Here is a 143,756-nt window from a genome sequence, read left to right as displayed (position 1 = left end):
TTCTCAAGGTGGTGGGGCGGAGGCCAGTTGGTGCCTTCTTGCCAAAGGTGTTAATAATGTTTCTACAGTGTATTGTATTGGAAAAAAGCAAACTCTTTCTTGAATCAACTTGGAGACTCCCATGTCTGACACAGTATTTGTTCAAGTGAACTTGAGTTCACAAAAGCTTGTGTTTTCTATATATCTTATTTAGTTGGTCTGTAAGGTGCATATCTACCCTGCCTTCTGGATGAGGCAGGTTTGAACCGCTCAGCCAGGAGATACAGGCCCTTTCTGAAAAGGAGAACCCCAGCTCACAGGTTTTTCTCTCCCCTGTTGGTTTTACACCATAACTCATTCATTTCCAGTAGCTACTCCTGATCTACTGTAATGGAATCTGTCTCATGGATTTTTTCCCCCTCCAACCTGATGCCCACCTCTTACCATCAACAATTTTTACACACTGTCCATTCAGAGACAGGGGACTCTGCAGCCTAGCCTTTTTGACTGACATCTGCACTTAACCCACTTTGCACCTGTATAAATTCATAGATTGTTAGGGGCCTCACAAGATCATCAGGTGCAGCCCCCTGCACTAGGCATGAAGGACAACTGGTGTCAGGTGACCCAGCAAGGTGACCATCCAGTCTCCTCTTGAGGTTTTCAAGGGTAGGTGATTGCACCACCTCTGGAGGAAGCTTATTCCACAGTCTGGACACCCTAGCTGTGAAGAAGTTTTTCCTAGTGTTAAGGCTGAAATGTTCTTCCAGGGGTTTGTGGCCATTACTCCTGGTTTTCCCCAGAGGTGCCCTGGTGATCAGTTGTTTGCTGAGCCGTGGATGTATTCCCCTGATACAGTGGTAAGCTGCTACCAAGTCCCCTGTCAGCCTTCTCTTTTTTTAGGCTGAAGAGACCCAAGTCCCTCAGCCTTTCCTCGTATGGCTTGCCTTGCGAGTCTCTGATCATATGGGTTCCTCTGGACTCTCTCAAGCTTTACCACGTCCTTGTTAAAGTTCAGTGCCCAGAACTAGACACAGTACTCCATCTGCAGTCTCACCAATGCTGAGTAAAATGGAAGAATCACTTCCTTGGTTTTGCTTGAGATGCATTGGTTGATGCATGACAGAGTATTGTTTGCCCTGCTGGCTACAGCATCATACTGCTGGCTCGTGTTCATACTATGGTCTGTTATTACTCCTAGGTCCCTTTCAGTTGTGGTGCTGGTCAGTTTGGCGCCACCCAGCCTGTAAATATGTAGGGGATAATTCATCCTCGGATGAAGCACTTTACACTCTTCAGTGTTGACTTTCATCTGGTTCCAATCCACCCAACTTGCCAGCCTCTCTAGGTCCACCTGCATCTGCAGCCTATCTTCAAGCATGACCAAGCTCCCCCATAACTTGGTCCATGAACTTGGCCAGTGAGCTCTTTGCCTCTACATCCAAATCACTGATAAAGATGTTGAAAAGCACCGACCCCTGAGGCATACCACTGGCCGCTTCTTGCCAAGATGACACGGATCTGTTCATTAGAGCTGTCTGGGTCCGACCCCTAGCTCTTATATGTGGAAGCATTCTTCTGGTTTCAGGCACAGCGTGCAAAGACCTCTGGAGGAAGGCTTCCTGGTTAAATCCAGTACGGCTGGGGAACTGGGACCACTGTGGAGGGAGGGAGGAAATTGGTTTGCCTTGTTGAGGCTCATATGTCTGGCCTAAGCTGCTGCAAATTATTTGAATATTTAAGCCTATCTTTTAAATGTTATAAGATCTTACATAACTGCCTTTGGCTCAGCTGGCATTCGGGGTTTCTAAACAGCCCCAGATTTGTCTCCTTAATTCTCGCAATTCATTGCATTTGGGAGGCATGAAGCTCTGCACGTCCTATAGAGCATACTACTTCCTTCTCAGTAGCAGGGGTGTTGCATTGCTGAGGAATTTCTCTTCTGCTTCCCATAAGCTTTTCTTATGGTGAATGAGCTTCCCCTATGTTTCCCTCTTACTTGCAGTGCATGGCCTTTTTGGGGAAACAGACCGCCTGGTACATGACAGTGGCTTGGACAAGTTTGCTGTCCAGACCCCACCTTGCCAGGTAGGTTGGCTCTCTCTGAGCTCAGTGAAACATTCAAGTTGAACGTGATGAAACTGTTCAACCACTAGAGGCAAAACTGAGCCTTCTTGACTCTGACCTAAAATTTAAACTGGTCTGTGTAACTTGAGCGGCACTGAGAACTTAGCACAGGTGCTAAACTCCTCAGTTCTTGGTTGCACTCACTAAAAAACATTTATTACTAGGTACAGCCTTTCTCTGCCTCCACTCTAAATTTGTTCTGGCTTTGAATATCACAAATGTGTATGTATTTATCTGCCTCAGTAATTTTCCCTTCCTCCCTCTGTGTTGCTTGCAATACAAATGAATGCCTGATTTTCTTCTTGCACCTTCCCAGAACCATTTTTGTCAGGTAAGATGAGGCACTGAAACAGTGCAGAGGTGGCCTCATGGTTACAGGAAGAGCAGAGTCTTGATGCTGTATTTAAGTCTGTTCCTGTGGACAAGTCTCTTGATCTCTGTGCCTCAGTTTCCTCTGCCCCCTGCTTGCACTTAAGGATAATGCCACTTAGGTCTCTTCACAAAGTGATTCAGGAAACTGAAATTAAAAGTGTTAATGTTAACTCTGTTTTCATCCCTAATGAAAACATGAAGTGACTGCAGAGCCACTCAGATACCTCAGGGATGGGGGAGTGGAACACCGTTTTTTCCTGGCCACAAAGCTGACGCTGTCCAAGATACTCACAAGAAGTGTCCATTCAGATTCTGCTTCACATCACAGGAAGGTCTCCTGGTCTAGAAAAATGGTACTCTGCTAGAAAAAGGTTATAGGGCTGCGCAAAACAGCATTGTTCTGCTTTGACACCCATTTCAGCATTTCAACGGAACTGTTTCGTTTTAAGTTTTGTTTAATTTCAAAAGCACCGTTCTGTTTCATTTAATCTAAACTGTTTTGCTGTTTTGATGATGTTTCAATGTTTCGCCCACCCAGCTCTGGGAAGGTTGGTGCTGCTGCTGGCCCCAGGCGGCAGCACCAGCCTCCTGTCGTCTGGCAGGTAGATCGGGGGCCCACCCGCACCCCTGGGAGGAGTCTGACACAATCCCCACAGCCCTCCCAGCAGTGCAGGGGGCCCCGATTAGCCTGCTGGATTACAGGAGGCTGCTTCTGCTGCCTGGGGTGGCGCTGGGCACAGCCTGCACCCAGTGCTGGGAAGAGGGGTGCTGCTGCTGGACCCAGCCGGCAGCACCAGCCTCCTGTCATCCGGCAGGCAGATTGGGGCCCACCCACACCCCCGGGAAGGCTACGGGGGCTGTGCCAGACTGCTCCCAGGGGTGCAGGCCCCAGATCTGCCTCCTGGGTCACAGGAGGCTGGTGCTGCTGCCTGGGGCCAGTGGCAAGCAGGCCCAAGGCAAATCTGCTTGTGTGGGGACTTGCCTCTGCCCCTGCCCCGGGATCAAGGCAGGGGCAGGTGCCCACATGAGCTGATTTGCCCCAAGTTCCACGCCCTCCTCGGGCTGGCTTCAATACCAGGGCAGCAATAGGTCCCTGCATAAGCTGATATGCCCTGGACTCTGTACTGAAGGAGGGTGCGGGGCCCGGGGCAAATCAGCTTCTGCAGGGACCCTCCTCTGGCCTGGGATCAGGGTGGTGGCAGGTCCCCGCATGAGGTGATATGCTCCAGGCCCCGTACCAGAGCTGGCCCAGGGCGGCAGCACCAGCCTCTTGTGATCTGGAAGGCAGATCAGGGGCCCACACCCCTGGGAGCAGTCCAGCACAGCCCCTGCAACCCTCCTGGGGGCGTGGGTGGGCCTGATCTGCCTGCCAAATGACAGGAGGATGGTGCTGCTGCCTGGCACCAGCGGCACCACCGGTTTTCCCAGCGCTGGGTGCGGGCTGCACCCAGCACTGTCCCAGGCAGCAGGAACAGACATCTGTGATCCAGCAGGCCGATCAGTGCCCCTACACTCCTGAGAGAGCTGCAGGGCCTTGCCGACTTCTCTTAGGGGCATGGGGTCCCCAAACTGTCTGCTGGATGACAGGAGGCTGGTGTTGCTGGCTGAGCACAGCCCATGCTGGGAAGTTCAGTGCTTCTGCTGGCCCCAGCCGGCAGCACCAGCCTCCTGTCATCTGGCTGGCAGATCGGGGGCTTGCCCGCACCCCTAGGAGGGCTGTGAGGGCTGTGCTGGACTCCTCCTGGGGGTGCGGGCGAGCCCTCAATCAGCCTGTCAGAGTCCAATTGTCTCCTGTGACATGAGACTCCTGTGACATGAGACTCAACATTGTGTTTGCAGTACAAGGGGGTATCAGGGCACAGTGATCACATTAAAGGAAACTGGAACCAGTCTGGGTCAAGAAGTGGGATCAGTGGAGGGGAGGGACCAGTATGGCTGGGGTGGGGAACTGGGACCAGTATGTGCCAGGGGACTGGAACCCATCTGGGTGCAGAACCTGGACCAGTATGTAGGAGGGACTGGGACCAGTCTGGGTGATGATCAAGGCCCAGTATAGGAAATTGACTTGGACTTGGGTGGGAAAGTGGGACCAGTATGAAGGAGTGACTGGGACAGTGTCTGGGGGGGGGAACTAGAACCAGTTGCTGGTGGAGGGGGTAGAGGGTAGTGGGGAGCTGTAAAGCATAAATAACTCAACTTTTAGATTTTTCTCTGGATTTAGTTCACGGGGTCTCCTACTTCACCAAGCCTTCCCTTCCAAAGGGTCTGCCAATTGCAACTTCATGTGAAATCCCCTGGAAGGCAGATGCCCAGAAGCTCAGATGGTAAGTGCAGTCCCTTCTTCTAAGCTCTGTTCATCCTTTTCTTTGTGGGAGAAGCTCCCAATGGTAGTGTTTCCCTTATGGGTAAGTCATTTCACATATTTGAAGGGCTTTTGCAAGGCTCTAGCAGTCTAGCTCCAGCCCCAGCACCAGAACAGAGCGTATCCTGTAGGCAAAGCCCAGTTGTGTGATGGTACCAGCTATGGAGGTGGCAGTGAGCGGGTGATTGCAAAATAGGGATAAAGGGATCAGCGTAGAAGATGAACAGCCAAGAGACCATCTGAGGGGAAATGCTGTGTCAAGGCTTTTATTACCTCTTGTCCACAAGACCCTGAATACCTCCATTTCCTTTTTTAATTAATCCGCTGTAAATGACCTCCTGTATCCAGCAGGCAGATCTGTGTAATCTCATAAGGGCTAACCTCATCGGGGTGGCACTTTGCAGAATTGATCTCACAAATTAGTGGCTTTAATGCAATCACTGAAAGGTCTGCAGTCAGGGGGTGACATTTTTATTCCTAAAGTCTTGGAGATGGAGTATTCCTCAGGGGATTCATGTCAGATAAACTACCCTTTTCCTTGGCTGGCTTGAATAGAGTCATGGTCAGCAGTAACTCCTTTATGTTTCAGTGACAAATTGACAATTTTTTTGCAGAAACCCACTCAAAATGTTCAACTTAAAGTTTTTGTCAATCAGCAAAATGACCATTTTTGTCAGAGTCTTGTCAGCTCTTTAGCTGCCTTTAGTCAGTGACCAAAAGGTGCTGGAGCCTGAGGGCTTGATCCTGCTCTGTGCAGAAAGGGGAGGAAGGCCTGTCCAGTCTTTTCATTTTTTTTTTTTTTAAAGTGAATAGGCCCGTGCAAAAGTTAGAGGGGGTGCTGCTGATTAGCACCATGTGCATTTCTTTTTCCCAGGTATAGGAGTGAAACATAAGGTGAGTGCACAGCCAAGATATCCTCTGCATATGGAGATGTTCTTATTAGAGCAAGGTGAATATATTTAGTTATTGGTTAGGCAAATAATAATTTTGCTGTTCTGAGTAGGGGCAGAATTTCAGAGAAGCCAGAAGTAGCTTTTTTGGCACTTCGGGGTGGGAGAAAAGACTGACCTGTTTGGCAAGTGTTATCTTGTCAAAGTCAAAATCCAAATCAGTTTTTAAAAGGGTTATTTAACCTGAAAATGAAAGAGCGTATTCCTAGGACCAAGCACATTGTTCTGGATCAACCTGAAATAAAATCTGATGGATTCTGGCATGCAAAAAAACCCAAACAAACAAACAAAACCCAGACTTTTCAGGGCTGAGTCTAACCAAAATTTTTTTTCTTCCAATTTTTTTTGCCCAGTTGCTTAACTCCATGTCTTTTCAAACACTGCTTTTTATTTACATCAGTATAATGGTTAGGTATTGGGACCCTGTTGTACTGTATGCTGTATAGACAGAACTGTAAGGCAGCCAGCCCCTGAACCAAAGAGTTTACAATCCAGCTGTAGGAGCCAACAGACGGATATTGGTAGAGAACAAAGAAACCATGAGGCAGCATGGTCAGCACCAGCCCTTGTTGGAAATACATTAATCTATTGTCCTGGACCAGAGGCAGTATCAAGTATGCCCCACTTGGCACAGGCCCTCTTCCTGAACTTGTCATTGCTGCTTGCTTCCTTTTTGAGTTTTGTATCTTTGTGCCTCTGTCCTCTGTAGACTCACCAGAGCACTGCATTCAGGCTGGAACTCAGAACGGAGGTGCAAATGTAGTATGGACCAAAACCCCCTAAAGTATGTTGTTAATGGGAAAGTGATGGTAATGAAAGTTGTTGTCGTGTAACAGGGGATGAACAGATCTGCAAGGTGTCATTTATCAGGGCTGTTTCTCATTTGGCAGATGTAATTAGCTTGGCAGCTTTCTTCTCCACCTGAGGGCCTGGCTTGTTGCAAACAGTTGCTCATTTTTTACTTGTAATAAAGGACAGACCAACCACATGCATTTCCTCTCACTTTATAGGCATAACTTCTTGTTCCTCCAAGCTGGAAAATTCTTGTACCAGGCGTAGAGTCCCTCCATCTTTCTCAGGTCTTACAGAGCAGATGTGCTAGCAGATGTATGAGACAAGTCAGAAGTAACTGGGGAGTGAAATCATAGAACAGGAAAACCATGGATAGCAGAGCTGCAAACTTCCTAACACAGGGTGGTAACAGGGAGCTGTCCCTGGGGATGGAGGATGCAGACAGCATTTTTCCTTATGGCTTTAGACAGGAGAGAGGTTCTTGCATCCATTGCCTACATGCTTTCTTTTCAGATTCCTGTACCACAAGATGACTGGAACTCATTGCCTGGGATGCCCTCACCCTCAACCTCCTCCAAAAGCTTCATGAGTGAAGTTTCTTTGGGTTGTGTTTTTACATCTGTGTGTTAGCAAAAGCAAAATGGACTTTGCTCCTGGAAAAGACAGTGGTGAGGTTGGAGGTGCTTTTTCAGATCCCTGTGTAGTACGTCTGCCACTCTGGGTCCCTGGGGACTCATCCTGAACTGTAGAGCAAGCCAGAAGCAAAGCCAAGAGCCCTGCCTCCATGTTGAGTAACTAGGTCATGCACGTTCCCTCATGGCTTTGATCTAAGACGATATCGCTGTGCTGGCAGTGACAGGTGAACAAAGTGGGCTAACAGCTCAAAAGGATACATGCATGAACCCTTCGGTCATCAGCACTTAGACAGCTATTTAAGGAAAATGCCTTGTGAGTCCCTATAAAACCCCTAGTGCCTGTCTAAGCTGCCTATGCTGAGTTGTCTTTGGGTACTAGACTGTGATAACACCTTTGGTCCAAACTGTCTGTACTCGATGTGCTCTTTGTCACATTCTGTGCAGGATGATATTTCCTGCCCATAACTTTTGTAATGATTTCTCCTCTCCTGTGTAGCAAGAAGGCTCAGATTAGAGGTGCCAATGTCTATTGCAATCTACAGAAGAGAGTGGCATGGGAGTGATCTAAAAGCTAACCAGTACGAAGCCAGGCAAAGGTTTTTTTTTGCTTATAACAGCCTTATACCAAATGCACTCATCTTTGGTTTTCAGCAAAATATAGCCCTAAAAATAGGTGTTGTGTGCTACAGCCCAAGGGGAAAGTGACAAGATGGAAAGTGAAAGGCAGTGAAAGATGCAGAATTCCTGCCTAACAGAGAAGCAGTGATGTGCTCCATTTAGCACAGTTAGTTTGAAGTTCTGTGCTTCTTCTGAATGTTACAGCACTGCCTTGGTTTTAGGGCTGGCAATGATGGGAGATGCAATATAGCAGAGGCAACAAGGGGTAGATGGTGGCTGAAATGCTTGCAATAAGGACAATGAGACAAAAGGTTGTTGTTGGTGAAGGAGCACCTGGAGGTATTATGCTTGCAGTGGCTAAGGAGTAAACATCCCCCTTCCAAGGGCCTCAGCACAACAGCATCCTAATGCTGCATGGGCCGTATTTTGTAGCTCCTCAGCCTGCTGTCCATTTCCAGGTACAGAGCTGCCAGTCTACGCCCCAGTTTTCCACACCCGTCCAGATCCTAGTTGCCTGCTTCAGAGATGTGAAGCATGGGTGGGCAAGGGAGCTTATGCCATCCTCTGCTCACTCCAGCCTCTTACAGGGCAGCATGTAATTTGGATGACTCCTCACTGCAGCCCCCAACCTGGGTTGGGCAGGCACTGTGCAGGTGTGGTACTGAGTGGAAGCTTTTCTTGGCACTTGTGCTTCTCTCTTGGTCTATCCCATCCCACCCATAGCCCTCCCCTACCACCAGGCTTGAACTTGAACTCCTGGAGAATAGAGTAGCAAAATCTCACTAGTTTCTCTTCCAAAGGGTTGGGCACATCCCTATGGGTAAATACAGCACCCTGCTTGCTACCCTGACTCCTGTCTAAATGCAGTGGGCTTTTGACTAGCTTCAATGAAATTGGTGCAGCTCCATTAGTGGAGACATCTTTCACTTTACACGCTTGCTAAATAGCTACACTAGTTGAACTAAATGAGGTTTTAACCACCCAGGGGAGTTTTGGTAAACCCATTGCCCCTCAGTGGGTTAATTGTTTGTTTATCCCTTTTGGTCTCTTCAACCTGCCTTCCCTTCTCTCAGCAGTGCCCCTTCCTTTTCCCCCCTTGCCCTGTCCTTTGTATTTAAATGACTATTGTTTTCTATTTAGTACCTCTGCTCTCTGCATGACCATTCATCATAGCATCTAACAGAGGTATGACAAAAGCTTATATCTCTCTGAATGAATCAGTCTATAAAGTGTCACCTTGCCCTGCCCTTTGCCTGATTTCAGTTTAACATGGCTAACCACCTCTCTATGTATTAGGTTTTAAATAGGTTTTCTTAAAGCAGAGCAAACAAGCTACTTAAGAGCAGCCCTAAGAATAAAAGGAACATTGATGCTTCTGCATATTGTAGTTCATCCTTTTAGCAGGCAGTCAGCTCTGCATCTGCCTTGTACATACACTTGGTATTTTGCTTTATGAACTTCTATGACCTGATAGTTACTGAAACATGGGAATACCAGGAGCCAGTTTAAGGCCTGACTGTCTACAGTACTATGCCTCCTGTAGAAGGGTCTGCCATTTTTTTGACAAGCACCTTGCAAAGAGCATCTAAAGCCCTTCCTTGCCCCATCTCATTCAATCAAATTTTATATTGCTCTTGCAGAGGGGTCAGTGATGATGCCAGGTGGTTTTAGAAATGCACATAGGCCAGGAGTGTGAAAGTTTCCTTGCAAAAGAGCAAGAGTTTAGGCTTTCATTGAAGCCACTACAGCTGACATCACTGACCTATAGGGCTAACTTATCTTAATGTAGCTTCATGAATTAGACCAGACATGAGTGTGGCCCTTAGTGCCCAAGACAGATTCTCTTGAAGAAAGGTGTTTAGGAGGCATCTGAAACAGCATGAATGATGGATGGTATCGTGGAAAGTGACCTGTTGAAGTTCCTGTTCTCTCTGGAGATGGATCTGCCTTCATCTGTCTCCTGACACCTGTGGGGCTCATTTACTTTCAGAGTTTGACCTGCCAGGTATTCAAGGTGGCAAAGCGGGGGAAAATGCCACATTCAGTACTGAAGAGTAGGAAACAGCATCTCAATATTTTCTGTAGCTGTTCATGCCAACCCAAAGCTTCTCCAAGGTCATCTGCCAAAGTAGATGTGACTGGGATCTTGCTTAGCCTGTGAGACAGACAGCTGATGTGCACAGCTCTGCATGGAACAAGCTTGCCCAGTAGATGACTCATCACTCTCAATGGGAGGGTCTGTGTTTCATGTGCCCAGAGCAGCACTGAGTGTATGTGCGCTTGAGGAGAGCCCTTGTTAAGGCAGAGTTTGATCTACTGAGCTGCTTGCAGCAGGTGAAGGTGATGCTGTTTGGCACTCTTCATTCACAGGATCCAAGTAGTTTGCCCAGGTGGGTCAATCTCATTCTTCCCACTTGGTGAACTGGGGAAACTGAGTCACAGAAGTAAAGCCACAGTGAGTTCTCCCAAGGGCGGTGTCCTAAGTGATACCTCCTTCTGGCCAAGGAGGCTGCTGGCTTATGGGAAAGCATGTATCAAAAGACTTCAAGTTCAAGCACTCCATGCACTATTATAGCAATGTTTGCATTTCTCAAGTACCTTTGAGCCAAGCCTTGCAGTGAGACATAAAAACAAATGAATGAAGCATTCCTGTAGTGTGGGATGAACTGGAATTTGACTGGTGGATTAGATCTGTTTAGTCGCACAGTAAAAGGATGAGTTTCACCCAGTAGGCCGACATTACCTTCTTGTTCGGAGTGATTAGCCAAGCTGGGGATATCACAGGCTGTGTCCACGAGGAGAAGAAATTGATGTTGCAGTTGGATGTTTCTGGGATGTGGTTCTCTTTGTTCCCAGAGATGTCCTGTCCTGTTCCCTTGGATACATACAAACCAAAGAATGAAAGAGGATGTCTTTTCTCCCATTTCTATGCCACTTTCTAGTCGCCTCCAAAGATGGCTCTTCTAGCTTTTCTCAAGGCCTCAGTGCTGTTCTAATTGTAAAGGAAGCTCTTGGCTTTTCTTTCTCTGCTTCTCTGATTTGTTTTCCTCAATCTGTCGAACACAAGGACATGCACAGCTGTAAATATCTGAGCCCCTGGGTTTGCTTAATCAGTCCCTCAAAAACCCCTTGGCTGTGCCAAGTCTCTGTTGGGCAGTGGCCTCTGGAAAAAGATATTTAAATGCTTGAATGGCTGCTCTGGCCACCAGTTTCAGTAAAGCTTAATTTTATGTGTAACACTCACTTAAATGAATAAGTTTATATGAGCAAGACCCCCACCAGGGTATAAGATGAACAGTAACCAAGTGCAGCTGCATTTCAGACAGGAAGTGTGTTGTCCATTGTATACAAGTGACCAAAACCCATGTTGGGACTCTCATTGTCTTCAGTAGGATTTTGCTCCATGCCCGTATGCAACACTGCATGGTCAGACATTTGTTCAGTGAGAGATCTTGGACGTCTTGGAACGTGCCCTGCTGAATTTGCATCTGACTTTTCCTGTAGAAAGAATTCCTGCTGACTTGCAAAACAGGAAGAGAGTTAACTGGAGCAGTCCTTGTGGAAGTGCTGGTTCATAACAAGATGAGGTTAGTCATGTTTCCAGGGCTGCACATAAGCAGATTGACTCTCAGTATTGCCTTTATGTAAGAGAGCGCTGAGTGCTGCATTATATATGGGTCATTTGCTTGATGATTGGATTCCTCTTTATCCTGCTTAGCCATCATGCTGTTGCAATATAAATGTTCATAATCAAATTCCCTGCCGACCAGTTAAAGCACAAGGTCCCTGGGCTGAGGCTGTCACATTGCATCATCACAGTTTACTTTAAAAAAAAAACTTTTAGGGGGCCAATGGGGTGATGGGTGGAATGACAAGGGAGGCAGGCCCTGAACAGTGAGGCAGATCTTGGCCCCAGTTCTGGTCTTTGCTTTTGCAGCCTACAGCAGGAGTCTCGCCTAAAGCCATGGGAATCACAAGAATAGCATGGGAAGGATCAATGTGTCTAGAGAAACCTAAGCACATGAGACTGCTGGATGGTATTGGGTATGATAATGGTGTCAGCGTGGTGTTATTCAGGACTACCTCCACTGAGGTTCATGGACTTACCCTGGAGTAAGTAAAATCAAGCCCAGTGCCACCTCCTCAGCTGGTGCAAATCAGTACTGTTCAGTAGATTTTATTGAAGCTACTGCATTTACCCCGACTAAAGACCTGGCCACCGCTGTCCAGGAACTGTAGACTGAGGCCACAATCTTGGCTTAAAAGCCCACCTCCTCCTTAATGCTAGTTAGGTAGGTCCAGGCAGGTAATAAACTATGTAAGGCTTGCTGACATCCAGTCCTATTATCTATCTGATGTCCCCTCACCTGGGTCTTCTGGTTTATCTGATCCACGTGCTTCTTGATTACCTCAAGGGAAATGATTCTTCTGCTCTATTTAGCACTGGTGAGGCTTCACCTGGAGTACTGTATCCATTTTTGGGCCCCACTCTTCAGTAAAGGTGTAGGCAGTTTGGAAAGAGGAAACAGGGAAACAAAAATGATTAGAGACCTGGGAAGCAAAACTGAATGAGGAAAAGGTCCACTAGGATGACTTTGTCGGGACTGAGTGGGGATTTGATAATGCTCTTCAAATACCTGAAGGGTGGTTATAGAGAAGATGGAGATGGGCTTTTCTCTGTGGCTGCAGGGGACAGGCCTAGGAGTAATGGCCTCAAACTGCAGCTGGGGAAATTTAGCCTGGAGATCAAGAGGAACTTTCTGATTATGAGAGTGGTCAGGCATTTGCCTAGAAAAGCTGTGGATTCTCCATGCTTGGGCACTTTCAAAAGTGGGTTAGACAGAGCCTTGGCTGGGATGGGTTAGTCAGGGATGATCCTGCCTTGAGCAAGGGACTGGAGCAGATGCTCTTGTGAGGTCCCTTCCAGCCCTACTTTCCTATGATCCTTACTGTATGACCACTGGTATACTGATTGCACTAGTAGCTACAGAACTGGTCTGGGATGTAGGAGGCCTAAATTATGTTCCTGGTTAAGACACTGACCTCCTTGGAAATCTTTGCAATTGTTGTCTCTCTCTCTATCCCCACCACTGTTTGCAAAATGGGGATAACAATACCGCTTTTGCAATGTGCTTTGAGATCTCCTATTGCAAAGCCTTGCATAAAAGCCAGGTATATCGATGTAGCAAGTGTCTGTACAATGTCAGGCACAACCAACCTGACTATGGCCTTAAGATGCTGTTGCAACATAAATGTTCATAATCAAATTCCCTGCCTGACCAGTTAAAGCATAAGGTCCCTGAGCTGAGGCTGTCACATTGCATCATCACAGTTTACTTTAAAAAAGGCTTCATCGTAAACCCAGAGGAAAGGTCATCAGACAAGGTCGGCTCCTCTATGGGGCTTGCAGGGAGGGTGGTGGTTTATTTTCATGCCTTGGATCCTTAGCTAGGGTGAATAAGCTACAAAGCTAGGTTAGCATGTTTGGAGAACAAAGCTAAATGCTCTTTAATGGACAGCTTCTTGTAGCCTGGATTATCATGGTAGCAAAACTCCTGTAGGTGCTGGTCAGTCTTCCTCTAAAGGGCAAATCCTGCCCCTAGCTCCACAGCGTGCTCTTTTGCTCCCTGTGGCCTATCTAAAGGCCACATTCTGTTGCTGCTTTTTTTTTTTGGCTGCTGTCACCTGGGCACAGCTCCATCCAGATAAGTGGAGTTTTATCAGTGCCTGTCTAGACCAGAGTCACCCCAGATGGTGCCATGTATATTGCACTGAATTTACCCAAGGCCAAGGGTTGTTGAGGGTAGCCCTGCATGTAGCAACAGTTATTATACTACAGTCTGCTAAAGGACAACCAGCATCTCCATCTTGGGATGAACTTCAGGTGATGCAGCCTTTCCAGGCAGGGAAGTGTAAAGAGCTTATCCCAGGAAAAAGGAGAGCTCGCTCAGGAGGAAACTAGAGTGTTCTAGTGAGGGATATGGGACCCATTTTTCCCTTGCCCTGTGTAAATCTGGAACATGCCAGGGGATTCATGCCAGTGAAAGGACCAAATCTGGCCCATAAATCTGTTTACACCAGCTTTAGACCCAGCAATGCATGCCTTAGTCCCTGCAGGAGAAAGTAGAAGCCATCTCTGAAGGGAAAAACATCTCCCTCGTTAGAGCAGTGAGACAGTTGAATAGACGCCATGGGAAGCTGTGGACTGGAAGTGTTCAAGATGAGGTTGGACAGTCAGGGATAATGTAGGTGTAGCTACGCTTGTGCTTTACTGTGAGTATTTCTGTGAATGCCTCGTTCCCCCCAAGGCTGGGGGGCATGGTGACTGCCTGCAGGTGGCGGTGGCGAATGAGGACTGCCTGCAGATGGCTGCAGCAGTACTGGGGGGGGGGGGGAGGGTGGTATCAGCAAGTGGCGACTGGCAGCATCAGCAGCGGCTAATCTTGGGGCATGCACGTGCACCCACATGCACCCTCTATGTGTCGCCAGTGGGTATTTCCCAGGCTTCTAGTCTTTGTTGGTTGCCACCCTACATTCTGCTACCCATTCCAGGGTGTTTTAAGCCTTCCTCAGAGGCATTGAGTGTTGGCTGCAGCCCAGGATAGGGATGGCAACCGGGGAGTCCCAATGCTCCTGCTGGGACTTAAAACCAGAGGTTCCTGACTTGACCCTCCATTCAGGGTCAGATTGATCACAATATTTTGGGTCAGGAAGGAATTTTACCCCATGGCCAGATTGGTATGGACTCTGTGTGTGTGTGGGGGGGGGGGGGTTGCCTTTCTCTGTAGTGGGGGCATGGTCCTATACCTGTGATTTCTTGAGCATATATTAACAACCTTTTATAGAAGCAAGATGTTGGCTGCCACGGTTCTCCTGCTTTCCCTGTGGCAGGTTCAGGTGTTATGTCTTATTGTGTCAGAGTTGACAGTAGTTTCAGTAAGAGGTTAGATTATGGATTTGTATGGGATGGTTTGGACAAGGCTGATCCTGCCTCAAGCAGGGGGTTGGACTAGATGACCTCTGGAGGTCCCTTCCAGCCCCATTTCTCCATGATTGTATGAATCTAAAAGCATAGCTAAAAGCTATGGCCTGCGGAAGTGGAGGTCTGCTTCCTGACCTCAGTGAGGCCCAGCTTTTGCTTTGGATCCTGAAATCCCCCCCCGACCCTCTGCCCTCATTAGATGGCATTTTCGCTTGTAGGGCCTAATTCTTTTTTAATTCTGAAGCACCTGGAGCTATATGCTGATGGCTGGGATCCAAGACTGGGATTTGTCACGGGCAACTCAAACCCAGTGTTATCTTAGTTTTGCACTGGGGTGCAGACTATGTCAGCCCTCCATCCTGAGTGCGCTACCCTTTTGTGACTTTGTGATGGCAGCACCTGGTGGCTTGATTGACACACTTGGCATGTGACTGGAAAATAATATAATGGTTCAAAATTCTGCTGACCCAACCTGTCTTGGGAAAGTCCAGGGTTGTAAGATGGCTAATACCCTGAATGACTCCTGATATAGCCTTATCACTGGCTGTTTTTTGGATTGATGCCCAAGGCAACATAAATGCAAATAGGAGTGGCTTGGTCACGGTGCTTGATTACTGTATATGTGCATTTAGGGCCTGGTTCTGCAAGGGGGTGAATGCTGTAGTCTCCTGGTGATTGCAGGGGTGTTAGGGCACTCACCAACACCTACAAAGAGCTTTGCATCTTCACTGCCTGCCTGTACAAGCATATGCAGGCATAAACCTGATGTTGGAGGTATTACCAGGCTTGGCATTTCTATCTCAGCCTGATGGGTTGCTGTAGTTTTCCCATGTTACAGCCTTTTACTCAGGGGGATGCATCATTGCTACATGCCTCCCTACTTTGGACTTGCCTTTCTCTGTCCCAGGGCACCCAATGCTCTGCTCTTTGGTGGAGCTCTGCTTTTTGCAGCACTTGGAAAGGTGAGAGAGTTAGAAATGTGGCCAGTCCTCTGTGGCAGCCTATAGTTATGAATTCCTGTTAAGTCTTTTCCCAGGTTGGGTGGGAAAAGAGGTGCTGTGTAATCAGGATATAGTCACTCCCTGTTGAGGGTTAAGTGCATCTGAGATTGTCTTGACCTGGATGTGCAGATACCTTGCAAACCTTGGGCAGGGCTCAGGTACTGAGCAGCTGGGTTTTGCTCTCTCTTGTACCTCTCCAGCAGCATAAAGGTTTTAACCTGCCCTGAAAAGCAGAGGAGAATTTTGTCTGTAGGCATATATCTGTCTGCAGATAACCACTGCACTGGTGACATTTTTAGTGTGTATGTTTCTTTTCCTGTACTGAAAACTGGTATCTCTCGTGTGTGTGTCCCAAAAACATATTGGAGTGAGAGAAAACCAAAAATCCCCTATTCTCCAAAGAGGGAAACTTAGATGCAGAGTAAGAGGGATTTTAAGAGTTCTGAGTTCTAGAAAGAGAAACCACAAATGACTTGCCTAAGGTCCCGCAGGGTGTCAGTGGCAGAGCTGAGAATTGAGTCCAGAGCTCCTGTATCCCAGGACACTTTCCATGGCAAACAGGCTTTCCCTCAAGAGTATCTTCCCTCTTGGGGTCTTCCAGGAGTCTGTTCTTCACTGTCACTGACTGAGACTGGTGTAGCTGAGATCAGAGTCTGCCAGGTTGGATGATGGCAAGGAGGATAGGACTGTTTGGTTTGCATGCTGCTTTTCACTATGGGTGAAGGAAGATTATTCAGAAATACATTATAGAAGGCTCTCCTGGGGAATCCATCTACTGAAGCTGGAGCAGCATGGATGTGAAGATGCCCTTTTTTTAGAGCAGCTGTTGTGCAAACATTGCCCTGACGCACGTTCCTGACTTCTACCTGCTTTTTTCAAGCCAGAGCTATGAACGTTTCCCTCTTTCAGTATGCCTGTGCTGTTGAAGCTGTCTTTCAAGTCCAGCCAATTACAAATTACCTGCACAATAATAACATAAAAATTTACAGCCAAATATTCTGGCCTATGCCTGTGCATGCACCTATGAAGTATTGCATGTCAGGCCTTGTGAGCTACCAGTAGCCTGATTTTAATTCCTGTTGCTACTTTCAAGAAAGTGTGAGTAGGCAGAGAAGACTCACACTTTATAGACTAACTATATATATGGGGTTCATTTAATCAACGAAGTTTATCGTGAAAGCTTGTGCTCTATAAATATGTCTTATTATGTTCATCTATACAGGTGCCTTTTGACTGGCTTCAGTCTAATGTGGCTAACTACCTCTCTCTATTTCACTGTGATCAGACCTGTATTATAAAAGAGCAGCGGGCTTATAAGAGGAGGAAGTAAGCTTTTGCTGTAGCGGAAGTTGAGGCTTAACTATATTGGTAAAGCAGCCTGGATGAGAGGGACTTGTTCAGGAAAGCATGGGATTTAAATGCTGATGAGCTGCAAATTAAAATTGCAGTGATGCTGTTCTCTGCATTTAGCATTAGACCAGGCTTCCACTCAGGTTGGTGGTTCCCCAGATTTACTTTCCCATTTGACCTCCAGATTGATCCTTAAAATCAGCATTCTGCTTATTGTCCATAATCCCTGTATAATGGTATGCTTTTTTTTTTTTGATTAACTGTCCCTTATTAAAGTACTTTGGGTGTCTTATTGACTAGCTTAGCCTTGTTATCTGAATAAAGAAAGTAAAAATCCTCTTGTAATTAACAGTTTAGTAGGATAAGCCTGATTTCATGTAGCCAGGAAAGTTTCCCTTAGATTACACCCAAATAATCAGGGCTATGTTCCATACTCAGTTACACTGTGCAGGTTAGACAAAGTCCAATGGGGTTACCTCATTGTAACGGAGGACAAAACCTCTATCCCAAGTTAAGTAACTAAATTGAACATATCCTACCCAGGCCAAAATGGCAAGTAAAAGTAATAAGAGTACTACTCCAGTAAGTAATAAGAGTACTACTCCAAGAGGAGTAGTAATAAGCAAATAAAAGTAATAAGAGGCACCAAGAATGAGAATTCAATTTGAAAGCAAGGACCAGAGAACATAAATAAAAATAAATCTCAAGGCATTTCATTGAACTCTAGCAAACATCCAGCAACCTGGAAATAATCCATAGCTTCAGTTGCTCATAAACGTAAGGAAGGAGCCCCTGGGGTGAATGAAGGAAACCAGGCAGCTGGCTCCTGAGACAGGCACCGTGGAGCCTTGTTCTGCCATTTAAACTGGTGTAAAGACAGGACAACTCCAAAGCAGCTGCTGCTATGGTTAGAGAGGATACTTGAGCCTACATATAGGCTAAGCAGACATGGCTTTGTCTCACAGGCTCTGCATTCATATGCAAATGTTCAAGCCACTTGCTCACTACAGAGGTTTAACCCCTTGGTGTGCTTTCAAAAACACCTCCTGTGCTGACCTACAAACTGCATCCCTGTTGGAGAGGCCATGTGACAGTAGCTGTGGCTGTAAGTGGGTTCTTATGGCATTCCTTATTTATGTGCTGTTGGGATTGCACAGCCTAGGAGGCCATGCATCTGCCACTGAGGCTCAGTTGCTGCTCTAGATGCATTGAGAGCATTTTCTGACAGCTGCCCAGTGGCTTCCTTGAAATACGTAATGAGTCATGTGCAAATGGCACACAGTGACCTTGGGCAAGTCATTTAATCTCAGTGCTTCACTTTGTCCTTCTATAAAATGAGGGTGATATTTTCCCCAGGAAGTAGTTAAAGTGGGGCTTAGTTCTGACAAAGTGCTGGCAGTGACAGGGATTGTAGGAGTCATGTGCAGTATCTTTTATACACAGTCTCAGGAGAAACTTGGCATCTTCAGAATACCAGCCACCTTAATGTAAAGCCCGCTAGTCTACATCTTGGTCTGAGACTCACTTCCTGCAGTTCCCCTACTGTCCCTCAGGTTACTGGGGCCATAGGCAGAGTTCACCCAAAGAGCTTTTAACCAACTCTTTACCTTTGAGAAAAGGTTTAATTTCAACAAATTTTCCCATTGCTTAAAAGCCTCACCCTGCTTAGGCTGGTGGTTGAAACCCCACCCTGGCCACTGTAAAGCAAACATCTCAGTTGGAGTAGTTTTCATGGGGTCTTTTTGCAACTTGTACCATAACTCGTTTTAAAAGACATGAGAAGATGATTTGCTTTGCAGATCTTTATGGGCTCAACAGCTTCAGTCTCCTTTCTTGATTACAGGACTGGGAACTTCAGCTGTGTTCCCACCTCTATCACTGTCGCTTGGCCCAGGGTGTTCCACAAGTAGGGAAAACGAGGCAATGTGTAATGTCCCACTTGTGCAAGATGACCAGTCACTGAGAGGCTGAATTCAGGCAGTGCACTATTTCCTTGTGTGCTGCCTGTGTCTGTTGTCTCTGTTGGTTTTGTACAGTACCTAGAACGAGGGCTCCCAGTTGCTTTCACAATACCAGTTATAACAATAGATCACTTTGTAGAAATCTGATTGGCTCACACAAGCCACAATTAACATAAAATTGCTGTATTGATTGCAGGAAATGGGGAGATATTTGCATCATACCAGGATTTGCAGATCTTCTAGTGGGATCTCAAATCACATGCTAACACTGGCATAACCAAGGCTAACATGATGCAATGCAACAGATCAGACTCAGCAGCAATGATTCTGGCAGGAAACTTCTTGCTTACATGACCACTGCCACCCAAAGGTTTCCATGTAACCAGGAGGTTGAGACAGGAAGCCAAGAGCAGGTGTGTCACCTGGCAGTAAGTATGGGTGAGGGCAGGTTGCTACTTGAAGCATTGTGTCAGTGGCATACTTCATGAGTTAGGGAGCTATGTGGACAGTGAGCATGCATCAGTGTTTGCAAGGTTTGTTTTAAAACCACGGAGCCCTCATATTTCCAGAGGATGCTCCTCTGCCTGTAGCCCTAGCACTTCGAGTATGTGGTGTCCCCAAGCTCTAGCAACTGCTGCACTAGGTAGGTAGGTGGTTGTATTACAGAAATCCTCTGCAAACTGCATTTCAGGGTGGCAGTGTTGAGGGATCATCTCTGCCCAGGTCTTCTGCGGATTCGGAATCGAACGCCTCTTTATTTGGAAGAGTTGGGAGTTTGCCCTATGTCTGTCTCTCTGTATTGCATTGATGTTCTGGTTTCACCCCATCCAGAAGTGGTTTCCTGTGAAAGAGACCTTTTTACATGAAAGCCATGATGGGGGCTAGCTCTGCAAGGAAGAGCCTAGTGCTGTAACAGTGCTGGAAAGGGTTACTGTTGCAGAAGCTCAGCTCTGTGGCTTAGTGCTGCTCCAATGCTCAAGCTTCCTCCCCTTGGTGTCAAATGTGTCCCGAAATGACCATTCTCATCTAGCATCTGCCTCCAGGAATTTGCTGCCTGGTTTTAGAGCTGGGATTCCTGAACGGGCTGTGGTCAAATTTCTGTTAGCAGCCACCCTTCAATCACTGCACAGATTTCAGGCCTGACACTGATGTTAATAATAGAAAGAGGATACCGGTAATAAGCTGCAGCAGTTGAGGGCTGGAGTCACTCACTGTGGACTCACGATGCCCCTGTATTCTGGGGTCATTCAGACCCAGACATTCCCCCACCCTGGGTCAGAGCCAGACAGGAAAGTAATCTCTTCTGGGGTTAGCCAGGGCTTAAAGACAGAGAGATAAAATTAAGTAGTGCTAGCTAGTAATGAGGCATTATTTACACTGGGAGAGATTTGCCAGGAGACAGAATAGTGATACCACCAAGCCTTCTAGTTTGGATGCAGTTATAGTGGTATAACTGTACTTATATTGTTGAAGCTTATACTGGTCAAGAAACCCAGTATCAGGTATATTCATGTAAATGGAGTTATACTGACCAGACTACGTCTACATTCAAACTTTGACTAGCTTAGGTATACTGATGAAATATCATACTCTGAATTGTTGACTGGCCCCCTCCCAAGCTTCTCTGTGTCCAGCAGCCTCTGAGAATCTCCTGTCATTTAGAGTTCAGTGCCTTGCCTAACACTGGAGATGTTACAGACCTGAAATCTGAAGGCCCACATATAAGGGGAAGTCCAGAGAGGGTGGTTATGCTGATGCCACTCTAACTTTACCTGGGTTTCACCCAACTTCAGCCACTGTGAAAAGAGCAGTGGGCTTGTAGTGTTGAGTAATTCAGGATAGGTAAGCATAAGCAGAGCAAATGTCTTGTCTCCCATGCTTTGACTTCAGCTTCTCTGTCAAGTCATCCTTCAGATTATACCACACATGGTGGTTCATTAGCCTTTGAGGACAGACATGTTAGCCAGTCATTAGAGTATTTTGACAGCTGAGATCTATTCCTGGCTTTGCTGGCCACCCACTATGAGTTGGGATGTTTCTCACACACTGTACAGACTCTATCCTTCAAGCACTATTAAAAGGTAGAGAAACTGAGACCAAAACTACTATCATTTTTGAGTCAAGTAGCATGTAGGAATACCCAGGAACTCAAACACATCACGGCAGTTCACAAAATCCTGGCTATCCTTTGTTGCCTATGGGAGGAAAATACTGAACAATCAGGTATAATATTGGCTTACATTGCTTAATGTTTCACTGACAACTGCCACATAGGGTCAAAGTGTTGCTCTAGCCATGGGGGTCCAGGAAATAAGTGAGAATCTAGGGGTTTTGTCATTTCTTTGACTGGACCAACTGTACAGTTGGGAGGGATGTTAGAAAAATGTTCAGACACAAATGCCCTTCTTCAGGTCTAGGGAAGAAGCAAGTGCAGCCTATGCTAAACCAATTTAGCTTAAACTGAGTATTGCTCCACACTCAGTTCCCTGAAGAACCAGGGCTTGGCTTGACTTGGCTTGGCTACTTGCATTTAGTCTATAAAGAGTGTAAATCAGCAGGCTTGGCTACTTGCAGCACACATTAATCCTGTGAATTATATGTGACTCAAGAAACATGATGGGATCTGTTAACAAGTGTAGATTGCAGCCCTATGCAAAATGAAGTTCTGAAGCTGATGTTCCAGTACTTTATAACAAGGAGGACCTGCCAACCACAATCTTTGGAGATTGCTTTCTTGTTTGGGTGGAGATGGCCTAGTGGCTTTAGTGACAGACTATACCTTGGCTTTGTTGGAAACAGATTTAAAAAACAACAGTTTTGACCTAGCCTTTTCCTGTCCCAAGGATGGAAAGACTCCATTCCTCCAAGACAGTCTTTTGGTTAAAAACCAAGATCCCATCCGAACTGTGTGAATGCCAAAGGTCTCTTTGGATTCCTTTTCTTTCTTTTTTTGGCGCTAAGCCATACATCAATCCCCACATGTGCATCTCACCGATGGGGCTAATAAGACCAAGATGTTCAGTGACATGCCTACAGTCACATAATGGGCCTCTAGCAGAGCTGAAAATAGCTTAAAGGAGCTTGACTTTTCAGACATAAAGACTGCTGATGAAAATCAGGAGGGTCTCAGTGAAAGCAATGGACTGATGCTGGTACAAGCAAGGAAGAGATCACGTTCAGCGTTTCTTGGTTTCTTTTCTTTAGGTTCTAAGTACTTTGTCCGTTCCTAGATGTCTATCTTTTGCCTCCCAATACTTTTGCTTCATAGTTGATCTGAGGACTTGGATTCCTATTTTATGGCAGCTTGCAGGGTTAAAATTAGGTTCTGTAGCTGAGTCATGCTTGACTTGGAGAGGAAGAAAATGCAAGCTTGAAACTTTGTCAGTGTTCACAGTTAAAGCCCAGAAATAGCAGTGGCCTGGGTTAAACACTGCTGCATTAAAAAAGCCTGGTAAAAAAGCGTTCAGCTACAACACAATCCCAGTACGTGACTTATCACTTCTACCCAGATCTTGTAGTCTTATAGTGGTAATCCAAACGGGTGTTTCACAAGGATGCACCTTCCCTGTGCTGACTAATTCAGCCTAGGCTTGAATCCTCTCTCTGAACAGCACAGATTATATAACTATCATGTTTTTTCCCTAGCAGGATCTACCAGGAAGTGTATTGTAAAGCCTCCAGGGTTGAGGACTTGGTCACTTTTTTCTCTCCTGTTGAAGCCACAGCACAGAGAAGTAAAAGCCCAGTTTGTTCCCCTGTGCTTGAAGATTCCCTTTCTGGAGTTAAAAACTAGCTCTCCACCAAACATTCAGGTTGCAGAAAATTGTGGCAGGAGGAAGGCAGTGAGGCTGCCTAAGGCAGCACTACATTTTCTTCTAAAGCCACAAACAGACATGGTGTTTGTTGTGGGATAGACCATTTTACCCCAGGACAAAATTCAACCATTGAGCCATGCATGTCTGTTGTGCTGGAATGAATCATAAAAAGGTTCATGAGATAAGAAGTAGTAACAGTTTATTGTATGTGAACAGTTATCCTGGAATTGCATCATTGAATCAATAGCAGGGAAGTGCAGGGCATCCAGCTGCTGGGTAAACCCTGATTAGAAGGCTGATGTGTGTACACATCCTGGGATATTTCTGTTCCGGGTCAGGTCAGGTCATGATTGAAAACCTGCTACTTCTATGACCATAAGTGGTACAACCTGTACGGGTCAACACCAAGTGCTGGGCAATGATTAATTAACTTGGCAACTTCAGGAAGTGCCAATGACTAACGTTGGACGACTGTCTGTGGAGGGTCAGTAGAATCCTTGGTTGCAGAAATGCTATCAAAACGCGGATGAGTGAGGCCATTTGTACATGTCACAAAACTGTCCTTTAAAGTGGATTAATGCCCTTTTGCACTGCTTTAGTGGTTCAGCTGTTTGCATGTGTCCGTGGCGTAATGCGCATTAAATGACTTTGGGATGCAGTAAAATAAAACATCTCCAAGATGGTTTAGTTTACCATGAAGGGAAGCACCAGGACCCATGCATCTCAGGTGCTGTGCAGGCAGCCTGTGCAAGCAGGCTCCACTGAAGGAAAAAAAGAAAGAGTGGCAAGCTTGACCTTTATTTTTTTCTCCCCGGAGCTTGCCTGCCTAGCTGAGCTATGCTGGGGCCCAGTGCTTTCCTCTGCAGTTGCGGTGCCTTCTGGGATGCTTGGCCTAGGTGCTTGTGGGATGTGCTTCCTGGGGGGCACTGCTGCTGCCACGGAGGGAAGCACCAGCCCCCACCCCTGCAGCTCAGGGGCTGCTCAGCCCACCAGAAGCTCTCCTTCCTCTCTCTGTCCCCAGAGAGGCAAGTAAGAGTCGGACCCAACCTTCATGTACACGCCACAGGGGTTTACTTCACCTTAAATTGAACCAGTGTTTTTAAAGACCCACCACTTTAATTTAGGGAGAATTAAACCAAAGTAAACCCCCGTGGTGTGTACAAATGCCCCTAATCACTGAGTGATTTTGCCAATGGCATCCACACAGGGCAGATTAGGCTCTTCAGCCATAGCTGGCAACCAGTCTAGGAGTGGAGCCCTGAAAGACGGCAGATGGGAGACCTCCTCTGCACTGGCAACTCCTGCACTGTAGCTGGTTCGAAACGTATCACCTTCTGCCCTTCCTTTGGACCAAACCAGTGTAACCAAGAGTGGGATGCTGGTACATGGGCAAAGCAGCATCTCCATATCAACTGCCCAGGCTATTGCAGCCACACCATATCGTGAGGGCACTCCATCCTTGCTAGCAGCATGGACACAACATGGAAGGTGACAGTCACAGGTCATAAACCATCACTTGATTGGCATAGAGGAGGGTACCATAGGTCACCTCTGAAGGTGGGAAGAATCATCGCGTTCCACTTGTCAGCTACCACCTGCCATAATGCCAGGTAGCCTCCAGACAGATGCTGCCCTCCCAGTCTTTCTGCCTCATTGGGTGCATGAGGCTAGGCCCAAAGCTGAAAAGCAAATGAAAACCTTACACCTGGCCAAAACAGGAAACCAAGAACTTTCTAGCTTGGAAGCTGGAATGTCCGGACCATGTCCTAGCCTGACAAATGATGATGACCTACAGTACATGAGCCAGCATAAAGAAGACAGTCTTGATTGACCGTGAACTGCACAAACTCACTGTTGACATTGCAGCACTCCAGGAAATGAGACTTACAGATGCTTGTTCTGTTCAAGTGGCCAATTGTACCTTCTTTTGGCAAAGCAAAAATGCTGAAAAGAATCATTTGTGCAGCATTGGTTTCACTGTGAGCAGCAAGGTGGGAAAGTGTATAGAAATACCATTGGGAAGTCAGAGTGCATAATTTCACTTAGACTTGAGACAACTGTCAGCTTTGTGAATATCATCAGCGCTTATGCACCAACACTGGACTCCAGCCTTGGGGAACAGGATAAATTTTACAACACTCTGCACCAAGTTGTCAAAGGAATACCATCAACTGAATGACTTTTCCTCCTCGGAGACTCCAATGAAAGAGTTGGCACAGACAACAAGTCATAGCCAGATTGCTTAGAACATTTTGGCATTGGCAAGGTGAATGAAAATGGCCACCGATTTCTTGAATTCTGTGCTGAAACCAACTGTGCATTACCAATTCATATTTTGCTGGAAAAAGTCACCACAAAGTGTTATGGTGACTGTGACCCTCCTGGGGTCTTACCAAAAGAGAGGAAACAAAGTCCCTCTCTGTTCACCTGCCATGACTTGATGATGCATACAAATAAATTGTAAACAAAGGGAGGCTCCAATAATGGCTAATTTCAGGCCCTTTAAAGATGGGGTTCTACTTTTTGTCATATTTTCCTGAGACTGTACCTCCCTTGCACCTCTTCCACGTGCTAACTGTGATGTAAACCAAATGGCATTCACCCGTCCAGTATTTAGCAGTATGACCTGCCACCCTCTATATTAGGGGAAAGGCAGGCGTGTCTGTCCGGATAATTTAATAATAAATGCTAGGTGTTTGCCGCCTTAGTCCAGGGTTAGTATTGATTCAAATAATTGAAACCAAAATTATTGGCATATATCCACACCTTGCCCCAGTGTCAGGCTTTTTAGCACACTCAAGAAAGAAAAAGAAAATTACACTAAGGCAGTTGGACTCATTGTCTCACTTCACCCAGTATTTGGCATTTTGTGAGATTCCAGCTCACATGCCCTGTCTTTGCTGGTCTTCCACCCATCTGTGAATCTCCAGATGTTTGGACTCCTTCCACTGGAAGCCTGCTGTGAAATTGAGGACTCCTCCGAGCCCTCCTCTGACAAGCCCCTCTTGGCTGATGTTCTGGAGTCTATTTTTTGGCTCCATGGCACTCAGGATCTTTCCTACAGCCACTGTCCAGCCCCCCAGCCCGGGCTTGGTCAGATCCAGTGTGCAGGGGCTTTTGTAGCAGCCTCCACACTGCTCCAGCAGTCTTCTGCCACCTCAAATGCCCAGGATCACTCATCTCCAGGAGTGTCTTTATACGTTACTCCCTGCACTCCTTCCAACATGCAGGGAGCATGTGCTCTTAAACAGTCACACCGGCAGTGTGCACCATTCTTCCCTCTCCGCTTCTGGACCTGCAGGTAAGTCCTCTCTTCCTGGGCTATTTTGCCCCACAGCAGGGGTTGGGTTTGGGTACACACTGCCGTATAACTTTGGGGATCTGTGTGTGAGTCACCCCAGCCAGCGACAGCGACATCCATGGTCAGGTTACTGGCACCAACTAGATCAGTAAGGAAAGATTTATTGTTAAGAAGAAAGATCTACCTTCAGTCAGAATACCTGCACATGCACAGTGCCAGTTGTGACACTGACCACTCCCTGATCATTAGCAAGTTGAAGATTACAGCCAAGAAACTACGTAGAGCAAAACCTAGGAACAAGCCTAAAATCAATACCACTAACACCAAGAACCAGAGGAAGTGCCAAGAGTTTGTGAAGGCTTTCAAACAACAGGACTTCCCAAGCTTTGCTACAAAGACGCATGCAAGTAAGATATGAAGGCGTTTGGAATTGATCCTGACCAATGGGAATCCTTGGCAAGTGATTGGAACAAGTGGAGTCATCATCTCCACCAGGACATCAAAGTCCACAGCAGGAATTGGGTCCAACAGCTTGAAGAGAAAAGAGTCTGGTAACTCCTAAACCACCCAACCATGATGCATACACTTGCAACCACTGCCACAGATCATGCAACTTTTGGATTGGACTATTCAATCACATGAGGCACTGCAAACCATCTACGTCAGGGGTCAGCAACATTTTTGGACAGCGTGCCAAAACACCTGCAAGCTGGACTTGTAAGATATTCCGATGTCAGGGGCAGACAGAGGAGGAGCTGCAAAGGATCCTTGTGGCAGCACAGCCCCAACCCCTTACCTGCCATCTGTCTCAAGGCGTGCGTGCCAAGCAAAATGCCTTCACTTGTCGCACTCTGGCACCCATGCCAAGAGTTGCCTACCCCGATCTACATCATGGGCAACAAATTCACTGTCTCTTGCAAATGAAAGGATGTCAACCTCAACCTCTGTTCTGGAACGGATACAAGCACAGCTTGTCCGGGTACAAATGCAACATCTCTGTGTCTAACCTTCCCTAGCTGTGTAGTTGCTTAGGAAGATAAATGCTTCCGTATCTCAGAACAATGTCTCCAAAAATAGCAGGAGCCAAATTCCTGCCTGGCAATCGCAGTCTGAGTCTGATCTAAAGACATTCTGTTTTTGGCCTCAGCCTGCTCTTAGTTTGGTTTTATTCCTACTTTGTGGCTGCCACTCCTAGACCCAGGTTCCCCAGCACAGCAGCTTGGAACACACCATCCCCATGCCTATAAATGAGGATAATGGTGCAGTGTCTGAAAGAGGGGATGGTCTGATGCTTAATGTACTGAATTGCAACCTGGGATGTGGTGTATGTTCAATATTTGCTGGACCTGAGGCAAGTGGCTGCAACTCTGGGCCTCAGTTTCCCAGAGAATCATAGGTCAAAAGGGACCTTGTAGATCTTCAAGTCCGACCCCCTGCCTGGGCAGGAGAAAAACTGGGCTCAAATGACTCCAGCCAGGTCATCATCAAGCCTCCTCTTAAAGACCCCCAGGGTAGGAACCAGCACCACTTCCCTTGGAAGTTGGTTCCAGATCCTAGCCGCCCTGACAGTGAAATAGTTCTTACAGGTGTCTAATCTAAACCTACTCTCCAACAACTTGTGGCCATTATTCCTTGTTATACCAGGGGGCACTAGGGGAAACAAGATCTCTCCCAAACCCTTCTCATCCCCCCTAGTGAATTTATAGATGGTCACCAGGTCCCCCCTCAGCCTTCTCTTGTGAAGGCTAAACAGGTTCAGGTCCCACAGTCTCGCATTGTAGGGTCTACCCTGTTGTCCCCTGATCAAGCAGGTGGCCCTCCTCTGGACCCTCTCAGTGTTGTCCACATCCCTCCTGAAGTGGGGCGCACAGAACTGGACACAGTACTCCAGCTGCGGCCTGACCAGTGTCGCGTAGAGGGGTAGGATCACCTCCTTGGCCCTGCTTGAGATGCACCTGTGGATGCACTACAAGGTCCGCCTGCCAACCGTGACCTCTCATTGTCAGCCCATGTTCATCTTGGAGTCAGTAATGACTCCAAGACCCCTTTCTGACTCCGTGCTCTCAAGAAGGGAGTTCCCCATCTTATAAGTGTGCTGCTTGTTACTACTGCCCAAGTGCAGCGTGCATGTGTATATGTGTAGTTAAAAGCTTAATGTAAAACGCTTTATATAAAAAGAAAAATACCAAAAACATCCAGATGTATTTGCCTTCTAAGCTTTCAGCATCACACTTTCTAACTCTCTCCTGCCTTGCTGAGGGCTAGAAACTTTCCTGTAACTGAAAGCTGGGCTTCTCACAACTGCATGGAGCTGGGAGCCAGATAAGGCAAACATCAGATACTGCAGAGCTTGTGATACGTTGCATGAGTCTGGAAACAGGAACATGGTGACTAACTGCAATAGGGCACATGAGACAGGGACCATCTTTGTGTTCTGTGTTGGTACCTGCTAATTGCAGCCAGGTCCATGGCTCAAAGGGATTAGGCATAGCTATAATGCAAATAACATACACTTTCCACAGAGCTGCGTGTATGTGTGTGTGGCTTCATGTAAACCAGAGGAGTTGTGCTGATGATGCCATCTCTGAGTGTGAAGTGTTTAAGGACCCCTATCTGAACTAGGACTTGCCTGAGAATGCAGCCTCCCAAATCCTGAAAATTGCCCTCTGTCTCCTTTAGGGGAATGCCACTGAATTAGGCTAGGTTCCTGTGAAAGCAACCTCCTTTTCTTGTGGGAAGCTGGACCCTTGCAGGCTCCAGAAGATTAGAAAGACCTTTTGATAAACCATTGGGGGGGGGTTTCCAGACAAGGTTATTTGGGTAAATGTAATATCTTTTATTAAACCAACTGGGAAAAAGTTCTTTGCAAACTTCAAGCACAGGCACCCTTCCTGTTTGTTTTTTTTGTACAACATTTGAGACTGTAGCAAGGCAGAACTTGGTAAAACGTAGAGAGCGATTCATTTTTCCATTTTTGCTGTGACAACTAGAATCCTTTTCTTCAGCACAACCAATGAAGAAATCCCCTTTGCCCTGCTTTTCATGGCTTTTTTGTCTCATACTTTTTGAATGTGAACTAAAACAAACTTTTCAGATTGGAATAATTACTGGTGGCAGATTAGATTAGAGTCTCATGCCTTGAGTAATCATGACTGTAATTGCAATAACAGCATGGCCATTATGAGAACCACACGCTGATTAAATTGTCATAAAAGGCTTAGTTAAAAGGTTCCGAGCAGAGGTGTAGTTCATAACGTTTGAAATAGAGTTGAGCTGCTTGAGTTTCTAAAGAGTTTATCTAAACTGCAGCACTAAAATCCATTTGCTGCATTTTCCAACCTTTGAGTATGCATGTGTTTATTCTTTTAAGAAGAGGGCTGCATTTCTGAGAGTTCTAGTGGGTAACCTGAAATCAGTGATGCAACTACGTTGCTGTGAGGTGCCACACAATATTACCATTGTTAGTTGTGCAAACACCTACACATGAGTCACAAAATAAGCTCAGAGATTATGAATTGGAACCCATAGGGTCAAAAACGTTCTCAACTGCTGTGGGCCTGCTGAGTTCTTTGCACCAGAAGAATTGTCCTAGTGTTTCTCTGTAGTCAAAAAATTAGTGAAAGCTAAGAGCTGGCATTTTCCTTTGGGGCCTGGAGTCTAATGAGGTTAAGAACCGGATACACTGGGGCTGGGGGGAGGCAAAATGAAAATGCTGGCTCTGTACAGTGCTCAGATCACTTGGCTATGGCCAGGTGACCTGGCCCTAAGCCCCAGATCTGAGACTTGCTGTGTGTCTGGCTATCAGTGAAATGGGGAGGATACTAAGCTGCTTTGAGGGACTGTGAGCACTAATCACTTGGGCCTGGTCTCCCTGTGCAAATCACGCTAAACGCTCTAACCAGCACTAAAACCGGACAGTCGGATGCTCCTCCTGCTACCACTTGGATTGCCTGGAGCAATCACGTCTGCTGTTGCTGCTTTGGGGATGGAGCACTGGCCAATCCTTTGCAGCCAGAGAAGGGAGTTCAGAGAATGGAGGGTCTCCTTGCTGTAGTCAGGTCGTCTTGTGTGGGTAGTATAAGCAAGGCCTCTCTATCCTTGAAGGTTTCCCAAGTATTTTGAGATCTCTCTGTGCCCTATTATATCACTCATAGATTCCTTGGTAGCACATATCACAGAACACATGTGCTCCTGTGCACCACCACTCTAACTGCACTCTGGGACTCTTTTCTTTGGTTGCAGTGATTGTAGGTGTCAGGTAGGCAAGCCGTAGCAGATGTAGTGTGACCACAGGATCCTGTGCGCAATTGCATTGTTTATAGTGTCTTTGCCTTGCCTGCAGAATGGCACAGGTGGTCTTTGAGAAACCCAGAGAGGGAATTACGTGGGGTGGCTATTAATTAACCCAATGCCATTCCTGAGAGGGGCATTGGGCAAAGATATTTGCATCAGGATCTGGATAGTGTTGTATTGGGAAGGTTCAGATGTGAGTAAACCCACTTCCAGTTTCCTCCCTCCCTTCTACCCACTGTCCCTCTTTGCAATTGCAGCTGGAGAAACTGTTTTTCATTTCCAGTCTTAACAAGGGCTGTACATAGGAAATGAGGGTGGCAGTTTGCTTAAAGGGAATGTTCAACCATTAATAAGCTTCCTCTGTTTATACAAGGAGCTTCATAAACTTCTACTTTTTAGCTTCTCATCAACCCTTGAAGCTGGGATGATTTTGTTGACAGCCTGGTGGGAGAATATAGCCCCCGCTTTCCAATCCCAGTCCGCCAAGGAAGGAAGGAAGGGGCACTGCTTGGTAACTGTGCATTAAGTTTGCTGGAAAAAATTACAGCTCCCAGCCCTCAAACACACACAGGGCACTGATAATATTCTGTTTGTGTGAGAGGTTGAGAGGCAGGAGAGGAAGACATGCAAGGCATCTCTGGACATTTTCTCTTTAGGGATGGTTTAAAAGCTACATACGGTTCAAAAAAAAAAGAGAAAAGAAATAAAATAGCTTTTTGAAAGTCCCAAGAATTGGGCAGGGGAGTGGGTGCAGGGAAGATGCTCAGGGGGCCAGAAGAAATGCATCGCAGACTTCTCTGTCTGACGGTACCTTCCCCGATGTCTTGTGATGCAGGGGTCAAGCAAGGCAGTAACAGATCAGATAATTGGGTTGCATTTGGTGGCCATGAAGCTGGGTCATTCCAGGGGAACGATTTTTTTATTTTCCGCACTGCTGTCGCAGCTGCTCCGGCGGTCTCCCAAATCTGTATAATCTCCGCTGGAGGGGAATTAATAGTGCGTCGGCTTAAACCTCTTTAACTCGCGCACACTCGTCCCATTCCAGCGAGGAGGGAGGGCCACCCGGGCCTGCGTGCTGGAGATCACGTACTTACAGGAGGGTTCAGACGTGGAGATGGGCTCTCATGGAAGGTTGCCATGGAGCTAAGCAGAGGCAGGCAGCTCCCCCATGCCCTAGCCGCTGGATCTCTGCCTCCTTGCTTTGTGTGCGTATGTGTGTGTGCATCTTTGTGATATTCAGGCATCTCTCCCCCACCCCCACCACTCCCTCCCTACACACTTCTCTTTTGGCTTCCACTTCTTTAGGCAGCAAGCAGAGGCCTCCAGAAAGCTCTGAACCGGCACGGGAGCCCTGGTCACATGAGGCAGCCACAGATGCTGAGCTGATGAAGCACTTTAGGATGCATCCATGGGAGAGCACGTGCATGAGCACATGCTGCACACACCCCCTCCACTCCCCTCACTGCACATCCAGTCGGAGAGAGGGCCAGGCAGATCCAGGCCTCCTCCTGCAGTGAAGGGGTATGGAGCTGTGGGCAGAAACAGAGGTCTCTTGGATGAAAGAAGTGGTTACTCTGTCCTCGTGTAGAGTTTTCCTTGAGCATTGCCAACACAGCCAAATTAAGCTTCGCAGCACAATGGGCAGGGAAAAGTGTCCTAGCTCCCAGAGGGGAAACTGAGGCACAGAGGGATCAAGACCCGTGTTCTATCTTTAGCTCTGGCTAGGCTGATTTTTGATCTCCTTTATGCTGATGTAAATCAGGATTAGCTCTCTGGGAACCAATGGGATTACAGCTGTGGGCTAGTTTGGAGTCCAGCCCATTTCCTTTAATCCTGATTTAGAGTCTTTGACTAACCCTCCTTGCCCTCTGGCAGTACTTGGCTCTAAGGCTGATTTGCCCAGTGCCATTGAGGGAGTCCCTGGGCCTGATTCTGTTCTGACTGCAACTGCTGTAACTCTTCTGACTTCAGTGGAGACGCTTTGAACTGACCCTGGTGTAAACGCTATCAGGAGGAGGCCAGGAGCAAGAACTTCCAGCTCCTGCTTCAACCTTTCTGCAGCCATTGGAGTGATGCAGCAAGAAGGGCCTGGCAGGGAGACAGGTAGGGTTAAATGTGGTACAGGCAAGATGGTGTGGGAAAGGCAGGCAGGAGAGCCAGTGTCCAAGGAGGCAATTCCCAGGAATACAGGACTGGCATAAGGTCTCCCCTTTGATATTCCTCTAGATTCAGCCTCAAGTGCTGGCACCTGCCCCACCCTATGGGAAGAGAAAGCTGAAGGCAGCTTCCCTTGATACACATGATCCACTTATGTGATCATAAATGTCCTCCAGCAGTCTGGGAGGCTGTGCTGAGATGCACGTACATAGTTGTGCTTGATCTAAAAGCAGGCTGACATGGACTCACACAAAGTCTGGGGCTTGAACAGAGAAGCATAATATAATAGGAGCTGGGAAGACACAAGAGGTCCAAAGCAGAAGCACTCCTTTTCCCCTTCCTAGGCAAACCTTATTGCCAACAAACCAGGTCTTTAAAAGCCTCCCTCCTCTAGGCCTCTCCTGTAGGCAGAAATTCCTCCTTCGGTAGTTTTGTCTCCATTGGATTCTGGATCTTGCCTTGAGCAGGGGCTTGGACTTGATGACCTCTTGAGGTCCCATCTAGTTCTACATTTCAGTTTTGGGCCCCCCACTGCAGAAAGAAAGTGGACAAGTTGGAGAGTCCAGTGGAGGGCAACAAAAATGGTTTGGAGGCTGAGGGATATGATTTATGAGGAGAGGCAGAGGGAACTGGGCTTATTTTAGTCTGGAGAAGAAAAGACTGAGAGGGGATTTAATACCTGCCTTCGACTCCCTATAGGGTGGGTCCAAAGAGGATAGAGCTGGACTGTTCTCAGTGATGACAGAACAAGGAGAAATGGTCTCAAGTTGTAGCAAGGGAAATTTAGGTTGGATAGGAGGAAAAACTTTTCCACTAGGAGGGTGCTGAAGAACTGGAGTGGGTTACCCAGAGAGGTGGTGTAATCTCCATCCTTGGAGGCTTTTAAAGCCCTGCTTGTCAAAGCCATGGCTGGAATGATCTAGTCCTGCTTTGAGCAGGGGTTGGACTAGATGACTTCCTGAGGTCCCTTCCAACCCTAATTTTCTATGATTCAAAGTCCAGTGCTCACTTCACCCTGCCACTCCACAAGGCAACACTATCTGCTATGTAATGGTTATGATCTTTCATTCATGGACCAGACCTCCAGTTTCTTTGTCTTTAGGGACAGTTGGAGGATTACAGTCAGGATAGAAATGCCATGGGAATAGAGGACACTGTATCTTTCAGGCACTGATCACTCTTAATAGAACTGGGCCCATTTTCTGTAACAAGAGGATTGGGATCTTAAGGGCAACATATTAGATGGAGCAGAGCCCATATCTGTGGTCAAGTGCCTCACGGTAGAAAAGAAAAACCAGTTGGCTGGTGAATAATACTTTTATTCCATCTTTTTAATGTCTACTCGTTCATTTCCTCTCTGCACATTGTGTATGGGCAGGTGGAAAAATTCAAAGGTATTCAGATTCTTTCTGGCTTTATTACAAGGGTACTTCTTGTGCTGCAGATACTCTCCCAGTGATTCATGATCAGCCCTCCCCATTTAGTGCATGTGGGTCGGTAATGCAAATTGCATAGTGTCCTATCTTTCTCCTTTAATTGGATGATTAATATAACCAACACAGTGCAGGTTTCAAAATGATTCTTTCAAGTGAAACAGATGATTCATATTGCATTGGTTGCGCAATTCCATTTTTTTTTTTCTGAATAGCATTTGGAACTTCACATTTATTCCTCCCAAGTAAAGCTGGATGGCTAGTCTTGAAGAGTAGGAGAAGACATTTTGCACCTTGCAAACTTGGGCCTGTGATAGAGAAAGAAAATTGTTTTAAAAGCAAATTTCCCTGCTAATCTTGGCAGCCTCCAGCTCCTAATATCATTAGAAGCAGTTCTGTCAGCTCCTATTGACAAGTTTTACAACTTTTAAAAGAGATTAAACTGAATAGGAATCTGTCCAAATTACCTTTATTTTGCAGGTGTTTAGAATTAAGGGAGGAATTAGATCCTATTTGTAGGATAGTTTAAGTATTGTGTAGAATTCTGTTTTGTATTTTTTCCTTGATACAGGATCCCTCTAGAACCACTTTTTCCACTACTATTCTGCAGCAGGTATTTCTAGTAAGCCAGATAGAGGACAAAAAGTTAATTTAAGGCTATAGCTGAATATGGAATAAAGTTGAGTGCAAATGTGAAATTACTTCCAAGAAGAAATGCAAAAATCTAGAACTCTTGGTTCAGAGATGATACCTTTTTATTAGACCAACTGAGAAATTGAAAAAAAAATTACGTAAGCTTTAAGTGTTCTTGCAAATATTTCTTGCAAAAAAAATATTTTTCTGCAACTATTTTTTTTCTTTTGCAATTTCTCAGTTGGTCTAATAAAATCTGAACCAAGAGTTGTAGATTTTTGCATTGCTTTTTGTCTCAGACCAACATGGCTACCAAATACATCCCTGAAATTGCTTCCAACTCACTTTAAAAGGAACCTGGGATGGACCAGAATACCCCTCATTAAAATAAATGACTTGCAAATGGTGATGACAGAAAGAGTTGAATGCATTCCACTGTGAATAACAATACTCAGAAGGTTGCATTTTTTAAAGTACTTGGCTGATGCTAATTTGTCTCCCTGCATCCTGGGGAGGGGGATAAGAGAAGTCTTGATTCTGAGCTTCACTGCTGTAAAAATCAGGACTAACTCCAGTAAACTATTAGAATGAGGGCAATCAATTCTGGGCCCAGAATATGGTACACATGGACTTTTCCTAAAATGTGTCCAGAGAGCAGGATCCTTACAAAAAAACAAAAACCAAAAGCAAGTGTGTAGGCTGGATCCTAGCAACACGTATTACTGGGTTTTTCCTTACCACTCACTGTAGCCCCACTGTAGTCCATAGGAGTTTAGGCTGTGCACAAACACTGCTAACAACTGCACTCAATAGCAAGCATTTGCCAGCTCAAGCATTAACACTTGCAAACAAATAAACTATCGAAACTGAGGCTTGTCCTGAGTTGTAAAGGATCTTGATTCTTTCCCCTCTGTTTGATTGAAACCAAGGGAACCACTTGTATACAAGATTTAACCCTACCTAAAACTTAGTCCAGAAGCAGATTTTGCAGGTATTTTGTGTGAATCAAGGGCTTAGTCTTGTACTAGTTTAACTACGCTGATCATATAAATAAGAGATAAATCTGTCTCAGAATATACCCATTCAGTGCATTAGCTGTAAGTGACAATTAACCACTGAAACAAATGGCCAGAGGGAGGTGGGTTCTCCACTTCTTGAAGTCTTTAAGTAAAGTAACTGGAAGATACAGTTAGTAGGATCACTGCTGGGTGAAATGTAATGACCTGTAATGTACTGGAGGTCAGAGGAGATAATCGGATGGTCCACTTGGCCTTTAAAGTCTCTTTACATAAGCATAGCACTTCAGTCTTCAGGATAATTAATGTTATTTTCCCATAGCAGGTGTGTACATTCCCTGGCAAACGGCATGAATAAGGAATGTTTCCAGGAAAACATTATCCTGTTATTAGATCAGGGACACAGGAAATGGGGCTAGTAGTTTTTATTCCCAGCTCATCTGCTTTATAAATGCTTCTGGACTAAGTTTTAGGTAGGGTTCCTCATCTGAAAATGTAGCACTCTGAATTTATTTTGTCCTCGTGAGGGAGGATAAATGTTTGTAAGGTGTTCTGAGATCACTGAATATAAGACACTGTAGAAGTATGGGGTGTTATAACAATCCAACTAGTCAATCTATCCGACTGGTGTGATACAATCAAGCTAGTCCATACAATCATACGATCAATACTATGATTGTCCACACAAGTCCAGTGCCCAAGAAAGTGGCAGTCTGGTGTTATACTGTGTGAAGGCTTCTCAGGAATCTTATGAATGGTGTTATCCATTTAAAAAGACTGTGTGTATTGAAAGTGGTGGGCATGGCCAGACAGGCAAATTATACCAAGGAATGGGGAGGAAACTTACTGGGTGTTGGCTGAACTGCAGTACCTATTTTATATGCATGCCCACACTTCTCCTGTGGCAGCGTTTCTTAACCTGTGGGTTGCGACCCACGAGTGGGTTGCAAGAATATATGAAAGGGTCCTGAACAAACTTTAAAAATGGATTCTCCTTTAAGGAGAAAAACATGGGAAACCATGGCTTTTCCCTTGCAGGCTGGAAGAGTTACAGCCTGCGAGGGGCTGCTTGGGGCTCCCCTTGCCCTACACCTACCTCCTGCCCCACACATGGGTTCTGGGGCCTGGGGGTGGCAGGTCAGGAGTGAGAAACACTGGGTCAAGACTGGCCATCAATGTTTGTTTACAAATGGGTTCTGGTACAAAAAAGGTTGAGAACCACTGTCCTATGGTACCTGAAAGCTAAATCATAGTAACTTAGCCTATTACATTCAGGGGTAAGGTGCCCTGGTTTAGCTGTAACTTACTACAGGATAGAATTAGACTCACAGAACAGTTACCACTGGACAGCACTGACACGGCATGAGCTCCTCTCCACTTTTAATAAAGTATAAGTCATTTGTCTGTCCAAACCAATATCTGCCTGTTAACAATTCCTCACTCAGGATTTGTGCACCAGCGCAACTGCCCAAATTATTAATTGTTCTATTTAGTAAAGTCCTAAAGGATTAACTGTAATACTACTAATGCAAAATGACCTGTCATCCCTGCCAGCATAAAAGGGAATTTAAATAGCTTCCTCTGTCATTCTATAACATTTTATACCCTCCTTATACAGATGCAAAGGACTGCACAGGGTAGAAGATGAAGCATCTTAATGCAGGTGCAGTGTATGCAAAATGTCTTGTATTGGTGATTTACCCAGGTAGGAGTCACTTGTTACACTAGTGCCCTTCCTTTAGAATACAGCTTTTTATTGCTACAGGCTCCAACACAGCTGCCTCCATGCAAAATGTCCCCACTGTAATTCCTTTGCCTTCATTAGAATCACTTCAGATTTACACTGATTGAAGAGCAGAGTTTTCCCACCATAAATTTCCACTCTTTCCAGTGTTGTTTCAGTTTCTTTACCATAGGCCCTTTTCTTTTGCTGATAGAATAATTTATTTTTTGTGCTTTTCTCTCAGCTCTGGGATTAAATCACTCCATGCTGAAATCCTGTATTTATCTCCGCTGTGCATGGCAGTGACCTCAGGCATGACGTGCCAGGCCTCCCTCCACAGAGATCAGAGATGATAAAGCTGTCTTTACACCAATTTCTTCAGTCTGGAATCTCTCCTGGCCAGAAATTCCCTGTACCATCAAACTAACAGCTTGTCTCCAGAGGCTGAATATGACAGCTGAAAGCTTGGCTAACGTGAAAGACGGAATGAGCTTCAATCAGGTAAGGGGATTTTATTTACCATCCCTCTGCACTCACCACTCCTTCACCGTGTATGTCCTGTATTGTTTCACCTGCTGAGAAAGGGAGGCACAGCTGTTCATCTGACTTCCTATCCTAGGTGATCTGCAGTGACTTGAATACTGGAAGCATCTCAGCTTTGTTTGGCTATTCATTTATCGTTTGCCTGGTCCTAGGGAAAAAAAAACAGTTATGGATGTTAAAATGACTTACTTGAAATCTGTAGGCTTGCTTTTTGTTTGCAGGTATCAAAGCTAGTTTCGTATGAGCCAAATACCCAGTGTAATTTTTGGATATCACTTCTGCTGCTCACAGCAGCCTTACAGGAAACCCTCAGGAGCAAAATGTGTCATTTAAGGAAGAAAGAGATGGTTTTTAGGAAGATGACATTGACAGGTGAACTTTGTGGGCCTTGGTGTGTTACATGAGCTGGCATTTAGCATCAGTGGTAGGTGATGTTTTTAGTTACAGACCTACTATCCAGAAGAACTCCTGAGTATCAGTTGGAGAAACATCTGTAGGGAGGGATGCCATTTAAAGCTCTGATTCAGGGTCAAGTTTTCACCAGATCCATCAAAGAAAACAGCAGCATTTCTCTCCTAGTAGAACTGACCAGTTTCTTTTGAGCCAAAGCTGAGACTGTTGCTGAATTCCACTTCTGTGTATATTTGCCAACACCTGCCTGAGAAAAATGTTACTCTTCACCGGCCTCTGATAACTGTCCTGTCTTGGCAAAGTGAAGTAACACTTTCAGTCGGGGGTGGGGGGAAAAAGACACAAAAATAATTTTTCATATGCAAAACTATTTTCCACATGCAGACAAAGTTTCATCTGGGATAGGATGTCGCAGCTTTAATGAAATGATGCCTGCCTTGCAAAGTGTATGTGCCTGTGGCTGTTTGTTACAACAGAAGACTGGGAGTCATGACTCCCAGGTTCTGTTTCCGGTTTTGCCATTGATTCATTGTGCCCTACTTTCTTCACTTGTACTAAGTGAGGGTGATGATACTGAGTCATCTTGCAGGAGTGGTTCAAAGTCTATCATTTGGGCAGTGTGTTAATAGGACTCTGGTCACAGGTCCACTCATTCAGTGCATTGCGGATGGTGTTGCTTTTAACATACTTTCAAGCCTTTCAGTCAGCACCTTTTGGGGCCTGTGGCCCAGGTTCTAAATCTAAATCTTCTCGGGCAGCCTGGGTAGCTCAGAGGACTAGAGGGTGGTGAAAAATGCCAGCTTATGCTGCATTTGATCTCCTTTAGTCTCCTCTTTTTGGGAGTGATGTGGTTAAGGCATCTCATTATGGACCCAGAGATGCGTCTCAGCCTTACTTTGGATATACACCAAAATACTGCCCCCAGACAACCCAGCTATAAATGAGCAGCTGTTCATTCAGTCAAGGGAGTCAAAGACAGGTAGATGTGACGCTGGCCTGTGTCCTCTTGGCTACAGAGGCAGGCATGTCTTCACTTTACTAGTCCAACAAGACAACTAAGCTTGGGCAGGTTTTTGGCTTGACTTTTTCAAATCTCTGCCTTTGAAAACCTCAGCCTTTTAATTGTAAGAGCTGCTTGCGAAATATGCAATCCAACCTTTTTTTCTGCAATATTCAGGGAGGGACTGGAAAATATGCTCATCACTTTGACCATCTCCTGTGAACCAAAGACCATCCCAAGGTCTGTGGGGTTTGACACTTGTTCCAAAGCTGAGATAGTTTAGTGCAAAGATTTCCATTGATTCCAATGACTGCTGGATTCCTTAACTATTGTCCTTCTCCCCTGAAGCTTTTGCTTTGATCTTGAGCAACCCTGGATAGGGTTTTCAGCCAACTGAACACAGCTGAAAGGCAGAGATGTGGCCCCTGAACCCCTCTTATATAAATGCACCAGAGCTTTGGTAGCTGCAAGCATCCCATGGGCTACAGTCTTCACTGGCATACACTAGGGTTGATCCATTAAGTGATACTAATGTTCTGTCCCTGTGTGCTTAGTGTCTTCAGCTGGTCCAGGACTCAAAAGACTCAGCATGGAGCAAAGTGGTTAAAATGACAGGTGTAATCCCTTCACCACCAAAGATCTGGCTTTTAAAAAGATTGACATAGTGATTTCTGTAAATTCTTTTTTTCCCCCTTAAGCCAAGTAAATGTTTCCTTAGGTTGGTAAATTCCCCAGCTCAAGCTGCAATTATTTTGCAAAGATCAAAGAGAATTAGTGAAATCCTTGGGAGGATTTAGTTGCAAGAGCTGTGATTGAATCAGGAAAGTGATTGCTCTGTGTATTATGACAGTCCTCAGTGCCATTCAGAATGCACTTGAGGCAGCTGCTTATACTAGTGAGACTGTCCTCAGCAAGAGGGGACAATCTTCAGGCAACAACGGGCCAGACATCCACTAGCTGTGCAAAAAGAGTGTCTTTTAATGCCAAAGTCGAATTGTGTTTCATTCCCAGTTGCTGTGTGTTTCTCTTAAGTCTTCAGGTAATTTTCACTTTGGTGTAGCCTGACTTGCCACAAAGGGTTGTGACATAAGGTTCATGTTTTGCATGTGATTTGTCAAATGAAAGACACATCAGGTTTTAAAGTGGCTTGAAGCTTCCCAGACCCTCCCTGTGAAGTCAGTATTGCTGAGCTTGTCTTATTGATCTGGAAGAGACTCAGTGAAAGGCCTGCAAAGGGGCTCACCACCTAGCAGGATCAGTGACTTGCTCAGGGCCATGCAGTGAGTCAGTGGCAGGGTGTGGGGAATTTCTGGCTTGCGCTCTGGATGATGGATCATAGGTCTCTTCTGAAGCCCTCGTGCCTCTGACTTGCTTGCATCTCACACCCTGCTGGAGAATTTTGGGGGAGGGGTTCCCCAGCAGCTCAGAGATCAAACTGTCTGGTTCACAGAGTACAGCAGCGCTTCTATTTAAACCTGTTTGTCCTGCGTGTCAGAGGCAGCTCATGATCTTTGAGATGCAATTGTCTGTCTTACTGCCTGTCTCAGAAAATTTCCCCTTATGATGGATGGGTGAACTTGTGGCCTCATGAGCTCTCAACTGGTGTAGTTGACACGAGGCCCCTGGCTGCACATATAGAGAAAACTTACAAGGCAGGAGAATGTAACCCTGCAGGAGGTGGGGAAGCACTCGGGGCTGGAGGGAGAGCTCCCTCCTGCCTAGCTGACTGTCTTCTCAAGTGTCTTTCTCAGCAGCCTCTTTGTTTACTGTACTATCTTCTCCTCATTAAGCTCCTTCATCTCATCAAGGTGGCTGGCAGGAGAGCAGGGACTTGGCTGGCTCCTCATCATAACTTGGGCAAAGGTGTGTCTGTTCTATTGTGCTCACTCCCATGGTCATGCACTTTATCCTGTGTGCCTTAGAGACAAAAGTGATCTGACCAGTTTTGTATTTCAAGCAATGTGAACTGAATGGAAATAAAGGTTTCCGGTGTGTGTGACAGCACAGGGGCAGCAAACAGTGATTTTATTATTATTCAGAATTTGTGTGTTTGTGTAATTAAACGTTGTCAGAAATTATCTGGAGTAGCAATAAGTGGATGCATCTCGGAAAGGTGACTGAATAAGAGTAAATAAAGCTGTTGGAATCATTCTAGTGTTGGGATAATCCTTGGTAGGTGAGTGGCTTTGAGAGATCAATTAATAGCACATCCTGCACTGGAGTAAGAAGGTGTAACACTTATTAGCCTATTGGAACTAAACTTAGCATCAGGAGACTGGGGTTGAATTCCTGGCTGCCCCACTGGCCTGCTGGGTCATTAAGTCACTCCCCTGCTCTCTGCCTAAGTTTTTCTAGCTGTGTAATGGGGATAATGATGCACAGTTCCTTCTGTAAAGTCTTTTAAGGTCTGCAAATGGAAGGAGCTATGTGGCAGTATGTTGTCTTTACATATGCGTAAGTTGGGTCCAATCTGTTTTCTGTAGCTGGAGAGATGGTGGGGGGAACCATGTCATACTTTGCTCATGTCATCTCCAAGATTTTCCCAGGCAAACTAAAATAACCTGGGGCTTAATAACAAAAAGCTATAGCAAGCAAATGACGCTCCGTGGTGACCCTGCTTCCCCTTAGCTCAGGAACTAATCTAGGGCTTTTAATAGCTCCTTGTATTTGTGGGAGAGGCTCAAACTCTTATTAACAATCTTCTCCCCTGTCAGTTGAGGGAAACTGAGGTTCAGAGCTCCTGTGAGGCCTGAAGTCACAGCATTTTCTGGTGTCTGCATCCAGCTCTTAGGAAAACCTACAGGGTAAAGTGCTTCTGACTCCTTGTGAAAGGACTGATTAACAATTGGGCTGCAGCTGGGAAGGGTTTGGAAGCACCAGTCCTAAAAGACATAAAAAAAAAAAAAAAGAAAAGAAAAGGAAATCTAAGTTGCGTTGTGTGACAAAAATGTAAGAAAATGAACTAAAAATGGAGACTTATCTGGAGCATCTGATCTGGGTGCAGCCAGGTTGTGCCATCTTCTATTGAATATGTGTCTGTTCCAGGAGTCCCCAGCCAGTGCCCTATCCCCTCCACCCCAAACCTTAGAGCCACTGATTGAGCAGAGGGTGAAACGCAGGCTCAGAAAGGTGATGCTGAATTCCTGACCAAAATAAGGCTGAGGCAAGAATCCTGGCTTTCGGGCCTGGGTACCACAGGGGCTTCTGTCCTCCAGATGCTAAACCGGTTTTGGGGAAAAGTTAGGCAGCTGACCCAATAAACAATATCACCCCTCCAAAAATCCTTGCCCCTCACATCATTCCCAAGTTGTCCTGGCTACAACATCACTCTCTAACACTATATAGAACACTATATAGTACATTAGACACTATAACCTAATATACATTTATAATATACAGTGTGTGTGTGTGTGTGTGTATTTGTTTTCTAATATTACACACACACACACACACACACACATTTGCATTTACATACATATACATTTTATAGTTATAGGGGTGTAGGTTATGGTTGGTTTAATAAAAGAGATCAGATCTACCCAGCAGACAAGATTTACCTTGTCTGCCTTTATATTTATATACATATGCATACACACACATTCATTTATACGCGCGCGCACACACATAAAATACTCTAACACTACATAGTGTTAGAGCATTATCATTGTAGCGCCGAGTTTTGCTGAGCGAAATGGAGCACGGATGCCGGCAGCATCTCCTGCCCGCCTCCCCCGGCTGTCGTGCCAACACCCCTGCCCCAAACTCCCCGTCGGCTCCGGCTCGGGGGCAGGAAACCAAGCAGCCGAGGTGCCTGGGCTGCTCTCTCCCGGGAGACGCGGGGCAAGCCTCGCATCCAAGCAGCCTGCGGAGCCCGCAGCATCCCCACGCCGGCACGTAGGCAGGGGCGGGGCGGGCGCACGAGCCCTTAGCCCGGGGCAGGCACACACCCCCGCCGGGCGGGCCAATGGGAGTCGGCCGCGGCGCGGCGTCACTCGTGGTGCGGGAACCTCCTCAATGAGCCGCCGCGAGGCCGGAGCACGCCGCCGCCTGCCCTGCGCCCGGAGCCACGCGGGATGATCGCGTCCCACCTGCTCGCCTACTTCTTCACCGAGCTCAGCCATGACCAGGCTCAGAAGGTGCGTGGGGGCCCCCGGGGCCGGGTCGGTCCGGGAGCCGAGCCCGGGGGTCGCCGGGGCCGCCTCACCCCCTGCTCCGGCTTCCCGCCGCCGGGTCTCGCCTGGGAGGGTCCGGTGGGCGCCCACTTACCCAGCGCGCCGCGGCAAGGGGCTGCCCGCGCGCTGGTTTCAGAGCGCGGGGCCCGGGGCTTTGCTCTGCCCTCGCTGCCAGCACGTGCTCGAGCGCCTGCCCTGCTGGAGGGAGGCTCCGGGGGTCCCCAGCAGGGAAAGGGGCAGCCAAGCCTGCCAGGCTCGCCTGCAGAGGGGAGCGGGGTTGGGACTTGGCTTGGGCTCACCCCGGACAATAGGTTTCCCAGAGCCGGCCCCATGCAGGGCTCTTACAGCCCCCCATAGGTGGGAGCAAGTGATCCCTTGCTGGAGATGGAGCCCTCTGGCCTCTCCAGATCTGCTGGAGGGACCTTTACATCCCAGGCTTTCCTTTATGAGAAACAGGGTTATGTAGGGACACAGGGGCATGTGTGGCTCAGACTGTCTGACGCCCTGGATGCAACCAGAAAGCTGCTCCCGAGGGGATAAAGGGCAGCATCCAGCTCTGAAGGGAGAAAGGTTGGGGTGTTTTCCATTTGCTCCTTGTCTTGTGACATGGGAGAGACTTGTCTGGAGGCAGAGTTGAGTGCCAGGGTGCAGCCGGAGAGTGGGATGGGTAATAGGAGAACGCAGTTTGGGAAAATGACACCAGTGGTAGGGGATGGGAGTGAGCGTTCAAAATTAAAAACCCACCTTGAGATTATAGGCTGAGTGGCTTTTTGATGAGAAAGGAGGAGGCAAGGGTGAAGGCTTTAATGAGTAGGGTCTCTGATGCTCCACTTTATACCCTCCCAAAACCAGCACCACTCTAAATTCACCCCTCAGTGAGATTCCCATCCCATTACTTAGCGGCAAATAAAAAATTAACCCTGGCGTCCTGCATTGCCTGGGAACTGAAGAGCAGAGAGCGGTCAGTGCTGGTGCTTGGAGTGTAAGAGTGATTATGTTACCTCATCAAATCAATGCCTGAACTTGGACAGAAAATGCAAATCAAACATCATGTTGATTGCACCCTGTTGGGTTATAGTTATTGTTTGTGCTAGTAACTCAATATTTTTAAGGGAAGAAAGGATATTATTAGGGGTCATCTATGAACAACCACTAATTCTACCTGGATATTTAAGAGTATGACAGTTGAAATGTGCACATGGTCTTTTTTTTAATTCTGATATTTCTTCTTTAGATAGCCCAAGCACAGTTGGCCTGCTTTGGATGGGGCTGGCTGGTAGTCTCTGAATCCCAATGGTTAGCTTAATAGTTTCTGAAGGTGTATGGCTGTGAGAGTATATCGGACAATGGAGTCAGAGTGCTCCTTCCTGTCTGGTGAGCATCCTTGAATTAGATGTCTGAGACAGGGACCCTCTTTGTTCCAGGTTTATGCTGTGCCTGGCATAATGCAGTGTGCACTTCTACACTGGTTCGTATAGCACATCTGAAGCTGCTGATTAGGATTTCTAAATGTGTCCTATAGAAAAAAAAACAAACCATCACTTCCTCAATCAAGTGATGTGACTTTTCTCTAGAGCAACAAAGAGAGATGCAACCATCATAAATACACTCTAGGGAGTGCCAAGGTTGAAGTGCGGAGTTCTTCAGCGTTGATGACCCTGCTGATGATGGCATAAAATAGGAGGCAAAAGGGTAAAAGTATCTGCCAAAAATCAGATCAACCCATAAGGCAATGCAGCCTAGTCTCCCACTCTTCCTGTCTTATGTTAGGGCACAACAGGGATTGTGCAACAGCGGAATCAACACAGGTGCATCTTGTAGCAAGAAACAAGAGGGAGGTGAGGCCTTGGCCTTAGCTCTGAGTTTCCTTGCTATTGTCTGCTTGCTGTAGACGCTTATCAGGTACTTCAAATAATGGATGGGGTTTTTTCAGCCAACTATTGTTCCTAGTCACAAACCTGGTACACAGTGTGCAAAGCTCGGTCCACTTGACTAACTATTTGGTTTCACTCCTGGCCAAATAGACCAAACAAAGCTCATTGTTGGGAGGTGGGGGAAAAAAGAGAATCAAGTAGAACTTGGCCCTCCAAAGTACTCCACAGCCATTTTAGGTAACTTGTGCCTCTGTCGGGTGAAAGAGGCTTGCAGTTCTGGCCATGAAGAACTGCTTCCAGATCTGAATTCTCTGTTTAAACAGATTTCAGGGACAAAATCCTCAATCAGCCCACACTGTCCGAATGTGGCTGTTACTTGCTATGTGTCTGGACAGTGCGCAGCATACTGGGTGCCCAGTCTTGATTGGGGCCTCTTGGTTATTGTCATGCACATATCAGATCAGACCCTAGTTTCTCATACTGTTCCAAGAATAACGTATGCACCTGCTTTGCTATTTGCAGATGCTTCTCTCACCTCATCTGCTGTTTGCATTTGCATCAGAACTGGGCAGTTGTATATAGGGAAAAATAGTATTTAGTTTAGTAGCAGGAAACAAGGAGTTAACACACGTGGACCACCCTTGGAACTGACAGAGTAACAGTGGTCTCAAAGTGATGATATAGTTTAAAATTGCCCAGAAAAGGACAGAAAGGTATTAAAGAAGCCTGGAGACTAATATCAATGAATTTGGCCACATTCTGATATTTTGCCTGGGTCTCTCAATCATTAACATCAACTGAGCCATTTGAGTTTCAACCGCTGTTATTTGAGGCTGAAATAATGGTAGGAGAATCATTGCCTGTGGGCATTGCATGATTCAGAGTAAAATAATTGTCACTGGGGTATTCTTTTCTTCCCAGCAGAAATTACTAATCAGGGATAAAAGCTAAATTTGAAATGACTTAATTTGACTCTTCTAAACAAAGCCAACCTGTCAATACAGCATGTGCATAGGAAGGATTTGCCTCTCTCTTCCCTTTCAGACGTGGAGTTGCTCTTAATCTGCAGTTTCATTGCCTGTTTCATTTAAATGCCCTTGTACATGTGATGGTACTAGTAGAGTGATGTTGTAGCCAGGACAGTCTGGGAATTATGAGGGGCAAGGATTTTGGGGGGTGATACTATTTATTGGGTCAGCTGCGTAACTTTTTCACAGTGATACAGTTGGTCCAAGAAGAGATCATTTCCAAAAATCATTGTCTATGTGCACATTTGAATGAGCCTTAAGACTGGTCCCTGGAAACTGCGGTCTTCCAGCCATTGAGCAAGCAGAGCAAGGTCAGTGACAGGGCAAACTCCCCCATAATACCGAGCCAGGAAGCTTTTGTGAAGGGCAAGGCAGTTGTAACAATCTTCCCAGCCATTCAGTCTTTGGCCTGTGCTCAGAGCAGCATGGACTATGCTGGTAACTGCATGCAGAGGACTAGAGAGAGACCCACCAAACTCCTCTGGAGCACTGCGGGTATAGGGTATCTCAGCCGTGCCCTTCTGCTATCCACACCATCTGGGTTTAGTGGACAGATGAAGCTTCATTCTCCAGGAGCAGCACTCGGTTCAGCCATAACTGAAGGGGGGTCCCAGTAAACCCTCCCTGTCTGGTCCCAGTTTTCTAGCCATGCTGGTCTCTGTAATCCCTGCGAACTGGTCCAAATTATCCAGCCAAACTGGTCCCAGTTTCACAATATAGCTTTATTATATAGTGTTGCTTAGTGGATAGAGCGCTGAATGGGGACTCCAGGGACCTGCCATTGCCTGCTGGGTGACCTTGGGTAACTCCCTTCTCCTGTGTCACAATGTTTCAATCTGTAAAATGAGACTGATGTTTCTGATCCAGTTGGTAAAGTCCTGTGTATTGTATTGATGAACAGTTTCCCACCACATTGGGGATGCCTGGTGAGAGGTGCTGTATAGTAGCTCGGGGTAAGAGACAACACTTGGCTCCAGAAACTTGCAGTCTAAATTAAAGTGTCCCAGATAGACAGATACAGGGGACAGGAGATAACAGGAGCGGAGAATGTCCCACTGCAGATAAGTGCGGTCATTCCTCTCTGGTAGGAATCGCTGGCAGCTGGGGTGGGTTACACAGCAGCAGCTGCAAGCAGCGCAGGAAACGCACATGCTTCCGGCTTCAGCATGAAGTTTGGCCAGGGAGCCTCACTTCAGCTTTCCCTCTAGCAGCTCATTTCTCAGAAAAAGGGACGGAGTTGAGGGGCGGACAAGGCGGAGTCTGCAGGCTCTGGGTGATGCATGATGCTAGAAGGCTTATTAGTAATCCTGCCTCCCTGCCCCGTCAAGAGTTCAGCCCGCCCAGCTCCTGTAAGCTGAGACTGAGAGTCCTGGGGGTGGGGAAGAACCGGCTGAGCAGGAAGCTTGACTCATGCTCAAGTTGCAGAGGAATGGCAGAGTATCCTCAAGTTTTAAGGTCACCCAGGGGCTCATCCTGCCTGGTGCTGAGCTCTTTTGCATGCAGTCCCTACGACCTTCTGGAGGTGGTTCCCCACTTGCGGGCTCAAGGTTAGGCTGGACTGGATGCGGTTACACAGGGCTCTGGTTTGTGACTTGTCACATTTAGCACCTGGCAGGGTTTCTGCCTTCTGACCCTGTTTAGCCAGCCTAGGACTATGCCAGGCTCACTCTGCCACTCCAGTCACTTCAGTAAATGCGGGTGGTCATTCACTTTTAAAATGGATGCAGTCTTTACCAATGAAGTTGTACTTGGGTTGTATAACTTATTTTCTGCACATGACATAAGGTCTGCCAGTAAACCTACATACACCAGGGCTGCTGGTACAGATCTCTGTCGGGGACCACATCTTCTGTCCCAGACACACAAAGCTACTTTGATAACAGTTTGCAGTGCCTTGTTTCAACTCAGGTCTGAGCCAGCCAGGGAATCGATTTTTGTCTTTGTTAGTTGGAGATGCCATTTTGTCTTGTAATGCACTTTGAGATACAGATGCACTCCAGATAGGTGGGTTTAGGAGTCTTTTTTGTTTCGTGTCTTCAGCTGTTGCATGTTAATGGGTGATGAGCTTGTTCCTCTTACCAGCCTTGCATGGCTATTCTGGGAATAGCTTAATGTGTGTAGCGTCTCTTTCATGAGAGGATTTCAGTATTACTCATACTTCAGAGTGGAGGGAACATTTACACTGGGCTGCGTGAAATCAGGATCCTCATCTTTCAAGTGAAACACATTTAAAAAAATACTAGGTACTGGATTTTTTACCATAAAAAAAATCATTAATCTGTTTTAATCATAGCTATCACCTTTGCCATGAATTTTGATTCTTTTGCTTCTCTAGACCAATACGTCTATAACCTTAACCTGTTTTAACATTCAGTTCTCAGAGGTAAGATCTACAGAGCAAAAATACAGTAGAAGGGGCAGGTTTTTGCTGTTCATATCATTCTTAATGTCTGAAAAATCAATGCCAAGAAAAAAAAGGCAAATGGATTCAGTTTACAGAGCACAAAAAGAATTTAAACACAAATAGGTGGCTAACTGCTTTTGCAGTAAACTAAATAACTCTTCACGGCTTCCAGTGCTGGATTGTTTTGTTATACAGGAAGTAGTTGTACTTAACAGGAAGCGGCTATCACACGATAATTTACAAAACACACTAGGGTGGACCCAGATAAATGTTGTCATTCAATAGGAAACCAAAAATAAGATAAAAGATTCTCAAAACTTTTATGCTCCTTTAGCACATAACAGATTCCCCCCCACACAGTATTTACCCATTAGAGTGATAGTGCATTCCTTGTGTCCCTAAAGCTCTTATCAGCTCCTGGAGAGACAAAGACAGCAAGGCTGCTTCTACAAACACTTGAACTGGAGGGATTTCACTTGCACAAGCAGTTGTATTGATGGGACTGATCTTGCCAGCCCTTAAACTCGGGCTTAATTTTTCTTTTCATATGAATAATTGCACTGAACTTGAATAAAGTTATTCATGTGCGGACATGTTAGCAACATCAAGCCCGAGGGGGTAGAAGAGAAGCAGCACTGGCCCCAGACAATCCCGACGCCTTCAAGACAAAAGAGATGAGCTTACAGGGTGTGTGGGAGAGAACATCACAACTTGCCCATGGACAAAGGCACTTCTAGCATTTATTGCTGAAAAAAAAGTGACTCCATGTGACTCCCCACGGATCATAGCAACTTGAATTGCAGCCAGGAGTTCTCTTGATTTTTTTAAAAATTTTTTTTTAATTGATAAATTCTTTATTTTTCTCTCTCCCAAAGGCCAAATATTATACAGAAATTATTTTAAAATATACCCTTTCCCTTTAGCTTTTGATAGGTGCCTCAGTCATAATGTCAAAGCACTGACCCTGAAATTTGCATGAGTCTTGTGTGGCCAATCCATGTGTTGCAGGGAGACAGCTGCATGGTCCCAGATCATGCAGATTCAGACTTAAATTCCAGAATGCTTTGTATCTGGTGCTGCAGTTTCAAGGACATTTCTGCTTTGATAGTGCTGTTTTAATCCTTGCAAACTACAGCGCCCACAGGTCTTGTCTTTGGTGATAAGGGGTGTGTAATTGGAGGTTCTGCTTTTAGGATGAACTTGCACAGAAAATGACTGCAGTTTATTTATAATTACACTGGGCACTTCTCACACTCCTGTGAGATGAAGAATTCAAACTATTTTAATACAAACTCAGTTAAGTGTCTTAAGATATCAAGGACACCAAGGATATCAAGACTCCATAGAGATCCCACCACTGACTGGTGAAATGCAGCCACTTATTGGGTAAAACAAAGTATAGCCCCTCAAAATATAGCAACATTGCATAGCAGTTTTGGATACAAAGTCCATGGTTCAATAATATAGAGCTTTTAGACTGAGTTCAGGATAGAATATTCTTGGGGCTGGTAAACTATTATATTCTGCTATAAACTCACAAGAGAAAAGGCGTCCATTGGAAAATGGTGACTACGCAAGTCTGTAATTACAGTTCTGACTTGGCTTACTTTTACATATTTTGAGTATTTGCTAATAGGAGAAAATGGGAAGGGAAACTCAGGGATGATTTGTTTTTTGGGGCTTTTTTCTTTTCTTTTCCTTTCCCCTGGCTTGTTTCAGATTGCTGCTGTTCTACTCAGCTGGAATTTTAACAATGTTGGAAAGCTGATTCTTGACCCAGACATGTATCCCAGTTATTTTGCCCATGCCTGCTTTGTGCAACACATTCAGCGTCACATTCAACATGCCAGCTGTCTGCTATCCAAGCTCAGATTTCCTCAGGGAACCTCCGTTAACTTCTGGAACTCATCCATTCCCCATAGATTTACTTGTTCTAGATTGCACCCAAGTCATTTTTCCTGCTCTAAATGGAGATTTGTAGAGATATCAAAGGCAGAACAAAAAAGGATTCTCCTCCTTGAAAGAGGTTTTTCAAAGTAATTTTCCCTCCTCTTGGTTGTTTCATGGATTTTTTTTTTAGGGTCGGAAGGGACCTTAGTAGCTCATCGAGTCTGACCCCCTGCCCTGGGCAGGAAAGAGTGCTGGGGTCAGATGACCCCAGGTAGATGCTTATCCAGTCTCCTCTTAAAAGATCCCCAAGGTAGGGGAGAGCACCACCTCCCCTGGAAACCCATTCCAGATTTTGACGCCCTAACTGTAAAGAAGTTCTTCCTGATGTCTAACCTGAATCTGCTCACTGTCAGTTTGTGGCCATTGTTTCTAGCTATCCCAAGGGGCGCCCTGGTAAACAGAGCATCTCCTATTCCTTGCTTCCATTTTTCATTATAGATACATACATGTTTCCTTAGCAGTAAATACAGAAGGGTAATGAGAACTCTAGATTATTTGTGTGCCATATGTTTAATTACAAGACACACTCATTACCAGTAACTCCCAATTAGGTCTTTTTTTGCCACCCATTTGAATGGAAAGTCCTTCAGTGCCATGGGAATAGCCAGGCATGCTGATTTATTAGCATTTACTTGGAACCCAGAGTCTTTGCTGAGTTCTGGATTCAGCAAAACGCTTCAGTTCATTCTGAGCTATGAGCTACATAAGAACCACTGATTTCAGCCTCTCGTTGATCATGTGCCACCCTGTATAGACTCCAAAGTCACTGGGATTTAAGTGTCCCTTCTGTGCTTCAGGACCAAAGTACTAGAGCTAGTGTGGACATGTACAGTGTGAGGGACATGAACCTTTTCTTCGTGAAAGCTTTTCTTGAACTGTCAGATGCAGCTACTGAGGGGCCGGGTGCTGCTTGTTTTCAGTAAGTGCTAGTTTTGGAACCATGTGGCTTACCGTCTGATCAGCATTAGCTGGAAAATGGAACAATACCCAATGGCCTTACCTGAGGACATAGGTAAAGATCATCCAGGCTTTGGAGGCCTTGGTGGGATTAGAGGAAGATTGGCCCAGTTTCTGACATGGCAGGTTATTTTTAAGCCTGTGGCATTTTCAAGGCCTCTGGAATTAGGTGAGCACCCAGCTCATAGTTACCAAGGGCCATGGAGACCAACTGGGTCGCTCTTTCCCATATGGTCCAAACCTGGCAGGCATCCTGGCATCTGCTGTTGGCTCAGTGCATTGCTTGCTCTGTAGTTCTCATGCCTTGCTGTGAGCAAAGGCCGAGGTGCAAACACTTTGGTGGCACATGATTGGAAAGCACCTAGCAGGAGGAGAGGAGAGGTTTCCCACCAGCAGCACCTCTGAGCTGTGGGAGGAATGGATGCAGAAACATTCATATTTTGGGGTGGGGAGTGCTGTCTTCTGCTTCCCAAAGTTGGGGGCTTTCTCATCAGAGAGAAGACCAGGATGCGACAGTTGGAAAATGGGTCTGGAAGAGCTGTGGGCCTTTAGAGAAGCAAGGATGGGCCTGTCCCTAGTTCTAGCTAAAAACCTATGGGAAAACCTTGTTTGGGGGCTGTTCTGAGTTTACTGCACAGCTGCCTGTCCAGCTTCTCCTGAGGGGAATGAAAAAGGGCACAACGCTGAGCAGTTTGGGGTAAGTGCAGTAATTTCCTCTGCTGTTTGGCTTTCCAGCTGATGAATAGTATTTTTCCATCTGCCTTCTATCAATGGCATGAAGTGATGAAAACCTTGTTGGCTTTAATGGCTGCCACAATAAAAGCGCTTCCGAGTCTTGACTCAAAAGCCAAAAGCTTTTGGGTGTCCGGTTGTGCAGTTGTTTTAATTCAGTCCCTTTTAGCACTCGTTCTAGTAACATGTAACCCAGCCCTGGGCTGTGGGGGCATTTTATAAGGCTGAAGTCCAGCGTGGCCCAGAAACCAAGATCCAGACTGAGAAGCTTTTGTGAAATTAGTATTTGGACAGGACTTTTACAGCTCACGCTCCTTTCTATTTGGCAGTGAGGCAGGTCGAGTTTACTTAGCAGGAGTTACTAAGGCCTGTTACCTTAGCGCCAGCGTGTGGGCTGTGTCTGATCCCTGTGCAGCGAGTGAAAGTAAATAGCTGGGGAAGCAAAGGGAGTGTTTGACTTCCTGCTGGGTGGCGGATAAGGGGCGCCATAAACGGATCCTGTGCAACCTGCCAAGGGAAGAAAGTCCTGCCTAAGGTCGCTAGCTCTCATTCCCGTCTGCCTATTAGCCTGGCCTCTGTTGGCCTCTTGATGCCTGTTGGATTTCTGTTCAGAACACATCAAAGTGTTAGCTGGGCTGGTGTGGTATTATTTATAATGCAATTGCATCTTGCTGCCCCTGTCCACCAGGGCCACTGTGCAAAATGCTGTACAAAATGTACAGGCTCCCCTGCAAATTGCTTACCCCATAAGTAGTATCTGCTAGTGACTGGCCAGATTCCAAACTGGGAGGCAGTAGGGCCGGAAGCACACAAAGGATTCAGATAAAATGACAAGTCTTACTTCTGCTTCTGCTCACTGCTGTCGACACTTAGCCACCTCTTCTGGTAAGGTCACTTAGCCAGATGGATGTCTCTGGCCTGTGAAATGAAATTGCCTTGTTGCTATACAGCCCTGTCAAAAGTCTTGAGTTCAATCGCTGGTGAGCAAGGCTCTACTTCGGGGCCTTCAGAAAGGCTGGGTGGAGCTGTCCTTTTTCTTGCAGGTGCCTTTTAATCAGGTTTTAAATAAAGTGATCAAAAGGTCTTCTGGAAGAAACTGGGCCACTGCCTTTTCTCTTTGCCTGGTACGTGTACCTGCCACAGTGTTTATCAGGAGAGAAATGGTAGTAATGGGCATTAAAGTCAGAGGAAGTTCTTCCTCCTGCGATCAGTTTTGAAGGGTAAGAAGCAGAGCTAGGTGCAGACTGTTTTTAGTAGGATTTGGTCACCTCTGCGGCCTCTGCCAGCCTCTTTTAATGTCTAGGCAGCTTTGCAGTGGTGGGTGGCTTTATGGGGTTTTTTGTCTGTTGGTGCCACGGGTGGTCCACAAGCCCACTACAGTGACACAGAATAAGAAACAGAAATAAGAATAAGAAACGGAATAAGAAAGGCATTGATTGCTAACAGTGTGTCCAAGAATGCTAGTGCTGCTGGGCCATGGACCATGAGTAACCCTTTCAAGCCCATAGATGATTGTGCTGGCTCAACTCAGAGGCAAGATGACAGCGCAGTAGGGGGGAAGCATGTCCTGCGTCTGCCCTTGCCTTGTCCTCTTGATAAAAGGGAAATGGCAATCTCCCGTCAGGGACCTCCTGGCTCATTTCACAGGGCCTGACGAGGAGGGTCTTGGCACAGGTTTGGTAGGGAAAGAGCTGGTCCCTGGTTATGTCACGTCCGCTCAAAGACTGAGGTCTCAGAAGAGCTAAGCATCAGAAGCTCCTGTTCATGATGGGAGCTCCAGGTGCTCAACAGGACTGACATACTGTTTCTCTGCCTGCCTCAGTTTCAATGTGCTAGCAAAGTGTCATGGCTTATACTCCTATGACTGCTTAAAGAGGATAACAGCCTACTATTGCCAGCCATCATTCTTTGAGCTGATAGAGGCATGTATGTTAGTGCTGAAGATACCAAGGTTGGTCCCTGCTAGTGACCTCTGGTTGGGTGGCATTGTCCAGCCTTCTTATGGGCACAGCAGCCCCCTTACCGTCTTTTCTTTCCCCCTTTCAGATCGACAAGTATCTTTACCACATGCGGCTTTCAGATGAGACTATCCAGGAGGTGGCTGAACGGTTCCGAAAGGAGATGGAGAAAGGCCTGGGAGCAGACACCAACCTCACAGCCTCAGTAAAGATGTTGCCTACGTTTGTCAGATCCACCCCAGATGGGACAGGTAAAGTGTTGTAGAGAAATACTCACACTGTGCATTGCTTTCGTCCTCACAGCCACTTGCCTTCTCCTGCCTCTTCTTTATTTTTCTTTGGCCTCCCCCCCCACTCCCTCCTGTTCTCAAGTCCGCGGCTGCCAGTAGATGAACTGGCCTCTGAGTGACTCAGAGAAACATGTAACAAGAAGTGGCCCCTTAAAGCCAGAGCTTCCTGTGATGTTTCCCAGAACTCCCCCTGCAAGCTAGGAGAGCTCAGATGCCATGTCGATATTACAGGGCACAGCACAGGATGGCTGGAACGAGATTGTTTGGCGAGAGGATTTCATGGAATAGCATTGTTTGGCCCAAACTAAAGGTGAAGCAGCTTGTCTGTCTCAACTAGCTGCAGTCTTGGAGAAGCACGAGTTTGTATTGTGATGTGTAAGGTCTGCCTAGGAGACAGGGCTGGCAAGAAGTCAGCTGGAGAGTGTACTCTGACAGCTCATAGAGTCCTGGAAAAAACGTGCTCACAGCCTGGAAAGGCAAGTCAAGGGATTTCTGAGCAATGAGCCAACTTCAGACTTGCCTGCTCCCTTACAGACAGACACCAGAGCTGCCTGTACATGAAGTAGGTATGTTCGTAGGCTTACAAATCCAAGCTAGGTTGGAGGAAAAGTACTCTGTCCACCCACTGCAGATCCAGTGTGGATGGGTCTCTGCACAGAGGAGTCAGCGCCGAGTGAGCACTATCTACCTGATGTAGCTCCCGCTTTATGTCCGGTTTTCTCCTGACATCCATTCAGTAAGTTTACCCTGCCATGAAATCAGTTTAACAGGGCAGTAGAATTAAGAAAACAATCTCTTTGAGAAGTTGTACGCGTATGTGTATACTGTCTTATATAGTGCTTTTCACCAATAAGCTCAAAGGCCTTCACATAGAAAGTCAGCATCTATGCCCCCATTTTATAGGAGGAGGCGTAGAGAAGAGAAGGGACTTGTCCAAGATTGCCCAGTGTGGCAGTAACAGAGTCCAGTCTCCTGACTCCCAGTCTGGTGCTCCCTGCATTTCCAGGAACACAGGTTTCAGATGACTGTAGCTCTAAGTTGCTTCATGGTGATATGGTATAGCATTTGCTTACATTCTTTTGACATTACCTCTCTTTAGAAGTTAGTAGGCTGATCCCACGAAGTGCTACATACCCTTTTCTCCCAGGAGAGGCATAAAAGTCTCCCCGACCCCATACTGTCTGCCCGTGTCTTGGTATATGACATGAATGTAGAAAACCAAAGGCATTTCTTAACCAATTTATCATTTAATTTGCATGGTTTCCTCCCCTTTGTTGGACAGATTAAGGGCAGGGAGGAATCCCATTGTTAGAAGCAAAGTTGCTTGGGGCAGGGACTCTGTCATAAGCTCTTGAAAGGCTCCGGGGAAGATCAGAGCCCAGTCATGCACAAAGGTACTGTAATAATGATAGCAGCAAAGCACGGGCATTATTAACATTTCTAGGTGGATGAGTGGGGAGACACTGGTATAGGATTTGGTGGCTTGAGTTAATAGATTGCTGGAGTGGCCTCAGTGCAGGGATTTGTGGCCTTAAGTCAGGGAATCACAAGTGTGCAGTGCAACTCCTTATGTCTCTTGCACAAGGAGAGAGATGCCTGGCAAACATTTCCTTGCAGGCTGCCACTGGTGCAGCTCTGCTGTGTGTAGAAATAGTGAGGAGTCTAGGGCAGGTAGATTGCTGGGGTATTATGCGCTGCATTGATTAGACATGCTCAAAGCAGGGCAGATGGGTTTGAATACTGGAAGCAGCTTGGTCCCCCTCTGCTGCCTCTTGCAGAAGTGCAGGCAGAGCAAAGGAAGGGAATGGGTTGGAGGCTGTCAAGAGAAGACTTCAGGCAGGGGAAGAAGGATCTGGCAGGCTATTGGGAAGATTGAGCTTGGCTCTAAGAGGGTGCAGTGCCTGTGGGCTTGACTGGACTGCTCCTTTGGCCACTAGCTGGGCACAGAAAGCCTGATGACCTTCCTAGCTGGCTCCTGACTGGAAATAGCTTGAGCAGTGAGGAGTTGGCTAGGAGGAGGGGTTGAATTGCCAAAGAGCCTAGTCTTCCCTTCCTTTCTTTTCCCTTCCTGTCCCCAGCTGCCCTGCTGCTGCTCTGTATTTCTGCCTGTTGCTTCCAGCAATGCCTAAAAGCAAGCAGGTGCTGTCTCCCACCCCAAGTCATGGCCAAATGGCAGGCCAAGGGCCCAGCCACTTCCTCCATGGACAGAAGGTCTGTTCTGAAGGCAGTTCCTGCTCTGTGCCCCTGTCTGGTACCAGCCAGGCGCAGGGAAGCTGCAGTGTCCCTGGAAGGAGTAAGGTGCCTCCTCTGCTGTCTCTGTGGCTTTCTCTCCTACTGGAGGAGGCAAATTAACTTGGCCAGCGCATGTGGCCTTAGAGGCAAGCCCGGCTTGCGGAGCAGAAGAGGCAGCCTGTGGTTTTTCTCTTCTCTTAAGCCTTTGAGGGTAAAAGGTTAATGTTGTGGGTGAGCTCCAAGAGTCAACAGTGGTTGTAGATGCAAGGGCAAATTTGTGCAGCACATCTACCAAGGTTATATTCAGAGCAGGTGCGCTGCTTAGCGGCTTGGCCTTTGCAGCACTGACCCTAGACACCCTCACTCTGGGAGCCAGTTTGTATTCAGTGCTTCCTCTGCAGATCATATCTTGCACATGTAACTTCTTCCCTCCTCCCTCACCCCAACCTCAGCTGGAGTTGGCCTCATGCCTGGGGGCTCTTAGATTGAAATCTGTTTAAATATTCATGTTTAATATATATCTTTTTTATTAGGATTTAGTACGTTTTGCCCTTGGGGATGTTGGAGGACTCCAGCCCAAGTTCGTGTGTGCACGTCTGCATGTTCACATGCATGTGCCTTGAGCTGAGGTCAGACCTTGCATGCAGGATAGGCAGGCATCCCCAGTCCACCACAGTGTGAGAAGGAGGCTGGGTGGCTGGTACCTACAGCACAGTTGGCTGGTTTCCATCACCATTGCAGCAGCAAGCCTGGGAATTGACTGTATTTTTGCTTCTTAATGATAGTTTGCCAAACTCCAGACCTCAGCAATGAGAGGGTTTTTTTTAAAAGAAATCCTTTCAGTCGGGTGGTGCCAAGCAGCACAAACACACAGCAGTCGGGGTTGTGTCTGTGCAGTGTGTCATGCAGGAAAACCCTGATGCAACAATTCCTGGAACAACGGCTTGAGGAGGGCCTGCTCTGCAAGGGTTGGGAATGGGGAATTAAAAGGGTGAGGTTTCCCCAGTGCAAAGCAAGATGGCATTTTGAGTTGCTTGCAGCTTCTCTGTCTCTGCCTCTGATTTTGTGGGGAGTCTTAGGACAAGCAGGGACAGGGTAAGTAGGTGAACTCTAGGATGCACCTAAGTGTTTTGCCAGGCTGCAGCAGGGTGCCAGTGCTTTTGGGATGGTGTCCAGAGAGATTGTGACCATTGCATGAGACAGAAACTCCATGTTCTTGCCCATGGACCAGATCTCCTGGGGTTCTTTGTTCTTTTTCAGGGACTGGTGACTTGGTGCACCTCCTGCTGCCTGGTTGGCTAAATTCCTGCTGCTGCTTTTATGGCATGATTTAAGTGAACAGCTGTTGTGCTTCATCCTGGAGAGGAGCACTGGTCCAGACACTACCTGCTGCTGTTAATCCCTAGCAACAGCCACTCTGGATTCCCTGAGTCAGTTTTGGGGGTCCATTTGGAGGAGAAACAATTGGTAAAAATGTAAGGTCATGACTAGAAGAGCTGCTTGGACAGACCACACACGGCAGTCTGAGCCAAAACACTGTCCCGTAGTGCTGTGGCTATCAGCTCTGCTAGTAGTACCATGTGGTGTAGGGTGGCAGCTGTGTGGGTGTGTGTTGTCTTAATGATAAATGTTTCCAGGCTTGGCTTGATACCATTTGTGCAGATAATTCTTGCTGTGGAAGGAAAGCTGCATGTGAGGGCAGGGATGGAGCCACAGGAACAGAGGTACAGCTTGGAAATTCCAGGATTTCCACCTCTTCCTTTTTTACCTCTTTTCCTTCAGGCCCTTGTTCTGCCTTAGGGCACTGGGTAATCAGTCTGAATCGTCTTCAGCAATCTGCCAGTGCCCATCCAAACCTTTCTGGCGCAAGGAGGCAGACCTCTGGGAGAACCAGCTGATCCTGGAAGACCCCTTCAGCTTTGGGCCTCGTAATGGGAAATGGTGCCATAGCCTAGAAGGGACCACAGGCTTTTCCCGAAGCCAGTGCTTCTGACTGAGCTTCTTAAACAATCAAGACCTGAATTGTCATCTGGGCAGCAGATAACATGTAATCAAACTGCAAGTTGGTTGCTTCTCTGCCTTGAAGAAAAACCTCTGATCAGGGAGCCTGGGTCTTGCTTGTGCAGGGCAGAGTGTTCTCATCTAAGAGGTGTTTCCATTTCTCAGCTGCTTTGTAGAGGACATTTTCCAGATAGGCCACAGCCGTTGAAAAGAGCCTATGTAGCCAGCCTGGACCTCTTGGAGCCTACTTAAAAAAGCCGCATTCTGGAGACAACACGTATGCTTCTGTGTAGACAAGACTTGCTGAGTGTCCTGCAGCACTCAGCTGTAGTTCCCCAGAGGTATTACACAGCCCAGGAAGTGACAGGAACTGCATTTTTCAGATGAGGTGACTGAGGAACAGAGTTGGGAGCAGACTCTTGACTACAGCTGTCTGGTCCTCCATCAGGACCTGCCCTAAAGGAGTGGGATCAGACACTGAGCTGGAAATCACATGGGGCTGTTGTTTTCCTTGTTCAGGCTAGATCTTTCATCAGGGAGTGTCTTCCATGCTCCTGTAGGTAATAGGTCACTTTTGCAACCACCCTTTTGCTCCAGACACCGGATGACTAGTTTCCGAGTTATGCAGATCTGACTTGGGTCATGTGCAGTGGAATGAACAGCTGCTTTGCGCTCAGAAATGGGACCTGATGAGCCAACTTCTGGCAGTGTGCTGCTCGCCTGCCTTTTCAGGGGTTAATTGAAACACTGACTGCCTTTATCCCTGCTTATGGTTTCGCTTTGACAATGCACTAAAAGAGTAAGATGAGCCGGAGGGGGTGGTCAAACATAATTAAGTTTTCTTGAAGCAAATGAATGGAGCAGCTTTTTACTGGAAAGTGGTGATGTAGCTAAATGATCTCTCTGCTTTGTTCAGTAGACATTGCGTGTGTTTCCACCCCCTACTACCCTCCCCAGCTGGCAGGGCCTTTTCCATTACACTCAAGGCATTACTGGTATTTGTGCATTTCCTTCTTCCTGAACTTGCCCGAAGCTGAAATGCTTTGGGTTGGCCAGTCTGAAATTGAGGAAGTTAGTCAGTGCAGTGCTGTGCTGCTTTGTGTAATCATACGTACCACACCCTTTTTATTACCTGCTGTGTCTCTCCAGAGCTGTAAAAGTACTGCCAACCATCAGGAAGGCTGAGTGCGCTCTTTTTTCCCCACTAGTTTAACTCTGCCTATGACTTGGCCTGGGTGATGTCAAATGAGACATAGGCACCACGTGTGGGTACTGAGTTAACACAAGTTCCTCTGGAGAGAACAGCACCTTTAATTGCCAGATTTTGCTTTCTAGAGGCTTCCTAGTCTCTAAGGTACCACTCAGCTCTGCCTTCTGCTTTCTCTTGTAATGAATGTATCCTGCTCCCAGCCCTCCCTAGCTCATGGTTTTGCAGTGTTTCATAACCAGGTTCCTGTAATGTATAACACCCTTGCTTTGCCCTGTGGGGTTAATTACTGAAATGTCACTTTCCTGTTCAGAATGTCACTTTGCACATTTAATTTTACATGCATACCCATTCTTTGTGTTTAATGATGTAGGCTGTAACTTATAGAAGCTGATGCCTTTCTGAATCAGTTAGTCTGTAAAGTGCCACGCTGCCCTGCCTTCATCCTTAACCACATGAACTTGGATGCCTGGGTATACTGTTGCTTTGGGGTTAGTGCAACCCTCAATATATTTAGGCTGGGGTTTTCAAAGGAGCCCAAGAGAACTGGATGTCTGTCTCTTGTTGAAATTCAAAGGATGTTCAGTGCCTAACTCCCTGCAGCTCTTGGAGCAATAGGTTGGGGTTTTTAAGTGCTGTGCACTGACAGTAACACCAAGAGTTAAGTTGTGCACTCAGGTTGTGATGCATGGTGGGTGGAAGGATCTTGAATGCCATATTTTTTCACATACAACATACCACAAAATAATACACACCTTGTTTTGGAAAGGGAGAGTAGCAGCAGCTAGGGAGCTGAGCCTGCTCATTGAGAATCCCCATGCAGATTTTACTTCACTTTTGCCGAGGTAGGGGCAGAAATGGCTTTTAGCATATTTCTCGCATATGATGCACACTGCAATTTCCAGCAGCTGTTTTTTGGGTGGGAAAAAAAGGATGCTGTATGTGAGAGCATACAGTCAAGTATTTAATCTGCACTGAACTTCAGCCCCAGTGTTATTCTGATAGAGGGCCAAACAGGAGAGACTACTTGCTGATAATACTGAGTGGTGAAGTATTCTGCTGCTCTAGACTCAGGTCAGAAGCTGTCCAGCTTGATCTGCCATTGGAAAATGAAGGTACCAACTCATTCAGGTTAGGGAATCAAAGGCAGCTGCTCATGATGCTGGCCACATCCCTCCCTTGTGTGCTGTTGGCTACAGAGACTGGTTTGCTCCAACCATGCTAGCCAGGAAGCCTTCAGACTTGCTAATAAGCTTTCATGTCATGGCCAGTTTAAGTTTCTCAATCTGCCGGGCCCAGCTCTGATCTGACTGCCACCACTTCAAATCCTCTAAAGTGTAAACTGGACTTGGGCCTGATTTTGTTCTTGGGTTTTAAAACTACGTTAGGCTCCTGCTGTACCATCAGCTTCATTTGGTGTTATGGTGTTCAGTGTCACCTTTTCTGCTCCAATTCTTTTGCTAGAATAGTCGAAACTTTATGAAATAACCACAGAATAGTGTTCATTGGTGAACCTACAACAATATGATTGTAATGAGCAGAGAAACATCAATGAGAAAGCTGTGTTTTTTGCTTCCCTTTGTTCCCACATCGGACAAAGTCTGGATCTGCTCCAACGTTTTTTTTCCTCCCCTTTTTTAAGCTGACTAGCTTGAATATTCCAGATCCCTTCTACCAACCCATGTTCTGGAGTCTGCGACATCTTATCTGTGGGGCCCCAGGACTCGAAAGTCCTGTGCAAGGGGCTGGATGGGGGAGATGAATAAAAACAGCATTGTTTCAAATATTTGAAAGTGTGTTTTAAAGCCAGGGGGAAAACCCCTGCAGTTTCCTGGGCTCTTTTTTTTCCAGCATCTGCTTGGGGTAAGCCAGTGAGCAACTTACTGACCAGTGCATTGAAAAACTCTTTTAGGTGATAGATAGCACTGGAGCGCTCTTTCCTTCATGAGTTCACCATACACTGTAAGTTAATCCTTTCCTCGCCCAGTCAGCCTGGGATCTTCTGCAGGGGCTTTATGTATCCTGACAGAGCTACACTTCACATGCCATTGGCCCTGGGATCTCCGGTCATGTCAAAACTGGTTTCTTCCCCCCTGCTCTTTAGGGCCCTTCTGCTCCCAGCTGCTGTCCAGATCAGCTGATATCCCCACCAGTGTTGCTGAAGATGAATGGATCTACAAGCTGTCATCTCCCCTTTGCCTCACAGTATCAACTGGTTGGTCACAAATGGGACTAATGGGTCTCTGCTGGTTGGTCACAAGTGGGCATGCCCTGATGGGTCTACTGGATTCTGCAGTAGATGGTCCACAGCAGAAGCTTTGTTTGTACAATGTTGCCACTGGGGCTGGTTGTTGGAGGTCAGAGCTGAGGCCAAACCACTCAGTTCGGGGTCCAGTGGATAAAACATTAGCCCAAGTCTGACCTGTTCTGCCATGCACCCTCAGTGTGGCCTGTGGTCTTACTCTACCTCTGTCTGCCCTCCATAAACTGGGAGTCACATATCACAGAGGGTATTCTGACGATAAGTCCATTAAACAATTCTGAGCTGCTCAAATGTTGTGGTACTGGCTCTGGGTAAGCCCCTTAGTTAAATAATAGTCTTTGTAGCATATGTTAATGACCAAATGAGAGCTTGGGTTACTTTTATGGTCCAGCTTTCCCCCTTGAATTAGGGTGCTATATGTCACTATTGACCTGGATTTGAATGAGCTGCAGAGAAGTTAAAGTCCCTAGGTACCACTTAGCCTTGCTGCACAATACCTTATATATTCACATCTCGCACTCACCTTTCCCCCCTCAGATTAGCTATTCAAAACTGGGTGGCTGTCTTAAACCAGGAAACTGATTCTGACTAGTTTGGTAAAAAAGGGTTCACAGATGGGATGCAGAGCAGGGATTTGAGAGAGCAAGTGTTAATGCCCCATATCTCTTATGTGACCTTGGGCAAGTTACTTAATCTTTCGGGCCTCAGCATCACACAGCATTGGGCCACGTGACTGATGCCCCCGTCTGTTCCCTGAATAGGTTGTCCTAGTAACTACCAAGCAGGGCTGGGCAGCTCCTTTCTTGACTCCCTTCATATTCATGGGCTTTCACAAGTCACCTAAGCTACCTGACCTGTAGAGGAGATTGGGTTCACCCGGTCCAGGAGAGAAACAGCATGTTGGCTGGACATGGGTGTGGTATGGGTGTCAGGCCCTCCAGCTTCAAACCCTAGTTCTGCTTCCAGGTGGTTGTGTGGTCTTCGGCAAGTCCCAAACCAATGTGCTGTCTATGCCTTGGTTTCCCTCTGTACACATATCCATCCTCACAGTGGGGAGCTGCCAGCCTGGATCAACATTTTAAAAATTGCCTGGAGGTCTGTGCAAGTCATCAGCCGAAATGTCTTCATAGTTCCTTCCCCTGAGAGTTAAGGGAGTGATTGTATTGTTCACATTAGCCCTTAGCACCCGAAGCTCTTGGTGTCAAGGAAGGATCTGGCTGCTGTATTCTGCTCCAGCCCGCTGCTGCTTGACTACCTGGTGCAAACGCCAGGTACTCCAGGTTCTTGCTAGAGAAGGTACAAGTTGCCAAGTCCTGGCCTGGCTCAGAGGGCTGGGTGGCTTGGCCCTGAGGTTTTATATGAATCATTAAACAGATTGGGTGGGGATGGTTCAGGGCAAAGGCAGAAAATTCCAGTATTGCCTCAGCAATAAGATAACCAGCTTGGCACCAACAGAGACATCAGTGGTCTGGGTGGAACTGGAAAGCTGAAGTCAGTACAAACCTCTCATCTCTGGCACACTCAAGTTGGCTAACTTTGGACCAGCAAGAAGGTGCCTTAGCATCCTGCTCCTAACCAGCCACCACATTCACAGAACCTGCCAGCTCCACCAGCAATAGACGGATGCTGAAAACCATCCCACCTCTCCCCTGACAGTTGTCTGGGTGTCCCCAAAGCTCTCCCTACTCTGTTACGGAGCCATATCCAGTTTAACTTCTCTGTCCTGGCAGGCGGGGATCGCCAGTGTCTTGTCAAAGGAGGATTTATATGAGATTTTCAAGAAATCCCCTCTTTGTCTTTTCTACCTTGGATCTTAGCAGGTTTTTAGTTTCCTTGGTCTGAAAGACATTTTTAATAGGATTTTATAAGAGAATTGTTGTGTGAGCTTCCCAGTGACTGATTTTTTTCTCCGCCTCACCCAAGTTCTTGGAATGCCGACCCCATAATGATCCCGGGAAAGCTCGTGTTGCCAGTCAGTGCCCCACAGACTTGGACAGTAAGCTGTCTTTTCAGCTGAAGTCACTGGAGACGCTCACTGGCCCTGTGTCATTTGAATACTAATAAAGTGCATTTTTTGTTTCAACTATAGCCCCTTTGTCACAGGATCTCTGGGCACAATGCAGTCCCTAGGCTCTATAATCCATCTGGAGTAGCCAGCACAGCAGATTTAGTGTATTCAGAAATTAAAGAGTGCTGATAGAGGGTTTCCCCCCCATCCCCTCTACCTCCCTCCCCCTGCCCGGAGCTAGGTATTTGATATAGCAAGCTTGGCACTTTTCCCGAATTGTACTGACGATTCTACTTAGTTGTCCTGGACTCCGCAATGGGCCACCTTGGGGGGGCTGGAAAATAAAGTTGAAAACTTAAAAAAAGAACAATAGAAAAGTGCATGTGTGCAGGGAGAACAACTCCTTGATAAGTCTCCTGTGAGAGATGGTACAGCTAATAACCCTGCAGGTTTCTCAAACCAGTTCATATAAATGTGGCCGTAACCCAGAGAAACTCTGTTAAGTCACATGTGACCAAGCCAAGTCACAGAGATTACCTGTTTTTGCAGAGTCTATCTAGCCTGCTTTTTTGTTGTTAACTCTTTACTTGCAGCAATCAAGCTAGGTGGGTATCCTTGATTCCCACTCCTGTCCATCCTTTACCCTGGCTGCTTTTGAGGGGTAGATGAATGTTACTTCATGTCTCTGGGATGATGTGGGATTCAGAATTGGGTTCTCTGTGTTCTCTGTTAAGTATCTGAGTACCCGATACAGATCTGAGTACCTAACATTGTTAGATTTTCCTGGCTGGGATGTGCTGCTGTATTCACCAGCATCAGTGCAATTACTCTGATTTTACTCCAATATAAGCAAGAGGAGCCTCAGTTGCCAGTTCTAAAATTGGCTCAAGCGTGTGGCGAGAATCCTGTGATGCTTCACGGGTATCTGTTCTTTCTTTCCCCTTCTGATCCCGTGGTCTCTTCTGTTGACATTGTCAGATCCTTCCTTGAGGGGAGGAAAGCCTTGCTTTGAAATCCCTCAGATGAATTCCTCAGCCATCACATGGGATGACTTCTTGGAATGATATGAGCAAGAGGTGCCACGAGTTTTCACTCACGTGTATATTATGAAAGAGCAGCGGGGGATGAAAAATAAAAACAAAACATGAGAGTCCTCCCCCTGACTACAGTTGTAGCCAGTTTTGCTGGAGGCACCATGTCGTGGTGCTCTAAGAACTAGCTTTGGTGCTGGATTTGCCTTGCCCAAGCCTGGGATTAAGCGACTTTCTCAAGATCACGCAACAAGGCCCTTGAAGAAGCAGCTAAGATTGTCTGACTTTACTTAACCTGCTCTAGGCAAGATGTGCTGCCTTGAGCACTGGATACCAGGCCTACTCCACCTAGTTGTGAAAGATCCCAGGGGCCTGCCTCTGTTGCATAGCTGGTGCTTTGTCCAGGCATTGTTGGTCAAAGCTCTCCCATTAACCCGTGCAGTTTTCCGTGTGCTTGTTTTCAACAGAGCCTTGTATTTCAGCAATGGCTGAAGGGCTTCTGAAATGTAGGGTCAGATACACCCAACAATGGTAACCATCAGCCCCTGCACTTATGGGGGCAATTGCTGTGCAGAGGGAGGGGTGTTACTAGAAGCATAGCCACTGCTTTTCTTTGTTTGGTTGTGCTGCCTTCAAACCCACTCAGCCTAGCTGGTGGGGCCAGAATTGGACCTATTGTTCACCTGGTTTAATTTTTGGGGTGGATTTGGTTCTCTGGATGATCAGAGATGGCAGAAGGATTGTACCATTGCCAGTGGTAGCACGTCTGGCCCCTGTAAGTAGGCAGTAATAACCTAGCTAAGTTTTAAAGATGCACGTGCATGTGTACATGTGCCCAGCAAAACAATTTGCAGCCTCTAACATAGTGTCATTCTTCTCTTTTTTCCCCTGCAGAAGATGGAGACTTCCTGGCCTTGGATCTTGGCGGCACCAATTTCCGCGTGCTGAGAGTGAAGGTGTCTGATAATGGACTGCAGAAGGTGGAGATGGAGAATCAGATCTATGCCATTCCAGAGGATCTCATGAGGGGCAGTGGGGTTCAGGTAGGCTAAACACCCCCCTCCCCTTTCCTTTGTGCACTCTTGTGGGATCCCGCAGCTTGCTGTGCCTTGCCAGCCCAGCTCTTCTGGCCACTCAGTGGAGAAGGAAATGGTGCTTGGGTACTGTGGCTGGGGACTCCCTAGAAATGCAGAGACCAAGATGCTCAAAGCTGACCAGTGGTTGCAGGTCTCTTGTGCCTTCTCTTCCTTAAAATAGAAGGTGGTTTCACCGGGTATTTCCTTTGTGTAGCATTTGTGCTTTAGCTGGTGGACGCCAGCTGCAGAGTTTGCCTTGACCAGCTGCCACGTGGCAAAAACCGTCCTTTGTCTTTCCAAGGGCTTCTTGACATGTTAAAATGGACCTGATTTTTTCTGGATACAATCTTAGTTTCCATGTGTCCAGTTTGGCACAGCTCAGAGAGGCCTTGTTTCAAAGTGGTTAGAGAATCGGGCCCATTTCAGAGATCTCGCGATGGGACTTTATAATGGTCTAGCTAAAATTGGCAGCCATGGCTTGTCTTCAGAATAGTAGCCAGCCCTGGAGTAGAAGACACGTCAGTTTTAATTCCCCTCTGATCCATATGACTGCTTCCCCTCCTGCTCCCTCTCCCCTCAACTCTGGCTAATCCCAGATTAAATCTTACATAAAATATCTATTTCCCTTCTCTTCCCCCAACTTCCCTCACCCCAATCGCTTCCCATGTCATTTTCCACCATCATATTTGCCATAGGGAGTACCCAGCCTTATACAGCGGAAAGAGCAACTCAGGGGTAATCAGTTTCCTGCTGCTGTTCAGGAGAATGGCCCTCACAGTCCATGTGCTCAGAAGTGGGGTGCTTCCTATATAGCTCTTTAGGGTAGCAAAGATCTGGGGGCAAAGGTATGATGGTGTTTCAAGAAAGCACTCATTTGATGGCAAGACATAGATGGGGTAGGGGTAAGAGGCTTATGTTGTATTTCCACCAATTTTGCCAGCCAGCTAAGGTAAAACCAGATATGTCCCTGCCCTTCTTAATGCTTAAGTTCCTCCAATTAATTGTGAATCTCATGATGACAGTGCTTTGCCGTGGACTGCACTCAAGGAGAAAGTCTAGCAGGAGGCAGAAGAGGGGTTCTAACTTGCCCTGGCCTAGCTCTATGGATGGGGACCTAGAAAATCTGCAAATGGAGAGCAGCAAGTTCATGTGGTGGAGGGATCAATTGGACAGGTCTGCACCGCCTCCATGCCATGCCCCACTCACCCGCTTCTTCTCTGACAGCAGTGCTGAGTACACACCTGGCCCTAGTCTTGGGTTCACTACCTTGGTGCAAGGACTGGTCTGGCCTTAGTGCTGCTTTATGGCGGTTACACTACCTCCCTTCTGGGAGCAGGCAGGCATGGTCCATGTTGCTCCTCAGTGAAGGCAATGTCAGAGAAAGGGTGCTATGGAGGATTTAGGTTGGGTGCATGAGTTCTGTGGAATATGCCTTGAAACTGCAAGCTGGTGCACTTTGGACCCAGTTTTGTGCCACTGGAAGGCAAACTGGACTAAACTGTCTGTCCAGCTGGCTTTGCTTTCCTTGTTAAATCCTCACCCATAGAAATGAGTCAGAGCTTAGTGAAGTCTCTTGGCAGACTTGTCTGTATGTTGGATTTACAGGAAGGTAGCTGGGGTGGAAAAAATGCCTAGAAATAAGCAACCGAGTGAGCTGAAGTGCAGTACTGTTCTGTAAACCCAGAGCAAGCAAACTGACCAGCAGCAAAGAGCAGTGTGCCACCTGGAGGGATGTAGCTGGCCAAGCCCAAACTGACAGTCTTGTCTGTGGTGGGAATATGCCCCCACTCCAGCTATGCAATATGCCCCACATGGAGATGGACAGAGCAGCTCTCTGACCCTGATGTGAAAATAGGGAGAAAGTAGGGAGAGGTGCACCAGTGCGAATTGCTGCTCATAAATAGGCCATGTGCTTGCATTGGTGGCTGGGACTAGAGAAAGCATGGTGCAGGCAGGGTGCTGGAAACTCCTGAGGGACTGCAGTCTGAGGTGTTTGGTCCAAAATTCACTCACTGACTTCAGTGAGTGCCAAAGCAGCTCGTTCAGGCACATACACAATGCTCTGACATCCAACGTGTTGTCGGCTCTGTTTTGCAGCTCTTTGACCACATAGCCGAATGCCTGGCCAACTTCATGGACAAGCTGGGCATCAAGGATAAGAAGCTGCCCCTTGGATTCACCTTCTCCTTTCCTTGCCATCAGACCAAACTGGATGAGGTAAGTGAAGTGTCACCTTCCTTTGGCTTGTACTACATCAGGCCCAGCTTGCTGCTTTCATTGATCAGGGGAGGTAAAAGGGACAGGCTGAGAGGGTATTTTGATCACAATGTATGGTTTCTAACCTGGTTTAAACACAGAAGTTGCACCAGATCAGCTTAAAGGTGACTTTAATTTGGTTCAGCTGAACTGGTACAGATGCTCTTACTTTGCTTTCAGCCAGGCATGTTCCAGTTCAGCTGACTCAGTCCCTGCAAAGACCTCACACAAAAACCCTTGGCAGCAGGGAAGGGGAATGAGGGAAAGGAGAGGAGCCCCTGGCAGGGGAAGATGTGGACAGTTGCACTACTGTGCAATATATTTTACAAAGGAGTAACAGGCAAAATTTCTGCACTTTACATTAGGTAAATCACATGACTGGCTGTCACAGGAGGCTGGCAAGTGTGGGAAAGTCTAGGAGTTCATGGGGAAGGAAGAATCATTCCTGAGGGCTGTGTAGTTTGTAGGGGATGCTGTTTGCTAGAGTGGAGGGGTTGCTCATGTGTGTTAGCTGAGTTCTTTGCACACCCCAGGTGCTTCAGCTCTCCCCACTGTCTCCTGCTGCCACCATCTCCTCCATTTCAAAGTTTCCCTGCAACTCGCCTCATTCCTCCTCCAAACAAACACTTTATGCTCTACAATTCTCCCTACCAGGTATTCAGTACACACCCCTATTCCCTTTCCCTTTCCACTCCAGGAGCCATGTCTCTCCCCTGCTACACATAACAGCAGTGCCATCATGCTGAGTGTGCAGACTCACAAGCAGGGCAGTGAGGCTTCTGAGTGACCCTTTCATGTTATAATAGAAATGGGCCCCAGAGGGGAGCCATGGTAGGGGGAAGCTGGCTGAGAAGACAGGACCTCATGACAGAGAAGAGTATTACTGGCAGGGAGGGCAACAAGGGTAATAGTCTCAAGCCATGGCACAAGAAAGAGGCACAGAGGATTCAGTGGCACACAAGCAGGAAGGGGGAGGAGATGGCAAATGAGCTGAATACAGGCACTGGGCACCACATGAGGGAGGGCAGCTCAGGAACGGACGTGCCAAGCAGCACGTCATTCGTAAAGCCACAGGCCACGCAAGGCCAGGCCTCCTCCTCTAGCTTCTCTGGAAGCTGGGGCCAGCACTGCAGCAGGGATTGATGTCCTGTCAGCTCTACTTAGTGCGGCTGTCGCTCTGCAGTGGGAGTCTGTGACCTCAATCATGCGATAGGTTTGTTTGTGGCTTCAGAAGCCTGGGATGAAATTGCTTGGAAAGCAACCTCCAGCTGGGCACGTGCCCTTGCAGTTGTCACGTAGTCTGGAACGTGCCCTTCTGTGACTGGTCCCCCGTCCCTCCCAGTCCCCTGCATTCTCTTGTTCTCCATCCCCGCAGCAAGTCTGTCCTGCCTCCCCCTAGCCCCCAGATATAATCCAAAAGTTAAAAAAGTTACTATCCTCTGGGGAATGAGGATGCCTCTGTCCCTTTCACATGCCTTCCTTGTGCGGTGAATATCCATTCTAAAGGTTTCTTCATGAAGTTGTGCTCTCGTACATCAGGATTTCTGTTAGGCTAGTAAAGGCCAAGTGTTTTCTTCTCCTTCCTTGCCTGGAGAAGCTGTGTGCTCCAGTAGAAAGCCACAGAGCCAGGAGTCAAGAGATTTCTGTTCCATTCCCTATTCTTCTGATTCTCTAGGTGACTGGTCACCTCAAGTTGCTGTATGCCTTTGTGTCCCACTCTGTAAAGAGCATGATACTTACTCTTCTTCGTAAAGCACCTTTTTGGAATCTATGCATGAAAAGTTCTCCATATATGAGTCAAATATTTGGCTGTGATAGTCTTATTATTATAAGTTGCCTAAGCCTAACAGACTCCTGGCTCTAAGTGCCTTCTGCTCTGCATAGGTTTTTAGATTTCACAGGGAAAATCCACAGAGGAAAGAATATTTTAAATTGGCAGTTGTAGGTGCCCTGAGGGGTTTTTTTAGCAAGTATCCTAAGAGATTTTGCTCCATTAGACATCACAGGGCACGTCTACACGTGCGCTTTAACATGCAGTAGCCTGTTCTACTGCACAGTAAAGCATCACGTCAAAAACAGTGCTAATATGCTAATGTGCAGTAGAATTAGTCTGCTATGCATTAAGCATCACTAAAAAGCCATGTGCTTTTGCTGGTGCGCATTGGGGCAGCCTAATGCGCGTTTATGTAGTACCTTATATTAGAAGTACTAAATCTAATGTGCAGTAGCAAATACACCTTAACGAACATGTAGACGTGCCCACATTGTGCTTTGTATTCCTACTGTGGGAAGAGGTAAATGAATAACTGCCCATGCCACCTTTATTTTGATGGTATTTCTAAAAACATAAGATTTTTTTGAGACTGAGGAAATTACTGCAAGCCTAATTACCTTGTATATAAGTCCTTTTGTTTGTTGTGCAGTCAAAACTGTCCTTCTGTCTCTTACTGGTTTTCTCCTTGGTTATCTTCACATACATCAATGCAGATGTACTATGTAGGTTCACCACCACCACTCAGTTTACTCCCCTGCATGAACGGCACATGCCCCTGGCTGCTGGTGGGGCAAGGCTGCGCTGGTGGCAGCGGGAGTGCAGTGGCAGCAAGCGCAGAGCTCCTGCAGATGCCACCAGCATGGTCAGTGGTGGTGGGGAGGAGCTGGTGACCAGCTGCAGGCGCCGCCAGCAGTGTCAGCAGCAGTCAGCAATGATCGTGGACCGCCTGCAGATGCCAGCGGCGGTGGCGGTGGCGGGGTGGCAAGCGGCAACTGCCCACAGGTGTCACCGACAGGGGGTGCACTGCCACATTCAGGGGATACATATGCACCCGTGTGTACCCCCTACATGTCACCCCTATTCCCCTGTGTTATACCTGAGCAGCTGATGCATGCTGAGAGGAGTGGCCTTAGAGCAGTTGTTCTAAACCTTTTATAGACTCAAGGCACCCCTTGTTCACCTTACGGCACCCCACGGAAGATGCTGGCTCTTATTTTTCTGTCATCCAAAAATAGTGAAAACTAATAGAGCAGCTTTGCTGTTGCAAAAAACTCCGAAAGCCCCCGAAAAGATTAGAGTGTTTTTAACATTGTGGATTCCTGTTTGAAATCTCTGGGTTTAGCTTATGAATTATGTTTGCACACTTACCTAACAGTGTTAACATTGCATGTGACCATGTGACACCCTTGAAAGGGTCTCAGTGCACCCCAGGGTATCATGGCATCCTGACTGAGAATCATTGCCTTAGAGGAAGGTACTTAAGGACTGTGGTTTTCATAATATGATCATACTCACTGTTTTTCAATAGAGCTTCCTTGTCACATGGACCAAAGGATTCAAATCCAGTGGTGTGGAGGGGAAGGATGTTGTTTCCATGCTACGTAAAGCCATCAAGAAACGAGGGGTAAGCAAAACCCAGGCTCTTGGCTCACAAGGTGTTGGGGAGGACTTGCTCAGCTGGGGATGCTCTGTCCAGCTTTGAAACAAGATTCTCTTGCTTCTGGCTTTGATTTAGCTTTGAGATCATGGTCCATGCACAGCCCATCCTGCAGGTGGAAAGCATCACATTTCAAGGTGTAGGTATAGAGGTTCTGAACCCACTGAGGCGGGTGCACATGGTTTCAAAACCAAGATACCCAAGGGCAAGTCATTATGCAAGTGCAGTTACGGGGCTGTAAGATCGCCATCAGCCAATTGATGCAAGATAATAGTCCTCTAGGAGAGGAGGAAGAGGAAGTTATTGGGTTGCAGCTTGTTGGCCAAGCTCTCAATCCAACAATTCACTTTCTCATGCTTACACCTTGCTGTTTCATTACATGGATATGCTGCAGGCTCCATTCACTGCTGAGAAAATAGGTGTACAAAAAGAACTGTTATAGTGCTGAGGTTACTCTTTTTTCAGTGGTGTAGGGATCATATCATTGATCTCTGATAATCTAAGGGAGTGCCTCCATCTAACAAATTGTCTTTTGGAAATATTACCATGCATGCTATTAGCAAACATGCAGTTCTAACAGACCCTGCACTGAAACAAGAAGTGGAGCTGCTTGCTTGCTATCTTTCCTGTCTCATCCAACATTGTCCCCACTGAGAGAGCCCAGATTTCCTCAGCTGGATCTGCCAGAGCCAAGATTTCTTAACATAGCACTGACCAAGATTTCCATTTCCCTCCCAGCTTTTGAGGCAGGAGAGAACAGTAGACTGATTAGCTGTGAGCATGCATTGATACTGTCCAGAAAGTTTATTACATATGTTTTAAGTCTTCTTTCACGTATCTTCTCCTTTAGGTCTCTAAAAACACTTAGAGCCAGGGTGGCCAACTAATAGAAGTCTAGACATGTTCTGTGTTATGGCTCACTGAGCCCACAGGGATGCTGTGATCTGCAACCAGTGTGTGTGCAGCACAGAAATTACAAAAGTTCTGTCAAAGTGATCTGTATTAATGATAAAGCTAGTAGGTAGCTTGTCCATCTAGCCTTAGGTTAGTGGCAGTTGAGCAAGTTCAGTCCCGCTTGGGTTATAGTTTTCAGAAGCAGCAGATTTTTTTCCGGGAAGTGCTATATATCTGCCCTCTGGAATCAGTCCCCTTTCTAGTGTCTCCAGTTGTGTACTGGAAATCATTAGTCACTTCGTAAAACCTCTGCCCACATAAGACTTGAATATTTATTGACAGCAAGCCAAATTCTTGGCCTTGGAGCTTTTTTTGTCCTGAGTTACCTAAAACATTGCTCCCTCACCACTCAATCCAGGCTAGAAATGGAAAGTTATTGTCAAATGTGACATCACAGGCTGGATTTTTCTTCTCAGGATTTTGACATAGACATCGTTGCTGTGGTGAATGACACAGTTGGGACAATGATGACGTGTGGCTATGATGATCACAACTGTGAGATCGGGCTTATCGTTGGTAAGATGCAATGCAGACTCCAGCTGAGTGGATGGAAGGAAGACAAAGGAGTATTTATCTAAATTGGGCATCACAGTCTGGGCCAGAATCTGCAAGGTGTTGAATGCCCTGAATAGACCATAATTAAGTTTGTGGTCCTTGCAAATTTAAAGATCTGAAAGGACAGAGCAGAGCAACCTTTAGTTTTTAAAAATCATGTTGGCTGAGGTCTGTTTTCTTAAAATCAAAGCAAGGAACAGTTTGGATTTGGGACAATTTATCTCCCTGTTGAAGGGTGTTAGGTTGCTGGCTACCACCATGGCGTTTGGAGCACATACAGTATTCAAACTGAGAGCAGTGATAACAACTATACTTGGGAAGGGCTGGCTGTGTTGCTTTAACACTGGCCTTTTCCAATCTTAAGCTTTCCAATTTCTTCCATGGATCTGCTAGCCAAGCACATTTAGCCAGGTTTATGCAAACACAAACCTAGGCGCACTAATTAAAAATACATTAATAATGGGGAAGCATTTTCAGAATACCTTGATTGCTCAGAAGCTGACAGGACACGCATGTCTGAGTGACCAGTGGGCTTCTGAAGAATTTTTCCAAATTTGTAACACCTCCCAAAATAATTGCTACTCTGCTTCAGCATATCTTCCATGTTATGGTGCTAACACGCAGACAACCTCTTCACTGTAGTATTTTGATCTTTCTTCCTTAAGAGTTAGACTCTGCATTCACTTGTTTTTTTTCTACTGACAACAGCAGAAAGAGGCAAACTTTTGGCACAGCAAATGAACAAAATATGTTAGTCCCTCCTTCACACTCTACTGAAATGTTTTATACGTTTAACACTAGAAAGTGTTCAGCTGTTGAAGTAGCCATGTTAATCCTCAGGACAGAGACAACAGTAGTTCCAGCGCAGACATAGACTAGGATGACTTCCTGCCATGTGGCACAAGTTTGCAGGAGCGCGGCCTCTTGGATGAAGCAAGATGCTGTGACAACACACACATGCTGCAGCTTTTTGCAATATCAGTGTCAACATACTGAGCTTGAGTTGCTGGATTTGGAATGTAACAGTAAACGCATAACTGGGGAAGCCATGCATATAGCCAGTTATCCATCCCATGTGTGTAAGTGGCTAGGAAATTTAATTATCCTTTAAACACTGCTGCCAGACCATGTTAACAGAATAGCACTGGGAACATTCCATCCAGTGGTGACACTATCATCGACTTCATCAGAAAAAGGGCATTCCCTAGCACTTCATTTACCTGAACTGGGAGGAATTTGGATCCCAGAATTAATTTCAGTGCGAGACAGGGCAGAGAAATATAGTTCAAGTGAAATTTAGGCCCCAAATCTCATGCACTCTGATTTAAGAAAAATGATCTGCATAAGTGTCCAACATTTTAAAAGGCAAGAAACACCTTCTAGCTCAATTTAGAAAATAGATGTCTTCATAATACAATTTGTGAGTCCCTTTTCTGAGTTCACTGAAGTGGTAGATCTGTAATTGCTAAGAAATGACTTATTTGTAATAGGATGGTAGGTTCCAGAAATGTGCTGGGGACTCTCTACACATATGTGCAATTTGAAAAGCTTTCAGCTGAGATGCAAAAAACCATAAAAGGTATATAGATATGGAGGATCCTGTAGTGTGAAGGAGGTGGCTGGCTCTGATGCCCCTGCTCATCCTCCCAGATGATGATCTCTTGTCTTGTTTTCTGCAGGCACTGGTACCAATGCGTGTTACATGGAGGAAATGAGGCACATCGACTTGGTGGAAGGGGATGAGGGCCGGATGTGCATCAACATGGAGTGGGGTGCTTTCGGTGATGACGGGGCGCTGAATGACATCAGGACAGAATTTGACCGTGAAATCGACATGGGCTCGCTCAACCCAGGCAAACAGTTGTAAGCAGATTCCTGGCTTTGGCTCAGTTGTAGGTTTTATTCTGCATTGTCAGTCCTCCCATTGTGAGGGTGTTAGGGAGAGGAAGAGGTCAGGCCAGTTAACTAGGTTAGTGCATCCTGCAGGATATAGGCTAGACCAGTGGGCCGCAAACTTTTTGGGGTCATGTCCCCCTTTTTCAGTTTCCATGGCTGCATACTCCTCTGACTCCAAGGTATGGAGAATGAAAAAGTCATGTCTACATCACTACAGCTGTGCTGTAGCCTCTCCAAGATGTTGGAGGTACTGTATAATTGTTCTGGACTGGTACTATAGAATTGTACTGTAGAATTGTTTCTTCTTCCTTTCCCTCCATGTCTCTTCCCTTTCCCCGTTTCTGCTGGGCCATTCCTTCCTCTCATGTTCTCTCTAAAACAATGGTTTTTTTGACCTTTCATTGGCTGATCTGTCAAAATTTTTGGATGAAGGTGCAGACCCTTGCAAATATAGGTATTCACATACTTCCGATTGATCATAGTCATCTTTCACAGACCTCTTAGACAGTCTGCAGATGCCCAGGGGTCTGCAGACCACAGGTTGAAAACCACTGCTCTAGAAGTCCACCACCTCTCCCAGGTGTGCATGTACTTCTGTTTTAAGAACACTGGGTTAAACTAAGGCAAGCTAGGATTGTGTGACGCATTTTTGAAGGTATTTCTGAGTCAAGGTCCAAGAACTCATTTTGAGTCATTTGGTTTCTAATGAATGAAATGACTTGCTTATTGCTGGTTTCTCCCAGCTAAGGCAGTAATCATCAAACAAAGGCAAATGGTGCCATCTAGTGTTCCTATCATTGTTGCAACCGAAGCCAGTGATTTTTGTGAGATTGTGTGCCCCTCACCCCTGAGTAGGCTGATACTGCTGTGATAGCTGTGAACTTGGCCTTGATGGCTGATGCTCTACTCTTGCAGAGCTCGTAAGCAATCATGAGGTTGTTGCAAAGCTGCTGCAGACCTCAAGGTCTTGTTGCCTTTCTGAACTCTGGATCTCCCTTATGCCCCTTGCCCCCACAGTCATTTCAGCAAAGGTTTAAACTGTCCTCTATGCTTTTAAACAATAACTAGGTTCACCTGTGTGGGAAACCCCAGGTGCTTTGCAATAATTTGATTCCTGAAATGAGCAAATTGTACTATGCAGCTCCAGAGAGTCTTTTATTTTTATTGGACACTAACTCAGATGCTGACATGGGTATCTGCATGCCCTGGGGCAAACTTTTCTGTCCTCTTTTGCTGGCACAGTAATCTTCAGTGGGCTTCAGTGCCACCTGCATGTGATAGGCTGCCCTTGGTCGCAGGCTGAGGCACAGACCTTGTCCTCGTAGTGGTGCAGCCTAGATGCAGCCACCACAGCAGAATAAACCTTTCACTTGACTTCTCTGCAGGTTTGAAAAGATGATCAGTGGCATGTACATGGGGGAGCTGGTCAGGCTCATTCTAGTGAAAATGGCCAAGGAAGAGCTGCTGTTCGGTGGGCGCCTCACCCCTGACTTGCTCACGACGGGACACTTCGAAACCAGATACGTGTCTGCAATCGAAAAGTAAGTGGGGGAGAGCCTGATATCTGGGTCTAAACTCAAGGGCCAGTGGGTTGGAGGATTCCCTTGTTCCCCAGCCACAAACTTGGAGGAGGGGGCACACCCTGCTCTTCCAAAGCTGGTGGGGGAGGGGAAAGGACTGGAGAGTCATTGATGAGAGATACATTTCTGGGACCCCATGTGATAGGATTCTGGGTTTGCCTCACTTAGAACTGGTGGTTAAAGGGCTAAGAAGTGGGACCAGCTGGAAAACCTGCCAGTTGGCCCAAGGAAATGCGGTATTCCTCAGTTGCCGCTTTTGGGGGAGGTTGGGTGAGATGGCCTCTCTTTCTGAAATATCTTCTTACTCTTTTTGCAAGGAAGCTGCAGCATGAACATCAATCTGTGCAATAGAAGTGCTCCTTCTGTCCCATTTCTTGCAATATGTTGGGAGGGGGAGAGTGCAGGGGTGGGGTTAGTTGTGGGCCTTGTGAATACTGCTCTGCAAAATGCTTTGGGATGCGGTAAAGGGTTTTTTTCAGGATGAAATTAAGGACGAAGAGGAGGAAAAGAAGCAGCAGCAATTGGGAATTAAATTCTTTGGCCAGTTTCTGGATAAGTCAATGGGAATGGACTGAAATCTATGTGGGGTAGGGGCTTGTTGTAGGACTTTAGAGGTATGGAGGCAAAACATTTGTGGGTGTAAATTGGTGTAGTCCAGTTTGTGGAAGAAATGATGCTGGTATACAGCTACTCAGGAAACCGACGGTCTCTTTTGTCCATTAGCTGTTAAAGACAAGTGTGGTTTTTTTAAGCTAGCTTTTGTAAAAGACCCATGGCCTGACCTACTGCGTAAATAAGTTAATGGAAAGGCTTTGGGTGACAGCACAGCACTTTGTATTAGCTCAGCAGTAGCTTAAGGTGTGCCAATGAACTCCTTTTTCTTTTTTTTCCTTGTTCCTGGGACTACAGGGAGAAAGAAGGACTGCAAAAAGCCCATGAGATCCTGACAAAGCTGGGGCTGGAGCCATCTCATGAAGACTGCATTGCCACCCACCGCATCTGCCAAATCGTCTCCACCCGCTCGGCGAACCTGTGTGCCGCCACCCTCGCTGCCGTGTTGCGGCGCATCAAGGAGAACAAGGGTGTGGAGAGGTTACGTTCCACTGTCGGTGTGGATGGCACAGTGTACAAGAAACACCCCCAGTAAGTCTCTTGGGGGACAGATGGCCAGCTGCATGTTTGCGGTAAAATGGCTGTGTGTGTAAGTGTACATGAATGATAAAGTCCTCTTGCTATCCACAGTCCCAAGGAACAGCACAGGAGATAAGTCACAAACAAAGGCAGATCTTAAAACACACTCAAAGGAAGTGCCTGACTTGCAATAAGCTTCTAAGTTTCTCTTGAAAATCCTGAGGGTGCAGCTCGAGGGTTCTCCAATGTGCTAAGCTGAGCGTGGCCTTGTAGGGCTGGCACTGGCTTAGGAGTCTTAAGGCCAAACATCCAATCCTGCCCATGAATCTTGGTTTCTGCTTCCTGGGGTGATGCGAGGGTTGGAAGGGCTGCTTTGAGGTGCCTGAAATCTCCAGGGGGGCACAGTGCACAGTTGCTGTGAAGGGGATTCCAAAATTGTCCACCCATAAAGTGTTGGGCCTGGTGTCACCCCAGCCTCTCTGCCCCCTTGCAGTTTTGCTCGACGCCTGCACAAAATGGTGCGGAAGCTCCTACCAGACTGTGACATCCGGTTCATCCGGTCAGAAGACGGGAGCGGCAAAGGAGCTGCCATGGTCACCGCGGTGGCTTACAGACTTGCAGCCCAGCATAAAGCCAGGCAGAAGACCCTGGAAGCGCTGAAACTGAGCCAGGAACAGCTTTTGGAAGTGAAGAAGAGGATGAGGGTAGAGATGGAGAGGGGCCTGAGGAAGGAGACACACCCAGAGGCCACGGTGAAAATGCTGCCCACTTACGTGTGTTCCACTCCAGATGGAACAGGTAATGCTCCCTGTATGTGAACAGAAAGGCAGAGGTTTCATTGTGAGCCTCCCCTGCTTGGGTTTTAAGAGTTAGACTGGCTTTCCATTCTCTCCTCTAGCCCAGTCGAGCTTGCTTATGAAGTGGTATCTCAAGACGTCCTGAGCATTAACGAACACTCCTTAAAGCCTTCGAGGAAATGGGCTTTGGGGGTCTTAAGGGGTTGTCACCTCATGGTTTTGTTCTTGTACTGGACATGTGCTCGTATCTGTTTTCATATGAGGTCTTCAGGGCAAATTCTGAAGGGAAGGAAGTGCTTGACTGACATTAGAGGCATGATAGTCAGACAGGATGGGTGGTGGGCAAGGACTTGAGAGACCTGTTTCCAGCTCTGCTACTCACTTCCTATATAGATTTTCTCACTTTCCCTTGCTGGGTTTCCTTCCAGGCCTTGCCTAGTCTTTTTTGACAGGAAGGTCTTTGAGTTGGTCCCTTGTCTACTTCAGTTGAGCCTCATGTCAGTCAGGGACCCCAGGCATGATTGCAGTACCAGTATGGGAGATGGAGACTTGGCACTCTTGTATTTCACTCTGGATTTACAGAAGAGGCAAGCCCAGAGGACTGAATCTGCCCACACTTCTCAGGCTCCCACAACTTTTGTTTCCATGATGCTGGAATTCATCCTGCCATCCTCTTTCCTCCCTATTGCTCTGCCTCCCTCTTTTCAGGACAGATGGAGGCTCCTGCTTGTACCAGTTACTGTGTTTGGGAGAGTGGAATTGGGCCTATGCTTGGGATAGACATATCATTTGTTGGAGATTGCTGTGGATGGTATTAATAACTGCTTTCATGTGGGTTTCAGAAAAAGGAGACTTCCTGGCTCTGGACCTCGGGGGAACTAATTTCCGTGTGCTGCTGGTGCGTGTGCGAAATGGTATGAGGCGTGGTGTTGAAATGCACAATAAGATCTACTCCATCCCACAGGAGATTATGCAAGGGACAGGAGAGGAGGTGAGTCAGTTTTAGGCTTGGGATTTCATTGGAGATATGGGATGCCCAGCCCCACCCTGTTCCATCCTGGACTCAAGCTCTTGCTGATTTTTGGAGCTGGGTTTTCCTGAATCTGGACTTTGTGTTTCTTCATCAGCTGTCTTTCAGTTTCTCTCCACCTCCCTCTGAACTCAGTGTTCAGGATCAAACCTTGAATGACTGTTTTAAACTGCAGCCATAAGACCTGTCTATAATGCCACTATTGAATTAGCAACTGGAGTGGGAAGATCTCAAGGGAGGTGGTGGCTTTTTTAGGATTTTTATTTTCACTACTGCATTATGCAATTGAGTTCAAGTTCTAGCTAGTTAAACAGAATCGACTTTGTGTAATGCCAACAAGTTTTTCATGCTTATTGTGTGGCCTGGCACTTAATCAAGTGTTACGTGCCTACTAAAACAGCTTCCTCTTGGCTTTCTGTGCACAGCTCTTCGACCACATCGTCCACTGCATTTCTGATTTCCTGGAATACATGGGAATGAAGGGAGTGTCACTTCCCCTAGGATTCACCTTCTCTTTCCCTTGCAAACAGACTAACTTGGACGAGGTAATCTTTATCAAGTGACTTGTGTTCATACATAATAATTAGCTTGTATTGGCAGTGAAAGGAACAGGATTTTTTGTGAGTTAAGATTTCAACATACTGTGAACAAAGAGCTGTTCACTGTAGATATTTCAGTGAGCCTCTAATAGAGCTGACTGAGATACTATTAGGATGGCTTTTCTAAGGATACACATAGACCTGAGGTAGCTGTTGGTGCCTCCCACTGTGTTGCTGACTTGTAGCACTGAAACAACAAAAAAGCCAGTATTGTTTAAAATCCATGAGAACAATACCTGTCCTGAAAACATGAGAAATTCTGCTATCCTATTCTTAGCACTTTCTATTCAAAACATTGCTCAGGCCAATTGGTGTCTTTATATCTTCTTGTTATTAATGGGTGAAGCAATGGCATAAGTTTTTAACATATTGACCTAGAACAAGACTTTTTTACCAATGGCATATGATTCTTTGAGTGTCTAACTTGACATCTTAAGATTTGTCAGAAACTTAAAATTACTAGTTGGTTTTAAACTTTGGACATGTTACTTTAGCAGTGCACATAAATTGATGTATCTATAAGACAACTCTTTCTAGAGCAGATGATAGAGTTCTATAAATCTTTTCTTGTTGCTAACTATCAACAATCTTTTTTTCCTGATGCTTTATTGTACTTTTAAAAATGATTATTTTGCTTTTAGGGGATACTTTTGAAATGGACAAAAGGCTTCAACGCCAGTGGATGTGAAGGAGAAGACGTAGTGAATCTGTTGAAAGAAGCGATCCACAGGAGAGAGGTGAATATCTGTAGGACAAGCCCTTGACGGAAAGCAGATTTGTGACAAGTCCCACAACTAATCTAGTGCTGTTTGGAAAGTCTAGTTGGAGTGTAAAAGGAAATGAGTTCCTTTAAGCACTGGGTTTAGATGAATGTCTACATGTGTAATGCCCACTCTATTGTGGTCATTAAGACCTCCAGAGCAAATGGTTCGACCTTGGAGAGCTTGAATTAGATCAAGAATTTCCCGTGCTGGTAGTGGTAGCTGATTGCCTTACCTGCTGCTGTGAATTGGAGGGACTGTAACACCCCAAAAACAGTGCTAGGTAAATGTCCTAGACTTGCAGGTTCAAATTTCAACAGGGACATTCCAGTACTTTTACCTGCCAGTGTAAATGAGTTATGTGCCATTTTACCTGGCTTTGGATATGTCACATGAGATGCATTTTTTACAATGCTTGGATCTTTAAATCGACAGTGCTGTATAAGCACTTATTGAAGCACTTGGAGATTCTGGGGAGGGAGGCTTCTTAGATGGGTAGACTTTGACCAGTCAGGTCCATTCTGCTGTACAGTTGCTCAGATAGATGGAGTTACCATGAATGCAGGAGTGAAAGGCAGTGTAAGCAGTGGTGTCCTTCCAGAGTAACACATGGCGGCCCTCTCATCCTCAGGAGTTTGACCTGGACGTGGTGGCAGTGGTGAATGATACTGTAGGCACCATGATGACCTGTGGTTATGAAGATCCTTATTGTGAAGTTGGGCTCATAGTAGGTAAGAACTAAAAATTATTGCAAACACACCCAGTTCACCCCTCTCCCTGATCCATACTTTTGATTCTGTGCGTGCCCTGCATCTTTCCCCCTTTTCCCAGTGACTGGAAAATGTTGCATATATGATGTTTCAGAGGTAAAAAAGACATGTATTTCTACAATGCCATCACAGGTACTAACAAAGCACTTTATTTTTTCTTAGCAAACCTTTATTGAAATTCATTCATTTCCGCAAAAAACTTTTGATTTTGATGGAATGGTATTTCCCAGTGGGAAAAGTCATTTCGTCAGTAGATTCTTGAGTAAGTCTTTAGTGTGGCAAAATATCATGGCAACATTAGTAATAGATGTGTGACTACATGCTAATGCTACAGAAGGTGTAGCTGCCTTCTGAATAAGGTGTTATTATCAGCATTTGGGATAGAGCCTGCTTCCCCTGAGGCTGCAAATCTGCATTAGCTGTCAAGAGCAGCCAAGCTTTCCTTTTCCAACCTTGTTTGTTTTTTCATCCATTCCCCTGAAAGCCTAAGATGTTTCCTGTAAGTTGTAGACCTTCCTGGTCCTTGGTTTCACAGGCACAGGCAGCAATGCCTGCTACATGGAAGAAATGAGGAACGTGGAGCTGGTGGAAGGAGAGGAGGGCAGGATGTGTGTGAACATGGAGTGGGGGGCGTTTGGAGATAGCGGCTGCTTAGATGATTTCTGGACGGAGTTTGATGTGGCAGTGGATGAGCATTCCCTGAATCCTGGAAAACAAAGGTGTGTTCTGGTGCTGGAGTTTACCATCCCCTTTCCCCTCCTAGCAAAATGTTGTGTTCCCAGCATATAGGGAAGACTTGGTTGCATCCTTCTCACTACCTTCCAGGGCCCAACCCTGTTCTCATTTAAGTCAATGGCAAAATAGCCATTGACTTCCAGGTGGCCAGGACAAGGCCTGAACACGCATGTGTTTTCTGCTTCTCTGTGCCCTAATTTCTCTTTTGTGAAGTGGGAATCATGCTACAACCTCACAGGGATGCTGTCAGGTTTTAATATCTTGGGTCTGTAACTCCCATCTTGCTGCCTCCTTTCTGGGTTGTAGAGACTCAAGCCTGATGCAACTCTATCCCTGGGAAGACAGAGTCCTGAGAGATGTGGGATATTAAGAGAACAGCCTAGAATCCCTATACAAACCCTTCTTTAGACCCAGTTGCTTCTTTCTCTACCCCTCCTGGCAAGCATTTCAAGAGCTTGTTTTGCACTGGGTAAGGCTCCCTGTCCTTGCTAGGCTGCTCAGGTGAGGCAGGTGCCACAGTCCAACCTATGAACTGGTGTTGCCAAATCATCCCTTGAATAGCTGTTAGTAATCTGTTGATCTTGGCTTGGATTACGCAGTGACTGGGGACTTGAGGGTCTTGAGGTTGTCGCTGCATTCTGTCTGGGGGGAGGCAGAACTGGAAGCGCAGGCAAAGTTCAGCGTCTTGCTCAAGTTATAACAGAGATTCTGGCAGGTCTGGATTTGAACCCAGCTCCACTGAGTGGCAGTTCAGTGCCCTCTCTACTGCACTGTGATGCTGAAACTTGCCCTTTCCTCTCCAGGTTTGAGAAGATGATCAGTGGTATGTACCTAGGCGAGATTGTCCGAAATATCTTGATTGACTTCACCAAGCGGGGGCTGCTCTTCCGGGGACGCATCTCTGAAAGGCTGAAGACCCGGGGCATATTCGAGACAAAGTTCCTGTCTCAGATTGAGAGGTGAGCTCAAAAGGAAAAAGAGTGGGATGGGCTCAGACACTCACCTTTGTGCTAGTAAAGAGGCCTGAGACATAGCCAGCTTGTGAAGAGCATTCTCAGTGTCTTTTCATCAACCAAGAGTGGCCAGCCCCTCTTGGCATTTGAACTCCTGCTGATTTCACACTTGTATCCATGTAGGATCTGTCTTCACTGAAAAACTCCTAGTCAGGGTTCTCTTGCTGCAGGGTACTGCCCTGCCTCTAATTTTCTTCTCTCCTTCCTTTGTTTGTTCTTCCTTTCTGAAGACACTGGGTAGATGTGTGCCATGGGAACCATTACTTCCCTTTTGTCATCCATGCTGGGGGAGGAGGGTGCTTTGGGATCATGGGGTAAAGAGTCTCTGATTCTTCATTAGGTCCCTGAGCAGATTGCTGCGTAGATGGAATCTGAGAGTCCCTGATGGTGACAGTGTGAATGTCAACTTGCAGGACACAAGGAGACTGTGTGCCTTTTGTTAGTGATGGGAGGATGAACCCATATCTGGGAGCAACACAGTGTTCCCTTGATTATCACCACCCTGGATCTAAACAAGCTACTGTTGAATGGACCAGCTACTTTTGCGCTTACAATCGCTGGCTTTATCCTGAAATGAACACTATGATTAGGATGTAAACCTAGCTATTATAGGGAGCTCTGCAGAGTAAAATGGGAGGGTTTTTCAAAGGAACCAAAAGGATTTATGTACCCAAATCTCACTGAAATGCAACAGCACTCTTGTATCTAATTTGCCCGGCCCCGTTTAAAAATCCCAGCCTGTGTAAAACAGAGCCTTTTTATTAAGCAGCAGATCTGCCCTCCAGGAGGTAGAATTTAGTAATAAACATAAAATCGTAGGGCTGGTGGGACCCTCCAGGCATCTAGTTTAGTCTCCAGCTCAAGCCAGCATCATCCTTGTCTAAACCATCCCAGACCAGTGTTTGTCTAACTTGCTTTTAAAAAATTCCAAGGACAGAGATTCCACCATCACCTCTAGGTAGTCTTTTCCAGTGCTAAACCACCAGTAAAATAACAGTTTTGCTGCCCTTAGCTAGGGCCAGCTCCACTCCGGGAGAGCAACCTGAAGTCTTTTCTTCCCTGTGCATCATCCAGCAGAATTAGTCACTGAATTCCCATCAATTGCAGGTTCCAGTCCAGTCCCTGTGAAAGCAGAGTTGGCCCATGTGCCACTGGAAGCAGATCCTGGCCTGCTGAAGCTTTTAGTGTATATAGTCATTGATGCCCATGAAGAAAAAAGTCCTGCTTCATCTCAGATCCCAGACTGGAGTTGTAGTTCAGAGCAGATCAGTACTTCCAAGGACATATAAAGCTTCTGTTCAAAAGGTCTCATGCCTTCTACCACCACCTTCCAACCCCTTCGGGCTTCTAACATCTTTGTGTCTTTCCAGCGACTGCCTGGCCCTGCTGCAGGTCCGCTCCATCCTCCAGCACCTTGGCCTGGAGAGTACGTGTGATGACAGCATCATCGTGAAGGAGGTGTGCACTGTGGTGGCCCGGCGTGCTGCTCAGCTTTGCGGGGCTGGAATGGCAGCTGTGGTGGACAAAATTAGGGAGAACCGGCAACTGGACTTCCTCAAGGTCACTGTTGGCGTAGACGGAACACTCTACAAGCTGCATCCTCAGTAAGTTGGCTCGTGTGAGCCCCTCAGATACGACAGGGAGGAATAGGGAGTAAAAGTCAAGGTAACAGTCAGAGCTGGGGTGGCATCCAAGTGATGGAAAAGGGCTTTTGGAGTGATCTGAAATGCATTTGTTTTGTTCAACTTGATCAAGATGAAAGATTTCATTTCAGATTGAAATGAGAAACATTCTTTCTGGGTTCTCTTTTTTTCCTTTTTCTCTATTTGCCTCCCTTCCTAGTGGAAGGGAGAGAAAAGTTGGGGAAGGGCAGGGGGAGAGAAAAAGATGGAATTTTTTTTGTATCCCAAGGGCAATTAAGTGAAAGGTATGGTAGAGACTCACTGATTTAGAGAGGCATGACATTTCGTAAGCAACTACCTAACATAAGAAATGAAGGAACTTGTTTTGTCAGATGTTATAAGATCAAAGAAAAGACAGGCTGGAGGGACCTTATAAAGTCACCCAGTCCAGCCCCGCTGCACAAGGCAGGATCATCCCTGATTTAAACCATCCCAGCCAAGTGTCTGTTGAACCTGCTCTTGAAAATCTCTAAGGATGGAGATTCCACAACTTCTCTAGGCAGCCTGCTGCAATGCTTGTCCACCCTCATAGTCAACACTTCTTCCTAATCTCCAACCTAAATCTCCTCTGCCAGATTTTGAGGCCATTTCTTGTAGTACTGTCTGCTACAGCCACAGAGAAAAGCTATGTCCAAATGAAGATCCTATAGCTAAGTGACATTTTTCATTCACACACAAAAAAGAAAGATAGTTTCACATGGAGAATATTTCTTTTCTTAGCTTGTTTCTTACTTTCTGCTGGGAATATTTCAGGATTTTCTTCACCTAGCCATTTACAAAAACACCAGAAAAAAATCAACATTAGGCTGACTGTCTGGAGGGGGTGGGTCTTTCTGATCTGTCAGCCAGTAGAATATGGTAGTGATTGAAACACCTTTGGTTCGTCACTTTGTAGTGACTTAAAAACAGGGCTAGGAAACACAGTGAAGGAACCAGCCTCACAGGTCCAGAATTTCTGTGATTGACTTTCATCTGTGTGGAGCGCTTGGTGTCCTGTACTGATGTGAAATATAAATGGCTTGTGGCTGAGCTCAGGAAGGACCCTCCTTAGCTCCCAGATGGATTAGGATCAGGATCAGCTTTGAGGACACTCAGCTAAAAAGTTCAGGGAGGCTATCTCTGGATAGACAAGGAAGAAAGGAGAAGGTGCCTATTGTGCCCCTGGGCATTTCTTACACTGGAGACCCACTGAACTAATCCTGCCACCCACAAGAACCCACAAGAAGTGGTAGAAAGAGAGAGGGACCAGTGAATCTGCAGCTCTATGGAACTGCCTGGCAGTTCTCATTTAGGAAGAGGAGATGCACAGACTTCAGGGACTGCTTCTAGCCTGAGGTTGCCCTGGGGGCATGGAAAATCTCTGTTGGTGTGGGGAAGGGAGAGCTTCCCCTTCATCCTGGAAGAGTTCAGTAGTCTATAGTTTAACTAGTCTGGACCAAGTTTACCCCTTCGGCTTTGCTAGGGGGTATCTAATGGAACCCGCACTAAGATAGCATGGCTTTCCGTCTCCATCAGCCAGTCCAAATGGAGCAGAATCAGTCTGAGATTACTTCCAGCAGCATCAGTCTGTGCTTTTGGACTCAGAGGTCCCAAGTTCAGTCCCTACAGATGATGCATTTGGGTTGCAGATGCTGCAAGGGGTCTCCTTGCAGCTGAGTTCCCAGGCCCAGAGCAGAAACAGGGAGGTACTCACCTCCTTCTTCCTTCACCCACTGCAGCTTCGCCTCCATCATGCACGAAACCGTGAAGCAGCTGTCCCCAAAGTGCGAAGTGACCTTCCTCCAGTCAGAAGATGGCAGTGGTAAAGGTGCGGCGCTCATCACGGCAGTGGCGTGCCGGATCCGGGAGGCTGGGCAGCGATAAGAAGCGGCGGCTTGGGTTTTGCAACCAAACCACACAATGGACCCACTCCCCAACCCCGTTCCTCCTCCCTGATGAGAGCAGACTCTTAGCTTTACTTGTTCTCATGAGATTCCACCACGGAGAGCTGAGATGCTGTGTGTTCTGTGCAAAGTGATTGTCTTAGGAGTTCTACTGCATGCCATAAAGCTACCTATCAAGTAAAGCTAACAGTGTCGTTTGGCTGTGTACCTCCATCCCCAGTCCCAACCCCTTCTGTTCCACCTGCAGTCTATTTAAAATACTAAGCTTCCTTCTCCCAACCACAATCTCGTTTGCTCCATCACCATAGAAGGATAATGCTAGAGTAATGAAGACACTGCATTGTCACTTTAAAGTTCCTGGTATCTATTTATATATGTCCAAGACTTAGTGTCAGCACTCTAGAAAGCAAACCTCTTCAAGATTGGGCTAAAGACCTCCACTAGTCTTTTACCCTGATCAAGGCTGTTGTTATTTCCATGAAAGTCATGGTAATTCTTAAAAGTACAGGGTGCAGATGTCCAAATCTGCAACTGCAGGATACAAAGTATCTGTCCAGAGTGGTGAGTACTATTGAAGTACCTGCTGGGATCGCGTTAAAGGTGCCACTTTGACTCAACTAGCAGAGCATGTGCCTGGAAATACTTGGGGACTCAGGGTATAGTCCCGTTTCCCAGCTTCTCTTCCCTCCCCAACTTTTAAATGTAGTAGTTGGAACGTGTGCCTGTCTGTGTTCACCCCATCAGAGAACACTGATGCCCGCTAGTTGTGCATGTGGTAATAGAAAAAACAAACCATCACCAAAGTAAATGGTGTTTCTTCCACAAATGTTTCAACAGTGTGTCTTCAGTCTGTATGGTGAGTTCGTTTAATTTTTTCTTGTCTGTGAAGTAGCTCTGGAATAAGTCACGTCTGGATTTATATGCTGTATTTATGTTTGGAGAGGTCTTATATCTGTTCATGTATATAGTCATGGAAGGGGAATTATGTTGGGTAGTTGCTGATTTAATATTTTAGTGTAGTTTAAGAAAATGGTACAGAGAAGGTTGGTTTTTTTTTTAAATTTAACTTGATTTTCTTGGGGCAGATTGAAAAATGAGACTGAGATTTCTGAGGACAACAAGCAGTTCAGTCATTTCAAGTCCAGTATCCCTGGGGGAAAATGGAAATGAATGGAGAGGCTGGGACAAAGGGACTGGATACTGGAGTCTCTGACTCTATCAGCTGTTTACCCACATGAGTGCTGGGTGCTTGTGGCACTCACCCTCACTGAAGTCACCAGGGGCTTTATCCTGTTCGTGCCGAAGTCAGCTGCTAAAATGCCCATTGACAGCAGCTGGCATTTTGCCATTGACTTCAAGGAATCAGGGTTTGGGGCCTGTTTTGGAGTAGCTTCAGCCTCACTTCTGCATAACGTCAAGCATGTGTGTGGTCCTTTGCGGTCAATACAAGTATGCACATGCTTGCTGGTAAGAACCTGGGTGTGTCTGCATATGTGTATGCAGGAGCTGGGGGGCATTAGGGAGAAAATAAGCATAATTTAACATGGATTATATTTGCTAATTAATCCCTACAATTTCAAGAGCCCTCTCCTTTCCAAATTGGCAGCCCCAGAGCTAACTGCAAGCTAACCCACACCCTCATATCTGTTTTTACAATGAGGAAGAGATAATGATTTTACTGACAAAAGGTTCTGGGAAGGAACTACATTTACTATTTCTTTTCCCCAAACCAGCAAATTTATATGGGGGAGCTGAAGGGGTGGGAGTGACTATTTTCTGTAACTGTTTAATGTAAGCTATCATGTGATCAGTGAGGTACAAACAATAACCTTCACCTGACTTTCAGCTGGAAGGATGTGGGTAAGGGGAGGGGGGTTGTTTGGGGGTTTTTTTTGGGGGGGGGGTTGTATATTTTTATATTGCTAGAGGTAACTTCATTATCAAAATAATCTCTTCTGTGCAGTTTGTAATTTTCAGAAGCACAATTTTAAAGCACACCACACTTCTCTTTCAGCATTTAAAAATGCTTATTTTTTATAAGCCTCAAGATGACAGTGTAACAAGAAGAAAAATGAAAATCAAGGTGTATAGAATCAAGTGTAGTCAGTTTTTAGGAAAATTTAAATTTAAAAAAAAAAAAACTTAAAAAAATGCAACAAAGCCAGTTTAATCTGATACCAAGCATTTGTGTGTCATTCTTTTACTAGTAAGATTAATATTTGTCTACTGAAATATTTTTTTTAAACTCAAAGGATTATCCAGTTGTATCTCTTTTGAAATAATATTTCATAAGTAACAAGTTCTTATTTTTTTAATACAGATGTCCATTTTCATTGCAAATGATGGGAACCTGTATATGTACAAGCGGCACAATTCTGTACTGAAAGCACTCTTAAAATCTCATTTAGAACAGAACTAGGTGAAGTGTTGGCTACCACATTGTACAAACCGTATCTGAACTTTCTCCCAAATGGGAGAGAAACCCAACTGGGCTTGTTAGCTTGCTCATAAAAGTAGCAGGTTTGTAGCAAAGGTTGTCTCTGAACTTTGCAAAGTTTGTGGTTGAGGGACAATTCTCTCAAACACTGTCTGTACCATCTCTCAGAGCCTCATGGTGATGCACTGGGTACATTAAGATGCATCCTTACATTAATACTCACCTTCCTGCTCTGCCTCAGATGCATATCAGAAGCCAATGTATTCCCAGTTCACTTAGGACAAAAATTATACTTGAATCATACAAACCAGATGTAAACTGCATACATACCTACAAGTCTGCTTGGGTGTATGGGATACTTGTGTCTGCATAGACTGTTTCCCTTCTTCACCTTAGAAGCACAATTCATGTACTTCTTTGTATCAGCAGATACGACAGCAGTTTGGGGAACTGTTGCTGTCTCAGCATAACTTCCTGTTTAGGAGCTAGAAGCACTCTAGTAAGACACTGTACATCATGCCAGGTTGTGAATGCAGTTCTTTCAAGGGGGCATTGGCCAGTTTCTGAACTGAGAATAATGTGAAATAACAAAGCGGGTTTGTCACTTTTAAGCCAGGAATGACAACGGGCTGCTCCTCTCAAGTATATGAAAATGAAGAAAGGCATATCAGGTGCTATAGCTGGGCTTTGATCTGTTGACTCTTGGCATTGCTCTGTCTCTTCCTCCAATGAGAATGTTTTGTAATGGATTTGTGATGGGGTATTTTTGTGTTTCCATTAAGATGTATTTTCTTTGTTCTCTTTGATGTTGAGCATATTTCTTTTCTGGAAAGGCAGAAGTTTCTACCCAGCATGTTTAGATGTTGCAGATAATAGAAAACTGTCTTTCCTGCCTTAGCAATGATTTGCCTGTTCTGTTACCAAGGAGGGAATTTTCCTTTCACAAAAACATAAAACATGGAGCAGGCAGGAGAACATTCTAATGCATCCTTGAAGAAGGATGAGCCAGGGCTGCTGCAAACTGCAGCAACTTGTTTGTGCCAAGACCTGGTTCAAATCTGAGAGGCAATATAGTTCAATGGAAAGGGCAGCAGGCATGGGAGGCAAAAGCATGATAATTTTAGAGGTGCGGAACACTGTAGGTGTTCAACTCCTCTGAACATTCAGCCTGTCATCTTTCTGTGCCTCAGTTTCCCCACCTATCAAATGGGGGTAAAAATGTTTTCCCCTTTTATGCAAAACACTTGGAGCACAATGGCTAGAGCATGCTAGGTGGGAGATAAGAAGTGAGACTGTGTGAAAACGGGTGATCCTTCATTGCAAGGGTCATGATGCATTTTAGAGAGAGATAAGTGATGTTCATACCCTTTCTCTTATCCCTACAAAAAACCCTTGGCTTAGTGGAATATGGCTGGTCCAAAACAAAGAAAGTGCGTCTTATTGTGGACTTCCAAGCAGGTTCTATATGGGAAAAGGAGATGTGATTTCAAGCCAAAGACTGTTCAGCTGCTAGCAGAAATGGTTGACTGTAGATTTCAGATGCTCTGTTATTTTTGTGTTTACAATATTTATTTTTAGTAATTTACTGTGATATATAGGATTCCTTATTTTTGTACTTTTCGTACTATTTTTCATAGTGTGGTGTTGTATTTTCAGCTTCCCTTTGGCATGATGACTTCTCCTAGTTGGATACAAATAAAACATGTTTCCTGAGGCACAATTTTGATGTTTGAATTTGTTTATTTCCCCCCACCCCACCAACAAAAAACATATACCATATTTCTTGCATACAACACACACTTTCCCCTCACAAAAAAGCTGCTGGAAATTGCATTCTATGTAAGGATATATGGGAAGAGCTGTTTCTTCTGCTTACTGGTAAACATAAAAGTAAAATCTGCATGTGTCACAGGAAGAAGAACAAAGAGTAGGCTTTTCTCCCTTGCTGCTGCTACTCAAGGAAAGATCTTTTTTCTTCATTTTGCCTTTCAAAAACAAGGTATGTATCTTATTCTAAGTTGCATTGTATGCAAGAAAATATGGTATATGGAAGCCCTAAATCCCTGCCAATGACCCACAAAAGACTGCATGGGCACAACCTTATTCCCCAAACCTGATTCCCATGCAACAGGAGTTTTAATCTAATCCAGTCTTGCACAAAGGTCTAACTTGTTTGTGCTGGGACACCATATTAGCATACCCCTCACATCCAAGCAGGCTGCTGTGGTCCTGGAGGCATATACAGGGCATGACAAGGAAGTGAAGACTCCTGGCACATTAAGCATCAAGTTCTACTTGTGGACTTTTGATGTGAAAAAAGAGGGACTCCATACTGCCTGCCTGGCACCTCTCCCCCATAATTCTCTGTATCCTTATTGATAATTTTAATGTTAATAAAGAAAAAAGGCAATGGAGTTTTTGTTTTGCTTCTTGCTTCTTTTTGCAGTGTGCATGTGGTCTGGCCAAGAGGCCATGCATTCTCCTCCCCCAGCAAATTGCAATTCTCTTCTCTACTTGCCTAGAAATCCCAGTCCCCTCCATTTTGGAAGGTGCCCCAGGAGACAGGCCAGTCCAGCAGAAGGAGCTGGCATCTGGCTTCTCTTCCTAGTTTTGGCACTGACCAACTCAGTGACCATGGGTGAGTCACTTCTGCTGTTTGGGCTTCTGCTCCTCTTTTGTCTCATGTATGTGAAATAGTACCTGCCCCAAAAAGCTTACTATCTTTTTCTGCAGCTTTGTCCTTGCGCCTGGGACTGTGGAGCCTGTCTCTATCTTGCAGTTTCTAGTGCCTGTTTGGCCATACTAAGGAAGTGAAAATGATGAATGGTCTCACTCAGAGCATTCGAATATTTATTAGCAGGGATTTAATTCAAAGGCTTTCAAACTGGGGGCTACAGCCAGCTTTCTTCCTCTGCAAGTCACCTTGCATTGAGCTTTACAAACCCTGGTAGAGAGGTAAGTGTTCATCTTTGCTTTTTTGCAGATGGGAACTTTGATCAGTCTGCCTCAAAGTCTTGCTCAGTGGGAGGAGAACCCACCATTCCAACCAGCACGCAGCCTCCCGCAGGCATGGGAAAACAGGAAGCTTGGGACCAAAGGCTTCCTGGGATAACCTTGCTTGAAGGATGCACTGATGCTTTCTGTTTGGGCATTGCTTGTTCTGCAAATCCCAGAAAACAAGAGAACTGATGGCTTCCTGCAATACAGGTCATATGTTGGGACTGCATTTGCCCAGATTGGGTGATTGCTGTAGCACACATAGCTGCATCTCTGTTCTTCATTCCCTCCTCTTAGCTTTATTATTTCCAGGGGCTTCTGGAAAGTCTCCTATGGCATGGTTCCATGTCCTAAGAGAGGATCCAAAAGAGGGCTACACGTATGATTAGAGGTATGGAGAGCAGGCCATACACCGAGCAGCTGAGAGACATGGGTCTGTTCAGCCTGGAGAAGAGAAGACTCAGAGGGGACTTGGTGGCAGCCTATCAATATATAAATGGCGCATATGAGGGCCTGGGAAAATGTCTGTTCATCAGGGCTCCCTAGGGGAAGATTAGGACTAATAATCATAAATTGCTAGAAGACCACTTTAGATTAGACATAAGGAAAAACTTCTTTACGACTCGAGTGTCCAGGGTCTGGAATAGACTCCCCCCAGAAGTGGTATGATCACCTACTCTGGTTATCCTCAAAAAATGTCTGGATGCTCACTAGGGCTGTGCGAAATTTTGCCACCAGTTTTGTTTTGACACTGTTTTGACCTGTTTCAAGGTCGAAACAGCAAAATTGAAATGAAATAGATATGGTTGAAGAAGCCTTGAAATGAAATGAGGCAAGTCGAAACATTTCACCGTTTCGATGCTGTTTCAATGTTTCGCCCATAGGAAATGGTAGCCCCTTCTGAGGGCATAAAGCCTGCCAAGTTTCAAGAAGATAGATGCAGGGGGTTCAGAGTAACTGCACCCCAAACTCCTGAAAGCAAAACTCATGTCATGTGGAGGTTTTGACCCCCACAGCAGGGTCAAAACTGCAGGGGTTGGAGCCCCTGCTGAGGCCACGAAGCCTGCCAAGTTTCAAGGAGATAAATGCAGGGGTTTGGGGAAACTGCACCTCAAGCTGCAAACAAGCAAAACTCATGACCTGGGTGAGCCTGTGTGTGTTAAGGCGCAGCGGGGTGAAAGCTGCAGGAATGGTAGCCCCTGCTACAGCCACTACACCTGCCAGCTGTTACGGAGATTGGTGCAGCGGGGTTCTGGAGCCCTGCACCCCTAGCTGCTGACAGGCAAAACTCATGACATGGGTGCTTGTGCAACTGACTGTCTGTCTTGGGACAGTGGATTGTCTGTATTGAGTATTTCCTCTCCTTAGTCGTGGTTTTGTAGGTGTTAATCCGTGCTCGTTAAGTTATTATGTAGTAGCATTATGTAGTAGCTAGGTACTGTGTATTGAGCTGGTCCCTGAGTGAATCATGATTAATTGGTAACTGGTAACAGTGGCTTAGCAGCCAGGCTTGCAGTAGTGTCCCCCCCACCCCCAAGACAGACGCAGCTGTACAAGCACCCATGTCACAAGTTTTGCTTCTCCATAGGCTGTGGTGCAGTTTCCCCCAAATCCCTGCACTTATCTCCTTGAAACTTGGCAGGCTTGTGGCCTCAGCAGGGGCCACCACCCCTGCAGTTTTCACCCTGCTGCGCCTTAACACACATAGCATCATCTATGTCATGAGTTTTGCCTGTCAGCAGCTTGAGGTGCAGTCTCCCCCAAACCCCTGTACCTATCACCTTGAAATTTGTCAGGCTTTGTGGCCTCACCAGGGGCTACCACCTCTGAGGTTTTGACCCTGCTGTGGCTTAATACACATGTGACATGAGTTTTGCTTTCAAGATTTTGGGGTGCAGTTTTCCCACCCCCCAGTATCTCCTTGAAACGTAGAAGGCTTTGTGGCCTCAGCAGGGTCTAGCATGCCTGCAGTCTTGACTCCACTGCGGCTTAACATGTATACATGACATGAGTTTTGCTCTCAAGATTTTGGGGTGCAGTTCTTCTGAATCCCCTGCACCTATCTTCTTGAAACTTGGCATTCATCATGCTCTCAGAAGGGGCTACCATTCCTGCATGTTTCATCCAAATCTGGCCAGAAATGACGAAGTTACAGCCTGTTTCAACCTTCCCCATTCTATCCTATGGGCGAAATGGCAAAACGTTTTGACGGAGCGAAACGGAACAGCCGTTTTGACTTGAAACAAAAGTTAAATTGAAACACTGTTTGGGAAAAGTGTCGAAACGCTGGTCAAAATGAAATGCTTCCATTTCACACAGTCATAATGCTTACCTTGCTGGGATCATCTGACTCCAGCAGTCTTTCCTGCCCAAACACAGGGGGGCTGGACCTGATTATCTCAAGAGATCCATTCCAGCCCCTAACATCTATGAATCTAAATACAAGGCATTTCCTTGGCACCCTAGACTGAAGGAGTTTCCACATTCTTAATAAGCAGCCATCAATTTAATCTCCAAAGTGCTTATCTACCATCTGTTCTGCTCATCTTGTGAAGCTGAGGCAGAGAGAGTTGGTGACTTGTTGAAAGGCACCTGGTGAGGCTGGTAGAGTTGAACTCCAACTCCAAGTTGATCTCCTGGGTTCTTGTGGCTTCATCATAGTATCACCCTTCCTTCTTAGTAGGACTTGCAGTCTGCCAGAACAGGGCCTGTTGCTGTTCATTTCTGAACAGTTTCAGGCTCCCAGAGTGTTTTTCCTTTGGAAGGACTACTGATACAGCACACTCTCAGGGCAAGAGTAGCAGCAGAGTTGTAGGCAAGCCCCAATGTCCCCACAAAAGAAAAGGGGGACATTGATCTAAGAACATCAGGGCAGAGTGTGCACAAAAACCTCTGGGACTGTCAAGGTCAACATAGAGCACGCTGGACCTTGGTTTTGATGGCCTGATCTGAAATAGCCTAAACAGAGCAAAACTAGCAGGATCTGGATTTTTCAAACTGAGAAGGATGGAGTTTAATCCTACAGCAGTGTGGGGGCCAGGTATGTTAAAAGCCCGATGCTGAAACCATTTAGTAAACCACCCTGCCCCCTCCATCTCACCACATTCAGACTTAAATTAAGCAGTGTTAGCTTAGTTTTGATTCTTTCCTGTTAAAGGAGAACGTTCAAATCGGTTTGAAGGCTCTAGATCATTATTTTCACCTATAAGAGAACTAATTCCACCATAACTTAGCTGTTTTACAGCTGTGATTAATACCCAACTACCTATTTCATTAGTCAGAAGCCAGGTTTTTCCATCTTCCACCCTTGTTTTATTAGTGAGCCTTCATTCAAGGTAGAGTGTTGTATACCAATTATTAAACATCATGTAGACAGTATCCCAGTGTCTGAGCATGTAATTAGCCTTGGAAATTCCTCCTGGGATCTGCATGCTCAGAAGCAAATATTCTTCACCAATAAATGTAATTAAATCTCACATCATGACTACTATAGTCAAGCAGGACTTGTGTTTTAGAACCACCTAGTGGGGGAAATGTATCTGGTTTTATTTCACATTGCTTTTAATTTGTGGTGTCTGTGTTATCAGTCTATAATGTGTCTATCTACATTTCTTTTGGAAGTGGAAACTGGAGGTTTTTCTACTGTCATCTCTTCAAGGCAATAACACCCTTCATTTTCCTTTTCATAGTAATATACGCTTTTATATTGGAATCTAACCTGCAATTTGAATTTTGCCTCACAATCAAAAAGTCGCAGGACTTCTCTCACTAAAAATATTTCAAAACTTCAAAATGCCACCACACTCTTTTTCCAGTTACCTTTCACCTGCAGACTGGATAACCCCTTTGAGTTCTACAGTATATAGGCTGCAAAGAAATGAACCAGATTATGAATAAGATTTTTCTGTTCAAGCTGAGAAACAGGAGACATGATAAGCAACAGTATCTGAAAGAAAAAAGAAAATCTGATTTGCTCCATGGGATTTATCTGAGGAGTCAGTAAAATGTTTGTGTTTGCAATGATGTTCGTAAGTGGCTATTGATTAGAGGTGTACCTGATTTTTCAGTAAGTACTGAGCACTACTGTGAGACGCTTCAGTGACACTGTGATTGCATTCATATGGACAGCCATATTCATGTAGTGGTTTTGGTAGGGAAAAAAAAAAATCACACCTTTTGCCACAACAGATAAAAAAGAAAAACTGCATAGAGGTAAGTATGTTTGTTTTTCAGAATGGCTGAGCATCCCTAGCTCCTGTTGACTTCAGTAGGAAATCTATGTAGCTGCTATTTCTGAACAAAATCAAGCTGCAGGCTCTGGTACTGCTTCCTGAAATGGAGGCCCAGAGGCAAACTTTGTAACAGTGAATTTTATTTCCAGCTTGTCTGTTCTCTTTTTTTTAAACATTTCCACATAATTTTAATAACTGGGGTTACACTTTCTCCACCCTCTTAACTTCTGTCCTGCTAAACCCATGGTACTCAACCCCTTTGGACTTGAAACACCCCTTCATAACTTTTGTGAATTGTGTGACATCCAATTTTTAAAAATATATGTTACAGTGCTTACTTCCTTACAGAGGGATTGGTCAGTGGGGATGGGGTGTCATCCAGGCAAGGACAAACCTGAGCCTTCAAGGGGTCTGGAAGCACCTTAAAGTTGAAAATTGCTGTGCTAAACACACATACAAAAATCACAAATAACCATTACAGATGTTGCCCTGCCTCCATTGCCAGAAAGCCCCAGCATCAGTCAGATCAGGGTCCTTTTCAGCTGAACCAAGACACTAGTTTCATAGTAGCTAGGGTCAGGAGAGACCTGAACAGACCATCTAGCCTGACCCCCTGCCACAGGCAGGAATGAATGCTGGGTTCACAAGACCCCAGACAGGTGATCATCCAACCTCCTCTTGAATTTGCCCAAGGTAGGGGTGAGGACCACTTCCCTGGGAAGTTGGTTCCAGATTTTGGCCACCCTAACTGTAAAATATTGCCTTCTCGTCTCTAACCTAAACCTATTCTCCATCAGCTTATTACCATTGTTCCTGGTCACCCCAGTTGGTGCTGGGGAGAAAAGGACTCTACCTATTTGCTGTTGATCTCCCCTGATGAGTTTGTAGGCAGCCACCAGGTCCCCCCTCAGCATCCTTTTGCTGAGGCTGAACAGGTTCAGGTCCCTCAGTCTCTCCTCATAGGGCCTGTCCTGCTGCCCTCTCACCAAGTAGGTGGCCCTCCTCTGAACCCTCTCCAGGCTGGCCACATCCCTTTTGAAGTTCGGTGCTCAGTACTGGATGCAGTACTCCAACTGCAGCCTGACCAAAGTCGCATAGAGGGGGAGTATCACCTCTCTGGACTGGTTTGAGATGCACCTTTGGATGCATGACAAGGTATGGCTGGTCTTGCTGGCTGTGGTCTGGCACTGGCAGCTCATGTTCATCTTGGAGTCAGTAATGACTCCAAGATCCCTTTCTGCCTCTGTGCTTTCAAGAGGGGAGCTCCCCAGCCTGTATGTATGCTGTGGATTCCTTCTGGCATAGCCACAAGATTACTGTTTGCGTCTTGCCTCGTGCCCCCTTCTTGCTTCCAATGTACTTGAAAAAGGGCTTTTTGTTGCCCTTAATCCTGGACGCTAGCCTGAGCTCCATCTCTGCCTTGGCCTTCCTAATAGCCCTCCTACACTCCCAGGCCGAGGAGGAGTACTCCTTCTTAGTGATAGCTCCTCCCTTCCACTGGTTGTACGCCCCCCTTTCAGTCCCCAGGCATTGCTGAATGCCCTTGCTGAGCCAAGGGGGTTTCTGAGCACTCTTGCTTCTCTCGGGGACTGTTACCCTGTGGGCCTGGAGGATCTCCCCCTTAAGGTACGACCATCCCTCATGGACTCCCATCTCCTCTACCTTCTGGGCCCCCAGTGCCTCTCCCACTAGTCTCCTAAGCTCATTGAAGTTGGCCCTTCTGAAGTCGAGGGCTTTAGCCTTGGTCTGAGCCCTTGATGCCCTGTGTTGGATAGTGAAATCCAGCAGGCGATGATCGCTATTGCCCAGGTGGTCAAGGACCTGCAGTCCCCTCACCAGGTCATCCCCCATGGCTAAGACCAGGTCCAGCAAGGCATTACTCCTAGTGGGGCTGTGCACTTCCTGGATAAGGTGAAGGTCCTGTAATATAGCCAGGAACCTGCGCGAGCGGTCATACCTGGCTGTTTGCTCCTCCCAGCAAATGTCTGGGTAGTTTAGGTCACCCATGACAATAACATCCCTTGACCTAACCGCCTTCATAAGATGACCAGAGATGTCCTGGTCCAGCTCTTCCCCCTGGTTGGGTGGTCTGTAGTAGACACCCACCGTAAGGTCCCTTTCGCCACACCCCCCTTGTAGCTTGACCCATAGAGTCTCTGCCCGACCCTCCTCTAACCTGAAGCTAATTCTTGATGATGTGAGGTGGTCTTTGACATAGAGCACAACCCCCCAACCTTTCCTCTCTGTCCGGTCTCTTCTATATAGGGTGTATCCCCGAATACCCACTGCCCAGTCGTAAGTAGGATCCCACCAGGTTTCTGTGAGCCCCACTAAGTCTGGGTTCTTACTCGCAATCAGGAGGCACAGTTCCTCCTGCTTACTACCCATACTATGAGCATTAGTGTAGAGGCACCTGAGGCCTCCTGAGGGTGCACGTGCCTCCTCCCACTCCCAGGACAGTTGTGGCCCCCTACTCCCAGGATGTCGATGCTTACCTGGGCTTCTCTTCCTCTTGTCACCCTGTATGCTGGTCAAGCATCCTTTCCACTCAAAGCAGCCCCTTCCCCCGGTGAAGCTAGTTTAAAGCCTGCTGTACGAGATCAGCCAACCTAGAGGAAAAGATATGTCTGTCCTTAGGGGAGAGGTGAAGCCCATCCCACCCCAGCATGCCCTCCTTACAAAAACATGAGTCATTGTCAAAAAACCCAAAGCCTGCCCCATGGCACCAGCTCTGAAGCTGCTGGTTAACCATGTCAGTGTAGGCCTTATGATGCCTACCCTGTCCACTTACCAGGAGAATGGAGGAAAATACTGCCTGGGCTTCTGTCTTCTTCAGTTGGTGTCCCAAGGCCTTGTAGTCTTCCATGATGTTATCCGGCTTGCCCTTGGATGCATCTTTTGTACCCACATGGACCACAACCAGTGGGTAGTAGTCAGAGGGCTTGATGATTTTAGGGATGGTCTCTGTGATGTTGCGAATCCTCACTCCGGGCATGCAGCCGACCTGCTGTGACCATGTCCGAGCGACAGATTGGACCATTGGTTCCCCTCAGCATGGAGTACCCGATGACCAGAAGTGTTCACTTATAAGATCACTTACTGAGGTTCCTTCCTGCCCTTTGTTTCTGAGACTCTGTCATTCAGCCACTTAACTGCTTCCCCGTGAAGGAAAAGAAATGCAAAACTCCAGACCTCGGTTCAGAGACGACACCTTCCATTAGCGACGAGGGCTGTGCAAAACAGCACCGTTCCTTCGACTTCCGTTTTGATGGTTTGGTGGAACAGTGTTTCATTTAATTTCAAAAGCACTGCTCCGCTTCATTTCGTCAAAAATGTTTTGCTGTCCGCGTACAAACTGATTTGCCCTGGGCCCCGCACCCTCTTCGGGTCAAGCATGAGGGGCCCAGGGCAAATCGGTTCCTTCGGGGACCTGACCCCACCCCAATCCTGCGTGCCCTAGATGCAAAGAAGCCAGCACTGGCAGTGGCGAGGGGCAGCGACAGCAGCACAGAGTCACCATGACCACTCTGCCTGGCTCCTCGGGGGCCCCCCAAAGCACAGGGCCCGGGGTGGTCACCCCGATTCCCCCCCTGGACAGTCCTGGCTGCTGCTGGCCCCAGACGGCAGCACCCAGCTCCGGTCAGGCAGCAGGCAGATCAGGGGCCCACCAGCACCACCAGGAAGGCTGCGGGGGCTGTGCCAGAGTCCTCTTGGTGGTGCATGCCCCCGATCTGCCTGCTGGGTGACAAGAGCCGAGTGCTGACACCTGGGGCCAGTGGCAACACCCATCTTCCCAGCGCTGAGTGCAGTTTGCGCCCACACCAGTCTGTCATCTGGCAGGCAAATTGGGGGCCTGAACCCCCAGAAAGGCTCTGGCACAGCCCCTGCAGTCCTCCTGGGGGTGCAGGCAAGCCCCCAATCTCCCTGCTAGATGAGAGGAGTGGGTGCTGCTGCCTGGGACAGGCGGCAGCAGCAATCTTCCCAGCACTGGTCCCAGGCGGCAGCACCTGGCTTCTGGCAGGCAGATCAGGGGCCCACAGCCAGGGGAAGACTCCAGCACAGTTCCCGCAGCCCTCCAGGGGTTGCAGGCAAGCCCCTAATCTGCCTGCCAGATGACAGGAGATGGGTGCTGCTGGCTGGGACCGGCACTGAAGCCAGTAAGCCTGGCTTTGAAACTCGAAACATTTTGAGTTTCTTTGTTTTGTTTTGAAGCTGTTTCAAAGGCTTTTGTTTCATTTCAATTTTGCCATTTTGGGCTCCAAATGCATTGAAACAGCCTTGAAACGAAACACCGGGAGAAATTTTGCACAGCCCTATTAGAGACCATGGAAAATTAGGTATTAGTCTGACCACCAGAGGGAACCATTGTACCAAATATAATTAGGAATACAACAATGCAGGAACTTAAACCCCCCCTGCTCTAATGCCAACCTACCTAGAAAGCAAGGCTTGCTTTCCTATCTGGGGTTGCTTCCACAGGAATCGCAATGAAAAGACAAAGGATGACTTTTCAGCATCGTGCCAGGGCGTTCTGTGTCAAAATGGCTGGCTTTGGCAAGGTAGCCAGCTGTTCATTCCAGTAGGAGTCTATGGGCTGAATGCATCGTTGGATTTCTACTGCTGTCAATGGAGAGGGGTGGGCTGCTGCCTTCAGTGTGAGAATAACCCAGGTGCTGCTTTGCAAGATGAATGCACAGGCCTTGCCATGATAGTGCAGAGGTGGAGGTTCACAATAACTAGAGCCACCTGCAGCCAGGCCATGGTCTGCAGCTCTGTCCTGAGTCACCATTAGCTGCATCCCCTCAAGTCAACTGAAAGGCAGGAAACCCTGAGCGAGCCGGTGAGCTCTGGGTCCTCTCCCTATCACTTGCCTATGAATTAATTGTGCATTAGCCAAAGCCCCATTTCCTCCCTCATACCACAACATGCCATTGATTCCACCAAATAAATCAGTCTAAGATTGCCAAAACATTCCCAGAGTGAGCATTTCTTCAATACTCTGCACTGAAATTAGAATCATAGAAAATGAGGGTTGGAAGGGACCTCAGGAGGCCACATGTAGTCCAACCCCCTGCTCAAAGCAGGACCATCCTCAGCTAGATCATCCCAGCCAAGGCTTTGTTTAGACAGGTCTTGAAAACCTCCAAGGATGGAGAGTCCACCACCTCTCTAGGTACCCTGTTCCAGTGCTTCAGCACCCTCCAAGTCAGACAGTTTTTCCTAATATTCAACCTAAGCTTCTCTTGCTGCAAATTGAAACCATTGCTCTTTGTTCTGTCATCGGCCACCACTGAGCACAGCCTCTTTGGAGTCCCCCTTCAGGTATTTGAAGGCTGCTATTAAATCCTGCCTCAGGTCTTCTCTTCTTCAAGCTAAATAAATCCCCCTCACCCTCTCCTCAGAAGTCATATGCCCTAGGCTCCTAACCGTTTTTGTCGCCCTCTGCTGGACTCCCTCCAATTTCTACATATCCTTTTTGTAGTGGGGGGAGGGGGGTCCAAAACTGAACACAGTACTCCAGATGTGGCTTCACCAGTGCTGAATGGAGGGGAATAATTACATCCCTCAATCTCCTGGCAACGCTCCTACAAATGCAGTAGGAGCTGCAGCGGGCACAGGCTGCAAGACTGCAGCTGAACATAACATGGAGGTTTTTAATAGGGAGGGTAGTGGCCATGAGAATGGCTTTCTGGAGAGACCAGGATCCTTATGTCTGTCTACATGGCAGAGGGGGTTCAGTGCAGGGATGCCTGGGTGCAGTTCCCCAGTCTGAGCAAAGCAGGCGGTCAGACAAGATAACTGTAGAATACAGCGTTAATATTTCTAATTGTACTGGAATGAAGGGCACTATTTCTTCGTCCTAAAGCAGCCACCAGGCTGCTTTTATCACTCCCCTGAGTAATACAGCAGCTGCTTTATTCACCTGCTTGCTTGGGATTGCCCCTGCCCATTCATGGAAACAATTAAGCTCCTGGTGTTGAGTTAAACTACAGCAAGGGGCTGGAGGAACCCCATGGGGAGTCACATATTTTACAGCCAGTTCCCCAGCTTTTCAGGGCTGTTGATGGGAGGTCAGATCAGTTGATCATAATGGTCCCATCCAGCCTATGAATTGATGGAAGGGATTAAAAATTCATGCATTGGCCTCAATCCCAGACTTTGCTTCAAATGAACTAGACCTTGATCCTTCCCCTTCAAAAATCAATCAGTGTTTTTCCATAGAACTGGACGGGGATATAAACCAGCTTTAAATTCAAGCTAACACAAAGGAGAGGGGCATCAGAATGTCTGGCAGCCCTAACCTGTCCGGAAACAAAATCAGGATCAAAACTGTGATGGGCTGTGTGGCAGAACAGTAAGGGGTGCTACTGTGCTGAGCCACCCACCCCACTGCACCCAACCATAACCCCACTTCGGGTGTCTCCCCTGGGGCACCCACATCTGGCCGACCCCCTTCCTGAAGCACACCCACAAGCCTGGGACAATTGCCACCATCGCCTGGGTCAGTGTTAGGGCTCTGTGCCGCCTGGGGTACACAAACCCTGTAGATCTTGAGGGTGCTTAACCCACTTTGGGATTTTGAGGTGCTTCTATTTGCTTGAAGCATTCACAAGCAGCCTCCAGTACAGGAGGAAAATAAAAAGCCGAGCCCGCCTTAGCTAGCCAAGCCAAGGGAGCTATAACGGCTGTCTGACCCCTCTCCATGGGAATCCACAGCCAGCTCACTGCATGCAGGTAACGTTTTATTGTTCAGGGAGAGAGGGAATGGGGTGGATGTAGAGCAAAGAGATTATAGAGAAAAACACCTTGAGCTAAACCAAAGGGGTTCAAGGACCCTTTGAATATGGAACTAAAATACATTTCCTTATATACTAGCTGAATTTCAGGTAAATTACTCACTTTTACATCCAGAGCCTGATTGAGCTCACTCTGGTGACCTCAGCTTGGTTCTGTTTCCCAAGATGGCTCTCTTCCACCCCTCCCTTAGATGAAGGGACCCTTAAATAATCTTTTTGACCTCATCACCTGGACCCAACCATAAACCAGTATCCTCAGACCACAGCTGATGCCCTCAGGTGAGAGTTTAGGGTTACACAGGACCAGCAGACTTTGTGATAAATAAAACGAGGCTGTCTGCTTGCAGCAGTGAGGCAGACTGGGGAGAGATTTCTGCACACCCTGTGGGAGAGTGTACCAGGACAGGAGTGTGCAAAGACAGTCCTTCTTCCTGCACTTCAACGTAGCTCTTTGCTGAGGCACGAAGCAGAGGCTAGAACGCAGCCCTTTCAGAAAACAGCATAGAGAGTTAACACTCATCATGTGAAAAAGCTGGTGCGGCGGGTGTTGATAGTCCTCAGTCCTTTCCAAAGAAATTGCATCCTGGAATTTTGCAGTAAAGCAAACACTGAATGCATAAGGAAACCATCATAAAGAGGCTAAAATAGTAAATGCTACTCAAAATACTACCAATCCCTTTTAACGAAAAGCTGTTGGGCTGTGCATCTACTTGGGTTCATTGGACTTTCTCCTTTGTTGCTTTTATGGTCATTTCAACATTAGGTTTCAACATAACATTCCCATTTCTAGGCATAAACACATGTAATATAAACACATTCCCTTCTCCTCTTCTGCCAGACAGGACTTTGTTGTTATTGTGTGGCTGCAAGGCATGCTCTGTGCCCTCTGGGCTTCTCAGAGATCGAGAGGAATGGCAGCAGGTCAGACTTTACAACAAGCACTTCGGGCTTGTCAGCAAATAAGTCCAGGTATCCATAGCTGAGTGTTTTCCAGCCCCTGACTTAATAGGGGACTAGGTGCTAGTGAAAAAGGAACCTGCAGGTTGTATCCAAAGGGGTGCAGGGTTGGGGACCCAGTCATCCCATCTCAGTCTAGGACCAACCTGTAAGTCTACCGGGCTGGCTTTAACCCCATGTTCCACATCCTCTCGGCTGCTCACTGCTTATGTGCAGAGAGATGAAGCATTCCAGCCAAAACCCGTGTCTCCTCCCCACTGCTGCTCTCCCTTGCTTTGGGCCAAACTAAGTCAGATGTTGTAATATAAAGCCTGTAGGTTCCAGCAAATATATTTTCATCCCAAGCCTCCAGATGGCTGAATGGGGGCAACAGCATACCAACACATGCCTGCAGCAGCTACTAGCGCAGTGCTCAGCCATCCACGCAGCTTAGTTGCCCATGGATTGTAAGCCATTGAAAGAGCTGGCTGGTTGTACTGTACTTAATCTCCTCCTCCCTTCTGGCTGCTGCAGTAAATTAAAGAAGGTCAAAATAGATCACATGCTTCTTTGGCTTTACCTTTCCAAGTAAACAATTGCCACAGTTGCCACAAGAAAATTATTCCCAGAGAGAAGCCATGAGGCCAGGTGATGGGGAAAGGCAGGAAAATGAGACAGTCTCACCCTTAAGCTGTAGCTGGTGCTACAGAAAAGGCAGATAATTTCCTGCAGGTCGCAATGCCTATGGACTCCACTTATGCAGTATCCAGAACCACAACCGGCCAGGGGCAGAACCCAGAACACCTCCCCTCACTTCAACCCTGATTCCCACCATGAGAAATCATCTTTCCTAGCACAGCTATTGAGCATATTCAGGGCTGCATTCACACCAGGCTTTGGGGGCTGCCTTTATCTTCCAGATCTTAGTTCCTCTTCGTGGTCTTCTCTACAACACAAGGCAAACCTGAGGGACTGTTCTTTGCATCTGATTTCTGAGAGGGGAAGATTTTTAATTATTCCCTTTAGCCTTGTAAAGCCTTTGAAGGTTAGGGGCACTTAGAAGAGCAAACCTACATGCAGAAACAAACACTGACAGGTGAGTGCGAGAGGCTTGACCTCACCGCTGCAATCCAGCTCATTATCTCAGACAAGTTACTACTTTGCACATCAGTCAGGTGTGTTTGACTGTGAATTATACAGCAGAGCAGACATCCATAATAACATTGGAGGATATTAAAATGTAAGGGCAGGAGTAAGCCTTCCCCAGCTTCAGAGCCTGAGTAGGAATTAGCAAATATTTCAGCCACATCCAAGCAGAATTTTTCTGCCAGCTTCTTTGTGCCTGCCCTGGTACTTGGATTCACCCCCATCTCACCCCAGTACTACCATCTGCCCCCATTCAATGCTGAAAGGCTTCAATGGGACAGAAAGTTAAGCTTAGTCTGAGTGTGGATAGTTTTGAGCATCTGCTTTGAGGAAACAGGAGGCAGGTGTTACACAAATATATGAAAAAAAGCAGGTGAGCAAGCCCCTGTCCACCCAGCTTGGGTTCCAGCCTGGTGTATTTTATTTACCTAGGAAGGCACCTTATCCCTCCCTATAAGCATCGTACAGAGATGTCTAGTGGCTGAATAACACACTGTGAAGTGAATGATTCCAGCACCCATTTTGAATCCTTAACCCAGTGCAAGGCAGAGCTGACCTGATGAGAGCAGTGGGTCATTGATCTTCCTGGCATGACAAGACCCATGCAAAGGAGGAGAATGCCCCTCACCTCCATGTCCTACCCTGCTCTGTACACTCGAGGCCAGGCTTGGGTCCAAGTACCTTTCCCAACCCCTGGCTAAATCAATGGGAGTTTTGGACTAGAAGCCACAAGCCAAACCCTGCCATAAGCATTAGCCACATTAGGCTTGATTCTCTTCTTGCAAACACCAGTGTGATGCTGGAGTGTTTCCAGAGAAGGCGGTGAAATTATACTGGAGAATCATCTGCCCTAGCAAATAGGTTTTACAAAGCCAGCTCCCTCACCAGCCCTTAGGTTTTCATGCCTCACGTGGATATGATTTAGCCTAGGGATATACTCACATGCTAATTTCCATGGCATCTTTCTGATGTTGGCAGGGAGCTGGGTAGCAGAGGTCTGGCAGGGTGTGGGACTTTGGCCATCAGGAAGTGCCAGACACGAGGACAAAGAACAAGAACAGTTGTTTTGTTTAAAGCCACCCATGGTGCCAGGTGCAAAGACCTGCTTAGAAAAGAAGCTGAAGTGGTAGGTGATAGACACGATGACTAATTTTCATGGCAGTCAACCTGGCAGGAGGTCAGAGGAAGCCATCTAGGAAACAGGGAGCTTTGGGACCAGCCAGTACAAACAGGCTCTTCTCTGAGTGTGGCTTACTGGGGTGGGGAAGAAAATCCTCAGTGAGATAGTTATATCTACAGTGAATTGGGCCCTGGGCCTATGTGGCCAAAATGAGAGGTCCAGAAAGACTTGTATGGGTGGGGAGGTGGAGCAAGGGGACTGATGGGAGACCCAGCATGGAAAAAGATGGGAGTTTGAGTGTTCCCGCTTTCCAAAGAAAGGCACCCGGAGGCTTACAGTCCAGCCTCATAGGAGCTACAGAAGTGCCTGAGAGTGGGAGGTGTCTCATTCAATTCAGTGCTGCTTTAAGCCACACTCAGTGCCACCTGCTCCATTAGGTGTCCAAAATATGCCCTTGGGAACCTGGCAGGCTCCTAAACCTACAGGAGGGGAAGCCACAGAGCCATGCCATCAGGTTGCATGCAGGGCTAGGGACTGGCAAGGAAAGGTGGCCAGCCCTTTGGATGCCTAATGAGGGCACTGGCTACAGCTGTGAGGGCTGGGCTGGGCTCAGGTGCAGGTGATTGCACAGCCGGGAGGCGGCCGGCAGCCTCCTCCTCAGGCAAAGCGGTTTCTTGCTCTGGTGTCAGGTATGATGCTGCTGTTTAAGGGGGTTTCTGATGCCCCCTGCTTTTCAGGGTTTGCTGTTGTGTTGCCCTTGCCCCTCTCTCTTGTCCTAGTGCAATTCCTGTGAGGACAGTGGGCTGGGGTAGACGCATAGTGTGTTTGTAAGGGGTTTCATTCACTTTTTGCTGGGGCATGACACCCAAGCAGTGAAGGGATCTTGCTGTAGGTCCAGATGTCCGAGGGTGAGCTGCTTTGTGCTTGTGTTGGGTGCTGCCCCCAGCTGTAAAGAAGTACCTGGTCATTGCAGCCAGTATCAGAAGGGTTTGGAGGGGGCAGTATCAGGTAGTGCAGCCAGCCTATAGGCAAGCTGAGGTTAAAGCAGCCTATTCTGCCAACTTAAGAAGAAGCTGAGTAAAACTGCAGTTGCGTGGGTGGGTTTCCCTAGAGAGACCTAAACACAGGCTCAGCTTGATCCAGCCTTTCCAGTGCAGCCTCAGGGAGCCGGCCTTTCTCTGTGGTTGACAGGAACTTGTCCCCACTCTCCCTGCTGTGCCAATGCTGCTAAAAATGGTAGACTGAAGAAAGCCTCCTGGCTCATCCAGTCCTGTCCTGTGGTCCTCCACTCCAGAGACAGCTGTGCCTCTTCAGTGTCCTGCTGTGTTTGTGCCGTGCGTTGGGGGATTGGTTGCTGTGAGCAGCACGCAGCAGTGTCCTCGGATGCTGCTTTTCAGCTGCCCCGTGGCTATGCATTAAAGTTGCTGTATTCAACTCCCCTTGTGATCTAATAGTGTTCAAATGCTAAGGCACGAGTTATATTTAGAAGGAGGGGAAATAAATAGCCCAGCAAAGAGAGCAAGGACACATAAGTGGCCATGTTTAAAAATAAGAGCAGGGTGAATGGTGGACTAATCCCATGGCTGAATGAGTCTACAGGGAGAGCGCACAGGCACCCTGTCAAGGAATTAATCAGGTGGGTTTTGATGGCAGAACCCTTCTCACTGGCATGTGTGCGAGCCAGACATCCGCTCTGGTCTGCTGAGCTGGGAGAAAAGCCTTTTCACTTGTAAATGGAGCAGAGGTGATCTGACCTCTTGAGGAGACAGATGTGGGAAGGCCACCAGGCCAGGTCTTAGTGCTGGGGCTTTTGCAGACTGTCAGTGTCTGGATACAGCTCCCCTCCCTGTCCCCTGGCTGGATGCCCAGGCTGGAACCATGTCTTCTTAAGCTTCCTTTTGTCTACCTAGATGTTAGGGTTGTTTCTTTCCTTGGCCTCTCCTGCGCCCTTTTGTTTCCCGGGCACTCTCTGTTACCCCTTCATGGAAATGGGACCTTTGAATCCAGCTGCCCTAAACTCCCAAGACTAAGATTAACCTCTCTACCCACAACTGTTTCCGTAGTTTCTTTTCTGCAGTCCCGCTACTGGGCATATCGGCTTCTAGTTTCTGTCACCAGTTGCAAGCGATCGTGGAAGCCACCAGGTTTCCAGAGTCAACCGCTTCTTTCTTTAGCCAGCATTGGGAATCTGTAGCTCTAAACTGCACTGTAAAATACTCCAGTGCCTTTCCCTGCTTAAGCTTTCTCTCCTTTTGTGAGAGTCCCTTGTCCTTGGTCAAAATCTAAGCCGGTGATGCAAAAAATTGCGGTTCGTTTCTTGGAGGCTCGCAAAGTATCACAGACACACATACATTAGGTGGCACAAAAGGTGTATTTGCAAATAGGGTCAGAGCAGAGTCAAAAACTCAGATTACTCTGAACCCACCAGGGAATTTTGCAGGCTGTATTTATCTTTTTCCTCCTGGGCACGTGTGCAGAAACAGGAACTCTTACAGCTCATTTCCGTTTCATACAAGCATACATGTGGTTACGTCACTACATCCATCGCATGTATATTATAATTAACTACTTAAGTATGCAGGGCGGAGAGGTAAATATGCATCAGCTAATTGAGCATGCTCAGAGAGTACTATAGGTCACCAAGAGTTTAAACCCCCCCACCTTTCAAGGACACAGTCAGTTGAATTCCAGCTTCTGTAATCTGCATGAGAAAGGCTAGGGAGAAGCTGGGGGAGAGTCTGCGATTTAGTATAAGAAGAGCTGTGGCAAGGCTGGGCAAGGAAAGAAGTCCTTGGCAGTGTTTCTTTCTTATCAGGTGCAAGATGCAAGCTGTGTATTTCTAACAATACTCCATTTCTAACACCGGGATGGGCAAAATGGTGCATCTGGCCCACAGCCGGACTCCATCTCCCAGCAGCCCCTGCCTGTGTCGCTGTGCTCAGTTTCCATGGAGACCCCAGGAGCAGTGCAGGGCCAGGGTTTTCCTGGCCTGCGCCAGCAATGCTGGCAGGGTGTGGCTGGGCGGGGAGCTGCTCCAGGGCCAGGCCTGGGGTCTTGCAGTGGTGACGATGTGGCCCAGAGCCGGGCAGAGCTCCGATCTGCTTCTTGCTTGCCCCTACCCAGGGCGTGCAGGCAGCAGACCACATTGTGCCCCAGGTCCAGACCACGCTGTCTCCACTGTAGCATCCCAGCCCTGGAGCAGCGCCCTGCCAGTGATGCTGGGGCCCATCTCCATTGAAACCCTGGCCTTGCTGCCATGGCTCTGCCATTGCTGGGGTCTCCATGGAAACTCGCAGCAACAACACAGGCAGGGGCTGCTGGGAATTGGAGTCCACTGTGGACCCAATCCAGCCTGCAAACTGGACTCTACCCACCGCTGATCTAAGCTCTTTTCTCTTGCACATGTCTCCCTTAAATCGTGGGGCCTCTCTTCTACCCCTGTTTCTGCCTCGGGCTACGTGGTATCTGAGACAAAGCTAAGACCTGATCTCCGTTCTGCTTTTCAGGACTTTCCATCTCTTCAATTCCTTCCCCTTGTGCACAGAGAGTAGACAACAGCCACTTTCCCTAGGATGCAGTCGACTCCTGTTCTTCCCAGGTAAAATCTAATTAAAGGTTGATAGTCTTCAGTGATCAAATTATTTATGGACAGGCATGCTGTCTTTGCTCCCTTGTCATCTTCACCAGTGGACCTGCAAAAGACAAGGCAGGCAGGAGCGGTTTCATGGTTCACATAACAGAATGAGAATTCATGGACTGCGTTGAGAGAGGTTTCAGGGATTGGTACTTCAGTTGTGCCAGTAATTGACATTTTGGGTTGGGAGTCGCGGGTTTACCAGTAATTCTGAAAACGCGTCATTTCCAAGTCAGGGGTTTTCAAGGTTTGCATCTTAAATTAAATTGAAGGACACTCTAAAGTGACATTTCATTTTCAAATAATACATTTTGTTTCAAAAATGCCAAAATGCGATTGTATTGTTTGTGCTGAAGGGCTGGGATGGGAGACGGATTGGTTAAACTTCACCATGACACAAATGCCTTGTGTGTGATTAATTCCCCTCCTCTTTAAATATTGCTGCTAAAACTGAGCTGTAGTGTGCAAGAGCTAGTTTAAGGAGGTAGGATTTTTTTTAAAGCTGCTACAGCCTTCTCTGTGGATATTCTCTGGTTGAACTGAAATGGTGCCAGCTTGTGTGTAATCAGATTCTTACGGTAATAAGACTATGCCCGGAGTACAGTGTGTACCTAGGTTGATGCATACCTAGCCTGTGAGGTGCTAATCACATGTATAAAATCAGTCACTCGAACCAAACTTACAAACCCAGTCTTCTCTGCACCTATGATGCAAACTGGGAAAGGAATAGATCTTGTACTACTATGTGGCATTGCTGAGAAATCGAGAGGTTAGCTCTGGTGCTTTGAAGAGTTTCACTCATGTACCCCTTATACATGGCCAAAATGAGAGGCCCTTCTGCAGCCGGTCACATTGTTCATTTGAAGGGGAAGGTGGGAAAACTTTCACAGATCTGTTGGCTTTTTCCCCCCACCCCACAATGAGTTTTGCCTTGTTTCTGAAGTAGTACTGTGGGATGCGGCCCAGTGCAATGAAGCCAGGACACTGAAAAATAGCTTTACCTACTTTTTCAGACCTTAGCTGTATTTAGGTTCCAGCATGGGCATTGAGCTAAGTGTCAGCATCTTTCGGGGCAGAAGCTTGTTTTTTTGCAAGTTGTTGTTATGATGCATTAACAGAAATGTCACGTGATGGAGATCAAACTACATGAAGCTGCTTTATGGCAAAGACTCAAGTCTTGGTGGTAAAGACTTTAAACCTGCGATGCATCCAGGAAGAATTGATGCATAGGTTGCTGTAGATAATTGCAATTTAAAAAAAAATAGATGTAAAACAACAGTCTGGTGCGGTTATAGCTGAGGAGGCTTTGCAGTTGTAGCAGTGTCAGTTCTTATGTTTCCGGCTAAGTTACACTCTGACTCCTGAGTCTCTTGCATTTTCATTATTGATAAAGTATATTTTACTCCCTCCCTGTAAACTAGGTGATATTCCTGTAGACAATAAACAGCTGCTGGATTCCTTCTCGGAGGTGGCTGCATTTCAGGAGACAAATCTGGCAGCCTGTGTGACCAGTCCTCAGGATGTTCTTCCCTGAGAGGCTGCAGCCCTGTTTCTTGCCTGCTTCCCTTTGCAACCTGGTCCTGTGTATAGAAAGGGATGCTGGGGTGAAGCACTTGAAGACAGAAGATAAATTAGACCATGAGGAGTGTAGGGTGCCAGAAATGCAGCCATACACTCTAGCAACTGCATCGAGGCTGGGAGTTTTCCAGGTGCCCATGGGCTGGGTTTGCCCATGGAATTTGCTTATCTCTTGCGTTTGCCTGCCAGCTGGGCATCTAACTTCTGATGGCCCCATGAAAATGCTGCTCGGAGTTCCTGTAAAACTAACTGCTGAAGCCAGAATACAGTCATCTCTAGCTCACGTGATAGGGCTGAGCAATTATGGGGGAGGTTGCACCTGCTCTTGCACATAGGATGTATTTAGTGTCTGGGGGCCAGGGACCCGGGGGGGGGAGGTCCTCCATCAGGTCTGTTACTTGGCCAGAGAGTCTCCAGAACCTTGTGGTACCAGCCTGGGCCACTGCGAACCATGCACACAACAAAGTGATGCCTGCAAGAAGGAAAGAACGGATGCTTCATCCTACCACAGGACAAGAAGTGCACAAGAGCCTCTTAAAAAAAATCTAAATTGTTGCTTCTTTTCTTACCACAAGATGGTGCCTTCTCTCAAAGCACCATGCAGGAAGATAAATGGAAAAATGGTTTGAGACAGTTTAGCATGGATGGCACCAAGCAAATTGACATCAGGAAAAATAAATGGAGTGCAGATCCCATTTGCAAATAGGCAATGCAAGTGAATGAGTGGAGTCCAGAGGTTTCCACCAGAACCTGTATGCCGTCTTGCACTGACATTGCAATAGATGCATGCATGCATGCTCTGATCAGTGGACCAAGCATCTCTGGAGTCAGGAAACAGCAGTTGGGGAGAATCATTTTGTATTTGTATGTAGGTGTAACACTTTTTAAAAAGATGAAGGAGCTGGCTGCTGAGAGAGACCATTCTGGGTTCAAGTCACAGCAGATGCACAAGTGCGGCCTGCTCAGTTTGGCAAGTTTACTTTAATTTTTTAATTTCCTAATCTGTGAGCTGTTTTCCCCACACTGGTCGTGCCAGTGGAAAGTTCAGATATTGCCTGGAATGTGATTGTCTGAAAGCCTGGGGGCATCTCATTATTCCTAGACCTGATACTCTGTGTACTCTGCTGGCCATGGACACCATAACACTTTCTCTGTTTCCTAGCTACTACATTTCTCAATGGTGTGTTCTGATATTCAGCCTATTATTTCCTGTTTTTTTAAATGAATTTTCTGGATGCTGTGATAAGGGGACCAACAGTATCTAGTACTGAGAGCTGTCAACATCAGAGCTGCCACAGTAACTCTGCCCCTTGGCAGGCCTAATATAAGATAGATAAAAAACAGGCTTTTGGCATGGTTCATTGTTAATGAAACATCTGGGCACAAGGCCTTATGAACGGCATTCTTGATTGCAGAAATGGCAAGAAAAGTTGTTTTGCAAAAACCTCTGTTTTATGCAATGCACTTCTATTCCAAAGTTGAAGAGAGCAGCGAAGTGAAAGCTTAAAAAGCCTTGTCTGATTTTTAGGAGCTGTTTCTGGCAGCTGTTTTCACTTTATAGTCTAGCAGCACATTCTATAGTGGCATGTGTGAATAGCGACCGTTTTATACAAGTGCAGCAGCAATTGCAGTTGTTGAGGAGGGCGTGGGGGAAGGAGTCAGGTTGTAGTTTAGGGTCTGCGAAACACAAAACCCCAGGGCCAGAAGCAGTCTCAAGAGGCTTGCCTATACTTGGTCCATGGAGAGCACATTAGACCTCAGGGACTAAAGCCTTGAAACTGGGGAGGAGCCCAGAGCAGACCTGCTGGTGAATTTTTGGCTCTAGAGTGGATCATTGGACTCAGGTGGGTGGGGTGGCTTCAGCCCTGTTCTTCCCAGGACTTGGTAGAGACAACCCCAGAGGCCATCTGGCACAGCTGCCTGTGTTGAAGCAGGTAATATAGACCTAAACCATCCTTCACAGATGTTTGCTTACAAGCCCTCCAATAACAAGGATTCTGCAGCCCCCCAGGGTAACCTGCTTCAGGGCTTAACTAGGAAACTGCTTAATTAGAAAACAACTTGGCTAATATTGAACCTAAAATCTTCCTTGCTGCACATTAAGCAATTTGCTATGGGTTCTACTCACAGAGCTGAAAAATGATTCTGCCAAACTCTTCTCAAATTCATTAGGCTGTTTCGGCCCCAGTGAGCCAGCTTCCACTTTGTATTGTGTAAGAGCAGGCACACAAAACAGTTGCTGCATGTCACCCCTGTTGTAGTAAATCCTTCTCCACCCCATCTTAATTCAGTAACATTTGTTTGCCTACCTGTACCCTTTAGCTGTTGGTATGCTGTGGCCATTCCCCATCACACAGACCAGCATGATCTCTTTGTGCTCCCATATCTTGGTCTGCCTGTTGGGTCTTGTTTTGTGTTTGGCCCCTGCTGCAGAGATTTCATAATCTGTCTTTTGGCCCCACCTGTATAGGCAAAATGGTCATATAAATAAGTTGTATGCTGAAGCAGAGTTAGCATGAGATAAGCTGCTACATCCATATATAAACCCCCTGCTGTCTTGCATGCTGTTACTATGGACAAAAACCGAGCAGCCACTTTGAATCTTCTGTGCGTGAGCACACAGGTAAGCATGCAATAGTTTTGATGCTTGGTTTCAGCCCCACATAACCTCCAAGTCCTGGCATGTTTTTCTGTGTCTTCTTGTTAAAACAAAAGTTATAGCATACCTGTTAAATGATTGCAGAGGGCTGATTTGGTTGTCCGTCGCTCACATTTCATTCATTTATGAAATGTCCTTCACAATAGTAAGCTACCCACTACTACCAGGGTCTGACAAATCAGTAGCATGTGGAGTTTACTGCTGTCATTGGTTACACTCCCACTCCTCCAGAGTGGTGATATACATTCATTGTGGCTTGCACCTGTAAGTCTTCAGAGAGCACCTAGGAACATTTCAAAGGAGGTCAAGAGGAAAATGAAGGGCATCACTGGTAGTAGAAATTATGCATTTAGTAACCTGGCCTACAGTTACCTGAGCAACCACTCATTATAACTGTCTCAATAGACTTGGATGCTAAAGGGACATTCTCTTTGCAAAATCATGTTTGCCGGTTGTTGTGGTAGGGACCTATCTGTGCTTTTTTTTTCCTGTTGGGCATTGTCACTCTAGCAGTTATGTCAGCCTGGAATGGGTGAAATGAACCCATTGCAAGGAAAAAATGTCATGATCTTACAAGTACAGATACTGATTGGGTGTCCACCTGGTCAATCCTGAAGTCTTTTGTTGGTAAGATGCTGAGTTTAGCAGAGCAAAGGGAATCATGTTTTCCATTTTGGAGGCAGTTCTGAGTTCAAAATCCTCTTCAGTTCTGGAACCATACAAAGAAAATGCTCTTGTCCGTGTCGACTGAAGCCCTTCCGCTTTTAAGCTTTTAATAATGCATTTTAAAACTGCTTTCTTTTGGGGAAAAAATTGACAAGGCACACACTGCCACTTTCTCACTTGTTTTAATCAAAACCTGCCTTTTTTGACTCCAGGAATAGTTTCCAGCACAGCCCAATGAAATAACCATGAAGATAAATCATCTTGTAGTTTTTAGACCCCATGCCTAAGCGTGAGCATACTTCTAATCACACCATTAGTCTTGTTGATCTTAATGGGCTTTTTTCCAATGTAAACTTGCTCCTGTACATTAGGGTCTTGCAGGCATGGGCTGTGCCTTTGGGATGCTTGCCGAGAGTCTTACCCAAAGTTGGATCAATAAGTTTTACTTACGTTAATATTCAAATCTAATTAATCGGTAATTAACTGAAGTCTAAATCAGAAGGAAAACTTTACTGGTTGCACCAGCATGACACCCTTCCTTCTGGACCACACTTACTCAGGTATAATAGCCCCTCCTTGGAAGACTCTGATCTCCTTTGTAAGTGACATTAGCTAAACTAAAAAAAGACCTCTTAAAATATCAGCACAAAAATGGATCATTAGAAAGGTATTTCACCATTTTACCTATATTGATTTAGATTTTCAACTTGAGTTTTACTGAGAACCTTTCCTGTATGGACAAAGCCTTGAACTAATTTGGCTTCTGAAGTGTGTAGGACTAGCTTGACAACTAAGCTCTCTAGTCTAGGGCACAGTAGGCGTCTCTTCATGTCTCTTACAATGTCTACTTAAGAAATATTGTTGAGGAAGAATAAAGGATTTTGCAGCACACTAATATAGGTACCAATTATGTTAGCATTCCTTTTGTGCTAATGAAGTAATCTGGGTGTTTGACAAGAAAACAACATGCCCAGTAACACAGAGAGAGACTTAGTTTTGTACGTTAATGCAGACCTTTCCAATTGTCTCCTTTTATTTTTCCTTAGTATAACTTTCCATGCATGTAGTTTGGTCTAAGAGTCCATGTTTTACTCTAAACTCTCCATTAGCTTCAAGAGAGAACAAGCAGAAGTAAGTTTCCAAAAGAGGGCTCTATGTTGAGGTGTCTTCATTAAGTCAGAGTTCTTAAAAAAAGCATCGAAAATCAAGGTGTTTCATAGTTTCTATGGTCGGAAGGGACCTGAGTAGGTCATCTAGTCTGACCCCCTGCCATGGCAGGAAATAATACTGGGGTCAAACAACCCCATCAAGATGTTTATCCAACCTCCTCTTAAAGACCCCCAGGGTAGGAGCCTGCACCACTTCTCATGGAAGTTGGTTCCAGACCCTAGCCGCCCTGACCGTGAAGTAGCGCCTCCTGATGTCTAGCCTAAACCTACCCTCTGCCAGCTTGTGACCGTTATTCCTGGTCACTCCTGGCAGTGCACGGGGGAATAGTGATTTCCCCCAATGCCTGCTGATCCCCCCTGACTAGTTTGTAACAGGCCACAAGATCCCCCCTCAGCCTTCTCTTTTGGAGGCTGAACAGGTTCAGGTCCCGTAGCCTCTCCTCATAGGGCCTGCCCTGCTGTCCCCTGATCATGTGAGTGGCCTCCTCTGGACCCTCTCCATGCTGTCCACATCCCTCTTGAAGTGTGGTGCCCAGAACTGGACGCAGTACTCCAACTGTGGCCTGACCAGTGCTGCATAGAGGGGGAGGATCACCTCTTTGGACCTGCTCGAGATGCATCTGTGGATGCATGACAAGGTGCGGTTGGCCTTCCTAACTGCCTCTCCACACTGCAGGCCCATGTTCATCTTGGAGTCAATTATGACTCCAAGAACGTTTTCCGCCTCCATGCTTACAAGTGGGGAGTTCCCCAGCCTGTAGGTATGGTGCCAGTTGTTCCTCCCGAGGTGCATCACCTTGCACTTGTCTGTGTTGAATCCCATCCTATTCACATCCTCCCACCCTTGTAGCCTGTCTAGGTCTGATTGAAGCCTGATGCTTCCTTCTAGTGTGCCAACATCCCCCCACATCTTAGTGTCATCAGCAAATTTGAACAGGGTGCTTTTTACCCCCTCATCCAAATCACTGATGAAGATGTTGAACAGTGTGGGCCCGAGGACCGAGCCCTGCGGAAACCCACTGCCCATGTACTTCCAGGTTGAGAAGGATCCATCCACTACCACCCTCTGGGTGCAGCCCTCCAGCCAGTTGGTGACCCAATTGACTCTGTGGGTATCGACACAGCAGTCCCCCAGTTTCTTAATGAGAAGGGGGTGAGAGACAGTGTCGAAGGCCTTCCGGAAGTCCAGGAAGACTATGTCCACTGCTACCCCTGCATCTAATGATCTGGTAATCTGATCATAGAAGGCCACCAGGTTGGTCTGACGGGACCTGCCACTGATGAACCCGTGTTGGTTGCCCCTAAGCATGCAGTCCCCAGCTGGCCCCTCATGGATGTGTGCCAGCATAATTTTCTCAAACAGCTTGCCTAGGATTGAGGTAAGACTAACTGGCCTATAGTGTCCTGGGTCCTCCTTCCTCCCCTTTTTGAAGATGGGAACCACGTTGGCCCTCTTCCAGTCCTCTGGGACCACACCAGAGCACCACGAGTGCTCATAAAGTTGTGCCAGGGGTCCTGCAATGACCTTGGCCAATTTCTTTAGGACTCTAGGGTGGAGATCGTCCGGGCCGGCTGACTTGAACACGTCCAACCCCTCCAGAAGCCCTCTAACTAGTTCCACGCTAACCTTTGGCCCAGGTGTGCCTCCCCCGGGGCCCGAGGGGGGCCCAGCAGGGAGGCGGCTGTTCTGGTCCCTACTTAGGAAGACAGAGGCAAAGAAATCGTTAAACGTGTTAGCTTTGTCATCTGATATGACGACCAAATTTCCCAATGCGTCCTGCAAGGGCCCCACGTTACCCGGGACCTTCTTTTTGCCCCCTGTGTATTTAAAAAAGGACTTCTTATTGTCCTTAATCTGGGAAGCTAGCCCCAGTTCCATCTCTGCCTTGGCCTTCCTAACTACCCCCCTACATCCCTGACCGACTGCAGAATAGTCATCCCTGGTGATGACCCCTTCTTTCCTTTTGTGTTGGTCTTGTAATGGCATATAATGCAATAACCTGTTACATTAGCTAAGCAGTGTTTTTGTTACTTAGATGGGACTAATTATTCTGATAGTTGGTGGTAAAAGGAAGTCTGGAACAGCCTGCCATTGGCACCTACAATGTCACCTACATTGGCACCTGTTCAAGCACCTACACTAAACACCTTCAGGAGTAAATTGGACGTTTATCTTGCTGGGGTCCTATGACCCCAGCTGACTTCCTGCCCTTTGGGTGGGGGGCTGGACTCGATCTTCCGATGTCCCTTCCAGCCCTAATGTCTATGAAATCTAAGGGAAGGAAGAAGAAAATGCCTCATTCTCACCATGTGTTTCATTATGTCTGGAAAGGATTATCTGCATTGTACTGATGGGGAAACCAAGTGAAATCACCCAGGTCACTCATTAGGCTAGTAGTGAAATTGGAGGTGGGTGCTGGGTTTCCAGAGTCCCAGTCTAATAGGGCATTAGGCCACGCTTTTTCTGAGATTGTCCAACAAGTTTTATTTGTAGTGACAACTGACAAGGAGATTGTTGGCCTTTGGAAATAGATTCCTCGACAGGGCTAATGAAATGGGTGAAATCTCACTCAGAGAGATGTGTAATAGCCCCTAATCCTCTTTGCCAGGGGCGGACAAATATTTTTGGGTGGAGGGCTGCTCGCTGAGTTTTGGCAAGCTGTTGAGGGCCACATTTCCAGCACAAGGAAGCAGCCCCATAGTCCCAGGCCAGAAGCCTCTGCTAAGCAGGGGCTTCTGAGTTCGGCTGCTGGTTTCCCCTGGGTAATACTGCCCCTGGCTCCTGTCATCTTTGACAGGCAGCCAAGAGCAAATAAATATTAATTTTGTAAATTTTTTAGGGGCCCCACAGGCTGGATAAAATGGCCTGGCGGACCGGATCTGCCCCCCGGGCCATATTTTGCCCACCCCCGCTCTTTGCTGTTATCTCTCATTCCTAAATATCATGTGGATTTCTCTTGGTCCCCAAAGACTTTTTGGCTTTGTTTCGAAAACCTCCACAGCTGTGGAGCAATAGAGTGTAGCAGAGGTTTGAGCTCTTGTTAAGAGCTGGAACTTCTTAGCAGCATCTTAGATTGAAGCTGTTTTGGTCTCTTCTGATCTGCTGGTGCTGTTTTCATTTCTCTGGACATGTAATACCTGACACTTTTACTTCAAGCTCTTCTAGAAATACCCAGAAATTAAACTTTCTGAGCTGCCTCTTTTAAATGCTTTAGTATTCGATCCCGCAATGCACAAAGGAAGATACTGATGCTAATGATAGGGTTGTGCTCTGACATCTTAACAGGCTGAAGTAATGCTCCCTGGCTTGACAGTGAGTCCAGGAACATCTTCCAGCTGTTGTTACAGCTGATCAGATGACCATGGGTTCAGGGCTGAATTCAGGCCTGCTATCTACCATACAACTGTATTGACTCCTGTGAAGCAGCTCCTGTTTATACTGGGATTGGATTTAGCTCTTAGAAATAACTCTGCACATGAAAGGTGAAACCTACCACTCTAAAAATTGGCACAAAACCCATGTTCTGTGTATGCAGAATTTGAATAATGTGTGGGTGAGTTCACAGCCAGACCTTTCTCCTTAAAGCCATTTTAAATCCCCAAGCTTTTGTTGGGACTGAACTCCATGACTCGGGAAGTTTGCAACGGTTGACTTTCCCATTCATCGCCTTGCATCGCTGGGAGAAACATCCTTATCCTTTGCACTCTCCTGAAGTATGGTCTCCAGCAAGCCAAAGGGTATTGATCTAAATCTTTCACAGCAGGTGAAATATTGTTATTCTCTGAACTTACCTATTGCAGGCCTGGGGACTCTTGCATCTATCTTCAGAATTACTCCTGTTTTCAGAGCTTTCCTCACAGCATTGGCAGGCTGTGCCATAACCTAGGCATAAACTCTCTCTGCTGTGACTGGCACTTACCTCTTTGCAAAATATCAGGCAAAAAGAACATCTGAAATAAAATGACTTAATAGAATATAAAAATGACTGTCAGGGGTGGAAAACATATTGGGCTGAAGATTGATTTCATTGACCCAAGGAAACCCTGGAGGAATTTTGTGAAAATACAAGGTTTCCCCCTCCCCGATTCCTACCAATTTCTTCAGGGTTATGGGAACAAAGAGGTATTCGGTGTCTGTCTCCTACAACACACAAGCCAGGGATGAACACAAGGAACACATCTGACCAGTTGTGCATCCACGAGTGAAAAATCCTTTCCTGACCTCTATTCATAATGTGTAAAGAGCTGCAGTCCTTTAAGACTTTTTTTTTTTCTTTTGATGGGAGCATGGTGGAAGTGGTGGTAACTTATATAGACCAGTGCCTTAGAAATATTTAATTTTAGCAGACACTGCCTTGCATCTTCTTGTGTCACAGGCAAGACACTTCCTGTTCTGCCCACATCACCATATGAGATGGACATACCGTTCTGTCGCTCTCCAAATTCAGCACCAGAACTTCTCCAGAATATTTTTCTCTCTCCAATAGCTACATCAAGTCTGCAATTTTAATAGTTTGTCTCTAGCAGTAGACACATCCTTGACCTAGGCTTTCCCTCCCAATTATAATATAATACAAGGCCTAGTCTGTCTGTCTGTGTCTGCCTGTAACACTTTTGGGCAACTTTGCATGTGCCACCCAGAGGGTGGGGCGGGCATCAATTGGCTGCATGGCCCAAGTTTGAGCTACTGCTGGGAAAGTTTTTGGGGGTGGCCTGAGGGCAAAGAGGGGGAGATCATGGCAGGGAGGGAGAGAAGCAGATGCGGGCCAGGCAGATACCGAACAAGGGTGGAGGGGTGAGGAGGAGGTAGAGCAGGGCCAGACCCGGAGCGGCCAGGGAGGGGGCGAGGAGTAGGACTGGACATAATGGTGGGGGTGGGGGGTGGACTGGGGCTCTGGCCCTACCTGTCATTCTTAATGGGCAATTTGCACATCTGAATGGGCAATTTGTATACATCTAAAAAACTTAGACATATACAAGTCAGCGGGACCAGATGATCTTCATCCGAGAGTGCTGGAGGAGCTGGCTGAAGTCATTGCAGAAACCCTGGCAAAATCCTTCCACAATTCATGGCACTCTGAAGAAGTCCCTGAGGATTGGAAGATGGCCAATGTTGTGCTTAACCACAGGAAGGGCAGGAGGGAGGACCCAGGTAACTATAGGCCAATCAGCCTAACTTCCATCTTAGGGAAAATCCTAGAAAAGTTCATCAAGAAGTCTATCTGCGATAAGCTTGCAGAAGGTAAGATTCTGAATGACAGCCAGCATGGCTTCTTCACAGGCAGGTCTTGCCTTACCAACCTTATCTCCTCTTACGACCAGGTAACTCACCATCTGGACACTGGAGAACAGGTTGACACTATATACCTTGACTTCCAAAAGGCCTTTGATCTAGTATCCCACAATGTCCTTACGAGAAAATTAAAGGATTGTAATCTTAAATCCAAGACAGTCAGGTGGTTGGGAAACTGGCTGCAGGATAGGACCCAGAGAGTCATAGTGAATGGATCCGTATCATCATGGCAAGAAGTGGGCAGCAGTGTCCTGCAGGGCTTCGTGCTCGGTCCAGTACTTTTCAACATCTTTATTAACAATGTGGATGTGGGGGTAAAGAGCTCACTGGCCAAGTTCAAGGATGACACCAAGTTATGGGGAAGTGTGGTCACAATTGAAGATAGGCTACAGATATAGGTGGACCTAGACTGGCTGGGAAGTTGGGTGGATTGGGACCAGATGAAGTTCAGTGTTGAGAAATGTAAAGTGCTCCACCTTGGAATGAGCAACCCCCAACATGCCTACAGGCTTGGCAGCACCAAACTGACTAGCACCACAAATGAAAGGGACCTGGGGTAATAATAGACCACAGTATGAATATGAGCTGGCAGTACGATGCTGTGGCCAGCAGGGCAAACAATATTATGGCATGCATCAATCGATGCATCTCCAGCAAAACCACGGAAGTGATTCTTCCACTCAACTCAGCGCCAGTGAGACTGCAGCTGGAGTACTGCGTCCAGTTCTAGGCACTGCACTTTAACAAGGAAGTGGACGAGCTTGAGAGAGTCCAAAGAAGAGCCACCCATATGGGCAGAGTTTAACACGGCAAGCCATATGAGGAAAGGCTGAGGGATCTGGGACTCTTCAGCCTGAAGAAAAGAAGGCCAAAAGGGGACCTGGTAGCAGCTTACCGCTCCATTAGGGGAGTACATCAAGGGCTCGATGAGCAACTGTTCACCAGGGCACCTGAGGGAAAAACCAGGAGTAATGGCCACAAACACCTGGAAGAGCGATTCAGGCTCAACACTAGGAAAAATTTCTTCACAGTCAGGGTGTCCAAACTGTGGAATAAGCTCCCTCTGGAGGTGGTGCAATCACCCACCCTGGAAATCTTCAAGAGGAGATTAGATGGTCACCTTGCTGGGTCACCTGACGCCCAGTTATCTTTCCTGCCCAGTGCAGGGGGCTGCACCTGATGATCTTCTAAGGTCCCTTCCAGCCTTACAATCTATGAATCTTTGGCTTCCCCCATTATTTGCCTGTGTATGTTAACTTTCAATCTCTGTTTTTATTCCAGCATTCATTTTTATTGAGGCTCTTTGGGTCATCTTTGAACAAGAGCAAGTCTCCAATAACTCCTGTTGCCTGAAATCCACTGTGCCCTGACCATCATACTGACAACTTTTAGGCTTTGACCAACTGCACCTATTGCATTTTAACTGCAGTTTATTGTCTGGTGTCATATTTGGCTTACACCAAACAAACACGACCAGATTCTGATTGCCATTACCTAGGCAATGGTCTATTTTTATAGGTCAGTGGCTTCCTTGTTCTCTATGATTGCTTCAGAGCATGTTTCCAGCTGATTCTGGTGGACCTGTAGCTTAAAGCTCTCCATGCTAATAATATTAAAGGGAGGATGGTCTGATGGTTAAAGTGCTGGGTGTGCAGGGAAGGTTCCTAGTCCTAGTTCGGACCCCAGTGGGACTTTGGCCAAGTTCATTAGGAATCTCGACCTGCCTGCGGTGCTCCTACTAATATGCAAACCTGCACTTTCTCTAGTGCTAGAGAACATCGTGGTGAGACATGCTGTGACTGAAAGTAGAGCAGCCCCTTTTTGTAGTGCTATGCATGTACCAATAAGCTCTCCCTCTCGATGGGGTGACACAGACATGCCACTAATTTAATTGTGTCTAGCCTTTCCATCTTGAAACTGGGCCTTTTTCCATATTTGCTTTTTCACCCACACAGCACAGAGCTCATTATCTACATGCAGGGCCTAGCACCATCTGACCCCAGTCTCTATCCACTACTGAAATGCAATTAACTGGGCAAATAATGGACATAATTTTGCAGAGCCTTTCTCCTGCCTCGGGTTCTTTGCAGGGTTGCATTCAGTCACAGTAACCAGGAAGAGAGGTGGGTTTTGACTCTGCATTTTGATGGGGTGGGCAGAGAATTGGCGGAGCGGGGAGAGGTCAGCAAGGCTGCTCCAGGGAACTGGAAATGCATCAGCCAAGACTGCTGTAAAAGCAAGGAAAGAAAAGCACGGAGAGTCAAAGTAGCCCAGTAAGGATCTTTTCAAATTGGTGGGCAGTTCCACAGTGGCAAGTGCACTGAAACAGCCCCTTCAAATCTGTCTGAACATGAACAACTGAATGCATCACATCGCATTCAGGCTGAAAATGTAGCTGTATTCAGGGGGATGGTTAATGACAACGTATCTGCTTCAGCAGCTTGTATATGATGGCCTAGGGCATGTGTAAGTGTGACTCTGCTCCCAGGTTTGCGGCTGCTCTGAAGATGAAACAATCCCTCTTGGTCATGCTGTTCCATTCCTCTTGTGTGTGTGTGTGCGTGTGTGTGTGTGAACTGAATTGCAATGGATTTTTATTTTTGCTACCTTTCCTTCAGCGTGATGCAGCAAACGGGACCTGGATTAAAGTAACCAATTTTAATGAAATCTGATTTGCAAGGGGATGTGTCTGATCATATCCTCCATCATCAACAGCTGCCCTCTAATTGCATCTTATACAAAAGAGGGTTGGTGTTTGTTTAGTTTTTAAAAGAGAAATAACATAGCAATTAAATGCTAAGTGTGTTTCTGCCTACCTGGCACGGAGCGACTGCCTCAAAACCCTGAAATACAGCTCTGATTTTAGGAAAGTATTTTTTTAAAAGAAAGAAATGAATCCATAGCAGAGCACCATAGAATTCAATACAATAACAGGAGCCAATTGTATTTAACATGCACAAAGTTGCATTACGCTGCTGTGATGTCTTGGCCATGATCTAGGCAGCTGGGCTTCATTGTGCCAGGCACTATAGGCACTCATAGTAAGAGTCCCTGCCCCAAAGAGCTTCCTGATAGGGCAGCACAGACCAAAGGCGGGACAGGAAACTGAGGGAAGCCGGGGGACTGCTGCTTTCCAAGGGTCACAGGGCAGTCCAGTAGCAAACCAAAATAGGTGCCAAGTCACCTGACTGCCCCAGTCCAAAACTCTCGTCACTGAGCCGAACTGCCCCTCCAACTAATGTTTGTACTAAATATATCTTCACCCTGCCCTAACAGATAATTACTTGCCAGTCTGTACACCAGGTTGCAGCACTCTCCTCTGCCCTGCTTGTTACTGGTACTACCCTGCTCCAGCTTCTGCTTGGCAGGGCACATTCTTGCAGCATCAGCTCTGTTGCATTTGAAGGTGTGGAGACCTTTCAACTGAGAAGCTGACTTTTCCAAGCCTCTGAAACTGTCTGCTGCATATTTGTGTGTGGTTTGGAAATTGTGCATTTCTGAGACCACGTATCTTCTGCTTGGGGATTTAAAAGCTGAACTGGCCACAGAAATGGTTTAACTTCTCCATCAGTTTGTGCTGCGCATGTTGCACGTAGCCAGAAAATCAGATGGGCTCCGGGAAGTCGGCTCATGAGGCACTATAAGCTTTTGTGGCTGACTGACAATTGAAGGGCTCCAGTGTTCCTGCAAGCTCAGAGAATGAAACAGACTCTTTTATGCATAAGAAAACTAAGCTATTTGGCAAGTATCCTCTTAAACTGAGGGGCCCAATACTGATTCAACCATTCCTCTTTCCTCCTGCCCCTGGAAGGAGAGACTGCTCCCCATCTCCACAGACTCGCTCTTTCACCAGATCTAGAGAGTAGCTGTTACTGCTTTGATGATGGCCCATGTTATTAGTTTGTGTTGCAGTAGTGTTGGAGGACTCAGATGGGGCCTGGGCACTGTATAAACCAGTAGTAAGGAGATTCCTGTTGGGTTGCCCCTGTTGCTTAAAGAGACGAGGCAGAAGCAGTATTATAGGAGCTACTTCTCATGGGACCTGACTGGGTTCAAGCTGTCATGGTTCTCTCTGGGGTTACTATTCACTGCTAGTTACATACCCAAAGAGGGTTTCTCAGAACAAGGCATTGCTTTCCAACACTGTCTACATGCATAGCTGCATTACCTAAAGCTCTGTGTATACCTAGTTTATCCAGACACTTCCCATTTCAGATGTCCACTCGACTTCCCTTCAATGTGTATCTGTCTATGTCTCTGTTCCTATCAGGGGCAGGCCTCTTTTTACTCAGCACACTCTCTGTTAGCTCCAACTTTCTCAAACATGGCTGGACCAGTACAATGCAGCCCATGACCTGCTGTCAGGAACAGATTTCTCAGAACAGGGTCAAACTATTTGGGTTTTTTAAGTACTAGTAAAAAAAGGGGCAATCAGTAATGTGTTTTCTTTCCTGCATCCATGCTGCAGATGAATTAATCCCTGATAATTTTATTGCTGCGAAGAACAGGACACCAATTATTCATGAAATATTGCAGACGACGCCAAGATTCCTGATAGCGACGTTGAAGAATTCTTTTTAAAGATCCATAAGTAGTGCCTGCTTTCTCCCTCAAATGACTCGAGCCTCTAGCCAAGCCAGTGTTGAGAGAAATGAGATCTTGGGCATCCTGTTGTTCTTTCAAGTACAGTAGGGAAAAGTTTGGTAGGAAGAGGCAGTAGTTTGTCTCTAATCCCCAAGGACTGGATTTTCTTCCAGTTCACACTATATCAGGGAAATAAAAGGGTAGCAGTTGCTATAGTAATGGTAACTTCTGCCTCCTTGTTACATGTACAGTGCCTCGATGTGCTATCGTATTATGGTTGAAATAATGTAGAACACTTCTCTGTTTTTCAGTTGTCCTTAATGCAGTGAAAATAGGGCTGTTGTCTGTCCTTAGCCTAGGTGACTCGAGCAAGACTGGGAGCAGAGATTTGCCCTCCTGGGGTCAAACTAAGATGGACAGCCTGAGATGCAGGCTAGAGAGGTAGCGTGGCCGTTTCAAAAGAATCCTGACATCATGCTGGGGTGAAAAAAAACATCAAGAGCGGGGTGGGGAGGGCTATCCATCTTTGACAAGGGCGAATGGACGCTCCAGGACTTGCTGTTCACTGGGAATGACTGAAAACCATTCATTAGAGAGCTGGAGTGCAGCAGGTGCTGCATCCCAAAAGCACGGCACTGCAGCAATGGGAGGTGGACTTGGGTCCATCAGTGGACTCTGACTCGGCCATCTGGACACTGACATCCAGCAGGTTCTGTACCAGTTTGCAAGTGCGTGCTGGCTCCTTTGGGAAATTACTGCAGCTACTTCTGGGTTGCATTACTTCCGTTTATGCCTGAAGTCCTTGGAAATCCTGCTACTTTGGACGGGCTGGTGGAGCTGTGCATCACAGGAGAGTTCTGTAAAGAGCCTAGTCATCTAGTTGAAGGAGCCATAGGGTTTGTTCACCCTTAGAAAAAATGTCACACAGGGCTGGCTGGAGGGGTCTTTGGAGATGGCCTGACCCAAGCAAAAAGCCTGGGAGATCAGTGACAAGACAACAAAAACATCAGTACAGACAAGCCTTTAGATGGTAAAATAGAGTCCGTGAGTGCTGTAAAAGCCAAGTTGGTGCCTATTTAAAGCTCCCCTTCCTCTCCCAGAGCACAGCATCCTCCTATCCACAGTTCTAATGGATGCTGTAAACAAATCAGTATCTACAGCCCCAAGCTGAAATGGAGGGAGCTGATGATGATTTTTAATGCCCAAATAAATTACTCCTGCCATGCAAGTAGCAACATGTATAGGGCTCAGTTATTCTCAGCCATTAAACATGACTGGAGAGGTCTGAAATATTCATGCTCTGTGTTTACCAGGAAATTAAGAAAATGCATCATTGGATGACAGTGACTTTTATGAATGATGATTAGCCCTCAGATCAGTTACCAAACTAACAAACAAGTGGCAATAACTCAGAAAACCTGATTTGCATTGGAGACCTGCTGGTATTTGTTTGCTGGGAGCAGTGTGTTGTACAGTACCCTTTCCCCCCACCCCCACCCAAAAAAAAAAAAAAAGCATGTTTTAATCCAGCGAATCAAGGCCCATCAAGTGCATAAACTGATTTTCCATGGAGCATCCTACAGAAAGCTGGGGATTCTCCATATGTTTGTTTCTTAAGCCATTTTCTTGTGCTTAAACGGAAAAACTTGCTTTGCTCTCACAAAGTCGAGAGCTTTTGGAATCAAGTCCCACCAGTTCAAGGGAGGGGGGTTGATGACATGTATTGGCTCACTCCTCTGCCAAACCCAATCCTCCACACCCCAAATCCCAGGTCTGTCTCTGCAGCAGCACTATGCTATTACAGTCCGCTGGCTATTTTGTAAGCCCAGTCGCACCAGCAAATGTCTTTTCTCTGCCTGCTAGTCATTCTGTCTTCTGTGGCTAGATGCAGTGATGTAATTCATTTTATTTGCCTAGCTTTGTTTGCATTAGAGTTGTCTGAGGCCCCCCTACGCTTGGGACTATATAAACATGTAGGAAAAGACTATTCAGGCCTTGGAGATTTGGTTTAAGGACCTAAAGCTGGAAGGGACCTTTAGGTTAGTGAGCCCGGTTTCCTGCACCATGTCCCACACATTTATTGTGCTTGGTCCATAAGTTAGTTGGGTGTGTTGCCTCTACTACTTCTATTGGAGGGCTGCCCCAAGACTTTGCTAACACTGACTACAAGAAGCTCTCTTCTCATTTCCATCCTAAGCCAGTAAGAGATTTGCCCAGGGTCACAGGTCTAATACTCAACCAGGCTTCCTATGGAGATGTTCCTAGGAGTCTAAGTGTATAATGCCAGGTAACTTGGCAACGGGAATCATCTCTGATCTATTTGTAGTTTGAATGGCTCCTGGAGCTTTGGAGTTCACCATCACTTTGTGAACCAATAGGGTGTGTCTACACATGCACTTTAATGTACATTAGCTTATTTTAATGCACATTAAAGCATCACTGAAAAAATACTCTTTGGTTAACGTGCATTAAAATAGGCTAATGTGCATTTTCCAAGCATCTCACAATGGAGGTACTACATTTAATACGTATTAACTAAAGCTTGTTAACGCACGTGTAAATGTGCCTGTAATATGCAAACTGGAGCTGGAGCAGATGGTCTTGGACAGGTATTCAGTGAGCACCACTGTGCGTGCTCTGTAGCACCTGGCTACCCTGTTGTTTACAGCACCAGTATGGATGGGGCACTGGAATCACAATTCAAGCAAAGGGGTTCCCATGCACTTACTTCCAGGACAAATCTGATGGATTTCTGTGCAACAGTGGAGCATGTGAAAGGTCTCAGTCAGTTGTGAAGTGGCTGATAAGCAGGGATTAGGCAGCATGATCTTATGGTGAAGGCACTCCTGGAGCATGAGTCTGTCTGGCTCTAACACAGACACCTTGTGTGTTATCAGTCTTATCACTCCTCTCTTTCTGGTCTGTCATCTTTTTTTTAGTTTGTCCTCTGCACATAGAACTGCAGCAACCTGGCTTTGTTAGTAACTACCACAAGACTTGCATATGCCACAGAGGATAGTTCAGGAATTAGAAACCACTGCAGATTGATGGATCACTTTGAGTTACTGGGCTGCTTGCATGGGGACTACGAGCAGCCCTTCTGCATCATAATAAAAAATTGATTTATTTCCTGACTCAGCACTTGTCAAACAGCTGAGAAGAAACCTCCCTGTGCCCCTTCATTTTTAATTTCAAAGGCACGCACTTGAAATCTATGCTGGTATTTTAGTATTACATGGCACCAGGAAGTTTTCTGCCAGGCTTCGGTCCCAGAGCACAAGGAAAACTTGTGAGTTTGCAGAGAGTCAGTAGTAAATAGTTTGATGTTTAAAGTGACTATGCTGAGATGGGCAACAGAATTCCAGAGATCCTGATTCTGGGTCCTAGTCCCAGCCCTGGCCTTCACCATGGGTACGTGCCCTGTGTGGATTCTGAATTGTTCTAAATTGAGCACCTGGAAATACCTCAACTATTCAATGACGCCTTGGATTGATGGCCCAGTTTGAAGGGAACTGGAAGAATTGGTGCTGGTGAGATGCGACAGTGAGGCCACAGTATTCATAGTTTCCATATTGCTGATCTGTGTCCAACAAAGCTAGTCAAGACTGATACTATCTGGGACCTGTCAGCAGCTTAAGTAGAGATGAAAAGTTTGGGGCCATCCTCCTTGACGCGCATTGTCCTTTATAAATGTGACGAAAGCCCAGGCTTTGGCCCAAGGTGGAAGGGATCCTAATTCAGCTGGTTGTTAAGTCTTGAGGCTCAAGGCTCCTTGGGCATGGAAAAATAGTTTGTGTTTGATTCCTACGAGCGGAGGCTGCCTAGGTCAGGATTAGGCTTGCTGATGGGGAAACTTCCTCTTACCCATCTGAATGAATTTTAATACCCGTGAAAGACTAAACAACATGGACTGGACACAGGTAGTGGTGTGCAGCTGTCCATTGTCTAATGCCAGCTGTGATTTATAGCTTAAAAGGTACCTGGGGTTATCACAAGAAATGGTAACTACTGGTTTTTGTTTGCTACTCAGTGAGCATGTCTACACGTGTTATTGATGCGATTGAATAAACATCGGCACAGTTCATGCTGGAGTTTATTGTTCCCAGGCACAACAATTATACATCCGCCTAGGACCACAGGATGTTGAGCTGGGTCAGACCAGCTCCAGCTGACAGGTGGTTTGCGGGGTCAGCCTGCCAGCCCCAGGGCTGCTGCTGCTGCCTGGCTCCATGTGCTGCAGGGGGGTTAGCTGGGGCATGAGGATGCTCCGGTGCAGGGCTAGCCAGTAGGCAGCTCCCACACTGAAGCACCCTTGTGCCCCAGTCAGCCGCGTCAGTGTCTACACAAGTATTATCCTACAGCTTCATTATTTAGTTGTGGCGCACTAAATACCACTATCACAGGCTAGTACTTGTGTTTACTATGGTAGAACTAACCTAAGGCAGCATTTATCAGTCTACTGTGATCTAATAGAGCTGCATATGTGGAAGCTGAGACTACTGCTGAGCTAATTGGGCAACTCCGCAGTGAACGTCTCTTGTAGACGCACCCAGTGTGCATCATCTGAGAGGATTCGGGTGTAAAACTGAGTGTGCGAGAACCTGGCTGTCATGCTGCTACAGTGGCTGCTCATGGTGGCTTTTCAAGAGCAGGCGGGGGAGGGGCAGAGCATCGTAACCATGTGCCTAAGCACCCTGCAGTAATCAGTGTCAGATTCCTCCTTTTAAAGCTTTGAGTCAGAGGAGAATTGAGACCGAGGCCAAGTTCTTAAAGGGATTTGGGTGATAAATTCCTATGCGTTTGGCCCTATCAGTGCTCTTACATCTGGTTCAAAGTAGCTAAACCACAGGGGAGCAGTTTGGAGTAGTCGCAGGGGTGTGTCCAGCTCCACAAAGGGGATGTAGTACTTTGGGAAGACTTGGCAGCCTTCACTTAGACCCTTCAACTCATGTATGACACACCGGGAAAAGTGGTTTCATCAGACTAGGATCCATAAAAAGTAGCCTGCTAGGCAGGGAGACTGCAAACCTACTAGTCAAGAGGAAATGCAAGGGATGAACACTAAGCTGCTCGGTCAAGATTGGATACTTCTGGGTATGCCCAGAGTACACATTGGGGTGCTTATCCAACTTTAATGCAAAATTTGTGCACCGAGTGGATAGGCAGAAGTTGAACGGGTGTTTTAAGCATTACAGATTTGGACTTGGGGATCTAAATCCTCTGGAAATTGGAGCCTGAATGCCCAGTTCCTACTGAATTTTTACTGGCATTTTACCGTCAAAATGCCACTGAGCTCTTCTGAACATCTATCTAGGATACAAAAATGGAGCTAGAAACATTCAGGCTTATCAACTGATGACTCAAAGGGGTAACAATCAGCTTCCCTTATGGGTAACTTAGTTGATACAGATTTCTTTTTTTGTGTTGCTGAAGCTGAGACTTGCTGCTTCTGCAGAAAGGGTAAAAAGCTGTACTGGCTCTTACCGGTATCCTCACTTGCTTATCCCTAATAGCCACAAACAACCTAGCATGTCTGCAGGAGAGTAATTTACTCCTCAACAAGTAAGTGATAGATATGGCTGATAAGTTTACAATGGAATATTACCCTATTCACTTAAAAGGTCCATTTAGTCTCTCTGGATGTTTCCCCTTTTTTTTTCCCTAGCCTCCAAGGGAATGCTAGATTTTTGCTTCCCCCGCCCAGTATGTTTCAGCATCTGAGATGGAGCTATAATTCTTGCTGTTGACTATTCCGTCGTAAAAAGATTTTGCGTATGAAATCTTAATGGAATATAAACTGCTGTGCCAGCAAGAAAGCTACAGAGTCCCTTTCCAACTTGGCGGCCGGAATACAAAGATCAGGTCCTGTTTTTAGCTCACACACAGAAAATCACATCAAAGCTTGGGAACGCAAGCATATGAAATTGAAATGCTCCCCCACCTGGGTATAATCTTTGCCAGATCACTTTGGATTGGACTATCCACACCATTAACAGGAAGCTTCTCATCTTTCCAAGCAAATCTTTTCAAAGCCTCAGTTGAACTCTGGTTACCTTGAACAGCTGAAAAGTTTGCATCTCTGCGCGAGAAAGTTTCCATCCTACATATGCATATCTGGGGTTACTGTATTAAATACCGGGAGATTTGCCTTTATTATTCTGGCTTTAATGAAACCAAACTTCTCAACAATTTTCAAGTTGAGGGTTGTTCTATAATAATATTTATGCCTGTGGCACAGCCTTCTCCTGGCTTGTTTACTAACCATTATTGCTGTTTTCCCCTCGCCTGCATTGTACTTTATTCTTCAGCTTGTGTTTATTACTGCATGAAGGGTTTGCCACAGTATTATGAAGTCCATAGTAAAACAGCTGGCCAAGTCACCAATTCAAATGTGAAAACCCAGGCAGGGGCATCTGGATTATTTGTACACAGGGCCCCAAGCAGTTGTATAAACTGCACCAAGGCTAAAGCAGAGATTAAACGCAAATGGCACATCAATGGCCTGCAGATGCTTTGGGACTGTAGTGCAGATGGAGGCAAGGTCACGGAGCTAGGGGAAGCGCTGTGCTCTAACAAGGGCTACACAGCCAGGTTTTGCCAGCAGAGCTTGATTTCTGACAGCCAAATGTTATATGTGTCTGTGCCCAGGAATCTGTCTGACAGTCAGTCCCCCTCTGCTCGTGGCTGCTGGCGCCAGCCAACAGGAACATGGGGGCAACCCCCTGCCTCCTGCCCAGATACCCTGGTCCATTGGGTACCTAATGTCCCTTGCACCAGGGGTGGATTTAGGCACAAGCTAAGTAAGCTAGAGCTTAAGGCCTCATGTTATGAGGGGCCTCTAAATACTTGAAAGTATTCATAATGCATATAGGCTTATTGCAGGATAAGTTAGATTACTGGTTTTTCATTGCACCTTCACGTATGTATATTTGCAAATATAAAGCTTTAATATTTCTATTTTCATTGTCCTTTTTGTTAGACTAATACACTTTTTTGATAATGGTATGGGGCCTCTTAAGCTTGACCTAGTTTAGGGGCCCAGCATGTCATGATCCAGCCCTCCTTTGCACCCTGGCAGTGGAGCTGGGGGAAGAGCCTGGTGTGCCATACCTTGGTGGTTCTGCTGTCTGCCATTGGAAGCTCTGGCAGCAGAAACCACTAAGTGAAAAGCAGGAACAGGAGAGTCAATCAGCCTTGCTTGCCATCTAGCAAGGCTGGTGTTCCCTGTCTCTAGATCAAAGGGTAGGGAATCTGCACAAAGATATGGGCTCAGTCCTTGAAGCCAGCAGGAGATTTGCACAGACTTGAATGGAGACGGCTCTTTTAGGCGGAAGAGACTGCCTCTGGGGAGGCTTCTTTCCCATCCACCTGAGTCATGGAGGATTCCCTCTTCCCTTTCAAGTGAGTTTGGGCTTGTTGAAATGAGCTGCAGCCATGCCTGTCTGATGTGCAGACATGTTTCATACATTAGCCTTGCTGCCGGCACAAGGTGCCCGAGGGAGGCAACAATTGGGTTCGTTGCCCGGTGTGCGTCGCGCCAATAAACACACTGGGGGGAGAAGTAGACAGAGTTTATTTGAGCTCAAGTAAAAGGTACAGGGAGACTGTATGGTCTCAAATCCTGTGCCCCTAGCCCTGCAACAATGTATTTTTATACCCTGACCACTTCCAGCAGTAATTTTCCACTAGTTGGCTTCCACCCCCCACCACCCCCTTCCACCCTCCCCCTTCCCTCCTTCCTTCTCTCTCTGAGCGGTGTCCTTGCATTCCACAGAGAACAGTTTTAGGGAGTTTCATCCTGCCTGCTACTCATCCTGTTTTTCCAGTATTACAGGAGGTTACAAAAAGTTCAGGAAAGGGTTACAAAGGTTCAGGAAAGGGCGGGGAGGGGGGCCTGGCTTGCCTAGAGCAGAGGGGCTTCATCGACACTCGTGGTCTTCCATCCCTCTGAGTTACCTAGGGTTATGCCTAGTGACACCAACAACTCCCCCCTTTGAGAATACTCAACAAAGTTTTGGATGAGTTTTCTCATATTCTGAAGATAAAAAGCGATTAAGTGTTTGGGAATTGGGATCTTCAATGCAGGGGTATAGTGAAGCTCTCGGGGAGGGGGATGCACAGACTTTGCGCAGGAGGGCATTACAGCACGCAAATAAGAGGAGGGTAATTAAACACAACACAACACAACACCGGTGATCAGGAGGTGAAGGATGCCCGTTCCTAGGCCTCCAAGGTTGGGCAACCAGCTCGAGAGAGAATCGAAAACAGTGGGTTCACGTTCCTGACTTTTCCACTGCTCAAAAGCCTGTTCGGCCGACAAAATGTGTTTGTTAATATCTTGGGAATTTTCTGGAATATAAGTACAACATTCGTTACCGATTAAGGCACATACTCCACCTTGAGAAGCTAAGACATAGTCTAGCGCTTGTCTATTCTGAAGGGATAACAACCGAAATTGGTAAATCTCAGAATTAAGGCTCTTTTCAATAGTTAAGGTGTCATTAGCAAATTTTGTAAGAAACACAGAAAGTTGACGATACAGCTTGGCTAACCAGCCTACCCCATACGACGGGAGAAGGATCATGCCAAATCTGTCTCCCTCACTAATAGGTGGCGGAGTTGCACAGAGTGATCTTTGTCATCTTGGGCGGCCAGGTGGGAGGTGGATTAGAACTCGAAGGGGAGGGGCAAGAAACCCTATGTAGCAACTTCCATACCAGCCATCAGGTAGCCATTTGTAGGCCGAGGTACCACAAATCCAAAAAGTTTCTCCATTTTCTGCCATCCCATTGCCTCCTTTTTGCATATCTTTTGATTGGTTTTTGTACAAGAAGAAAAATCCTTCTCCAGTATCATGGCCAGAGCTATTATAAAGTGGAATAGATACTTTTTGCATGGTAGTTAAATAATATTGACAAGAGCTATTTCCAGCATACCACGTATGATTGGCCGTCCGGTTTTGGGCAGTACATAATAGTCCAGGTGGAACTGAATGTAACCGGATAGGTGGTGGGGTATGGGAACTATTCCAAATAGGATACCAAGAAGAGTTTGAAAGATTAAAAGGGGCTTTTTTTGTACAATTATCGGCTAGATGAGGCTAACCAGGATTGCCAGTGACATTATAAGCGGGAGAATAAGGAGAAAAATTGGAACCATTGAATTGGGTGTAATTTAAGGCGATCTCTTCTTGACAAATATCTGACCAGTTACTAGGAATGGCTCGCCATGGGAGCCCTGCAGCGTGATAAGGGATTTGAGAACATATCCAACAGTTAGATAGGTTAAACTCATGGGCAAAAGTAACCTTCAATGCTTCGTAGGTGTTTGTAACAAGGTTTGCTGGGTTCCCTCCCCACCCTGCATGTAAGGAGAATGTAGTAAAAGGTAACAGGAAAAGAAAGCCTACAGTAAAAAAGAAAAACGTTACAGTAGTTTTGAAACTTAAACTAGAATTCATACTGTTAATTCTAAACTTTTCCCCTTTTAAACAGCAATTTTAGTCCAAGGTTGTCGGTGGGCTGGAAGGTCCACTGTTCCGCGGGTGGAGTAAGCACCGGTTTTAGACGAGAGTGATGAATCCAGTTCTTGTGTCCGTCAACCTTTGCCGCTGTGTGGGAAACTAGTAGGACAGTGTGAGGTCCTTTCCACTTCTCTTGGAGGGGCTCATCCTTCCAGGTACGAACGAGCACGGAATCCCCTGGCTGTAACGAGTGGACTGGAGCATCCAGCGGAAGAGGCTGCAAGTCTTTAGTGTACCTATGGAGAGAAGAAAGAACAGCAGACAGAGAGCACATATACCATGACAAAATATTACACCCTATTTCCCACTCCCCTGCTAGAACCGGCGTCCTGTTCATGGGCTATGCCCTTCCAAACATAATCTCAAAGGGGCTAAGCCCTAATCTTCCCTTGGGGAGGGCACAGATGCGAAGCAGAGCAAGGGGCAAAGCATCGGGCCGTCGCAGAGAGGCCTCCTGGCAGATCTTTGATAGATGACGCTTGAGGGTCTGATTTGTACGTTCTACTACACCACTAGCCTGTGGTTGCCATGGAGTATGGAGTTTCCAGGGGATCTGTAAGGCATCTGAGATGTTTTGGATGATCTTTGAAGTGAAATGTGTTCCATTGTCAGATTCCATCCACTGGGGAAGTCCGAAGCGGGGAATAATCTCCCAGACGAATTTTAGAGCTACAGTTCTGGCTGTTCAATTGTGACATGGAAAGGCTTCAGGCCATCCGCTGAATCGATCTACTATAACGAGGAGATACTTGAACCCTTGAGTTCGGGGGAACTCAGTAAAGTCTATTTGCCAAACCAGTCCTGGGCCTGGGGTAGGTTCCAAAGTGGCTGGAGGTGCTGAGAGACTGGGTTGAGGGTTATTCTTTTGACAAATCGAACAGCTGGCCTGTATCTGGGAGGCCAGAGGTCGAAGTCCAGAGGTTAGAAAATATTTGTTCATTAACTGAGTGAGAGCTTCTCTTCCGATGTGAGTAGTTTGATGTAGCTGTTGCAGCACCGGCCGGGTCAGGCTCTTTAGTAGGAGGATTTTCCCATCAGTGGAGCAGAGCCATCCCTCCTTTTCTTGGAGACCAAGCTTATCGGCTCGTTCTTTTTCTTCATACGAGTACTGGGGATCCAGGAGCTCCCCCACTGATGGAGTGAGGGCATGCATATGGGTGTCAGCAGGTCTCGGCGTCCTCAGGGTGGCAGCATTTTTAGCTTCTCTGTCCGCCCAGGTGTTACCCCTGACTACGTCTTGATCTTCTTTCTGATGTGCCTTACAGTGCATTACTGCCACTGCCGAGGGAAGTTGAACAGCTTCCAGGAGTCGGAGAATTTGGGGTCCATACTTCACTGGGGAGCCTTGGGCTGTCAGCAGCCCCCTTTGTTTCCATAGGCCAGCATGGGCATGCAGTACTCCAAAAGCATACCTAGAGTCGGTATAGATGTTGACCCGTTTCCCTTTTGACAGTTCTAGCGCCCGGGTCAGGGCCACCAGTTCAGCAAGTTGAGCAGATGTTCCAGCGGGCAAACCCTTGGCCTCAACAACGTCATAGAGAGTCACAACAGCATAACCTGCCCTCCTTTGCCCTTCTACAACAATGCTACTGCCATCAGTGTACCACTCACAATCAGCATTCAGAAGTGGCTGATCCTGTAGGTCTGGACGGCTGGGGTACTGTGCATCTATGATGTCTAGACAATCATGCTCTTGTTCCTCCGTTTCAGGTAAAAGAGTAGCCGGGTTGAGGGAGGGGCAGGTTTGCAGAGTCACTTCAGGGTTCTCCAACAGTTTAGCTTGGTACCGAGCCACCCGAGCCTGGGTGAGCCAGAGACCCCCCTTTGCGTCTAGCAGAGCCTGGACCATATGAGGGGTATACACCTGCACAACTCCTCCCAGCATTAACTTTTCAGTTTCCTCAAGTACTAGGGCAGTTGCCGCAACTGCTCGTAAACTCGCTGGCCATCCCTTGGCAACTGGATCAAGCTGTTTGGAGAAATAAGCAACGGGACGTTTCCACACCCCCAACAATTGAGTAAGCATTCCCAGAGCCATCCCTTTTCATTCATGCACATACAATTGGAAAGGTTTAGAAAGGTCCGGTAACCCCAGGGCGGGGGATTCCATTAGTTTCCTTTTTAGTATTTTAAATACCTTGTCGACTTCTGGAGTCTAATAAAAGGGGTCATGGTCTACCCCTTTTACACAGTCATATAGTGGTTTTGCCTATAGTCCAAATTCAGGGATCCATATTCTGCAAAAACCTGCCATGCCGAGAAACACCCTGAGCCGCTTACGGTTGCTTGGGGTGGGAACCTGACATATAGCCTCCTTTCGCTCGCTCGAAAGCTGGTGTTCCCCCTGTCTTATGTGAAATCCCAGGTATCGTACTTTGGGGAGAGCAATTTGAGCTTTATTTTGAGCCACCCAATATCCTCGAAGTCCAATAAAGTTTAGGAGGCTTACAGTGGCGTTAAGGCAAGAGATTAAATCTACAGCAGCAATTAATAAATCATCCACATATTGTAACAAGAGGACTTCATGCTCATTATTCCACTCCTCCAAGTCTTTAGCTAAGGACTGGCTGAAAAGGGTGGGAGAGTTCTTAAATCCCTGGGCTAATACTGTCCAACAAAGTTGTTTCTTAACCCTTTTTTTGTCCTCCCATTCAAAAGAGACTATCTCCTGAGAGGGGGGTCAACTGGAATTGTAAAGAAAGCGTCTTTCAAATCAAGAACTGAGAAATGAGTATACTGCCCCCCTATGGAGGCCAGCAAGGTATACGGGTTTGGGACGAGGGGATGAATAGTTTTAACCCGTTCGTTAACCGCCCTTAGGTCCTGCACCAGTCGATATATGCCATCAGGCTTTAGTACAGGCAAGATAGGAGTGTTCCAGGCCGACTGACACTCTCGCAGCATGCTGTACTTTAGGAAACGGTGTGTAGTCTCCTGCAGTCCCTCTCTGGCTTCCTTTTTGATTGGGTACTGCTTGATTCATACTGGACCTTTTCCTGGCAGTAGTTGAATATTAATGGGGGTTTGATGTGTAGCCTTTCCAGGGACCCCCTCTGCCCATACCAAAGGGTATACCTGGTCTTCCCACTGGTTCCACTCCGGGGGAGCGTTCATAGCCGAGGGTTCAACCACGAGGGTCATTATCCATGCATTTTCAGGGGGAATGTGAGGGTTATTTCATCCTGGGTAAAATGCAGTGATGCACCTAATCGACAAAACAGGTCTCGTCCTAGCAGGGGTGTTGGGCAATCTGGAAGGTAGACCAATTTGTGAGAGAGAGCCCAGTCTCCCAGAGCACATTCTGCAGGAGCATACACTGGGCACTGAGTCTTTTTTCCCGTGGCACTCACCACAGTGAGAGAGTCCACTACGGGAAGTTGAAGAGGTTGATTTACAGCGGTCCGTGCTGCCCCAGATTCTACCAAAAAATCAATTTCTGAATTCCCCACCTGCATTTTTACTCGGGGTTCCGGGGGTGCAGTGGTCTGTTTCCCCTGACACCCCTACCCCTGTCCTTCCGCTGCCATTACAGGAGTGCAGTCTCTCCCTTTCTCTGGGCAGTCATTCTTCCAGTGTCCCTCTTGCTGGCATAAGGCACACTGGTTCCATCCCAGGTGTCTTTCTTGTGGGCCAGGGCGCCCGCGCCCACGACCCCTTATACCTCTGCCTCTCCCACCTTCTTGTGGCCTTTCTCTGACTCTGGCCTGTACTGCTGCTACTAGCATTCTAACTTGTCTCTTGTCCTTTTCTCCTTCTCTGAGAGTATACACCCTGTTTGCAGTCTCTAGGATTTGTGCTACAGACATACCCATTAAGTCTTCCTTTTTTTGTAATTTCCGCTTTATATCAGGGGCTAGCGGACCTACTGTGGCTAAAAAGGAAAGCCTACAAAGGATGGAGGATAGGATTCACCTCCAAGGAGGATTACTCCGCGCTGGTCCGGTCCTGCAGGGAGCAAACCAGGAAAGCCAAGGCTGCAACTGAACTCCAACTAGCTTCAAGCATCAAGGACAACAAAAAGTCCTTTTTCAGATATGTGGGGAGCCGGAGGAAAAGCAAGGGCAGTGTTGGACCCCTGCTAAACCAGATGGGGCAACTGACAACTGATGCCTAGGAAAAAGCCAACCTATTAAATAGGTACTTTGCATCAGTCTTTCATCAGTCACACGGGATGCCCATGCCTGCTATGGGACAGGGAAATCTGGGTGAGGGGGATCCCCTGCCCTCCATCAATGCTGACCTCGTGAAGGAACACCTTGAGAAGCTGGATACCTTCAAGTCAGCTGGCCCTGACAACCTGCACCCCAGGGTACTCAAGGAGCTGGCGAGCGTCATAGCCCAGCCCCTGGCACGGATCTTTGAAAACTCCTGGCGCTCTGGTGTAGTGCCCGAAGACTGGAAGAAGGCCAATGCGGTGCCGATCTTCAAGAAAGGGAGGAGAGTGGATCCGGCTAACTACAGGCCCATTAGCCTGACTTCTATCCTAGGGAAGATCTTAGAAAAGTTTATTAAGGAGGCCATCCTTGAGGGACTGGCCCAGGCTAACATCCTAAGGGATAGCCAGCACGGGTTTGTTGCGGGTAGGTCTTGTTTGACCAATCTCATTTCCTTCTATGACCAGGTGACCTATCACCTGGACAAGGGAGAAGAGATTGATGTCATATATCTTGACTTCAAAAAAGCTTTTGATCTGGTATCCCATGATCACCTCTTGGCCAAACTGGCCAGTTGTGGCCTTGGCTCCACCACGATCCGCTGGCTGGGAAATTGGCTTCGTGGTCGGACCCAGAGGGTTGTAATCGATGGCAGTCACTCATCGTGGTGCCCTGTGACCAGTGGGGTCCCTCAAGGCTCTGTCCTGGGACCCATACTGTTCAACATCTTCATTAACGATGTGGACACTGGAGTCAGGAGTGGACTGGCCAAGTTCGCCGATGACACCAAACTTTGGGGCAAAGCATCCACGCCAGAAGATAGGCGGGTGATCCAGGCTGACCTGGACAAGCTCAGCAAATGGGCAGACGAGAACCTGATGGTGTTTAACACCGAAAAATGCAAGGTCCTCCACCTTGGGAGGAAAAACCTGCAGCACCCTTATAGGCTCGGCAGTGCTACGCTGGTTAGCACTACAGAAGAAACAGACTTGGGGGTCATCATTGACCAGAAGATGAACATGAGCCTCCAATGCGATGCTGCGGCTAGTAAAGCGACCTAAATGCTGGCGTGCATCCATAGATGCTTCTCGAGCAAATCCCGGGACGTCATTCTCCCCTTGTACTTGGCCTTGGTGAGGCCGCAGCTGGAGTACTGCGTCCAGTTTTGGGCTCCACAATTCAAAAAGGATGTGGAGAAGCTTGAGAGAGTCCAGAGGAGAGCCACGCGCATGATCAGAGGTCAGGAAAACAGATCTTACGATGACAGGCTGAGAGCCATGGGACTCTTTAGCCTGGAAAAGCGCAGGCTCAGGGGTGATCTGATGGCCACCTACAAGTTTATCAGGGGTGACCACCAGGATCTGGGGGAACATCTGTTCACCAGAGCGCCCCATGGGATGACGAGTTCGAACGGTCACAAACTCCTGCAAGACCTTTTCAGGCTGGACATAAGGAAGAATTTCTTTACTGTCCGAGCCCCCAAGGTCTGGAACAGTCTGCCAGCGGAGGTGGTTCAAGCGCCTACATTGAACACCTTCAAGAGTAAATTGGATGCTTATCTTGCTGGGATCCTATGACCCCAGCTGACTTCCTGCCCTTTGGGCAGGGGGCTGGACTTGATGATCTCCCGAGGTCCCTTCCAGCCCTAATGTCTATGAAATCTATGAAATCTATGAAACCATAGGCACATTGGATGTTGTTTTCTGAGATTCCCTCCCCACCTAAGTGAGGGAAATGAGCAGAGTGGTTCTGACACAGCCTTTTGCCTGTAGCCTTCTTGAAAGGAACTGAATTACACTGGCAGTAATTTCTGATTCTAGGAACCTGCCTCTGGGGTCTCATGCACTTGATGTGGGATGTCGGAGCAGAAGCTGCTGTTTGTTAGTTCAGTTCAAAGGAGCCAGCACCAACTCTAGCTCTCTTATTTAATTTGGGAGTGCTTGAGGCTTGAAACAGCTTTAAAAAAAATAGGCCAATGCTTGTGTATCTTGTGGGGGTGGGCAGGGAAGAAAGAAGGAGGTTCCAGAGATGCTCAATACTCACAGCTCCATTTCCTTCAGTAGACCTCTCTGTACCGCTAGGATTTAGGTCTGAGAAGTAATCCTGTGACCTGGCGTAGGGTATCCTTGGTGTTTGGAATGTTGTTCCTTGTCATTAGGAGTGACAGTTGGGAGTGGTAGTTTTGTGGGATGACTGGTTACCAGTTGTTGCCCATGCAGGGGACGAGACTCAGTAGGGCAGAAGTGTCCTAGTCAAGGAGAACTCAATATTGGAAAAGATGCAGAATCTCTTCAACAAAGTCCTAAAGCACTGATTTCCAACCCTGTGTCACCAACCATTTTAATTTTATTAGCAAAGTAGTGAGTTATTACATTATTGCTGGCCAGGGTTTGCGTGTTAAAAAAAACTAGAGGATCTCCACTGAAAATGTGTAGCTATAATTCAACTTACTGAGAGCATGATCAGCTATAGGTAAAGATAGTAGCTTTGTGGCAATGCTGTGTTAGCGAGCAGTCCAGGTAGGGAAGGCTGTTCTAACAGTGACATGTTGAGCGTGGGGACGTCCGGGTTTCAGCTCCCAGCTCTGCCCCGGACTCCCTTTTGTGGCTGGGAGCAAACTGCATCTCTCAGGGCAACAATTGCATCTTGAGCTGCTCCCGAGCACTGCTAGGAAGATCTCAGGAACTTTGGACCTGCATGAGTCTGCTTGAGGCACCAGGTTCCTCCCGGAAGAGTTACTCTGGATGAGATATGGAGCAGCAAGAGGTTCCTTCTTTCCTCTCAGCTCTCAAACTGCATTTTCCGACTTGCTTTCTGCAATGTCCCTAACAGATTTGACAGGCATCTGTTGTATGGTTTCCAGTTTGGGTTCTGTATTAATCAAGCCGTAATTAGCAAAGATCACTAACCAGTTTCACAAAGCATTAACTTGAATTAGTAACTGCAAACCTGCTCTGAAATTTTTTTTCTTCAGGGAAAACGAAAATTATTTACAGTACAAGACAATTAACCTTCACGGGATGCTCGGTTTACTTGGAGGATAATTAAATTTCTTGGCATTGCTTCTCTCCTGTTTTGTTCTGTCTTATTAACGTGAAGGAAGAGAGGCCCCAGGGGAGGT

The 143,756-nt window shown here is 46.7% G+C and overlaps 1 protein-coding gene across 1 annotated transcript; it reads left to right on the top strand.

The window, feature by feature from the left end:
- Nucleotides 1-43,432: 43,432 nt before the first annotated feature.
- Nucleotides 43,433-89,569, top strand: LOC149862154 (hexokinase-2). The gene is made up of 18 exons (XM_090051899.1): nucleotides 43,433-43,590; nucleotides 54,618-54,780; nucleotides 66,456-66,604; nucleotides 68,735-68,854; nucleotides 72,196-72,291; nucleotides 73,695-73,794; nucleotides 75,513-75,696; nucleotides 77,115-77,270; nucleotides 78,219-78,452; nucleotides 78,934-79,238; nucleotides 80,080-80,228; nucleotides 80,693-80,812; nucleotides 81,508-81,603; nucleotides 82,259-82,358; nucleotides 82,933-83,116; nucleotides 83,936-84,091; nucleotides 85,516-85,749; nucleotides 87,546-89,569. The coding sequence occupies exons 1-18, from the start codon at nucleotides 43,528-43,530 to the stop codon at nucleotides 87,688-87,690; spliced, it is 2,754 nt and encodes a 917-aa protein (XP_089908025.1). The 5' UTR covers nucleotides 43,433-43,527; the 3' UTR covers nucleotides 87,691-89,569.
- Nucleotides 89,570-143,756: the final 54,187 nt, after the last annotated feature.

This window comes from Crocodylus siamensis, chromosome 6 (genome assembly GCF_052110815.1).
Source record: "Crocodylus siamensis isolate JL-2025a chromosome 6, ASM5211081v1, whole genome shotgun sequence".
Taxonomy (NCBI): Eukaryota; Metazoa; Chordata; order Crocodylia; family Crocodylidae; genus Crocodylus; species Crocodylus siamensis.
Note: the sequence above shows the minus strand (reverse complement) of the source record. Positions and strands in the feature narration are given on the sequence as shown.

Coding starts and splice junctions, on each gene's coding strand:
- LOC149862154 (XM_090051899.1), top strand. CDS start 43,528: ATGATCGCGTCCCACCTGCTCGCCTACTTCTTCACCGAGCTCAGCCAT. Junction 77,271..78,218: donor TACGTGTCTGCAATCGAAAA/GTAAGTGGGGGA, acceptor CTGGGACTACAG/GGAGAAAGAAGGACTGCAAA. Junction 84,092..85,515: donor TTCCTGTCTCAGATTGAGAG/GTGAGCTCAAAA, acceptor GTGTCTTTCCAG/CGACTGCCTGGCCCTGCTGC.